The 144,179-nt window shown below is 43.8% G+C and overlaps 1 protein-coding gene across 1 annotated transcript; it reads right to left on the reverse strand.

Moving 5' to 3' along the window:
• Positions 1-15,162: 15,162 nt before the first annotated feature.
• On the reverse strand, positions 15,163-95,809 carry KCNK3 (potassium two pore domain channel subfamily K member 3). The gene is made up of 2 exons (XM_040430949.1): positions 95,457-95,809; positions 15,163-16,305 (listed from the first exon to the last, which is right to left on the reverse strand). The coding sequence occupies exons 1-2, from the start codon at positions 95,737-95,739 to the stop codon at positions 15,452-15,454; spliced, it is 1,137 nt and encodes a 378-aa protein (XP_040286883.1). The 5' UTR covers positions 95,740-95,809; the 3' UTR covers positions 15,163-15,451.
• Between the last annotated feature and the right edge of the window lie 48,370 nt (positions 95,810-144,179).

The following is a 144,179-nucleotide window of genomic DNA, read 5'->3' on the forward strand; positions in this document are numbered from 1 at the left end:
TCGTGTCCAAGTTCAATATCTGAGGCGGCCGGCGGTGGATCTACATGGAGCGCACGAGAACACTTCTGCCCTCCAGCGCTTTTATATTGTTTCATGAGCTGAGAATTCTTCACGAGTCAGATCTTCCAAAATCACAATCCAGAGGAATAAACGCTGAAGATCCACCATAAGATCCGCGGTGGACAGGAGCTCCATCTGTCTAAGAACAATCCTGTAGACTGCAATGGGTTAATCATAGGGCGTAAGTAAAGAGGGTGCAGAGATAGTTGTTGAACCCTACCTCTGGGGCTCATCAATTCTCTGAACATTGGATTCTTATGGCGAATTGATTCACAAATTTCCAAAACAAGAATTGGGCAAAGAAACTCTCCAGTGGTGTCTAGACCGTTTGTTTAGGCTCTGGGTACTAGGGGAAAGCTCCTTAGGATGCCTGGAGCAAGTTGGCATTGGCTGCCATCAGAGGCATTTGGCATGCACTGGCCCTTTAAGGGAAGCACTTGCAGGAGAAGAATGACGAGCTCCTAGAGAGGTGAGGTGTGAGTTGTTGTAGAGTATAGCTAAATCTAAGTTCTGAAGGTCCTTCCCCAACTGACCCCTTTTTATCTGGAAAATTTGGACTTCAGAAGAATCGTACCACTTTTTCTGGATCAACACAGCAGAATGATAATTGATTGGACTTGCAACTTTGTCATTTTCAGTAAATTCAGATGTATCAGTTTCTATGTGGACACTGCCTCTAGCCTGTGATATTCCTATAATCACTGCCTTTTTTGTCCCCTAGTTTTGACTCCTGGCCACTGACTCTACTTGTTGAACCCATTCGACCCACTGGTTTTAACCAATGCTTCCATCACTGCTCCGACATCCCACTTGCAGGTGGTGACTACTCTGAGGACCATGAGCTGGGGATCTAACTGGTTAAAGAGGTTTCACCCAAGTATCTTGACCACTGGCAACCCGACCCATTCATGAGAATGGGGGTCCTATGCCCATGTATGAAAGCATCGTCAGGTCGCACATGGGTACGGCCACTCTTCATTCTCTATGGGACTGCTGGAAATAGCCAAGCTCTGTTGACAATTACCAGATCTCTGGCAGCCGCTCATTCATTCTGGGCATAGGACCCTCTTTCTTGTGATCCCAGGGGTTGGACACCCCTCATGGATCAGATACCTAGCCGATATCCTGGAGCTTTAGAACTTGCCACAATCCTTTTAAGCCTAAACTTCCTTGTGGAGGTCCCTGGTGAAAAACTGAATCCTAACTGTAAGACTTTATCCCTCATTTTCCTTCGTGCCAGACCACTGTCGATGGAAGGTTCTACTGCCAACAATTCTGATTATTATCATGTTTATGGCACAGACATCAACACGTCGGCAATGACTATATCTATAAATTACTGAACCCTCATGCGATCTTTACATAGACCACATGTTCCTTTTCCTTTGATCTATTATATAATTACGTGTTTTATTACCTTTTAAACTTAACATAATAGATCCTGAGCTTCTTCCAGGGAATGACAGCATGTCTGAGACTGAGAATGCAAGGTGTTGTATTATAGGCTGCAATTCTCCTTCTTTGGCTGCATGGAGGTAACATTTCCAACACTAATCAGATTTTTAGGCGAAGTCGTTAGAGGGTTCTTCTCTTTAGAACAGACACTTTTACATTCAATTACATAAGTTTTAAATCAATCAGTATTAAAGGGCCTACACATCATTAGGATAGGTTAGATCGGTGAGGGTCTGACACCTGGCACCCTTGCCGATCCTCTGAAGGATAGGTCACCAATATCTGTAGTCTACTCTAGAAAACCCCTTTAAAGAGCAGATTCTCCGAACTGATCCTCAACCAGCGGCCCATTGGGCAAATCCACTTGCCTGCTGTTTTTGATGATTTATAGAGTATGCACATGTATCTATCAACATAAATATAGTTTGTATTATACATTGTATTATACTCCAGAGCTACAATCACAGTTCAGCAAGCTTCGGAGCTGAAATCTCCCAAAACTTTCTTCTTGATAAGTAGAGATGGCCTTGAGGTTCGGCCAGCGGTCGTTTTGCAGCGAACTTTGATTGTTTGCAATACGCCGAACATGCAAACATATGGTGATGTTCGCATGCGCCATATACTTTTGCAATGCGCCGAACTTTGACCCATGACACATCCATCAGGTGGGACAGGACAGCCAATTGAGATGTTTCAGAACATGGACACACCCCCACCCTATCATAGAACCCGATCTGGCAGCCAATTTACATTCTGTGTTTTGCCAGTGTAGAGACAGGTTGCTGTGTGGAGCAGGGACAGGCTGTTAGGGACACCAAACACTAGCTAATAGGGTCATAAAAGTCCTTTTAAGGACTGGTATAGGTGTGCTATCGATAGGTGTGATATACTGAGGGGTGTGATATACTTATAATATAATTTCTAACATAGAAAGTATATTATAGTGCATTTGTATTGTGCAGCAGTTGTGTGCGGTTCTGCTGCGATACCGCAGGTATATAGAGGGACAAGCGTTATTGGAACAAGTATTTGCAATAGGTGTGATATACCTGTTGCCCCCCCAAAAAAATGATTGAGGCGTGTGATATACCTTCTTCCACAAAATACTGATTAAGTGGTTTGATATACCCGCTTCCACAAAATACTGATTAAGGGGTTCCATATACCTGCTTCCACAAAATACTGATTGATGGGTGTAATATACCTGCTTCCACCAAATAATGATTAAGGCCTGCAATACACCGGCTTCCACAAAATACTGATTGAGGCCTGCGATATACCTTATTCTACAAAATACTGATTAAGAGGTTCTATATACCTGCTTCCACAAAATACTGATTAAGGGGTTTGATATATCTGCTTCCACAAAATACAGATTAAGGGGTGTGATATACCTGCTTCTACAAAATACTGATTGAGGGGTGTGATATACCTGCTTCCACAAAATACTGATTGAGAGGTGTGATATACCTGCTTCCACAAAATACTGATTGAGAGGTGCGATATACCTGCTTCCACCAAATATTGATTGAGGTCTGCGATACACCCGCTTCCACAAAATACTTATTGACCGGTTTGATATGCCTGCTTCCACCAAATATTGATTCAGGTGTTCTATATACCTGTTTCCACAAAATACTGATTAAGGCCTGCGATATACCTGCTTGCACAAATACTGCTCGTCTCTAGTGATTTTGGCACAGGATCATTTAGAAAATGACAGGCAGAGGAAGAGGCAGGCCGTTCCATAGGAGTGGTATGGGTCGGGCAGGTGCACCAGGCCGGAGCCTAAGTGGGAAGTTGTAGAATGTGCGTGTGATTACGTCAAAGGATGCACCAGAGTTGGTTGAGTGGCTCACTCAGCCTTCCGCTTCTGCACCCTCCTCATCCTCTGTATCTGCACCCTCCTCACTCTCTGCTGTGTTCACCCCCAAAGACACCACTACCACCATAGCCCCTCGAGTCAGGGGAATTATATTTCCATCCATTCCCAGTACTTACCAATGCGCATTCTTGGCATCAGATAAGGAAGTGGAGGTAACAATGGCCGCCTCCCAGCAGTCTGACGACAGTACCCAGATCAGCCCAAGGAGGGTGGTCCCCGCTGTTGTTGCTTACTTCGTGATCTCTAATGTCAGTGGTGGTGAAAGTGACGATGGTGACGTGTCAATGGACGTCACGTGGGTGCCCACAAGAAAGGAAGAGGAGGGGAGTTCAGAGGGAAAGACGGAGCAGCAGATAGGGAGGAGAAGCAGGCAGAACTCGCAGTGCACAGGAGGCAATAAGCAGACTGCAAATGTATCTGGAGCGAGCCATCCACAAAGCCACACTCCCGGTGTATCGCGTCCTTCCTCTTCTCCTCTCTCCTTCCATTTGTCCTCCACTCCACCTTCCACCGTGCCGTCGTCGCGTTCATCTGGCAGAAGGCAGGCTTCCGTGGCCCAAATGTTCGACCGTAAAAAGTTAATGACGCAGGATAACCCTCTTGCCCAACGGCTGACTGCTGGCTTGTCAGAACTGCTAGCCCGCCAACTACTGCCATATAAACTGGTGGACTCGGAGGCCTTTAGAAAATTTGTGGCCCTTGGCACACTGCAACTGAAGGTCCCTGGAAGGAAATATTTCTCCCAGAAGGGCATCCCAGAGCTATATGGCCATGTTCAGCGGCAATTGAATATATCTCTGGCACACAGTGTCGGTGCCAAGATACATCTGACTACAGACACGTGGTTTAGCAAACATGGGCAGGGAAGGTACATAACTTTTACTGCCCACTGGGTGAACCTTCTGACGGCCGTCAAGCTTGTAACCCATGGCACCCATGTGGATTTGGTGTTACCGCCACGGATTGCATGCAGGCCTGCCTCTTCTTCTCCTCCTCCTCCTCCATTCTCCGTCTCCTCCTCGGTTGACTCCTCCTTTTCTACTGCTACCGCCTCTTCCGTTGAACCCCCCCAGCTCCCAAAAACCCATTTGACGTGCCAGGTGAGATGTTGACATGCTGTGCTGCAGATGTTGTGCCTGGAAGCCAAGACCCACACCGGTCCTGCACTGCTTTCAGCTCTGCAGTCACAGGCCGATCAGAGGCTAACCCCACTCAATTTGACAGTTGGTAAAGTGGTGTGCGACAATGTTGCCAATCTGCTGAGTGCGCTGAAACAGGGAAAAATTACACACGTGCCGTGCATGGCACACGTCCTGAACTTAGTCATGCAGCGATTCGTTGCCAAATACCCCGGGGTCCAGGTCGTCTTGCGGCAGGCCAGGAAAATCTCTACCCATTTAAGAAGATCTTACACGGCCATGGCTCGCCTTGCTGACATTCAGCGGCGGCACAACCTGCCCGTCAGACGTCTGATTTGTGACTGCCCGACGCGCTGGAACTCCACCTTGTATATGCTTGATAGGCTGCTCCAGCAGAAACGTACCATTAACGACTACCTGTATGAACTCTGCAGCAGGACAGGTTCTGGGGAGCTTGGTTTTTTTTCACCACGCCAGTGGCTGCTCAAGCGCGACGCATGCAGACTTCTGCGGCCATTTGATGAGATCAAACTGGTCAGTCGCAGCCAGGGCACCTACAGTGACATCATACCGTACGCCTTCTTTCTGGAGCGTGCATTGTGTCGTGTCATTGATCAAGCCGTCAAGGAGCAGGAGCTGGAAGATGAGGAAGTCGCAATGCTGAATGAATTCCTAGGGGGGGCTACTCCATCTGAGACAAGTCAACAGGAGTCTGAAGAGGAGTCAGAGGAGGATGGTGGCTGTGGGGAGGAGGAGGTGGAGCAAGAAGAGCAGGCTTTGAGGGGGACTTTAAACTTGTCGGGGATCCCTGGTGTTGTCCGTGGCTGGGGGGATGAGACTGAGGACAACATTCTCATGGGCGTTGAGCAGGAGCCAGGGTGCTCCAACGCTTCCAATTTTGTGCAAATGGGGGCCTTCATGCTCCAGTGTTTGAAAAGGGACCCCCGTATAAAAAGCATAAAGAGCAAGGACCAAAGTACTTAGACCCCCGGGACAAACACAAAGTGGCAGACATGTTACCAGCATCACAGAGGGCTGGCAAAATGCAGAATTTCCAGGCCTTGCTGCAAGAGATACTGCATTCTGCTGTTGCCGGCACTGGCAGAGGAATTTCCACCCACAGCAAAACAGGTGTGGGTACCAATCCTACCGTGCCTGCAAAAAGAGGGCGGTTTGAAGATGTGTTGGTCACTTCGGATATGAGTTCATTCTTGCAGCTAACCCATCTAGAGTCACCCACCGGATCCAGCCTCATGGAACGCCTAGACCGACAGGTGTCCGACTACATCGGGTTAACGGCCAATGTGGATACTCTGAGAAGCGATGAACTACTGGGTGTGCAGGCTTGACCTGTGGCCAGAGCTGGCACAATTTGCCATGGAACTCTTGGCTTGCCCCTTGTCGAGTGTCCTGTCCGAAAGGACGTTCAGCGCAGCAGGGGGGATCGTGACCGATAAGCACACTCGCCTAGTGTGGACTACCTCACATTTCTAAAAATGAATGATGGATCTCAGATCTGTGACGACCACGTGTAATTGAATTTCCTCATGCCAGCCCACACATATCCGCCACCACCCAGAACAAAGAATGGTCCTTGTCTTATGTATATACAGTGACATAAAAGGCCTTTTCTTTCAGGTAAATGCCTAATTTTTGGGGCCTCTGCTCCAGTGGCCTACAGTAAATTTGTTATCAAGTGACCGTCTAATATACCTCCAGCCTCATAATCACTCGTTCTTTTCTGTCCGGTGAATGCCTTATTTTTGGGGCCTGTACTCCTCTGGCCTACAGTAAAATTGTTATCCACTGACCGTCTAATATACCTCTAGCCACATAATCACTTGTTCTTTTCTGTCAGGTGAATGCCTAATTTTTGGGGCCTGTAGTCCCGTGACCTAAAATAAAATGTTTCTAGTCTCCAGAAGGGCACATTTTTGAGAGTTTCCCTTTAAGACGCATAAAAATGGCTCCTGATTAAAATACATATTTTTTGTGGAACTTTTTGCCATTAATCCCCCTCTGGTATGTCACTGTCCATGCTGTGGGACTATTTGTGCACTTCTAGTAAGTATTTGGTGGCTGCAAATATGACCTGAAGGTTTTTTAGGTTCGCCTGCCATTAAAGGGAATGGGGCCCGTCACAAACACGCGGTTTGCAAACATTTGATCGCGCGTTTGCAAAACGTCCCGGCTGATGTTCGTCCATCACTATTGATAAGTTCTATACCAATATCTTAAAGATGGAACCCACTTATTCCTCACCCCAATAACAGACCACTCGTGATACAAGTTTTAAAACAGTCTTTATTTCCTTCTCTATTGAAAATCATCGGTAGTATAAATATACTTTGGCATTTGGGAACCTTCACGGCTCCGTCTTAGATAATTATTTATTACAACCCCTTGAGTTAAGGAACAAGCTCAGCGTTAACAAATCTTACATATATTTCACAGGATCCTGCAGTTAATCTTTAGAGGCAATATTTAACAAATTCAGATATTTATAGATATGTATAGAGGTCCTCCTATGTACACGAACAGTGAGAGCTATATATATTTATAGGTTATATCTACCGTCTATGTACAGTACATTGAGTCAAGTATTGGAAAAAGTCCTTCAGCCGGTGGATGACGTCTCTGACAATGACTAACACCTTTGACACTCTGGTCACAGATAACCTGATATCCCTTATCGATGATATTTTAGATGGGCTGATGAGACAACACCTGACTTTGTGAACTTGAAGACATCTATATTCTATACCATGGAGGCCAATGTAGCACATTTTAAGGTGCTTAGATGTGGACCTTGACTCCAGTCAGAGTTTTCCTCTTCAAACATTCCCAATGGCACCTCATGGGTGGCACTTTGCTCTATAGTCCATGGAAGATGCAATAAACCCAAATGGTTTGGTATCTTTTGTTTAATGTGGAGAGGGACTGTGCATGTATGACCAACGTAATGCTATAAATGGGGGGCACGGAACATAGCAGAAGAAACTAGTTCACCTCTTCAGTCATCCCTGACCGTTGGAACCTCATGGGTGAGCACTCTGCTCTATAGTCCATGGAAGATGCAATGTACCTAACTGGTTTGGTATCTTCTGTTTACTGTAGTGAGTGACTGTGCATTTATGACCAGCTCAATGCCGTAAAGGGGGGGGGGGGGGCGCATGGAGCTTATAGCCGAAGATAGAATTGCGGAACCAGGGCCCACAAGATAAGACCACCAGTTACCCACAAGTGCCCTTCTATACTTAGTGTAACAAACTTTAATGAGCTCAGATGTGGACCTTGACTCCAAACAAGGTTTACCTCTTCAATCATCCAAGATCAGTGGCAACTCTTGGGTGGGTAATCTGCTCTATCATATGCATGTAAGATGCAATGAGCGGATCTGGTTTGGTATCTTCTGTTAAGTGTTTAGAGTGACTGTGCATATAAGACCATCTCAATACTATAAATGGGGGGCACAGAACATATAGCGGAAGATGTAAGATAAAAGAGGAACTGTGACCACAACTTAAGATCCCAGCTGCCCACCACTGCCCTTCTATAGAGCTGAGTGGAATTAGCATATTTCACAGTCCTGGACTATGTTCAGATTTCTGTATGAGCGAGACGAGATGCAGATATTTACCAGACATTGAGATATATGGGACTGTTTTACATCATGTAGGCTGTTAAAAGGAAAGTTCATTATTGTATAGGTATCAGTCAGCCTTGGATAATGCCTTGGATTATGTCGACCAAGAAATAAAGAGAACTTTTTTTTAACCAACACAATGGATGGAGCCAACGTGGCTCCCCAGCATATCCAAATTAACAGTGGTTACCATGGTGTTTAGACTCTAACTCAACATTAAGATTTCTGTAGACTGCCGTTGATATCAATGGAGATAAAACTGATCCATCAACCTAGTTGATGGTGGCCTCCAACCAGGCATATCTTTGCATATTAGGCGGAATTCCATTAAAAACAATATATCTTTTTTTACAACTTTTGATACAAAAACAATTATTTGATTTTGGGAGGTGTGCTAGTTGAACTCCTTCATGTAAGTCTAAAGCACTTATATCCCTCATATCAGACTTAGCTCTGATGTTTGGACATCTTAGCACCAAGTATTGAAAGGGAAACGCCACCCAAAGTATAATTCTTCCACAGGAACTACTCAATAACTATATGTTAAAATAACTTAAGGATTCATATTCATGAATCTCTAATCTCCTCTACTCTCCCAGCATTTGCATAGCAATATCTTATACCATATGTGCACCATAGACCATGTACAGCAGATCTGGCCATGGCAGTCATCTAGCCCCAGCTGCCCTGCTGAGAATTCAATGATAACATGGTCATTAGCACTTCCAGGAAAGCAGCAGAGGTTACAAAATGGCACTGGATAGATGAGGGCTTTTGGGATAAAACTGGTGCTCATGGCGGAGGATATGGCTTGACAGATGTAGACCATGGTTACCCAGATCACCATGGGTCCTGTAGGTCCAATGGACCTTGCTATCTTCCAATGTCTGAACATGGGCATGATATCACCTTGCATTATTTAATTTAATGAATTTCTTTTATCAGTGTCATTTACCATGGTCAAGGGACCATGCGACAGATCCATGGTAGACCATAAGTAGTCATACATATTGTGCCATGCTATAAAAACTGTATATTTCATAGTCACATTGCCATTCTGACACTTCATCAGCATGCCTCGCAATTACTGGGTGCTGTTCCTATGCCTGCACTCTCTATAGCTACACCAGTGGATGCAGGTCATTTCACAAACATCAAATTTTACCCATAGGTGATACAAAATTCATCCATAAAAAGGCAACCGTGGAGTACACATGTCCATGATAGTTATACTCCAATTAGGATGGAGACCATATTTCAATACCTTTTTGACTTCAATTGGAGTGCTTTTCAAGGTAGGGGGAGTCATGTGAATTATGATTTGGGAAAAGGTGCATTATGTGATTGGGGTCATGTGACCTGACTGTAGAACCCTACTGTCACTGACTTTCCCGCGACAGGTGGCAGGAGATCGGTGAGACTGGCAACACATGGTTTGATCTGACAGGTTTTCCTCGTGGATCAATAGGCGTCTGTGTTGTTTCTGGTAATGGCCACACCCCTTGCCTCAGTTGTTGCTTATGTGATCATTTAACCTTTCTTATTTATTGTTGCTTCTCCCACAATGCTGTGAGGTTTATAGCTTCAGTTTCAGTTGTGGATAGCTAAATCTTGGCGGAGTTCCTGGTGTTCCATTGCTCCTTTGAAGTTAAGTCTTTCCTTTCCCTTTTTGTATTTTGTTTGGGTTTTGTGTGTTGCATATCCCTATTTTTTGTATTAGGCCTGAAGGAGACTCCTGTTCACCCTTCCTTTTCGAGTAACAGGTAGTCTCATCCATGCCATTAGTGCCAGGGTCCTATACGGCTAGATAGGACTCTAGGTATTCCTGTGTATGAACACACCTACCTCTGGGGTCTGTTCATACTGGTAGTCAGTAGGATTTTGGTTAGGGTTTTACTAGGAGGTGTCCATCTTCATTCCCTAGTTCTCAGGTGTGATTCCCTGTTCCCTCCTTCCCTCTTATGCTCGTTGTAGTGTTTCCCTCCCACACCAAAGCGTGACATCTACATTCCGACTCATCCTATAACAAGGGACTAGCCAATTCCAAACATAAAAATACCTAAGCAAATGTATATGAGAACTACTCATCCCAACAAAAACATCCTACTTTACTACTACTTCAGAGTATTCACTTATATATAGCGCTCAGAGCCCAGATTGTGAATGAAGCAACTTCCTCTCTCTCACAGCAGGAAATCCCTGCACCAGTTGACAAACAAATTATGCCAAAGTGTATAATTGTGATTCTAGGTCTGCAAATTGTAAGTAGATTTAGGTTGTGACATAGCTATTGCTCAAAAGTTAAGTTTTCCCTTAAAATGTAAAGCATTATGGGTCTGTAGGAAACATATCAGTCATTTCTTATTTAATTGACAAATTATATCCAAGCATACACCATACAGCATGTCCTTAAGGTTACAACTCTACATGGAAGGGTGCAGTTTAGTTCTGGCTTGTGTCGTCCTCCTTATTTATGGGTGGTAAGAACCTTTTTAAGCTCACCTTGTCCGCAGGCCCTCACTAGAGAGTCATGCCATCCTTATTTCTGATGCCAGATGAAGGTTGTTGGTATACAATTTAGAAGGAGGACAATTATCTCTCTAGTTCCACCTATAGGTAACTGTCCCCACTGTAGAGCCTTGACTATGGATATTACCAGAGACACCCATCTTTATTCTCATGGATGCCTCTGACTTATAACTCTAGTCATGTTTTCAGGCTCTTTAGTTGACTTATAGGGTAGCCAAATGTAGATGGATCTAGAGGGAGATTTTCTGAAGGAACTAACTTGCATACATTTGCCCAAGGAGCATTGCCTGTAAGTCTCCTTACACCAGCTGGATCTCTAAAAGGAGAACCAGTATTTTCCCATAGAATGGGCAGGAACTGGCACCATGAACTAGCTCATTTTCTATGTACTTGCTTTTTACTTAGATGGGGCATCAATTAAAAGATTTAGGATGAATATAAGATACTTTTCTTCTATTTGGAGATTGTGTTGGTATTGTATTGGTTTTTATTGGGGGTCGGAGGAAAAGATACAAACGTGGAATCCATGAAATTTCATCAAATAATTTTAGAAAATAAATTGTTGCTTAGCAACATTTCACAAGAACATGAGATGATAGTCAAAGACAGTTTGGGGGCAACATCTTCACCCAAGTAGATCCCAATGAAGTCAACTCTCTCGGCCTCAACGTGCCTGGCTCTGAATATTGTTCAGTGCTGAAGGTCTGTGAATTGCAGATCATACTACCGTGCTGATCACATTAGGCAGACTGCACTTGACTTGTCCTCATGGTTACGGGTCTCTGGCTGTTCAAATAATTATTTAATTTAATTGTTCGAAGAAACAATGGAAGGGCGGCAGGATGCATGACTTGGAGCCCGAGATGCTTAATGAATTCATGGAGGAAAGACATTTGCTAATACACTTCCTACTCTGTATTATAAATTGATAAATGGAGACTTTCGAGCATTTAGAAGGACAGCCACAGAAGTACAGAAGTCCTATTATTCTATATGGAATCAACTGGGTCAAACTGTGAGGTTAAGTATGGCTTCAAACTGTTTCAACCATTTAAGATTGTATATGGGGGTGCAGATCTAGGAGAGGAGCCACCCTGGTGCTGGCCATGGTGACTAAATGACTTATCCTGGACAGGGGCAGATAAGATTAATGGAGAACTTGGGCAAAATTATTTGGTTGGGGGTTGACAAACCTTATCCTTTGTAGAAGACATGAGTGGGCATGCCCATGGCCCTCTCCATGGGAACTTACAGAGACAATCAAGCTTATGTAGACTTCAAAAGAAATGTACATCCACCTATATACTTCTTGGCTTCATAGAATCATGAAATAGTTATCAGAGGATGCCCATTTTCCCGAGTGGTGGGGTCCCAGACTGCTCATAAAAACTGGTCTAGGAAGAGGTGTTGTGGTAGAAGTCCCTTAGATCCTTAGGTAGTGGAGGCACATTCCCCATATTCGCTCTCTAATCTAGCCCTGCTTATTGGGAAAGGTAGAATTCTTCTTTACCATCCCTACCAGTATGACCTTCTCAATTTGTAAAGAGATTGGAGCGAGCTGGCCTATAATGAAGGGGATGGTGTCCAACTAGGCAGGATCATTCAAAGTAGTTAGAGAACTGAGAAGAAAGGGATAAGAAGACTCAGAGGGCACTGGAAACCTTAATAATCAGCACTTTTCTATTCCTTGAACTACTGATAGTGCTCTTGGCAAAATTGAACTCCATTCCAAGTTGGGCTGTGGAGCCCAATGCCAACTTCTTAAACCTGTGTAGCTGGCTGATACATCTCAGAATTGATGACTGTACAGAATATGGCCACTAGTATAAGGAGACAAGAGTGTAAAGTCCCCTCTACAGGAAACAAAGAATGGCAGTCAGTCTCAAAAACAAGATATATGGATTTTTGAAAATAAGACTGACACTACCAAAATGTTAAGACCTCCGTTTTGTTAAACAACAGTCAACTTAGTGATGTCACTAGAGGTCGCGGGATCTGATGAAATCATTGGAGCAAAAATAAGTCCAAAATACTACATTTGTTAGACCTAATCTATCAACAGATACAATTCTGAGATGTTAGGGTTGTGGTGTAGGCCTAGGATGAGGTGTAAGGCTATAGTTACAGTATAGGGTTAGGATAAAATACAAGGTTAAGGTTATTGTACGGGGGTTAGGATAATGTAAAGGGTTAAAATCTACAAAGAGTTAAGCATATATGTAATTAGGACTATGTATAGGGTTAGAGTTAAGATACAGTATGTTATTTGGGTTAGGCATATGAGAAAGGTATGGATTAAGGTATATGGCTAAAGTTAGATAGGTAGATAGTCAGGGTTAAGGTATATATTTAGGGTAAGGTTAGGGTTGAGGGTTAGAGTTAGGCTTGAGATGGGGTTTAGGTATACTGCTTATAATTAAGATAAGGTTTATGGTTAGGGTTGTGTGTAGGGTTAGTAATACTCTTCAGGTAAAAGTCTAAAATTTGGTTACAGTTAGGTTAGGATTACATATAGAATTTTAAAGCTAAACGTTTTGAAAGACAGGTAAATGTTATAAATTCAGACCGAACATCCAAATTATTCAGCTACGTAGTTGAGGTAATTTCTACATGGAAAACTTGAGGGTCACAGTATGTTTATGAAATGAGAAGAATACTTCTGGAGCAATTTATCATCATAGAAATGGATTTCCATGGAGATCATCACAGCATCCAAGGGTTAAAAACCTCATATAATTTATCTGAGCAGCCTTAAAAATTTGGAATGCTCATCCAAGATGGAAGCTATGGACTGTGTTTGCAGTCGAAAAACCAAAGCAGAGTCCTGTCATCTTGTTCAAAATCAGATTGATGATGTTTTCAATTCTGGATGCTGGAGATCTTTCTACTTCATTCCCTGAATTTCATATTTTCCTGGGAGCCAACTCGGCATCTCCTGGAAATGGTTACTCAATGCTTAATATAGTATTAATACAGTATTTCCACCCAACAAGTCAAAGACCAATCATGAGGGAAATATAAGGCTCCAATGAAAACAAAAAAAAGATTCTTATTAGACCTACTGAAGCAAGAAAGCATCTTTTTATGGAGAAGGGAAAAACGTGACCCCCCCAATGATGAAGCCAAAGAATTTCAAAGAACATAGAGAAGACAAACCTTCCATAGTTGATGGTAATGCTTATCAGTATGGCCAACACCTTGACGTTATTACCTCCAAAATTTTGATTTGTTTCATTAGAGTTAAGCTCTCCCATTGAGTTTTACAGAATATAACTATCAACTAGGTTACACTATTGGACAGATGTTGAAAATGAATATTTCTGGAGTTTTTCCATGTTTTTCTAGAATTGCACACAATTCTGTTTCTCCCTGAGCATCTCTTCCTATTCCTTTAGATTACAGGAATCTATCTTTGGGTTAGACTAGTTGTGCGTACAGCCCCACTTAACCTTCATGCTAATGTCTATTATATAAATTCAAAAATTTCCAAAAATTTTATGTGAGCTTTTGAGTACAAATATATGGCATTCGGTATGAATACAGAAGAGCTGTAATACTTATATTATGAGTGAAAATTAATTAGCCCTGGGATTCTTCATCTTGACTAGGGGCCAGAATATTAATTCATTTTGACATAAATCCTGAAGTTGAGTCAAGATGGCTGAACGTTAGAGCTATGGGCAGTAAAAATGTGAATTTCATACCACATAGACTTGACCCAAAATGGCCACCTTGGTTTCATTTGTGGTTGACACTGATCTTTTGAAATGGTGGGAACTATGTATGACAGATGCTACAACTGGTCTATTCAACATATTCTAAACAAATGGGCAATGTCGGCCACGTGAGCAGATCCCTCAACAATACTCAACATAGACATCATAACCACTTAGCAACTAAGCTTGTTCCCACCTGTTGGCATCAACCTGTCATGAAGAACAATGGAAAGCTCATGCATCAACAGTGTCTTTTGGATATTTTATGGCCATATCTGCATTATGACCATGTTTGAAGATGTTCTGCTACAACTTGGACAAATGTAAATAGTTGGAAATTGCATGTTTGGTGCCATTTAAAAAAAAATTGACACAGAATTGGCGGACTGAGCTGTAGAAATATTAGGACTCACATGGAACAATAGGAAATATGTTATGATTTTTATCTCTTTATTGAACCATCCAGTGCATAAACGAAGCTCGTCCAACATTTTAATCCCATCCCAGGACCTTGTTCTCGGCCAAGAGGAGAGAAAATATATTTGTGTTATAGCATCCTACTCCTGGATGTAGCTGAGTGATGCCACCTGAGGTTTGCCAAATCACACAAATGTATCTTCTCTCCTCTTGGTCGTGAATAAGGCCCTGGGATGGGATTGAAACGTTGGCCAAGCTTTATGTGCTGGATGATTCAATCATGAGATAAAAATCATAACATATTTCTGAGTGCTGTGGTGTCTAATGCTATCTACTAGAGGAATTTCTCTACCATCAGAGCATCAGTCAACCCCTTGGTAGAATGCCGACGAGATACCTCTACACCTGGAACCATAACCTGGATTCTTCTTGGGCTAATTTTTCTTCTCACTTTGATACATGATCCCCCAACTCACAATCACTTATAGCCAATCAACATGAGGGGTCAGATGGTATGAAAATAAAGAACACTGTACATTTGTGTGAATACTCTAATTTCAGTAGGCAATTTGTAATAAAAGTCTATATTGTGGATGGATGGGGACTACACAGAACTTCGCCGCTTCATGAGTCCTCGAAACGTAGAGAGACTGTGCAGTCCTGTGGATACAGAGCTGATGGCTGAATGTTGGTTGTTACAGATACATCCATTGGATGGTGTACCCATGCATCGACCAGGGGAGTGGTGGTTCTGTTCTACACAAGTGTCCGAAGTGGACAGGTCTCGGGGGATGATCATAGGAATGGAATATTGTAGTTTTTCCCTACTTTTGTACCATAAACAAGAACACATGGACTGGAAGTGAAGAACTTCAGCATACACATTCCGAAAGCCACCTGTTGAAGAACTTGTGTCGGTGGTATGTAGGCTGGAGGGGCAATTTCTGTTCAGTAATGCCCGATGTTCAGCATCCCGTTTTTCGTCCTCGGCATTCATGGTCATGAATCGAAGAACTACCAAGTTAAGGAAAGCTCCTATGACGGTCAGTCCCATTAAAATGTACACAAAGCTGAAGGCAACATACTGGGGCTTGTTTTGGAGAGCAGCGTCTTTCTGGAGGGCAACATAGTCTCCAAATCCAATGGTGGTAAGGGTTATAAAGCAGTAATAGTAGGCATGGAAAAAGCTCCACTGCTCGTAGTAAGAGAAAGCTGCAGCTCCGATGCACAGGGTGCTAATGCAGGAGAAGAAGCCGATGATGACCATGTTGGCCATAGATACGTCAGGCCGTCTCAATCCAAGGCACTTCTTAATACGGTAGAGTAGATACCTGACTAAGGTGTTAATCCTCTCACCCAGGCTCTGGAACATGACCAAAGTGAGGGGGATTCCCAGGAGGGCGTAGAACATGCAGAAGACTTTACCTCCATCTGTGCTGGGAGCAGCATGTCCATAACCTACAGAACACAAAAACATCACATTAGAGATCGGAGCAATCAAAACTATAATGTCTGCAAATACTCAGTGATGGCCCCTTTATGACTGGAGGCTGAGCAACTGGTCTGCTCTGTATCTGGACTGGATAATTGCAACTGTCTATCTATCTATCTTAAGTAAAAGAAGGCAGCGCTCCAACAGTTCAGTGAAAAAAAGTGGATGGTTTATTAACCCATCTAGCAGCAACGTTTCAGCTCTACTCAATGGAGCCTTTGTCAAGCTGTAGTGACATGTGCAAAGTGTAATACACAGTGGCGGATTATAATAGGGTCGTTCGGGTCGGTAGCCCCGGGCCCGGCATCCCTGGGGGGTGCAACGCAGACCTGAACGCCCACATACTGCGGCGGGGCATGGGAGTGAATAGTTCCCTGCCCCGCCGCCGATCACCGACATGGGCTTCAGGCCTAGTAGGCCTGAGCCCTATGCGGTAGTGAAATCCCGGCGCAGGCGTGCGTGATGACGTCATGGCGCGCCTGTGCCGGGAGGGACGCAGGACAATGAAGAATGCCTCACCATGCCGGACACAGGTAAGTATTAGCTTTAAATTTTTAGTTTTGTTTCTGTGTGTGCCAACTTTGGGGGGCAGGGGGGGGGGGGAAAGAGGAGGACATGGGGCAGTGTGGTAGCAAATCAGTTCAGGGGGGAGGGGCAGATTGTTAAATGGGGGCAAATCACTTCATGTGGGGCAGATAGTTACTTGGAGGCAAATTACATCATGGGGTGCAGTGTGGGGGCAAATTACTTCATGGGGCAGTATGGGGGAAATTACTATATGGGGCAGTATGGGGGGAAATTACTATATGGGGCAGTGTGGGGGCAAATTACTATATGGGGCAGTGTGGGGGAAATTACTATATGGGGCAGTGTGGGGGCAAATTACTATATGGGGCAGTGTGGGGGAAATTACTATATGGGGCAGTGTGGGGGACATTACTATATGGGGCAGTGTGGGGGCGTATCTATTAGGGGACATTATTTTTGGGGACACTATACAGGCATTATTACCTGGAGCACAATATAGGGTGTTATTATTACTGGGGGCACTCTAGAGGACATCATAACTGCTGTAGACAGGGACCTTTGGGATAATTTATCAAACTGGTGTAAAGTAGAACTGGTTAAGTAGCCCATAGCAACCAATCAGATTCCACCTTCCATTTTTGACAGCTTCTTTGGAAAATGTAAGGTGGAATCTGATTGGTTGCTTTGGGCAACTAAACCAGTTGTACTTTACACCAGTTTGATAAATGACCCCAATTATGAGAAATCTAACGTGTCTGTGTAACAAACTCTGAAGAGACGAGATGCGGCTGAAAGAATTTGTCATGGCGGTTTGGGTCAAACGGAGGAGAAGAGGAAAGAGAAGATCTACATGACAGGAGATGTCACTGGAAGTAAGAGGTATGTGGTGCTGTATTCTCCTATATGTAGAGTGGGCTAAGATTTAAAATTGTAGATGTCATCTACAGTCCTGTGTAACAGCCCAGATAACAGTGATAACTTTCTGTGTGCAGATAATGAAGTAGATGTTCCCTGCAGTTCTATGTAACACCCCATATAACACAATAGTTCACTGTGTTATGTGGGGTGTTACATAGGACTGCAGGTAAGATCTATGACATCTGTTAGGAGATGGTGGGGGTCAGACTCCTGGCACCCCCGACAATCAGCTGTTTGAGGAGACCGCGATGTTCCAGTGAGCGCTGCAGCCTCTTTACGCCTTACCATGCACAGCGCCGTCCATGTGTTAGTGGCTGTGCTTGGTATTACAGCTCAGACCCAATCACTCAGATGGGATTGAGCTGCACCTAGGCCATGTGACCGATGAATGTGATGTCATATGGCCTAGGAAGAGACTGTGACCCTCATGAAGAACCGCAGCCTCTTCATACAGGGAGGGCCCGTGTGGGGTAGACAGCCCTGGGCCTATCATGCACTTAATCCGCCCCTGGTAATACACATATAGTAAACCCAATAAAAAAATGTGATTACATGATTGATCCAAAATTCTGGATTATACAAAAAATCTTCCAATATAAAAGTGCACAATCTCATCTTATCCATGACATAATTCATCATCTTCATTCCATGATTTGTAAAAGTGTCTATAATGAAGATATCCACATAAAATCCATATTGTGTCCGCGATTATGATACAAAAAGAAAATCAGGTGTACATGATGTGTTCAACAAAAACTAATAGAAAACCGTTGAGCAGTCTCACATGGTGCCGGTGATACGCAGGAAATGCGGTCTGCACAAGCGTCGCAAGTCCGTCCTCTCGCGAGAGACGGGATTAGCATTATAGGCATAGGAGACCCCAACGAAGATGGCCACGGATTTAGAGAAGCCCAGAGCGCATGCACCTGCCCAAAACGTTCAGGTACGCCCCCTGGGAGAACCTATAGCCGTGAATACATTATATATAAACCAAGCGCCTGTATACAGTACAGACCAAAAGTTTGGACACACCTTCTCATTCAAAGAGTTTTCTTTATTTTCATGACTATGAAGGAATCAAAACTATGAATTAACACATGTGGAATTATATACATAACAAACAAGTGTGAAACAACTGAAAATATGTAATATTCTAGGTTCTTCAAAGTAGCCACCTTTTGCTTTGATTACTGCTTTGCACACTCTTGGCATTCTCTTGATGAGCTTCAAGAGGTAGTCCCCTGAAATGGTCTTCCAACAGTCTTGAAGGAGTTCCCAGAGATGCTTAGCACTTGTTGGCCCTTTTGCCTTCACTCTGAGGTCCAGCTCACCCCAAACCATCTCGATTGGGTTCAGGTCCAGTGACTGTGGAGGCCAGGTCATCTGGCGCAGCACCCCATCACTCTCCTTCATGGTTAAATAGCCCTTACTTCCAAAGTTTTCCCAATTTTTCGGCTGACTGACTGACCTTCATTTCTTAAAGTAATGATGGCCACTCATTTTTCTTTACTTAGCTGCTTTTTTCTTGCCATAATACAAATTCTATCAGTGTATTCAATAGGACTATCAGCTGTGTATCCACCTGACTTCTCCTCAACGCAACTGATGCTCCCAACACCATTTATAAGGCAAGAAATCCCACTTATTAAACCTGACAGGGCACACCTGTGAAGTGAAAACCATTTCAGGGGACTACCTCTTGAAGCTCATCAAGAGAATGCCAAGAGTGTGCAAAGCAGTAATCAAAGCAAAAGGTGGCTACTTTGAGGAACCTAAAATATGACATATTTTCTGTTGTTTCACACTTGTTTGTTATGTATATAATTCCACATGTGTTAATTCATAGTTTTGATGCCTTCAGTGTGAATCTACAATTTTCATAGTCATGAAAATAAAGAAAACTCTTTGAATGAGAAGGTGTGTCCAAACTTTTGGTCTGTACTGTATGTACCGCGCAGAGGCCCAGTAGGAGGAAATAAGGTCTACTTATGGGCCGCCATGGTATCCCAGGTTCAGGAAGGAATCGCCGTCCACATAGATATGCCAGCGGCTACGCCAACATGACAACCATAGGCGGCCTCAAGGGAAACGGTCTATATTAACACCAGGGGGTAGAGTGTCCTCTCCAGGGGCGGGCTGGGCCGGGGGGCAGGGAGGCAATTGCCCCCCAGGCCGCCCTAAATAAACGGCCGCTGGGCCGCCCGTCTTAAAAAAAAATAAAAATTTTTTTATTCTTCAGGGCCGCACCGCCGATCACCACAGGCGGCGCGGCCCTGGATGTCATTGCGGCCGTGCTGTGTGCTGTGGGGCAGGGGAGGGAGAGGCGTGTCCCTCCCCTGTTCTTCTGATAGGCCGCAGGCACTAATGCCTGCAGCCTATCAGAGGCCGGCTCAGGCAGCGCGATGACGTCATTATCATCGCGACGCCTGAGCCCGGCAGCACACAGCAGGGACACAGGCCAGAAGAGGCTTGCATCGCTGCTGATGGAGGTAAGTATTAGTGTTTTTTTTTTACTTCTTTGCGGGGGGCTGGCACTATGGGGGGGGGGGGGGTGGATCTGGCACTATGGGGGGGGGGATCTGGCACTATGGGGGGGCTTGCACTATAGGGGGAGCTGGCACTGTAGGGGGGGCTGGCGCTATGGGGGGGGGGGGATCTGGCACTATGTGGGGCTTGCACTATAGGGGGAGCTGGCACTATGGGGGGGCTGGCACTATAGGGGGAGCTGGCACTATGGAGGGGCTGGCACTAAAAGGGGGCTGGCACTATGGGGGAGGAGCTGGCACTATGGAGGGGCTTGCACTTTAGGGGGAGCTGGCACTATAGGGGGGCTGGCACTATGGGGGAGCTAGCACTATGGGGGGGCTGGCACTATGGGGGGAGCTAGCACTATGGGGGGACTGGCACTATGGGGGGGCTGGCACTATGGGGGAGCTGGCACTATAAGGGGGCTGGCACTATGGGGGAACTGGCACTATAAGGGGGATGGCACTATAAGGGGGCTGGCACTATAGGGGGGGCTGGCACTATGGGGGGGGGAGCTGGCACTATGAGGGGAGCTGGCACTATGGGGGCATTTCTTGCTGGCACATTATGGGGGGGGGCACCATGGGGGAGAGGAGCACTATGGGGGTATCTGGGGGCTCTAAAGGGGCTTTTTTTTAATTATTGGCACATTCTGGGGGGCACTATAGGGGAGAGCAGCACTATGGGGCATCTGGTGTTACTATAGGGGCATTATTTGGGGGCACTATGGGGAAGTGGGGGCTCTAAAGGGGCCTTTTGTATTGGAACATTATGGGGGGGCACTATGGCATTTGGTAGCACTAAGGGGGCATTTTTTACTGGCACATTATGGCAGGCACTATAGGGGAGAGCGGCACTATGGGGCATTATTTGGGGGCACTATGGGGGAGTGGAGCAATATTGGGGCATATGGTGGCACTAAGGGGGGGAATTTCTTTTACTGGCACATTGTGGGGGAGAGGAGCACTATAGAGGCATCTGCTGGGGGTACTAAGGGGCATTTTTTTACTGGCATATTATGGGGGACACTATGGGGAAGGGGGAGAGGAGCAGTATGAGTGCATTTACTGGGGCACTATATAGGGGTATTTTATACTGGCATACATTATGGGGACATTAGCTCAACTGCGGGCACTAAGCGGGGGTATTTCATGTACTGTCATATTATAGGGAAAATTAGTACTACTAGGGGGTATTATGGGGAGCTTTACTACTACTGGGGGCTATGAGGAACATGATTACTAGGGCACTATAGGGGCATTATTACTACTAAGTGTGCTCTGGCAGAGAATTATTTCTATTGGTGGGATTTTGGGGGGCACTGTTACTTTGGGGGCACCCTGGCATAGTATCAGCTTAGCACAATAATTTTTGGGGGACATTATCTTTATACTATTAGTGTCTGAGCGCAGTTATTTTTTAGAGCACTGTGTGCCAATAATTGTTTAAGGGGGCACTATCTGTGTGGTAGTAGTATTCCCAGGGGTACTGTTTCTGCAGTATAGTATTGGGGGCATAGCGGGTACAGTATTGGGGGCACTATCTGTGTGGTAGTAGTATTTCCAGGGGGACTGTTTCTGCAGTATAGTATTGGGGGCACTATCTGTGTGGTAGTAGTATTTCCAGGGGGACTGTTTCTGCAGTATAGTATTGGGGGCATAGCGGGTACAGTATTGGGGGCACTATCTGTGTGGTAGTAGTATTTCCAGGGGGACTGTTTCTGCAGTATAGTATTGGGGGTGGCAGGAAACTAATGTCTGTTTCTCAATCTCTGCAGAGACGGGAGATAGAAGAAAAATCATCATGGCGGTCTGGTCTGAATGGAGAAGATGAGGAAAGAGAACTTCTACATCAAAGGTGACATCACTGGATGTAAGAGGTATGTGGCGCTATGAAGGAGAGGAGATGCTCCGGCTCCTCCTCCTGCCATTTGCAGAAGGAGGATTCAGAGCTGGGTGAGGACGACGAAAGGGGGCAGCAGGCCACGGGCGGGTGGCAGATGGTGGGGGATAACCACAAGCTTTGAGCAGGATCTGGGGAGGGAGGAGAGCAGAGGAGCTTCCTGGCTGTAGCTTGTTATATAAGCAGGCAGTGCAGCCAGGACAGGCCCCCCCTCTCCGTATGATGTGTAGACAGGCCTCAATTATAGAATGTCAGCTGTACAGTGTGTGTTGGGAGTGGCCTATTAAATGTAGGAGGGGCTTTTAATAGTGGGCGGGGCTAAAAATGGGCCACTTGACTGGATTTGCCCCCCAGGACTAAGGCTGCCAGCCCTCCCCTGGTCCTCTCAGGGATCTCCCCAACGGGAGGGAACAACACCCAATTAGGAGACGGAATCTGGTGTCACATTTGTGGGATCCAGAGTCCCAGATCCAAGTCCTGGAAAAAAAACACATGCATATAATAAAGTATGGCAAATATTGGGCATGGTATAAATAAAATAAAATAAAAAAATATATATTTGCCATACGTTATTATATGCATGTGGTTTTTCCAGGACTTGGATCTGGGACCAGATTCCGTCTCCTAATTGGGTGTTGTGCCCTCCCGTTGCGGAGATCCCTGAGAGGACACTCTACCCCCTGGTGTTAATATAGACCGTTTCCCTTGAGGCCATATTCGAATTCACGATATTTTGCGAATGTTTGGGTGAATATTCATCATAAATTTGCGAATTCGAGAATTCGCCATTATTTTCTTGATTGCGAAAATTGGCAATGTAATGCGCACGCGCAATACAGGCGTGGGTCACTTTTGCTACATTTTTCAAGCTGCCAGAAGTTTCCTGAGACTGGAGAAAATGGTTGGCACGGCAGAACATTACAATAGCTTTATGTGCAGATAGAGTCAAGTGTTCCAATGTATTCGTGATTGCGCTAATCGCAAATTAATGATGCGCATATTTTTGCGCAATACGTGAAACTTCACATTGAAGTGGCGATATTCGCGAATAAAATTCGCAATTGGAATATTCGCGCCCAACACTACACTACACAATGCTCAAATAATACAGTGATCAAAATGTATAGTAATACAGTGCTGAAATAATACTGCCATACAGTGATTAAATAATACCGTAATAGAGTCCTTAAAACATACAAGCATACAGTGCTCAGATACTGTCATACAGTCCTCAAATCATAGAATCATACAGCGCTCAAATAATACTGTCATACAGTAATCAAATAATATCCTAATAATCACACAAATAACGGAATCTGACAGTTCTAAAATATTACTGTCATATAGTGATTGAATAATACTGTCACACTGCTCTCAAATTATACCATCATACAGTGCTCAAATAATACCATTTACCATTATATAGTGCTGAAATAATGATATCCTACAGTAAGCAAATAGTGCTGCCATAAAATCATCACATAATATTGTTGTAGTTTCATCATTACCGCTCAATAAAGCCATTATAGAGTGATCAAATAATACTGTCATCCAGTGATCAAATAGTAAAGTCACAAATTGAATAATGCCCTGTGACACGGGGATATTTTCCTCCCAGCATGTGCGGCCGGGCTGGTTTACAGCCAGATGAGGTCAAATACCGGACCAGAGTTTAAAGAGGACCTTTCACCGATTCTTACCCTATGAACTAACTATACAGACATGTAGAGCGGTGCCCGGGAATCTCACTGCACTTACTATTATCCCCGGGCGCCGCTCCGTTCTCCTGCTATGCCCTCCGGTATCTCCATTCCCTAAGTTATGGTAGGCGGAGTCTGCCCTAGCGCTGGCCAATCGCATTGCAGAGCTCACAGCCTGGGAGAAAATAACCTCCCAGGCTGTGAGCTCTGCGCTGCGATTGGCCAGCGCTAGGGCAGACTCCGCCTACCATAACTTAGGGACTGGTATCTCCGCCTATTATAACTTAGTGAGCGGAGATACCGGAGGGCATAGCGGGAGAACGGAGCGGCGCCCAGGGATAATAGTAAGTGCAGTGAGAGCCCCGGGCGCCGCTCTACATATCTGTATAGTTAGTTCATAGGGTAAGAATCGGTGAAAGGTCCTCTTTAAGTGCCGGCCCGGGTTTTGGCAGCACCTGGCTGTCCTTAAATAGGCAGCTGGGCTCAGTAGAGATGCAAGTAATACCACCATCCAGTAATCTGATACTCATGAGCCTCCGGTTCCAGGCTGTTTGTGACGGCCCTTTAGCTGGTGTGGCTAATGTGCCACGTGAGGCCACGGCGTTTGCAGACCCCATAATGTTTGACCGACAGCTGAAAACAAAATCCCCCCCCTCCTTATAAGAGGCACCGCCCCCCATCCACCCAACACTGCAGCATTACCTACAACTCCAGTCAGTATAAATAGTGCTGAATAAGCCTTAGAAAGTCCTGAGACAGAATTCTGGCCCTTAAAGGGGAACTCTCACCTCTCCTGACATCTCTGTTTTACTGATTAGCTGCATTCCACATTTTCATTTGAATCTATATTGTTTCATTCCTCTATTATTCCTACTAATAGGTTCTGAGTAAAGGTCCATGTGGGCGTTACCAGTTGGAAGTGTGTCTCTGCACAGTCTAATTACGGCACCACTGATTGGATAGTGTCAGACTGTACAAGGACACACCCCCTACTGGTAACTCCCAGGTGACATCTGCAGGTGACATCTACTACATTATCTGTAGTCAGAGAGTTATTACTGTGTTATCTGTGGTGTTACATAGGACTGCAGGTGACATCTACTACATTATCTGTACTGAGAGAGTTATCACCGTGTTATCTGTGATGTTACATAGGACTGCAGGAGACATCTACTACATTATCTGTACTCAGAGAGTTATCACTGTGTTATCTGTGGTGCTACATAGGACTGCAGGTGACATCCACTACACGATCTGTACTCAGAGAGTTATCACTGTGTTATCTGTGTTGTTACATAGGACTGCAGGTGACATCTACTACATGATCTGTACTCAGAGAGTTATCACTGTGTTATCTGTGGTGTTACATAGGACTGCAGGTGACATCCACTACATGATCTGTACTCAGAGAGTTATCACTTTGTTATCTGTGATGTTACATAGGACTGCAGGTGACATCTACTACATGATCTGTACTCAGAGAGTTATCAATGTGTTATCTGTGTTGTTACATAGGACTGCAGATGACATCTACTACATGATCTGTACTCAGAGAGTTATCACTGTGTCATCTGTGGTGTTACATAGGACTGCAGGTGACATCTACTACATTATCTGTACTCAGAGAGTCATCACTGTGTTATCTGTGGTGTTACATAGGACTGCAGGAGACATCTACTACATTATCTGTACTCAGAGAGTTATCAATGTGTTATCTGTGTTGTTACATAGGACTGCAGATGACATCTACTACATGATCTGTACTCAGAGAGTTATCACTGTGTCATCTGTGGTGTTACATAGGACTGCAGGTGACATCTACTACATTATCTGTACTCAGAGAGATATCCCTGTGTTATCTGTGGTGTTACATAGGACTGCAGGTGACATCTACTACATTATCTGTACTCAGAGAGTTATCACTGTGCTATCTGTGGTGTTACATAGGACTGCTGGTAATATCTACTCCATTATCTGTACTCAGAGAGTTATCACTGTGTTATCTGTGATGTTACATGGGACTGCTGGTAATATCTACTCCATTATCTGTACTCAGAGAGTTATCACTGTGTTATCTGTGGTGTTACATAGGACTGCAGGTAACATCTACTACATTTTCTGTACTCAGAGAACTATTACTGTGTTATCTGTGGTGTTACATAGGACTGCAGGTGACATCTACTACATTATCTGTACTCAGAGAGTTATCACTGTGTTATCTGTGGTGTTACATAGGACTGCAGGTGACATCTACTACATTATCTGTACTCAGAGAGTTATCACTGTGTTATCTGTGGTGTTACATAGGACTGCAGGTGACATCTACTACATTATCTGTACTCAGAGAGTTATCAGTGTTATCTATGATGTTACATAGGACTGCAGGCCCCCGTCTTTTATTATTAGTAGAGATGAGCGAATTTCATATTTTGAAATTCGTTCACGCTTCGTTTGGTGGTAAAAGGTGAATTGCGTTATGGATTCCATTATCACGGACCATAACGCAATTCTATGATGGAATGCATAACGCAATGCCTTTAGAGGCATTCCGTTATTCATTCCGTCATAATAGAAGTCTATGGACTGCAAAACGGATCCGTCATAGAACTGCGTTATGGTCCGTGGTAACGGAATCGATAACGCAATTCTGCTTTTACCACCAAACGAAGCGTGAACGAATTTAAAAATATTTAATTCGCTCCTCTCTCATTATTAGTAATTAAAACCGAAGCATAGAGTTAGTTGACAATTCCGGCTCTGCTACATCTGTTTTCCCAGATGTCCTGCTCTGGAGGACTCGCACCTCCGCTCTGCTCCGCAGTCTTAATAGTTTGGATTGTGTCATGGAAAATTGCAGAAGCCGGAGCACAAAGTTCAGAAGAGCTGGCGCTGTGCTCGCCGCTGGCCGCCCTCCAATCCCTCCTCGTCCTTCTTGCTCGCACTGAATCCTCGCGTCTTCTCCTCCTTGTTTTCTTCTCATTGTCCTGGCTCTATCTACAGAAAGCTTTCAGTAAGAAGTGATAGTGCTGGGATTTTGCGCGCCGTCTGCCTGTCTGCGCGCTGCGAGGTGGTCTGTGCACTGACATTTCCCAAAAGATGATACTTTAGCAGTCCGCACAGCGTGCAGCAGACAACGCGTTTGTCACTGAACACAATTTATGAAGTTTTATCTTTTTGGTAGTTTTACATAGGACTGCATGCAAACTGACTGAGTAATGCAGGTCCTCGCTGAAGTATAACTTAGATCCCCAGGGGCCCAATGCAGAATCTGTACCAGGGCCCCCACCTTCCATCTGCTATACCCATGGGTCCAACAAATGACAAACTCAGCTCTGCTACGTTTTCCTGGATTTCAATGAAAAGTGCGAAGAACAGCGCGGGGAGTCTGCGCCCAGTAGATCACGTCCCTGGTCGGGGTGGATGATGGGGGAAGGATGGAACGTTCACACTATTTTGTAATAGACTTTTTGTGTTTCAGTTCTCTGCCATGTTTAAGACCTCTTCTTGCAATCATTGAATGGAAACCTCAGAAGACTATTTTACTGGCAGCAGCAGTAAACGCTTACAGATGTAGCAGAGTCATAATGCATTAACCGGATGGGATAACTCAGCAAGTGTGTGTGCTAACCCACATGCTGGGGGTTGTAGTCCCAGCTGTAGTAGTCTGCCCAATCATCTTATAATAGACGGGGAGCTGTAATAGATCTCCGCATCTGCACTGGATATTATATTACTAAATGAGAACACGATTATCCCCATCCGTAATGTCCCTCGGTGTCATCGTCCCCTGTGGCCGCTATTTACAGCCCGGTATGTGCGCAGACACTACATCTCCGGGACGTATTCATAGCTCTGCTATATTTCAGGACATCAGTAATAAAGTAAGGCAGAGGCCTCCGGTATTCGGCAGAACTCCGCAGCCTTCATAAATCCTCCCCGGTGAGGGCTTCTTCTCCAGACGTGATCCAAACTTCTCTTCTGCTCTGTCGCTGGGGCAGATATAGACTTTCATTATAGATTCTGACCTTTATAACACTGCCATGTCGTGCCGAATGTACTCACTGCAAACCCATAGTCAAAATTCTGACAGATAAAGAAGTCATTGTGTTAAATAAATACATAGCAGTGCCACACAGTGCTGACATAATACAGCCATATAGTGCTCACATAGTGCAACCATATAGTACTGACATAATACAACCATATAGTGCTCACATTGTACAAGTACAACCATATAGTGCTCACATAGTACAACCATATAGTACTGACATAATACAACCATATAGTGCTCACATAGTACAACCATATAGTGCTCACATAGTACAACCATATAGTGCTCACATAATACAACCATGTAGTGCTAACATAATACAGCCATATAGTACTGACATAATACAACCATATAGTGCTCACATAGTACAACCATATAGTGCTGACATAATACAGCCACACAGTGCTCACATAATACAACCATATAGTGCTGACATAATACAACCATATAGTGCTGACATAATACAATCACATAGTGCTCACATGGTGAAACCATATACTGCTGACATAATACAACCATATAGTGCTGACATAATACAACCATATAGTGCTGACATAATACAACCATATAGTGCTCACATAATACAACCATATACTGCTGACATAATACAACCATATAGTGCTGACATAATACAACCATATAGTGCTCACATAATGCAGCCATATAGTGCTTACATAAAGCAACCATATAGTGCTCACATAATACAACCATATAGTGCTTACATAAAGCAACCATATAGTGCTCACACAATACAATATAGTGCTGACATAATTCAACCATATAGTGCTGACATAATACAACCATATAGTGCTGACATAATACAACCATATAGTGCTCACATAATACAACCATATACTGCTGACATAATACAACCATATACTGCTCACATACTACAACTATATAGTGCTTACATAATACAACCATATAGTTCTGACATAATACAACCATATAGTGCTCACATAATACAACCATATAGTGCTGACATAATACAACCATATAGTGCTGACATAATACAACCATATAGTGCTCACATAATACAACCATATAGTGCTCACATAATACAACCATATAGTGCTGACATAATACAACCATATAGTGCTGACATAATACAACAATATAGTGCTGACATAATACAACCATATAGTGCTGACATAATACAGCCATATAGTGCTGACATAATACAACCATATAGTGCTGACATAATACAACCATATAGTGCTGACATAATACAACCATATACTGCTGACATAATACAACCATATAGTGCTCACATAATACAACCACATAGTGCTGACATAATACAACCATATAGTGCTGACATAATACAACCATATACTGCTGACATAATACAACCATATAGTGCTCACATAATACAACCATAAAGTGCTGACATAATACAACCATATATTGCTCACATAATACAACCATATAGTGCTCACATAATACAACCATATAGTGCTGACATAATACAACCATATAGTGCTCACATAATACAACCATATAGTGCTTACATAAAGCAACCATATAGTGCTCACATAATACAACCATATAGTGCTTACATAAAGCAACCATATAGTGCTCACACAATACAATATAGTGCTGACATAATTCAACCATATAGTGCTGACATAATACAACCATATAGTGCTGACATAATACAACCATATAGTGCTCACATAATACAACCATATACTGCTGACATAATACAACCATATACTGCTCACATACTACAACTATATAGTGCTTACATAATACAACCATATAGTTCTGACATAATACAACCATATAGTGCTCACATAATACAACCATATAGTGCTGACATAATACAACCATATAGTGCTGACATAATACAACCATATAGTGCTCACATAATACAACCATATAGTGCTGACATAATACAACCATATAGTGCTGACATAATACAACCATATAGTGCTGACATAATACAACAATATAGTGCTGACATAATACAACCATATAGTGCTGACATAATACAGCCATATAGTGCTGACATAATACAACCATATAGTGCTGACATAATACAACCATATAGTGCTGACATAATACAACCATATACTGCTGACATAATACAACCATATAGTGCTCACATAATACAACCACATAGTGCTGACATAATACAACCATATAGTGCTGACATAATACAACCATATACTGCTGACATAATACAACCATATAGTGCTCACATAATACAACCATAAAGTGCTGACATAATACAACCATATATTGCTCACATAATACAACCATATAGTGCTCACATAATACAACCATATAGTGCTGACATAATACAACCATATAGTGCTCACATAATACAACCATATAGTGCTGACATAATACATTCATATAGTGCTGACATAATACAACCATATAGTGCTGACATAATACAACCATATACTGCTGACATAATACAACCATATAATGCTCACATAATACAGCCATATAGTGCTGACATAATACAACCATATAGTGCTGACATAATACAACCATATAGTGCTGACAAAATACAACCATATAGTGCTCACATAATACAACCATATAGTGCTGACATAATACAACCATATAGTGCTGACATAATACAACCATCTACTGCTGACATAATACAACCATATACTGCTGACATAATACAACCATATAGTGCTGACATAATACAACCATATAGTTCTGACATAATGCAACCATATAGTGCTCACATAATACAACCATATAGGGCTGACATTGACATAATACAACCATATAGGGCTGACATTGACATAATACAACCATATAGTTCTGACATAATGCAACCATATAGTGCTCACATAATACAACCATATATTGCTCACATAATACAACCATATAGTGCTCACATAATACAACCATATAGTGCTCACATAATACAACCACATAGTGCTGACATAATACATGCAAATAGTGCTCACATAATACAACAATATAGTGCTGACATAATACAACCATATAGTGCTGACATAATACAGCCACATAGTGCTGACATAATACAACCACATAGTGCTGACATAATACATGCAAATAGTGCTCACATAATACAACAATATAGTGCTGACATAATACAACCATATACTGCTGACATAATACAGCCATATAGTGCTGACATAATACAACCATATACTGCTGACATAATACAACCACATAGTGCTGACATAATACAACCATATAGTGCTCACATATTACAACAATATAGTGGCCATATAATACAACCAGATAATTACCAGATAATCTAATTCTATAATGAACTTCCCTGGTTCAATACAGAATCCTAATAACAGTAAAACCTTGGCGATATTCCTGGTGCTGCCCCTGGTCCCAATGCCAAAACATGTGCCCTCCCTTCTGGGCATGCAAACAGTGTGACCGCAGAGGACGCAGCGGCCGTCCTGGCGTCTGAATCTACCTATCAGTTGTATTATTTACACATTGTATGGCGGTGTGCCTTCATGGATATCTGGTCACTGTATTTTCCGAGCGGCGGTATTTTTACTGTGTGGCACTACGCGGTATACTATTGGGCACAGTCTATATCACAGGTTTTTACGCTGCACTTTTATGCGGTCACCATCCTGTAGGCTCACAATGGAGATGAGCTCCTTTGCTTCCTGAGCGTCAGTGCTGCCATGGGTGCGATTGATGGCTTTAACCCTTCAATATCTGTCATGGGTTCTGCCACCATGCCGAAAAGATCAGCGGCAGGAGGTCGTCAGATATCCACAACGGCGGGCACCTGCTGCAGCTTCCAGGATCCCAGCAGTTTAACCATTTAGATACCGCAGCCAATAGTGACTGCGGCATCTAGACCAAAGTAGGGTTTCCCTCTGCCAGCCCATCACGTTAACCCCTGGAAGGCGGTGCAGAGCACTGATGGGTCGTCAGAGCAAAACCGAAACCCACCGCTCATAAAAACATCCATCCAAAAGAACAAGCTCTCTCACGGAAAAGTTCTGGCTCTCGAAACCAACGGATGGGGGGGGCGAAATCACCATGTCCTATAGGCCCGGAAAGGGTTAATGCTGATAAGTGCTCAAAATTAAAGCCGCCACGTAGGGCAGTGAAAGTCCCACCAGACTCATTAATGAAGTCTTTTATTATGACTGCTACCTGACAAATAGAAGATGACGGAGCGGCCGGGGCCCGGGGCGCGCTGAGAGCGGTGAGCGTTCTGTAAATGTTTGCTTTGCCCGGCTTTTAAAGAGCGCGAGAAGCCCATTAATGCCGTCCTAAGTGATAACGTGACAATGGCGGCTGATAAATCGCTGGATCCCGGCAGACAGAAGGAGATTTTGTTTGCTTTAATGACGCTCATACCCCCGTCTAACGCTGATTCATTGGGCTGATAATAACTCAGTGTCACGCAGGGTAACGCGCCGCAACATCATTCCGCCAGATCCCGTTACGTCAAAGGGTTTGGACAATTATTTTTTTTTTTTTTCATTTACATTTCTTTTTGATCTTTTACATTTGATCATTTTTGTGAATTGTGAAATTTTCTCTTTTTCCTTGAATTTTTTTGTTACATTTTATCTTTTTCCCTTGATTATTTATTTATTGTTTGAATTGTAAAATTTTTCCTTGTTTTTTTTTTTTTTTCATTTACATTTTTTTATCCTTAGATTTTTTTTTTCATTTTTACATTTTCTTTTTTTCCTTGATTTTTTTTAATTGTTACATATGATCTTTTTTTACTTAAAATGTTTGAATTGTTACATTTAATCTTTTTTCTCCCTTGAATAACTTTTTGAATTGTTACATTTGATCTTTTTTTACTTAAAATTTTTAGAATTGTACATTTTATCTTTTTTCTCCCTTGAATGACTTTTTTGAATTGTTACATTTTTCTTTTTTTCCTTGATTTTTACATTTTTCTTTTTTTTTTCAGAACTATTTTTTCCTTGAATTTTTTTAAATTTGCATTATATCTTTTTTCCTTACATTTTTTCATTTGTTACAATTTATCTTTTTCTTCTTGAAATTTTTGAATTGATATTAATTTTTTTTCCTTGACTTTTCTGGATTGTCACATTTTTCTATTTTTTGCCTTGAATTTTTTTATTTATTAAATTTTCCCTTTTTTCCCTTAATTTTTGAATTGTTGCATTTTACCTTTTTTTTTACTTTTTTTTCTCAACATTTTTCTTTTGCATTATTATTATTTTTTTGGACATTTTGTACAGTGATTGAAGTTATGCAAATACTGTAGGTGAACCTGCTGACCTAGTAATGCTCACACAGCTGATGGGATTGTTACAGTGTATCAGTGCAGAGTAGAACCCCGGGGCAGAGATGCTTAGTGGGCACTGCCACAACTGCAGCGGGAGTATAGGCTGTCATCTGCTGTAGGGAGTGTAGCATGGCATTGTTAAGCGCGGGCTCAGTAATTAGGAAGCGTGGCCTTTTATGTCAATGTGTGAGGCTTGGTGCCAGAAGGGAATGCTGTCAGCTCTTGGCAAGAGCCTGGTAAATGTAACAGCATGTGAATGGCCCTGGTGTGGCATGGGTGCAGCGTATGAGTCCTGTGTGCGGGTGCGGTACAACCAGCACATGGTTGGCCCAGGTACGTAGCATGAATCCTATGTGTGAATGGGTATATGTCCAGTATGTGACTGGTACACGTGTGAAGAGCTGTCTGTACGTGACTGGTCACTTGTGTTCCTTTTGTAGACCGTGGCAATGGCGTGCATGCAAAGAAATTTAAATAAATAGCTTTCATATACCCTATTTGAGAATTTTTAGGGGGCTCCTACTTTTATGACCCTCACTAGGAGGGTTTCTTTCTTTGGAGGACCCGGGACTTCTGTACATGACATGGATTTCAATGAGTGCCATGTAATACTTCATTTCTCCTGTGGGGGTGCTGCAGGCATACTGAACACACAGCTATCTCAGCAGTCTGCCCCTCTGTGGTCGAGGTCAGGTCCTGGATAGCCCCTCATCTGCTTGTGCTTTATGTAAGCAGATTGCTTGCACCGGCCCGGCTCATCCAGGTTGTTCATTTTGATTAAATTCCAGATTAAGGTCACGCATCCTGTTACATCTGGGTGACGCTGAGACGCGAGAAGCCGATTTTAAGGAAATTAATTAAAATGTGAGTAAACTAACCGACGGTCCGGAATTTAGATGAACGAGTCAAAGTCAAGTAAAAAGGGAAGGAAACTGCAAACCGTTTGCTGTTACAGTACGGTCTCTACAGGGTAACAAGTCACGGCTGCCGTTTTTCCCACCGTAAGAGACGTCTCTACTGTGTCGTAAAAGGGCCGGGCCATGAAAACATCTATCACTTATCCACTGCAGAGACCTATCTTAGGGGGGTTACTGGGGAACATGTACCCTGGGATTTGAGTGCCAAGAAGGTGCCGACAAGCCACTTTGCCTTGGCCAGGGTATTTCAATATGGGGTTAGGGCAGAAACTTGAACCTCTGCCATGAATGAACGAAAACCCAGCTACAGCATTGCCCCTTTAGGAGGTCACATGGTTGGCCGGTTGTAGTCAATGGCCGACCACAGAGAAATGATTTTCACACATCCTATTAGGGTATTTTAGGTTTAAAGAAAAGGGGGGGGGGGGGGGGGTCCTCAGTTCCACTCTGGATCTTTTGGCCAGAGTGGAGACTATGGACAAAGAGTGTCTCTCGCTCTGGAGGACCTGTCCTGTCCTGCATTACATGGACAACCCACTTACTTGAATGGACATTGTGCAATACTTAATTTCTCCTGTGGTGGCGCTGCAGGAAAACTGAACACTTACTGCCAGGTTTCCTTACAGATCATAACTGATTGCTGAAGTAGGAGGACACTTTGTGATCATCTTATTGCCAAGGGGTCCTTCTCACAAGTAGGGGTTGTCCAAAGTGGAGAGACCTTACAATTGAGGGATGTTTCGGCACCAACAGTACTAGCATTTTTATCTTTGTTACTGGTCATTGGCAGGAAGGGACATCGAACACGGCTTGGCCCCTGAGTCATCTCGCTCTGGAGGACCTGTCCTGTCTTGCATTACATGGACAACTCAAGTAATTGAATGGACATCATGCAATACTTAATAGGGGTTGTCCAAAGTGGAGAGCCCCTACAATTGAGGGCTACTGCCGAGAGAAAACATCCAACATGGCCTGGCCCCTGAGTGTAGGATATGAATGAGGGATGAAAACAGACCAAATTTCTGTATCTCGGAGCCCTTCTCACGGGGTCTGAGTTCATCATCTGTTCAATACATGTGTTTGACTTCAGACTTGAGGCGAGGCTGTGAGTTCCCATACACAGTAGACAGAAGAGCTCAAATAACACAGTGACCCCTGGCACTCACTGGCGACGGGCCAAAATTCTGCCCACGAAAGTCAATTTACAGAAGTGAATCAGACATATTTGCTTCATGTAGTTTTACGTCGTAAGATTGCAGCTTAACACATAGTAAAATTTACAAGTCTAACAAACAACATTCTTGAGGGGCTAGCCTGCCAAAAAAAAAAGAGGCCGCAGAGAGAGAAAGCTGGGTAATGGGACTTAAAGAGCGGGGGCCTCACTGCTGTCCATTATATGGTAGCCAGGAGAAGAGAGCGGGAAGATGAAATGAGTGGACATTACGTTAAAGGGGTATTCCAGTTTTTCAATTTTTTATTTATTTGCTTATATAATAGGAAGTCATACAATTTTCTAATATACATGTATTCCAAATTCAGCTTAGATACCTTTCTTATATCAGGAGGCCGACTCCTATATGCACAGCCCATGTATCAGTCCTGTATAATGCATCATCCATGGCCTAACTGCGATATGGCAACAGTCATGTGACACTTTTCTCATCATATGACCCTTGACATTTCAGTAAGCAGTGTTACATGACATGACATGTCAGCACACAGGACACGTTCATGTGATAAGGCAATAGGACTAGTGTTGGAATCCTATTTTTTATAGTGGTTTTTACAATTACTACTACTTATATGAATGCCTGTCTCTAGCTGATTTGTTAAATGGCTGCCTGTCTCTAGGTGACATTGTAAAAACGGCTGCCTGTCTCTAGGTGATGTTGTAAAACGGCTGCCTGTCTCTAGGTGATGTTGTAAAACGGCTGCCTGTCTCTAGGTGATGTTGTAAAACGGCTGCCTATCTCTAGTTGATGTTAATAAAGTTGTATAAGGGCTCTTTCACACCTGCGTTCTTGTCTTCCGGCATAGAGTTCCGTCGTCGGGGCTCTATGCCGGAAGAATCCTGATCAGGATTATCCTAATGCATTCTGAATGGAGAGAAATCCGTTCAGGATGCATCAGGATGTCTTCAGTTCCGGAACTGAAAGTTTTTTGGCCGGAGAAAATACCGCAGCATGCTGCGCTTTTTGCTCCGGCCAAAAATCCGGAACACTTGCCGCAAGGCCGGATCCGGAATTAATGCCCATTGAAAGGCATTGATTCGGATCCGGCCGTAAGCTAAACGTCGTTTCGGCGCATTGCCGGAGCCGACATTTAGCTTTTTCTGAATGGTTACCATGGCTGCCGGGACGCTAAAGTCCTGGCAGCCATGGTAAAGTGTAGTGGGGAGCGGGGGAGCAGCATACTTACCGTCCGTGCGGCTCCCGGGGCGCTCCAGAGTGATGTCAGGGCGCCCCAAAGCGCAAGGATCACGTGATCGCATGGCACGTCATCCATGCACATGGGGCGCTCTGACGTCTTTCTGGAGCACCCCGGGAGCCGCACGGACTGTAAGTATACCGCTCCCCCGCTCCCCGCTCCTACTATGGCAACCAGGACTTTAATAGCGTCCTGGGTGCCATAGTAACACTGAACGCATTTTGAAGACGGTTCCGTCTTCAAATGCTTTCAGTACACTTGCGTTTTTCCGGATCCGGAGTGTAATTCCGGCAAGTGGAGTACACGCCGGATCCGGACAACGCAAGTGTGAAAGAGCCCTAAAATAAAAACACACAACAGATCCTGACAGATATGATGAGATGCTTCTGCAAGTATTAATACTGTAAATACTGTACATGGTCTCACCTGGTAGATACCTTGGCAGTTAATAGAAAGCCAGGTCACATGATACTTTTCAGGGTCATATGCTGGCTCACATTACTGATGCCATGTTTAGTCCTACCCAGCTCTCCTATGTATGCATTTTACTGGACCAAAATGGGCCATACCATTTTTTTCGGGGGAAGATGCTGCTGTATGGATATAAGAAAGGTCTGCAAGCAAAATTTTAAATAGATGTATATTAGAAAACTGTTCAACATCCTATTCTCTAAATAAAGACATGTATGCATTAAAACCTGAATACCCCTTTAATTCTTGACATCTGATGTACAAGGAAATGCAGTGATGGCAGAGAGGAGATATGGTCGGGATCGGAGATAACTCTGATCTTGGCTATTTAGCCCCATAAAATAATAGATGGGAGTTCCATGCTCAAGTCACCTAGTGGGGAATAAAAATAAATAAATAAAAGAATAGGAGAAAAAAAAATAAAAAAAAAATCCAAAATTGCTTTCCCCTCTGAAGACTGTCAGTCTAATTAGTATTGTCACGTCAGAACGGAGTTGATCTAATTGATCGCACTATTCATCCCTATGTTAAACACCATAAAAAAAATTCCACCAATGAAAATATCTTATTATCCGCAAAAAGACAAACGATTTCTATAAAATACGACACGTACAAGCCCTCATGTGGCTGCCATGTCAGAGGAACAATAAAAATCTTACGGGGTTTCAAGAATTGCTGTGCCATGAAAACCAAAACTGGCAAGAACAGTAAAGGGATAAATAAGGAACCTCGAGGGTAAGAGATGGCTTAGAAGATGCAATCACAGGTCACCTACCCATCACCTGGCCGCTAATAATTCTGGCCTTACGGAATAGCTGAGCCCGGTGCAGCATCATACTTCCGATAGGAAGTGGAGTGGCCCAGCAGCAGTGAGGACAGCAGTGATGTATAGCTCCAAACCAGGTGGGTAGATGGGATCCTGGTGCAAATCCTCAGGGGCAAAGCCAAACACCTCCTGATCTTAGCTAATATTCTGTCCATGCTCAGAGATATCTACGCGGGGGATTAGGACAACAGTGGAAAGGGAAAGAAGGGAGGAAGATATGAGATAGATAGATATGAGATAGATATATATATATATGAGATAAATAGATAGATATCTCAATGGCCGCACCAAGGGAGACTCTCTTGGTAGATATACCCTAAACTCTCATGTAGGCAACAGTGTGGTAGACTATGCCATCACAGATATGGACCCCAAAAATGTTGGGGGCTTCATGGTCACCCCACAGACACACCTGTCAGCCCATGACCAACTGCTCCTATACATTAAATCCACAAGTAAACCACCGGCACAAACATCTCAGCAGACCGGCCTCTTTAGCCTACCTCCATCTTTTAAATGGTCCAAGATGTCAGCCCAAAAGTATATGGAGACCCTAAACAGCGCAGAGATCCAGGAGATGCTCCATAACTTCCATAGGAAAGTGTATGAGCGGAACCCAGAAGGAGTAAATCTCGCGGTAAGGGACTTTAATAATATACTTTACACCATGGCAGAAATGTCTGACCTCAAAAGATGCAACAAAAGGCCAAAAAAGCAACAACCCAAAAATTGGTTCGACCGGGAGTGTAAAGATCTAAGGAAGGCGCTAAGAATGGCCTCAAATAGGAAACACCAAGATCCGAACAACCCCAGTCTGAGGTAGGCCTACAACAACATACAAAGGGAATACAAAAATATCCTCATAAAGAAAAAGCAAGGCAACATCTCAACCAAGCTCCTCCAACTCCAAGACGCTCTCCAGGACAACTCCTGGGAACTATGGAAGCACATGGAAAAAAAACTGCAAGAACACTAACCTTCACATCCTAAATGGCAACATCTGGCTCCAGTACTTCAAGGATCTTTACAAAGCCATCTCGAGGGAGGACTAAAGCCCAGAACAAAAAGAAATCACGCAAAAGCTGAAGGATATGGAGGAAAAAATCTAAGATTTCCAAAACCCTCTAGACACACCGATCACACTGCAAGAGATAACAGAGAGGATCTCAGTGATAAAGAGTAAAAAAGCCAGTGGCCCAGATGGGATCCTTCCAGAAATGATCAAATACAGCCCGCCAGGTATCCAGGTCGCATTAGTAAAACTCTACAATGTTGTGCTGAGTGCCGGCTACTTCCCCCAGAGCTGGAACCAGGGCACCATCAACCCCATACACAGGAGCGGAGACAGGTACGACCCAGCCAACTATCGAGGGATATGTGTCAGCAGCAACCTGGGGAAACTCCTCAGCAGTATCCTGAATAGGAGGATCCTCAGCTTCCTCACCCAGCACAACGTCCTTAGCAGAAGCCAAGCAGGCTTCATGCCAAACCACCGCACCACAGACCACATCTACACCCTGCAGAGCCTCATCAAGAGCCATGTCCACAATACAAGGCATGGAAAGATATATGCCTGCTTTGTGGACTTTAAGAAGGCCTTTGACTCAGTGTGGCACCTAGGCCTATTCCTGAAACTTCTTGAAAGCGAAATAGGATGAAAAACATGATGTCATCAGAAGTTCCTACATCGAGAACAGATGCAGCATGAAGGGAAATGGGAGGAGATCGGCTTATTTCCGGCAGAGCCGAGGAGTCAGACAGGGCTGCAGCCTCAGTCCAACCCTCTAACATCTACATCAATGAGCTGGCAGCGGCTCTGGAGTCCTCCACAGCACCTGGTCTCACGCTTCATGACACCAAGGTGAAATTTCTCCTTTATGCAGATGATCTTCTGCTACTATCGCCAACTGAGAAAGGTCTCCAAGATAACCTGAAAATCCTGGAGAAGTTCAGTAACACATGGGCATTGCCCATCAATCCAAAGAAAACCAACATCATGGTATTCCAGAAAAGGAACCGGAAAGCAGCCGGGCGTCCTCCCTTCAGGCTAAACAACTGTCCAATTTCAGAAACCGACAGCTACACCAAGCTGGGCCTAGAAATCAGCCAATCAGGGAGTTTTAAGAAAGCCATGAAAACACTGAAAAACAAGGCGAGCAAAACCTTCTATGCCATCAGAAGGCGTCTGTATCATCTTAAGGCATCAGTGACCGTCTGGCTTAAAATCCTTGACACCATCATCCCCCCAATCCTCCTGTATGGCAGTGAAGTCTGGGGCCCAGACATATACCCAGACTGGGCAAAGTGGGACTATGGCCAACAGAAATTTTCCACCTAGAATTCTGCAAAGACCTTCTCTAGGTCCACAGGAGCACATCAAACAGCGCCTGTCGAGAAGATCTGGGCAGATTCCCACTCTACTTTGCTGTCCAGAAGAGGGCGCTATCATTCACAGCCCATCTGCATAGCAGCAGTCCCAGCTACTACCATCACAAAGCCTTGCTACATAAGAAGCCCCAGAAAAACAAAGCACCCTGCAACAAGTCACCCAAACCCAGCCTGCCCAAGCCACCAAACAATACAGCCTGGCAAAAGGGGAAATCCAGAGGACGATACACAAGGGCATAGAGGAGTATATCAGCGTCTGGAGGAACGACATACGGACATCACAGAAGCTGGCAGTATACCAGAGCCTGCAGAGGGAGTACAAACTGGCCCCATATCTGGAGAAACTCCCCAATCCCAGAGACTGACAGATCCTGAGCCGGTACAGACTGACCGCCCACAGCCTTCTCATCAAATCCAGGTGTCACCGACAGAGGTACATGCCCAGGGAGAGAAGACTGTGCCAGCAGTGCGACCAGGAGGCCGTGGAGGATGAGGCTCATTTCCTGCTGCGGTGCCCCAAATACTCAGCAGTGAGGGAGACTCACTTCAGGAGACTGTCTGATCTCCGCCCAGACTTCACCTCCATGGAGGAGGAAGAGAGACTCTCCATACTGCTGGGGGAAGAGGAGAACACAGCGGCCACAGCAGCACAATATATTACTGCCTGCCATAGACTGAGAGGAACCCGATATACCATGGACACCCCACCCTGGATGTGTCCCCATTCCCCAACCCTACCCAATTATTTCCCACTTGCTTTGGCAATGCTATATTGTATTTAGTCCTGCCAATAAAGCTTATTTGATTTGATTTGATATGATATGATATGAGATAGATAGATAGATATTTGATAGATATGAAGTGCATGTTTGGGGATTAGGTTGGGTGGTCCTGTCCTTGAAGGAATGTTGCGGAGCACAAGGGGAGGGCGGTCAGTGAATTTGGGGCAGTTTTTGGTCGCCTGTAGGGCTGATCTCCTCATTTCCCTGAGATGGTTAATAGTCCACGTGACATCTCCATTGATGGATTCGCCCTCGCTCTGTAGTAGATGAAGTATCTCTGAAGGATGAGGACGCTGTATTATTGACACGTGGCCTCCTCTGCTGTATTCCCTGCATGCTCTCTACAGGCACTAAAAGCCATGTACAAAACAGAACCTCAGCCGAGTGGAAGTAACATCCCCACCTACTAAATAATAGAGGGTAACGGCCGGGGCATACCGGAATGTTCTCGGGGGTATGCTGTATGCATTGCATCCTTTCCCCCCTAACAGCTGGCCGAGCTGGGGATGCACCTGTCCAGGGAGAGAGGTAGCTGCATCCTCTGCTGTACTCTACACGGCCTCTATAATGCAGCCATATACGTACCTGGTAAAACCACTGTAAGAGGGCTAAATAATACTTCACACCATATTACTTCTGGACAAATAATGAATAATACCTTCCAATCCATAGCCACACAATACCGCCTAATAATGACTGCTTAATACCACCATAATGTTACCAAGTAATACCGCTACACCATAACCACATATCACCACCACATATTATTACCATACTGTGCCCATATAATTCTGCCACACCAGGACTTCCATTACCAACACATATTCACTTGAATAATACCACCAGTGTTACTCAATAATACCTGTGCATCCTAACCATATATTACTACCACATAGTGACTGAATAATATCACAACAATGTTACCAAATGAAACCTACACCTCATGACCAGATATTACCACCACATAGTGACTAAATAATACCACCACACACTTCCTGAGGAAAATCAACTATACAAAAACAATATTACCACCATACAGTGACCACATAGGAGTATATAGTACCAGATCTACAAAGACCATGCTGCAGACTATATAAGTGAATAGGTAATAGTGTATCTTTATAGCTTCAACACAGCAGCAGTGCCCCATTTGTTTCCACACAGTAATACTGCCCCTACTACTGTAATACTGTCCTCACACAGTAACTGTAACTTTAGTGCCATCCTCACAGTAACAGTATCCACTTAATGCACCTACACAGTAATAGTGTCTCCTTTACTGCACCTACACAGTAATAGTGCCTCCTTTACTGCACCTACACAGTAATAGTCCCCTTTACTGCACCTCCACATTAATAATGCCCCCTTTACTTCAACTACACAATAATAGTACCCCCTTACTGCACCTACACAGTAATAATGCCCCCTTACTGCACTTACACAGTAATAGTGCCTCATTACTGCACCTACACAGTAATAGTACCCCCTTATTGCACCTACACAGTATTAATGCCCCCTTATTGCACTTACACAGTAATAGTGCCTCATTACTGCACCTACACAGTAATAATGCCCCCTTACTGTACCTACACAGTAATAATGCCCCCTTATTGCACCTACACAGTAATAATGCCCCCTTATTGCACCTACACAGTAATAATGCCCCCTTATTGCACCTACACAGTAATAGTGCCTCATTACTGCACCCCCACAGTAATAGTGCCCCCTTACTGCACCTACACAGTAATAATGCCCCCTTACTGCACTTACACAGTAATAGTGCCTCATTACTGCACCTACACAGTAATAGTACCCCCTTATTGCACCTACACAGTATTAATGCCCCCTTATTGCACTTACACAGTAATAGTGCCTCATTACTGCACCTACACAGTAATAATGCCCCCTTACTGTACCTACACAGTAATAATGCCCCCTTATTGCACCTACACAGTAATAATGCCCCCTTATTGCACCTACACAGTAATAATGCCCCCTTATTGCACCTACACAGTAATAGTGCCTCATTACTGCACCTACACAGTAATACCACCCCCTTTACTGCATCTACACAGTAATAATGCCCCCTTACTGCACCTACACAGTAATAATGCCCCCTTACTGCACTTACACAGTAATAGTGCCTCATTACTGCACCTACACAGTAATAGTACCCCCTTATTGCACCTACACAGTAATAGTACCCCCTTATTGCACCTACACAGTATTAATGCCCCCTTATTGCACTTACACAGTAATAGTGCCTCATTACTGCACCTACACAGTAATAATGCCCCCTTACTGTACCTACACAGTAATAATGCCCCCTTATTGCACCTACACAGTAATAATGCCCCCTTATTGCACCTACACAGTAATAATGCCCCCTTATTGCACCTACACAGTAATAGTGCCTCATTACTGCACCTACACAGTAATACCACCCCCTTTACTGCACCTACACAGTAATAGTGCCCCTTTACTGCACCTACACAATAATAGTGCCCACTTATTGCACCTACACAGTAATAGTACCCTTTTACTGCACCCCCACAGTAATAGTGCCCGCTTACTGCACATCAACAGTAATAGTGTCTCCTTACTGCACCTACATAGTAATAGTGCCCGCTTAATGCACCTTCACAGTAATGGTGAATCCTTACTGCACCTACATAGTAATACCACCCCCTTTACTGCACATCCACAGTAATAGTGCCTCATTACTGCACCTACACAGTAATGGTGAATCCTTACTGCACCTACATAGTAATGGTGCATCCTTACTACACCTCCACAGTAATAGTGCCCGCTTACTGCACCTACACAGTAATGGTGAATCCTTACTGCACCTACATAGTAATACCACCCCCTTTACTGCACATCCACAGTAATAGTGCCTCCTTACTGCACCTACACAGTAATACCATCCCTTCTCACAGTACTAGTGGACCCTGCAGCCTATGGCGGTGTCTGGCACAGTGGTGGGGGTCAATACCTTTCTCTGCTCCACCATAGTATTCAAGTGTATCTGCATCCTAAAGGACACAGTTAAATGGAGAGCAAGGGGAGGTTTAACAGGGTAACTGCCCATTGACATTAATATGGGACTACTCGAAGCTGGGTGTAAGTACAGGGCCCCCACTGCCTTAGGACCCCAAAATAACTTCCACTAAGGTCATTATTAATACATTATAAATATATGCTTAAGGAAAGCACCATAACTGCTACTGCTGGGACCACAAATGTTCAGCTCTAAGAAGTGGAGGAACCTGGAGACAAGTGAACGATTCCCCTGCAGCGCCCCCACAGGGAAGATGAAGTATTACAATGTTGTCATTTACACCAATGAAATATCTGTGTAATGCCTCTATATATTCTATATGGAGAAACCAGATGAGGGTCCCCAGCATGAGACCCCCTATCTGGAAACTCAGAATCCTATCATATGGCTTTGAACCAACCATCTGATATGTATGGGGGGGGAGGTGTCCCAACGCTCCCCCAATGGCAAGTGTCAAAGGAAAGAAGGACCAGGCTTTCATCATGCCCAATCCTCTGTTCCCACAGGAGATAAGCTGCTACTAAAGAGTTCTGGCTTATTGCCCTTAACTCACTGATATAAACATGCATGCTCGGCAGAGTAGACACACTGAGAGGAAAGAGCATATGACCTTCAGCTATCAACCTCTATGGGGTGACAGGCGAGGCGTAAGGAGGAAAGTAGAAGGTCTTAACATATCCCAAGATGAATGACACAAGATCACCAGCTTCGAAAAAACATAAAACCATGACTTTGTGATACTCTGCTGGGAGTTGTTTATGCTGTATGTGGCCACCCAGTGGCTGTGATGTGAGTTGCAGCCTGTTGACATTTTTTCTAATAACATATTGAGTTTTAAGCCTGAGAAATTGGAGACCTTGATGGAAAGGTAAGGGTGGACCCATCTGTATGGCTGAATTTCTCCCCATCCTGTGGTGGGCCCTGTAACGGGTAATCCATGAAGTGTTATCGTCTGGTATTTGCATTGTTCTCATGATAAAGCCTTTTTTTTAAAATAAAAAGCAAACAGCATTATTTTCATTATCAGCTTTTTTCATATCATTGAGCAGGTTACATCACTTATCGCTCCAGGTCTCCTAGCAATGCTTTCCAAGGAAGGCAGGAAAGGATGACATCACAGAGTGATCCGAGGAGCAGCTGGAAGCTTAAAGGGGTTATCCAATTTCAAGAAAACCCCACATGTGCCTGCCACCTCACCGGTAATATACTTACCCCGCTCCTCGTCCGCGCACCGCCACTGCTGCTTGTCCCTGCACACGGATGAAAACATGCGGTGTCGGGGGAGCAGAGCAGCCAATGGCAGGCGGGGACGGCGATGCGGGGACCAGGAGCAGCGCGGGGAGCGGCATGTGAGGGGCCCGACACGTGTGGGGGGGGGGGTTCTTGAAATTGAATAACCCCTTTAATCGCTGAGACCATTCATCTTTTTTTTTTTCTGGGATTTTCATATTGATGGCTTATCCTCAGTCTTGTTCTTAGGCCAGTGATCTCATATTAATCGGTCACGTGGACTAGGTGCAGCTCAGTCCCATTCAAGTGGATCAGGCTTAGCGCAATACCAAGCACGGCCACTATACAATGTACGGCATTGCGCTTGGTAAGCTGCAAGAAGGCTGTGGCGCTCACCGGGGCGAGCTTGTATTATTGACCTATCCTAAGGACATTGTGGGGATTCGTTCTGGTAGTTAGGATTAGCGGATGCAGCACAGACGCAAAGTACAAGTTCTTGGTTCAAAACATCTGTGTTTATTCGTAAAAAAGCAAAACAAAAATGCAAGTTGCTTGGTGATCGTTCACACACATGAAAAGTTCATATATAAAACAGTCACCTTTTCTCCTGGGTGTTACTTCACACCCTGTTGGAAGTTCTGCCTTATCAAGTCCACAGGCAGGAGTTAGGCGGCCTGTTCGCCCTCACAGGGGTCTGAGCCCTCCAGCCCAGCTCAAGCCGCGGATCCCAACACAGCCCTCAGATCACAGCACACAGACCTCCTGAACTCCACTGTCAGACGGAGGTAATCCTCCCCACCTGGCAGTGCTGGCTGGTTTTTATGCCTGGCAAAACCGGTCTGGAACATGGGGAGTAGTCACCCACCCAGCACTTTGACTACTCCCAGTAAGAGCGGTTCTGGATCAGCTATTACAGCCATACTAAGTATTAAGGTGTCAAACAGCAACTGTAGCTGACACATAAAAACAGCTCTTACTCCACCGAGGCCAGGAACCTCGGGGACATGTACCTACCGTATCATCCACGATGATTCCTTGTACCTTCTTACAACATAAAGATAGTAATTGAATATTGTAAAGGGGTTTCAATATAGATTTTTTTGCATATCTCCAATAATATGAGCCTCCATATGAGTTGAGGGCTCCAGACATTTACTAGAATTGGGGCACATACAGAACTGTCCACCTTTATCTTTCGCAAATTTTGCTACAATTCACGGCAATATGAATTCAATACAATATCATAAAATGCTAGCAAACCTCTCAACGGGCTGCAGGCCACATCATAACCACTGGGTGGCCACACAGAGACACAAATAGCATAAACAACTCCCGACAAAGTATCACAAAATCATGTTTTTTTTCAAGGTTTGACATCTTTAGATATTGTATGTGAAGCCTAGAGGACAGTTAAGAAGAGGTCCCATTTATCTCTATTGGTGGCCAACATTAGCTTTAAGGGGTTGACCGATCTCACACATTGGTCACATATCGCTAGGATATGCCACCAATGTCTGATAGGTGCGGATTCCTCCTCTGTCACCAGCACTTATCTCTAGAATGGGGCCCCCAAAGCTCAGGCGCTGCATACTCTCCATTCACTTCTATGGGAGTCCCAAAAAGAGCAGAGAGACCCAGCTCGGATATATTTGCAACTCCCATAGAAGTGAATAGAGAGTGCACTGTGCAATCAGCGCCACCTCTCCATGCACCTCTATGGGAGTTACGGAAATAGCTGGGCCAGCACTCGGCTATTTTCAGACTCTTTTTTGGAACTCCTATATAAGTGAATGGAGAGCATGCAGCGCATGAGCGGTGCGCTTTCTTTCACTTTGGGGGCTAGCTGTGGTTCCCACCTCTGGGACCTGCACCTATCTAACATTGGAGGCATATCCTAGCGATATGCCACCAATGTGTGAGATGGGATGCCCCCTTTAATCACCTGGAGAGCTGAATGGCCACATTGCCTTAAAGACACCCAGGGGCTCCTTGGTTGCAGAGATCATTGGGGTACCAGGATGAAAGTCCCCTTTGATGCAAATTCAAACATATCTTCCGACCATCATGGAAATATATATAGGTGTGCGGAAATTGGCTGAATCATGTAGAAGTCACAAAGGATGGTCACCAAAAGTATGGAAAAGCTTGGTGACCATCCCACTGGGGACTTTAGTAGCAGCAAAGGGAGAATTGGGCCCAGTTAGTGCTACTCACTTTTTTGCTACTAGGTGGTTAGAACCAGTGCATGACTTCCCTGTCCAGAGGACCTGTATGTAAATGTTGAGTACATGGTCCAAGGGTCATCGAAAAGGAATGGAGAGGCCCCACTGATGTTTGCGATAAGGCCCCCCTCTCTTCTACTTACTAAACCAGAAGCAATATCATTAAGAAAAGCCTGACTAGACCTTTTAGACCTTGCCAGATGAGGATGAAACAAGGCTCTGAAGGATGCAGGAGGCCTTAGGTCATATGCAAACGAGCCACGGGGAGAGCACTAAAGACATGAAGTGTTAAATCCCTTACATTTTCTCCAAGCAATGACGTAAGAGCCAGAGAGATTGCTGCTATCCACAGGATGGACAAGGCTGCCTAACATGGAGATACCATGTGGAATACCAATAAGCCCGGAGAGGAGACGTGAGAGTCATAAGTACAGGTCAGTGGGGCTGAGTCTAATATTTCATCTCCATGTAAAGAGGTTTTCCTGAGGAGAGGTCATCAATACAAAAACTTAAATAATATATCGGTGGGGCACTACTACCAGCCGGCAAGCCTATTAGATGTTAAAATGGGGCCTAGGCACTTGGGGGAGCTGAGCTCTGCAACCTCATCCTTGGCCTGGGACATGACGTCCATTGGTCCTTTCAGTGACTCAGTCCCATTCAAGTCATTGGGATTGAGTTGCAAAACCAAGGATGGCCCCTATGCAATAAATGGAGCTGTGCTTGGTACAGAATGAAGAGTCTGCAACCTCATCAAAGAGCTGATCAACAGGGGTGTCGGGGGTCTAACACCCACCAGTCAGATATAGATGATCTGTTCTTTCCTAGATCTCATCCTTGTGAAATGATAGTGGGAGGAGACATCTGCTCTATACTCAAGGGTTTGGTTTCATACTGAGGTCAAGAAATGGAGCGGCTTGACAAATAATCAGCTACTTAGGTACCTTCTCTTGACACCCCCCTATACAGTACCAAATTATAAGTGTGGTGCCCAAATAACACTGCCATGGCCCAGTAACACTTACATATAGTTTCCTTAAATAACAATGCTGCCATGTCACAGCAAGAATAATATTGTAGTACAGTACCCTAAGTAGCATAAGCACAAAATGCCCCCATAATGCGACATACCGTATGGTGCCCAAATAACAGTGCCGTACATGGCTAAATAAGACTTCCATATAGTTGCCTTAAATAATAATGCCACCACCACCATATACTGCAAAACTTATATTCTGTCTTCAAAATGTGCATCTCCAGTTCAGGGAACAGTACAACTCTCAGCATGACTTGAGAGTCTGAAGCTGTTAGACACATTGGGAATTGTAGAGCCACAGGGTGATGAACACTGTTGTATACCTACTGTATGTATAATATGGTAGCCAGTAGGCACATTTGGGGTCAGCTGCCCTTTGGCCAAATCTCAATTAGAACCTCCAGCCAAAAGAAAGTTTCCCAAATATAATGTGATGGATATGATGACTATGGTGGTTAGTAAGAGGCCCACAATCTTTGTCCATGTTCTGTGGTCACCTTCACTCTTTACTGTCATACATCTGCCTACATTAGGTCCTTCTTTAGGTTGACTCCCATCTCCCTCTTCTTCCTCCTCCCAGGCTCCGGTATAACACATCTATTCTCCATAGCATTGCTTGTTTATTTTAATTCCATCTAAATTTAGACTGGCACCAAAGGAGACCTTTCCGATACAGTTCATGGGAGTGTGGCCTTCAGGGGTCAGACAAGGCAAAGAAAGTGGAGTTGGCAACTTCTGTGATATAGTCCCAACTCTTATTTGTATCAATGCCTTCGGGAAGGACCGGGATATAGAAACCCAACAGTCTTTTGTGTTATAATAACATGATGGTCCCTAAGGAAGAAGGTTTCATCAAGATAGGACATGTCATCTAACAACTTCTGTAATCTGTTGCCTTGTATACGAAGAACTCAAGGAAGACGTGGTGGACCCTGTCGTGGTCCCATCTTTAACCCCATGGAGGGATATCCTCAAACTATATACTGTAGGGTCATCTAGGTTCACATTACCAAATAAGGGAAGGCAGGAAGTAGCTGAGGGTCTGGCGGGAGGATGTGGAGGTCCTAGTTAGAGATGGCCCGAACTATCCGACGGCGAACAGTTCCCGGCGAACATAGCTTGTTCGCGTTCGCCTCTGCCGGGCGAACACATGCGATGTTCGGTCCGCCCCCTATACATCATCATTGAGCAAACTTTGACCCTGTACCTCACAGTCAGCAGACACATTCCAGCCAATCAGCAGCATACCCTCCCTCCCAGACCCTCCCACCTCCTGCACAGCATCCATTTTAGATTCATTCTGAAGCTGCAGTCTTAGTGAGAGGAGGGAGACTGTAACTGCTGCTGATTTAATTGGGAAATCGATAGCTAGGCTAGTGAATTCAGTGTCCACTCCAGTCCTGAAAGACTCATCTGATCTCTGCTGTAAGGACAGCGTCCTGACAGCACCCCAAAAAGCCCTTTTTAGGGCTGCAACATTAGTCTGCTTTTTTTTTTTCCTTTATATACATATTGCAGTTGCCTGGCCTGCCTGTGTGTGAGGAGCTGCAGGCCCACAGACTGTAGTGTGCCCACTGCCAGTGCTCACCCCTGTCATTCCGTGTGGCACAGGACTTTGCTTAAAAAAAGGCACTTAATTTTTACACTTTAATCTAAGGTTAGTTGCCTGCCAGTGTGTGTCAGGCTGACTTCCACTGACTGTAGTGTGCCCACTGCCAGTGCCCACCACTCATACCGGCTGGCACAGGACTTTGCATAAAAAAGGCATTTAATTTTTACACTTTAGTGTAATTTCAGCTGCTTGCCTGCTGCTAGTGTGTGTCAGGCCGACTTCAACTGACTGTAGTGTGCCCACTGCCAGTGCCCACCCCTGTCATCCCGTGTGGCACAGGACTTTGCTTAAAAAAAAGGCACTTCATTTTTACACTTTAATCTAAGGTTAGTTGCCTGCCAGTGTGTGTCAGGCCGACTTCAACTGACTGTAGTGTGCCCACTGCCAGTGCCCACCCCTGTCATCCCGAGTGGCACAGGACTTTGCTTAAAAAATAGGCACTTAATTTTTACACTTTAATCTAAGGTTAGTTGCCTGCCAGTGTGTGTCAGGCTGACTTCCACTGACTGTAGTGTGCCCACTGCCAGTGCCCACCACTCATACCGGCTGGCACAGGACTTTGCATAAAAAAGGCATTTAATTTTTACACTTTAGTGTAATTTCAGCTGCTTGCCTGCTGCTAGTGTGTGTCAGGCCGACTTCAACTGACTGTAGTGTGCCCACTGCCAGTGCCCACCCCTGTCATCCCGTGTGGCACAGGACTTTGCTTAAAAAAAAGGCACTTCATTTTTACACTTTAATCTAAGGTTAGTTGCCTGCCAGTGTGTGTCAGGCCGACTTCAACTGGACTGTAGTGTGCCCACTGCCAGTGCCCACCCCTGTCATCCCGAGTGGCACAGGACTTTGCTTAAAAAATAGGCACTTAATTTTTACACTTTAATCTAAGGTTAGTTGCCTGCCAGTGTGTGTCAGGCTGACTTCCACTGACTGTAGTGTGCCCACTGCCAGTGCCCACCACTCATACCGGCTGGCACAGGACTTTGCTTAAAAAAGGCATTTAATTTTTACACTTTAATGTAATTTCAGCTGCTTGCCTGCTGCTAGTGTGTGTCAGGCCGACTTCAACTGACTGTAGTGTGCCCACTGCCAGTGCCCACCCCTGTCATACCGAGTGGCACAGGACTTTGCTTAAAAAATAGGCACTTAATTTTTACACTTTAATCTAAGGTTAGTTGCCTGCCAGTGTGTGTCAGGCTGACTTCCACTGACTGTAGTGTGCCCACTGCCAGTGCCCACCACTCATACCGGCTGGCACAGACTTTGCATAAAAAAAGGCATTTAATTTTTACACTTAGTGTAATTCAGCTGCTTGCCTGCTGCTAGTGGTGTGTCAGGCCGACTTCAACTGACTGTAGTGTGCCCACTGCCAGTGCCCACCACTCATACCGGCTGGCACAGGACTTTGCTTAAAAAAGGCATTTAATTTTTACACTTTAATGTAATTTCAGCTGCTTGCCTGCTGCTAGTGTGTGTCAGGCCGACTTCAACTGACTGTAGTGTGCCCACTGCCAGTGCCCACCCCTGTCATACCGAGTGGCACAGGACTTTGCTTAAAAAATAGGCACTTAATTTTTACACTTTAATCTAAGGTTAGTTGCCTGCCAGTGTGTGTCAGGCTGACTTCCACTGACTGTAGTGTGCCCACTGCCAGTGCCCACCCCTGTCATACCGAGTGGCACAGGACTTTGCTTAAAAAATAGGCACTTAATTTTTACACTTTAATCTAAGGTTAGTTGCCTGCCAGTGTGTGTCAGGCTGACTTCCACTGACTGTAGTGTGCCCACTGCCAGTGCCCACCACTCATACCGGCTGGCACAGGACTTTGCTTAAAAAAGGCATTTAATTTTTACACTTTAATGTAATTTCAGCTGCTTGCCTGCTGCTAGTGTGTGTCAGGGCCGACTTCAACTGACTGTAGTGTGCCCACTGCCAGTGCCCACCCCTGTCATACCGAGTGGCACAGGACTTTGCTTAAAAAATAGGCACTTAATTTTTACACTTTAATCTAAGGTTAGTTGCCTGCCAGTGTGTGTCAGGCTGACTTCCACTGACTGTAGTGTGCCCACTGCCAGTGCCCACCACTCATACCGGCTGGCACAGGACTTTGCATAAAAAAGGCATTTAATTTTTACACTTTAGTGTAATTTCAGCTGCTTGCCTGCTGCTAGTGTGTGTCAGGCCGACTTCAACTGACTGTAGTGTGCCCACTGCCAGTGCCAACCACTGATACCGGGTGGCACAGTAGCTTGCCGATAAATAAGGCATTTAATTTTTAGACAGTAGTCTAAATTCAGTTGCTTGCCTGCTGCCAGTGTGTGTCAGGCTCGCTTCCACTGACTGTAGTGTGCCCACTGCCAGTGCCAACCACTGATACCGGCTGGCACAGGACTTTGCTTAAAAAAGGCATTTAATTTTTACACTTTAATGTAATTTCAGCTGCTTGCCTGCTGCTAGTGTGTGTCAGGCCGACTTCAACTGACTGTAGTGTGCCCACTGCCAGTGCCAACCACTCATACCGGGTGGCACAGTAGCTTGCCGATAAATAAGGCATTTAATTTTTACACTTTAGTGTAATTTCAGTTGCTTGCCTGCTGCCAGTGTGTGTCAGGCCCGCTTCTACTGACTGTAGTGTGCCCACTGCCAGTGCCAACCACTGATACCATCTCCCCGTTCGAAAAATCTATTCAATAAATGGCACCCAGATTGGGGACGTTAGAGGGATTAAACTGATGAGAATAGTACTACAGAAAATACCACTCATATCGGGTGTGACAGTAAATTGCACGGCGCAGACGCAGTCACCGTGGATAAAAACAAAGGGGAGGGAGCCAGCGTTTTTTTTAACCATCTCCCCGTTCGAAAAATCAATTCAATTGACCTTTCGGGGACCCTTGGTGTTGTACGTGGCTGGGTGGAGGAAGAAACCTTCAATGACATCACCGGGACGTGGCTAGCTTGGTATCCAACCTTGTGCAAATGGGGAGTTTGCGGTTGTGCAAATGAACTGTTTGCGGTGCATTAAAAGGGGAGTTTGGTCTGTCAATGTCTGTGATGCGGGCGTAACCCTTACACTACCTGATCGATACAACATCATACCTGATCGTATACACACACTGGATGTTTTAAAGCACGTTATTCCAAACAATTTAGGAATGTTAGTTGATTTATGCCCTTTATGGATTAAAACCCGACTCTGCGTCCACTACGTAATTTTCCATGGGAGTTTTGCCATAGATCCCCCTCCGGCATGCCACAGTCCAGGTGTTAGACCCCTTGAAACAACTTTCTCATCACTATTGTGGCCAGAAAGAGTCCCTGTGGGTTTTAAAATTCGCCTGTCTATTGAAGTCTATGGCGGTTCGCCCGGTTCGCCAGTTCGCGAACATTTGCGGAAGTTCTCGTTCGCTGTTCGCGAACTGAAAATTTTATGTTCGCGACATCACTAGTCCTAGTGTTACCTGGTCCCATAAAAACATCACCAAGTGGTGGTACCATTTTGTTATGTGGCTTTTGAATGACTAAAGGCTATGTACTGAATTACAAATTACAAGACCCATAAAATGTTCCTTTACTGAAGTGGGACCTCTAGGATCTGAGCCCAAAGTGAATCTCCAGTCATTTAAATTTCACATTAGTTTTATAGATTTGGTGGCGAAAAATGTTACTAAACTCATGGCATAAGTTAGTCTAGTCAACTCTATTGTGGGAAGTTGTTTCTAGGAGACCCGGGGGGGAGTATACTAGGACTATTGAGAGAGGAGTTTTTTAGGATTCTAATGGGGGATGGGTATTCTAAGACTCTACGGGTGAAGTTTTTTTTTAGGACTGTTTTGGAGAGGGGTTCTGTACTACTATTGGGGGAGGGGGTTTCTAGGGCTATTAGAGAAAATATATATTTTTGGGGAATCTATTGGAAAAGGGCTTTTCTAGGACTCTACTAGGGAAGGGGTTTTCCAGGACTCTATTAGAGGAGGGTTTTTTGGGATTGTATTGGGGGAGAGGTTTTCTAGGCTTTTGTTTGTGGAGGGGTTTTCTAGGACTCTATTGGAGAAGAGGTTTTCTAGGATTCTATTGGGGAAAGGGGTTTTCGAGGACTACTGTGGAGATGTTTTCTAGGACTCTATTGGAGGTGGGTATTTTAGGATTGTATTGGGGGAGATATTTTCTAGGCTTTTCTTTGTGGAGGGGTTTTCTAGGACTGTATTGGAGGAGAAGTTTTCTAGGACTCTATTGGGGAAGGGGTTTTGTACGACTATTAGGCAAGGATTTTCTTGGATTCTATTGGAGAAGTGCTTTTGTAAGACTCTACTGGGGGAGGGGTTTTCTAGGCTTTTCTTTATGGAGGGGTTTTCTAGGACTATGAAGGGGAGGTTTTCTAGTACTCTTCTAGGACTCTAGGTTATAAGACGTTCAATAATTTTCTACTAAGCCTCCTCTGTTCTCAGTCACAGTGCTATAACATCATGATTACAGGGCAGTAGGGCACAGTTCACGTGTTCACCTTTTTCAGGTAGCTTCCACAACACTGTGCTCAGAAGTATTCCACTGTATATACTGTAGCTATGCTCATCCTGAGCTTACTGATGCATAAATAAAATACCAGCACTGCAGTAAAAAATGACACCTGGGTGAGAGCAGTGAAGAATGTAGCCTAGCAGTGCAGATGTATATTCCATTCAGGGTGTATAGAAAGCTGGGTGTGTAATATAATAAAAGACTTGACACTAGAGAACAGCACATGTCGGAAATGATTCCTGTACCTAAAATAGTTCCCTAAATGTTTAATAAAGCTCTTCTTTCCAGTAACAATTAGCTGCAACACATACAATGCACACATTTAATCTGAGCAACGTATCAGTCAACAGACTGATAACACAGAGCCAGCTGCTGGCACCGCGTCCCGGGCAGGTAATTACATCCAATAATTATAGGGTGCCTGGGGCGGTGAGCACTGCATGCATTAGGAATGATGAAGCTGAGGGACGAGGAGAAGGTGGAGCGTACGAAGGTGGAAGATGACAAATGTCCATGCATGGCCAGCCTTAGGGGTGTGCACCCTCTTCACACCTGGATAGGACGCAGTTTGCACTCTTGACCCAATGCTTGGTTCCCAAACCATTGACATACAGCGGCACAGGAAGAACTGGGAAACAGTGAAATAGTGTTATTTGGGCACTGATTGATGGTGTTATTTGAGTACAGATAACGTATTAGATGTTATCTGCAGTCCTATGTAACACCACAGATAACATAGTATACAAATAATGTAGTAGATGTCACCTGCAGTCCTATGTATCACCACAGATAACACAGGGATAACTCTCTGAGTACAGATAATGTAGTAGATGTCACCTGCAGTCCTATGTATCACCACAGATAACACAGGGATAACTCTCTGAGTACAGATAATGTAGTAGATGTCACCTGCAGTCCTATGTAACACCACAGATAACACAGTGATAACTCTCTGAGTACAGATAATGTAGTAGATGTCACCTGCAGTCCTATGTAACACCACAGATAACACAGGGATAACTCTCTGAGTACAGATAATGTAGTAGATATCACCTGCAGTCCTATGTAACACCACAGATAACACAGTGATAGTTCTGAGTACAGATAATGTAGTAGATGTCACCTGCAGTCCTATGTAACACCACAGATAACAGTGATAACTCTCTGCATACAGATAATGTAGTAGATGTCTCCTGCAGTCCTATGTAACACCACAGATAACACAGGATTATTAATATCACATAGTTATATTTGGGGAATTACTGTAGATATAATTTCTTTACTTCTGCCCCCCCCCACACACACATACACGCATACATATATACACGCATACATACTGTGGGGATTCGCTCTGGTAGGCAGGTTAGCGGACGCAGTACAGAGGCAAAAACAAATTCTTTGAATTAACCACTTAAGGACCACAGGTTTATACCCCCCTAAAGACCAGGCCCTTTTTTACAAATCGGCACTCCACAACTTTAGCGGTTTATTGCTCGGTCATGCAACTTACCACCCAAATGAATTTTACCTCCTTTTCTTCTCACTATAGAGCTTTCATTTGGTGGTATTTCATTGCTGCTGACATTTTTACTTTTTTTGTTATTAATCGAAATTTAACGATTTTTTTGCAAAAAATGAAATTTTTCACTTTCAGTTGTAAAATTTTGCAAAAAAAAACGACATCCATATATAAATTTTGCTCCAAATTTATTGTTCTACATGTCTTTGATAAAAATAAAATGTTTGGGTAAAAAAAAAAAAATGGTTTGGGTAAAAGTTATAGCGTTTACAAACTATGGTACAAAAATGTGAATTTCCGCTTTTTGAAGCAGCTCTGACTTTCTGAGCACCTGTCATGTTTCCTGAGGTTCTACAATGGCCAGACAGTACAAACACCCCACAAATGACCCCATTTCTGAAAGTACACACCCTAAGGTATTCGCTGATGGGCATAGTGAGTTCATAGAACTTTTTATTTTTTGTCACAAGTTAGCGGAAAATGATGATTTTTTTTTTTTTTTCTTACAAAGTCTCATATTCCACTAACTTGTGACAAAAAATAAAAACTTCCATGAACTCACTATGCCCATCAGCGAATACCTTGGGGTGTCTTCTTTCCAATATGGGGTCACTTGTGGGGTAGCTATACTGCCCTGGCATTCTAGGGGCCCTAATGTGTGGTAAGGAGTTTGAAATCAAATTCTGTAATAAATGGCCGGTGAAATCCGAAAGGTGCTCTTTGGAATTTGGGCCCCTTTGCCCACCTAGGCTGCAAAAAAGTGTTACACATGTGGTATCTCCATACTCAGGAGAAGTTGGGCAATGTGTTTTGGGGTGTCATTTTACATATACCCATGCTGGGTGAGATAAATATCTTGGTCAAATGCCAACTTTGTATAAAAAAATGGGAAAAGTTGTCTTTTGCCAAGATATTTCTCTCACCCAGCATGGGTATATGTAAAATGACACCCCAAAACACATTCCCCAACTTCTCCTGAATACGGAGATACCACATGTGTGACACTTTTTTGCAGCCTAGGTGGGCAAAGGGGCCCATATTCCAAAGAGCACCTTTCGGATTTCACTGGTCATTTTTTACAGAATTTGATTTCAAACTCCTTACCACACATTTGGGCCCCTAGAATGCCAGGGCAGTATAACTACCCCACAAGTGACCCCCTTTTGGAAAGAAGACACCCCAAGGTATTCGCTAATGGGCATAGTGAGTTCATGGAAGTTTTTATTTTTTGTCACAAGTTAGTGGAATATGAGACTTTGTAAGAAAGAAAAAAAAAAAAAAAAACATTTTCCACTAACTTGTGACAAAAAATAAAAAATTCTAGGAACTCGCCATGCCCCTCACGGAATACCTTGGGGTGTCTTCTTTCCAAAATGGGGTCACTTGTGGGGTAGTTATACTGCCCTGGCATTTTCCAGGGGCCCTAATGTGTGGTAAGTAGGTAAATGACCTGTGAAATCCTAAAGGTGCTCTTTGGAATGTGGGCCCCTTTGCCTACCTAGGCTGCAAAAAAGTGTCACACATGTGGTATCGCCGTATTCAGGAGAAGTTGGGCAATGTTTTTTGGGGTGTCTTTTTACATATACTCATGCTGGGTGAGAGAAATATCTCGGCAAAAGACAACTTTTCCCATTTTTTTATACAAAGTTGGCATTTGACCAAGATATTTATCTCACCCAGCATGGGTATATGTAAAATGACACCCCAAAACACATTTCCCAACTTCTCCTGAGTACAGCGATACCACATGTGTGACACTTTTTTGCAGCCTAGATGCGCAAAGGTGCCCAAATTCCTTTTATGAGGGCATTTTTAGATATTTGGATCCCAGACTTCTTCTCACGCTTTAGGACCCCTAGAATGCCAGGGCAGTATAAATACCCCACATGTGACCCCATTTTGGAAAGAAGACACCCCAAGGTATTCAATGAGGGGCATGGCGAGTTCATAGAAATTTTTTTTTTTAGGGCACAAGTTAGCAGAAATTGATATTTTTTTTTTTTCTCACAAAGTCTCCCTTTCCGCTAACTTGGGACAGAAATTTCAATCTTTCATGGACTCAATATGCCCCTCACGGAATACCTTGGGGTGTCTTCTTTCCGAAATGGGGTCACATGTGGGGTATTTATACTGCCCTGGCATTCTAGGGGCCCTAAAGCGTGAGAAGAAGTCTGGAATATAAATGTCTAAAAAACTTTACGCATTTGGATTCCGTGAGGGGTATGGTGAGTTCATGTGAGATTTTATTTTTTGACACAAGTTAGTGGAATATGAGACTTTGTAAGAAAAAAAAATAAAAATTCCGCTAACTTGGGCCAAAAAAATGTCTGAATGGAGCCTTACAGAGGGGTGATCAATGACAGGGGGGGTGATCAATGACAGGGGGGTGATCAATGACAGGGGGGTGATCAGGGAGTCTATATGGGGTGATCACCACAGTCATTGATCACCCCCCTGTAAGGCTCCATTCAGTTGTCCGTATGCGTTTTGCGGATCCGATCCATCTATCAGTGGATCCGTAAAAATCATGCGGACGTCTGAATGGAGCTTTACATGGGGGTGATCAATGACAGGGGGGAGATCAGGGAGTCTATATGGGGTGATCACCACAGTCATTGATCACGCCCCTGTAAGGCTCCATTCAGACGTCCGTATGCGTTTTGCGGATCCGATCCATCTATCAGTGGATCCGTAAAAATCATGCGGACAACTGAATGGAGCTTTACAGGGGGGTGATCAATGACAGGGGGGTAATCAATGACAGGGGGGTGATCAGGGAGTCTATATGGGGTGATCACCACAGTCATTGATTACCCCCCCTGTAAGGCTCCATTCAGACGTCCGTATGCGTTTTGCGGATCCGATCCATCTATCAGTGGATCTGTAAAAATCATGCGGACATCTAATTGGAGCTTTACAGGGGGGTGATCAATGACAGGGGGGTAATCAATGACAGGGGGGTGATCAGGGAGTCTATATGGGGTGATCACCACAGTCATTGATCACGCCCCTGTAAGGCTCCATTCAGACGTCCGTATGCGTTTTGCGGATCCGATCCATCTATCAGTGGATCCGTAAAAATCATGCGGACATCTGAATGGAGCTTTACAGGGGGGTAATCAATGACAGGGGGGTGATCAGGGAGTCTATATGGGGTGATCACTACAGTCATTGATCACCCCCCCTGTAAGGCTCCATTCAGACGTCCGTATGCGTTTTGCGGATCCGATCCATCTATCAGTGGATCCGTAAAAATCATGCGGACATCTAAATGGAGCTTTACAGGGGGGTAATCAATGACAGGGGGGTAATCAATGACAGGGGGGTGATCAGGGAGTCTATATGGGGTGATCAGGGGTGATCAAGGGTGAATAAGGGGTTAATAAGTGACAGGGGGGGGTGTAGTGTAGTGTAGTGGTGCTTGGTGCAACATATTACTGAGCTACCTGTGTCCTCTGGTGGTCGATCCAAACAAAGGGGACCACCAGAGGACCAGGTAGCAGGTATATTAGACGCTGTTATCAAAACAGCGTCTAATATACCTGTTAGGGGTTAAAAAAATCACATCTCCAGCCAGCCAGCGAACGATCGCCGCTGGCAGGCTGGAGATCCACTCTCTTACCTTCCGTTCCTGTGAGCGCGCGCGCCTGTGTGCGCGCGTTCACAGGAAATCTCGGCTCACGCGAGATGACGCCAATCGGCGTTAGCGTAGCCAGGGGGAGCCGCAGAGATGACGCCTTTCGGCGTTAGCTTAGCGGCAAGTGGTTAAACAGTTCAGTGTTTATTTACACATTAAGTAAATGACAAAACAAAAAGTCTGCTTCAAGGAAAACAGTCACCTTGTGATTCTGGTGTTCATTCACACCATGCGGCAAAGAAGAAGTCCTTGGACAAAGCCGAATCCACCTGCTTTCACACCAACCATGTAGCAGGCCTTAATCCAGGCCCAAACTCCCAGGTGACAGGTCCCAACACAGAGACTGACAGAGCTCCACTGTCAGAGAGGAGTAATCCACTCACAGTTGACACTGCTGGCTGGGTTTTTTATAGGCCAGTCAAGACCCGGCCTGGAACGTGGGGAGAAGCCACCCACCCAGCACTTTGGCTGCTCCCAGTAAGAGCTGGCCCGGATCAGCTTACAGCCATGCTAAAATAGCAACGTGTCAACCAGCACTAGCTGCCGCTGCCACCTGAAAATACTGGCTCTTACTTCACCGAGGCCAGTAACCTCGGTGACACATACCTTCCGTCAACGACGGACCCTTGTGCCTACCTACAATACATACACACACACATACACACACACATACATACACACACACACACACATACACACACACATACATACTCAAACATACATACATACACAAACATACACATACATACACATGTACACACACATGCACACACACGTACACACACATGCACACACATATACACACATACACACACACACACACATATACACACGTACACACATACACATGCCCACACATATACACACATACACACACATATACACACGTACACACATACACATACACACACACACATGCACACACATATACACACATACACACACATACACACGCACATACACATACACACACACATACACACGTACACACACACATATACACACGTACACACATACACATACACACACATATACACACATACACACACATATACACACGTACACACACATACTCACACACACATACACACACATATACACACGTACACACACATACACACACACATAAACACACTTGCTTTACAAACACTCAGTATAATGATGAAGGTTTCTTTTCCTCTCATTAAAAATGGAGTCTACAAACAGAAAGCTAATTCATAAAACATTAACATCTGGGAGACTGTGAGTAATTCTCTCCTTGCCAAATGAGTCACCAGTGATAGGCACCTATCTGGAGGACTCTGCAATACAAGGCATACACAACCCCATCCCACCACAGTATCACCTCCAACCCAATCATCTATTTCCACCATAACCTTCTATCAACTATCTCTACCCTAGCCTTCTACCATCTATGTCCATCTTAACCTCCCACTGTATTATTTATATCCATCCCAACCTTTTATAGTCTATTTCCACCCCAACTTTCTAATATCTATCCCCATCCAAATTTTCTATCATTTATCTCCACCCCAGTCTTCTATCATCTACAGCTTGTCTCCACCATAACCTACTATCATCTGTCTCCATCATAACCTCCTATTATTTACCTCCCCAAACATTCTAATATCCATGTCTTCTCCAACCTACTATCATCTATTTCCACCCCAACCTTCTGATATCTATCCCTACTCCAACTTCCTGGCATCTATCTCCACCCCAACTTTCTATCATCTACAGCAGGGGTGCATAACGTTTTCTGGTTGGGGCCACATTGTCAGACTGAACCAATGACGAGGGCCAAAAATAAAATTTTAAGGGGTATTAACAACAGAAATACTATATTTATGACATATTATACGTACAGTATATACCAATACTGTCTATTTACAGTTTCAGAACTCCCATCTAATGGGAGAAATACATGAAAAATACATGTGAGCAACCACAAGACATAGGCATACATGTCTATTACCAGATGGTTGGGAGCCGCATATAATGGCATCAAGGGCCGCATGTGGCCCCTGGGCCGCAGGTTGTGCACCCCTGATCTACAGTGTATCTCAACCATTACCTCCTGTCATCTATCTCATCCTAACCTTCTAATATCTATCTCTACTCCAACCTTCTATCATCTATCCCCAACTTTCTGTCATCTATCTCCACCCTAACCGTCTTTTATCTATCTCCACCCCAACCTTCTATTATCTATCCCCCCCTAGCATTCTAATATCTATCTGTACCACAACTTTTTATCATCCATCTCCTCCCTAGCCTTCTAATATCTGTCTTTACCCCAGACTTCTATCATCTGTCTCCCCCCCTAACTTTCTATTATTGATCTCAACCCAACTTCTTATCATGTATCTCCCTTTTAGCCTTCTAATATCAATTTCTACCTCAACTTCCTATCATTTATCTCCATCCCAGCTTCCTATCATCCATCTCCACCCCAAACTAGCTTCATCTCAACCTTCTATCACCCACAGTGTACTTCCACCATAACCTCCTATCTTCTTTCTCCCCCTTAACTTTCTAATATCTATCTCTACTCTATCGTTCTATCATCTATATCTACCTCAACCTTCTATCATCTGTCTCCCCCTAACCTTCTATTAACAATTTCTACCCCAATTATCTATCATGTCTCCATCCCAACCTACTATTATTGATCTCCATCCCTACCTCCTGTCACCTAATCTTTATTTCCTTTCCACCCAAATTAAGATACTATAATGTAAATATTACTTTTACACCCCAAAATTGTTTTTGTGTTCAAACTACAGTTCATACCACAACATAAAAACAAGACCCTTATTTAGCAGTATCAAAAATTTTGTGTGATCCTAAAGGCCCATATAACTTATTGTTCCCTATGGGGTTAATAACATAGAGGCCTTGCTGTCACTTTGGATAAAATACAATAGACACGTGGAGGGGGTGAATACTTTTTATATGACACTCTTTAAGTCTGGTCGTCATTGGTCTCCTCATTGGTATAGTGGTGTGCAAGTGAATGAGACCAATTAAGCTAATTCTAGCCTCATCCAGGTTATGTTTGTCCACCAGTAAGCTTGGTATCTCCACACCGGTGTCTCTGGTTCCAGTAATGAACATTTTGTCTATATTTCTCTGACATTTCGCAGAACCTTCCACTGATTTATCCTCTCCCTGCAATTATCCATTTGACTTCTGCAGTAATCTCTCTGACTTCTGCAGTAATCAGCTTACTTCTACAGATTTTCAGTTGAAGGACCCGTTACATAATCTACTGTATTCTCAGGTTATGTCACATTCAGCAGCTTATCATTTCTAGGGTAGATGACAGAAACCTCCCAAAAGTACTGGAAATCACTCTGTATTCGCTAACATTCTAGGTTATTGAATTAACAAGTTGATAGACCTGGAACGAGGACATCATACCCTACTTTCATGAACTTCAACCATTACAATGGGACATCTAAAATATTGATTCCTGAAGGTCTCTGATTAGAGATGGTTCATGAATTGCAATATCCTATTAGGTTTATGGATGATATGCGCTATGTGTTGCTACAGTGTTTCAGTGATGAAATTATCCATACTGCGTCTCCTCCAGGTTGGCGCCATCCTGGAGGAGACGCAGTATGCATAATTGTCCGATGTCCTTTTGATTACAGATGATTTGTTTGCATTTGCACTTTATCTTCCTATGTATTGCATTGATGGACATATGTATGGACATGTATCCGCTGTATGTTTCCTCCAGTGATGTCGTCTCTCTTTTTTATCTCCTGCACCATACTTTCTTTTAATCATGTTTGTAAATTTATGTGATTTTGTAATAAAGTATTAATTCATTATAAGCGGCCTGGCATTTTTTGTAGGTTCAGATTCTAACAAATCGGTTAAAAAATCTTGTCCAGTTGTAGTTGGCTGGAAGACAACCAGCAGGAAATTTGCTGCTTGATGCAGATTGGCAACTGATCTGCTGTGTGGCTTCTCTCGCCTAGGCTCATCAGTTCTGAGACAGCATGGCAACGCTTCAGTTTATACATATGATAGGAGGGAGAGGAAGGGGAGAGTAATGCTCTGCCCTGATGCTTGATGCTGTTGTGGATGGGGGGATTTCATAGAATAGGACTTGGAGGAGGCAGACAAATGACTGGTGTGGAAACCAGTTTGACACAAATGTGGAGGTGACAATGGGGCTTGGTCTCGTTGCTGTGGAGCTATGCCGCTGCTGCTGCACAAAGCATTGACCCAGGGGGCTGTGAAAGACATGTACTGTTGCTGCCTGCAACAGCTACTACAGGTGTCTACTGTGGTGTGTACCTTGCTGCACAGCAACAAGTCCAAGTAGTGGCCCACATTCTCCGCCATGTCACAGTACAAGGCAGAGATTTTTTTTTTTAAATAATTGCTGATAGGTAACTTCCAGGATGAGTGTATGTCATCAGTTACATAAAGTCAGCAAAATTCACTAAGTGGTATGGCAGCGACTTCACCGCCAGCTACTTGATCAGTTGGAATTGAGCTTGCACTTAAGCAGATTTCTATGCACGTATGGTTGTTTTCACACATTGCCTTATCTTTGGCTGATGACTGAGGAGGAGGACTAGTAGTCTGTGTGGGAGAAGCAGAACGTAATGATGATAATGAAAAGGAAACTGTACTACTTGTACTGCCTGGCTGCTAAAAAGAAGACTGGGAGAAGGAGGACATCTTATTCTAACTCCTGAGGAGTTCAGTTTTCTCACTGAATCCGGTGATGCCGCCTCATGTGCTGCAATAGAACCGTGCTGCCTACATTTCTGTTTGAATGGCCGCAGCTTATTGTCATCCTGCAGATCTTGCACACTGCAGTGGTTTTGTGTGCCAGCATGGTGGAGAAAAGCTGCCAGCAGCCGAGCTTGGCTTAGGTCTGGCACATTGTGAGCCTGCATCCATAGTATCAGTGGTAGCAGTGGCATCACCAGTTCCTCTGCTGACCATGATAGGAATGTACATTGCTTCTGCTCCTTATTGCCACCACAGCCACTACCCCCCTCCTCTGACATCACCTTCTCCTCATCACCTTAATCTGGTTCCCAGATCCTGTCCAACACACAATCATTATAGTCCTCAACCTCTCTGTCACTTTTATTAGACTGTGGTATGTCATCATGGGCTCCTTGCACCCCTTCCAAATTTCATCCTCTGTATTTGTCCCCACCCCTACCCTCATGGCTACAAGTGCTAATACTACTACCTACACCAACACAGTTATGCATTTGAGTCATTAGGACTAACTGTTGTCACACAACTCAACCATAGGGAGACTATCTTGGATATCTTCCATAGCATATGGGGTGTTGTTGACTCTTCTTAGGAAAAAAGAAGGTGCCCAACTAGGAGGCGTCATTGAAGACAGAGATGATGCAACTGAAAGGCTTCTATGGGGCTGCAAGGAGGAGCAGGAAAAATGCTGTGACCCCTGGCTCCAAGGTATGGTGTCAGAATCGGAGGTGACCTCCACATCCCACTGTGACTGAGAGAAAGAGTAAGCCATCCAATCCACAGTCTCATCCTCTTTCTCCTCAATAATAATCTTTTGCATAGTGAGGGAGAACCTACGGCCTATTGCTGCTACTGTACTACTACTAGCCAGATGGATTGTGCCTACTGTGCTGCTACTGCCATTTGCACTATTACAGCCATCCACATTCTCACTTGTGGATGATGTGACCCAGGTCTTTTGTTTTCCCCTCTTTGTTACACTTGTTATTAAATGAGGAAACTTTGCAACAGGTTTTTGGGGGAAAAAATGGTACAGATGGATGTCCCCCGGCTGCAACTAAACTATAAACTGCTATTGACACACAGAAATAAGATTATTTAAACACTTATTAATGGTAAAAAATTTGCAACAGGTTTTTGGGAAACAGTAAAAGGCCTAATTGGACATGTGGGACAAAAATATACGCTATTATGCGGCTGTTGATGCATTAGATATGCTTACTGCACACATATAAACAGTAGAAGCTTTGCAACAGGTTTCTGGAAAGAAAAAAGTGCAACGGTGGAGCTCAGGTGGTGAGATATATGCTGCTAGTGATTCTGTCCCAGATTCTGTTCCACAATTATGATCTATAGGAGCTTTAAAACAGGTTTTTGAACAAAAAAGGCTGGTTCATGCACAGAAAAAATTCTGCCTCTTTAAAAGCTCATGTGACTTGTCCCGTGCATTGTTCAAGAAGTTATGATCAGCTCCAGCCATGATTGTAAGAAACACAGTACACTAACTGCTCCTATCCTGTCCCTAGTAATCTACAGTACCTAACCACACTCACCAAGAAGGACAAGCTGTAAGGTTATGCAAATCAAAGAAGTAGCAGGTGTTGGTAAGATCTGCAAAAGCTGAAATTTTTAAGCACCTAGCTCCAATTTGTGGCGTGTGGGACGGGCAAATAAAGCCAGATTAAAACAAATTGTTTTAGCCACATGAAATCTCAAAAATTGGATTGTCATGTGTTATGTCTCCTGTTGGTCAATATGGCAGTTATCGGCACTTGTCACAAACTGAGAAGGACAGAATCACTGAACTGGTTTATCACTTGGCAGATCACTACACTCCTAGGCCGAGATGTCAGCACTGTTCAATGTTGCATGTCCTGGTGGTTAGCAGAACGACGACGACCTGGAATGACAGTGAGAGGTGCAGAGAGGAGAACCTTTGCACGGACAGATCACGTGATTAGAAGAATGGCGTGTGGTGATCTATTCTGTACTGCAAGTGAAAGTGGATATCCCAAGCCTAGGGTGACAAACAGTGTCTACACAAATCATCAGAAGGCATCTGAATGACATTGGGCTATGAGCCAGGTGTCCAGAAACAAGTGTTCCATTGACCTCACGCCACCACTGTCAAAGGCTATCATGGTGCACAGCAATGGAGGCTGGAATAGAGGTCTATCCTCTTGAGTGATGTCCTGCTTTTTTTCTTCGATGCAATGATAGCTGGAGATTGGTCTAGAGACCACATGGACAACATCATGCAAACGTATTCACAAGGGAACATCACACACTGGTCCTACTCCCTGGATTATGGTGGGGGTGGCATAACATATGGTAGCCTGACCCCTCTAGTCTTCATTTCAGGTACACCAACAGCTCTGTGTTGAATTTATTTGGTCGTGGAACCAGTGGTATGGCAGACTATTTCCATCTGTGCCTTACACTTGGAGTTGATTGGTGGTCTAGATTAGCACTTGGCTGATTCCATCTGTCCATAGACTTGAAATTAAGTGGTAGTGTAGCACAGCACTCTGCTGTTTCTATCTCTTCTATAGACTTGGAATTGAGTGGCGGTCTAGTTTAGAGCTCGGCTGTCTCTGTCTCTGCCATAGACTAGAATGGAGCAGCAGTATGAATACTTGACCACTACTCCATTCATACACCTCCTAGAGTCTTGTAGCCGTGACAGGACTGGAGTCACCTTTACCAGTGACCTCATTTACATCCCACTGGTTGGATCACCATTGCCCCAATCCTTATAGGTGGTAAATGTTTTTGGCTAGAATATCCCTTTAATGGAGGATACAGCTGTTTTATGGTCCTTCTTTATGTATCTCCAGGACTTATGTATCTCCAGGACTCCACGAAAGCCGATATCTGCAGAAATGAACTTTGCATCTTCTTGTTTTGGACAGCAGATGACATTTTCCTTTATAAAACTTTATTAGTGTGCATGTGATACTGGCAGGCTGGCCTCTCGCCCGGCCTTTCAAGCAGCATCTCTACAGAGACCTGCTCCTGTACTGTAAATGTGATGGATGACCCCCAGTTACATTCCATACACTAACAGATGGCGAGGACCAACGTGTAAACATTTATTATGGTTTAACTGACACGTAAAACCTCGGTGCAATAAATATTGAGCAGAACCTGCCAGTCTCAGTTACTTCATTACAGAGGAGACTTCTGGAGGTGAAGCAATATGTTAACTGTGGGAAAGCTTAGAGGAAGACTGACGGGCAGCAGACTATGGTGCAGCTGGCTCATTCATAAAGATGCCACCCCCCCTCAAGAGCCTACAGGTACCACATCACTTACTGACTATGGACTGCTCATCCTGAGTTTTCAGATACATGAATACAATGCAAGAACAATGAAAAAGATAAAACGTTACAAAGGTGGTGTGGCAAAAAGAGGAAGTGGGAACATAATTCCGCATAGCAATGGACTTTAATTTGGGGTCAATGGAAAGATGGGTGACAACCTTTGGGCACTAGAATGGTGACAACTCAGCATCCTGGCCCCTTTGTAGCTGTTACAGCTGTGGTTATGACCATGTTTGAGGGGAATTTCCAGTGTTCTCCGTTTTGTCAGCCGCAAGGGATAAGACATTAGGGGGATGGACCTCCTCTGGATGTTTCTTCCTGTAAGTGGGAGTCAATACTACTAAAACGTTATACATCACTATCTGGTCATGATCTTCTGATTGAAGACAATTTCAGTATAAAAGCACCTCTCCAAAAGACCAAGACCATGTCTGTGAGAAGACCGCTCTACATCTAAATCAGTTTTTTCTTTAAATCTAGCCTTAACTTTGAGAAGACCACCCTATGTCTAAATCAAATTTTTCCTTTAAAACAAGCCTCTACTTTGAGAAGACCACTCCTCCAGAAGGCCAGTTTTCCGTGAGCTTTTGGGTGGTCATTGAGATAGAGCAGATTTTTCACTGATATGAGTCTCGTCTTTGAGAGCTATCTGTCTAGAAATCCAGTTTTCCCTGATATTTTGGTTGGTCATTGAGCTAGAACACATTTGTTATTTATATTAGCCTCCTCTTTGAGAAGACTGCCCATTTAGAAGACCACTTTTCCCTGTAACTGAGAAGACTAATGTTTCCTGAGATTTATTGTATTCATCTCACTAATGTTTCAAGTTATCATGGTGACAGATACAGTACTCTGTAGCACTACTATTCATTGTCCTCCGTCAAAAAATTGAGCAAATACTGTAAACGTGGACTAAATACAAAAACGCCATCTGTCCCTTCATTACAACTTCCAATAAACCCAGGACGGACCCTTCTTAGTGGTTATATAAGAGCCATTAGGAAGCGTGGCCTGCTCTGTGTCTCACTGTCACACTGGCTTATCTTCATTATCACACCAGTCATCAAACCCAAAAAGCAATTACATGATTGCAGTTCACTTCTCCTAACCACATTACGAAGATAAAATGTGATAAAAAGGGAACAGTCAGAATATATTTCCATGCAATGAACTGTGATTCACCCCTAGTTTGCTGGTTCAGGACCTTATCAAGACTTTGATATCAAACAATGAGAACTTGCAGGATTTGCCGACTGGTTCTTCATGTCAGGCTTAGGATCCTCTCCAAGATGCACAATTAAATGGGAACTTCTTCCAGTTGTGAGCTGTTGTGAAGCCTAGGGAGAAGAAGGGCCCAAGTTCAGATGGGCTCAAACCACCTTCCGTGTTACCAGACACGGCTCCCCAAGTTCTTCACTAGGATGAGTATTATGATGGTGAAGTGACCTCAATCAATCATGAAACTTCCTCTTTCCCTTTTAAAAAGGTTCTGCAGTAGCTGTGGTATCATTACTGTTTTTCTTACTTTCTTAATGATTGCTGTCACTCTTGTGGGGTACTCCGGCTGGCTATATGTTTTATGTCTGACACTATTGCTGGCATTGTTATGAGGACACTGAGACTGGCTGGGACTGCCATCAGGGCACTCTGCCTTCTTTTTTAATGAGGTGACTGCAACTAGGTCTGTTATAGGAGCAGTCTGGCTGGATTCATTATGAGGGCATTGTAGCTGGTTCTGTTATGGGTCAGTTTTTGCTAGTTTCATTATGAGGGACTGTATTTAGCTCTGTTATGGGGCAGTCTGCTGTATTAATTATAAGGGCACTGGGGCTGGCACTGTTATGGGGGACAGTCTGGCTGAATTTATTACGAGGGCACTGTGGCTGGCACTGTTATGGGGGGCAGTCTGGTTGGCTTAATTATGAGGGCACTGTATCTGGCTCTGTTATGGGGGTCAGTCTGGCTGGCTTCATTATGAGGGCACTGTATCTGGCTCTGTTATGGGGGAAGTCTGGCTGGCTTCATTATGAGGGCACTGCATCTTGCTCTGTTATGGGGGAAGTCTGGCTGGCTTCATTATGAGGGCACTGTATCTGGCTCTGTTATGGGGGGCAGTCTGTCTAGCTTCATTATGAGAGCACTATATTTAGCTCTGTTATTGCGCAGTCATGCTGGCTTTGTTAAGAGGGCACTATACCTGGCTCTGTAATGTGGGAGGTCTGGCTGGCTTCATTATGAGGGCACTGTATTTAGCTCTGTTATGGGGGCAGTCTGGATGGATTCATTCATTATGAGGGCACTGTAGCTGGCTGTACTATGAGGGCACTGTAGCTGGCTGTACTATGAGGGCACTGTAGCTGGCTCTACTATGAGGGCACTGTAGCTGGCTCTACTATGAGGGCACTGTAGCTAGCTGTACTATGAGGGCACTGTAGCTAGCTGTACTATGAGGGCACTGTAGCTGGCTGTACTATGAGGCCACTATAGCTGGCTGTACTATGAGGGCACTGTAGCTGGCTGTGTTTCAGAAGGAACTTTGGTGTATATTTTATGGTGGAATGCCTTTCATATGGTGTTACTTTCGATGTCTTCATGGGACCATTTTCTGTGATATATAACATCTCCATGCCACATGTATTGAACCCTGAAACCCTAAGAGTCGGCAACCATGCAATAAGGTAACATTAACCCTATCGGACAAATCACATTTTTCTGATTTCCTTGTTCTTGCACAAGATTATTGAATAACCAGGAAAGAAGCCAAATTCAAAAGAATATCTCACACGAAATGATGTCTCAAGCCGCATCCTTGTGCCAGACCCTTCTTCCAGTCTAGAATATTGTTTTATAACTTCCTGAGGAGTCTTCAGGGGAATAGTCAGTTCATGTGATTTACTGACATCTGCTCCCTTCTCACAATCATTCTAGTTTTATAGAGTATTGTGTGATCACTATTAGAGGCTCTGACGAGGGTCCGGGCGTTCCACCACCCTCGCCTTCTGACGTCTCTTACTAGGTGATACAATTCATCCCCATTATGTTGAATGGCCACATCTGTGTATGGATTAACTGTACCCGAGCCGGAAAATTAACTCTCACAGGAGCAAAAAAACCTGCTGATGTTTATCAAGGTTTTGTAGGACCAGGCCCTTCTATGTTGCTCCATGGAATAGTAATGAAAACCATGACAGCTTAATTAGTAAATCTAATTGTTCTTCAGGAGTTTTTTGGAAGGACACATAGCTAGTAGAATTTGTCATTTTTGTTTGTTGAATGAGATATTGAGGAATTGGGCTAGTCTTGGCTTTAAGTGGAACAAGGGGCAGAAAAACAAAAGAGATGGATATGGTTCCTCTTGGCTTGTTTGTTTTTGGAAAACATTTTGACTATACTGTGTTGAAGTGAGGTTCCACAGTCTGTATGGCACTTTATTAAAGAGAGTCAAGAGCATAGCTCTCTTCTCTAGAGGACTTCTATCCAGTGTCAGCCTGAGGTTCCTTAGGCCCACCAGAGGAAAATATTTTGGTCTCCAACACTTATATCATCAATAAAATCTAAGGGTATGGTTACACATTAATGTTTTCTGATGCAGTTTTGGAAGCCAAAATCAGAATTGAATTTTAAAAAAGAGAAGTCATATAAATCCTTTATACATTCCTTCCTTTTATGAACCACTTCTGATTTTTGCAACAAGAACCCCGACTGTGACCCTACTCTCAATGGGTGTGAGTCAAAGAAATAAACCCTAGTGGCAAGTCATTAGCTCCAATGGCAGCTTTAAATGTTTTTTTTTCTCTTGGACCTTTGATGTCCACTATGGCTTCAGAGACTGGGCACACTGGAGGATCCTCTGGTACAATGGTGGGCCAGTCCATCTGTGACTCTATCCTATCCTTGCTAACTGTTCAAGATGAACTGAGTAAAATGTATGATGACATTAATGTCAACTCTACTCTCCATTACCAAGATGAAAGAAGTTAAGCCTGTTCAACAAATATAATGGGCTTTAATTTGAAAGAACCAAATGAAATACAAAACTGGGATATGATCCCAGCTAGAAAAATCACATACTTTCATCATAAATAATGTGTTGTATGTAACATAGCTGCTCACTGCTGCTTAATATGCTGCTGGGACTTCCTACTGGGAGAGAGGGAGAGGGGTCTGCTTCATTAACACTCTGGGCACTATTGAACATCTTGCCAAATTCTGGCAAGAAGCTGGGCTAAGGGCCCAGGGCTTCACATGCATTGTTAATTGCTGCTCTTATTATCACCCATACTTCTGGTTACCTAAGAAGTATGTAGATCAAAGAAAAAAACGAATAAAGTGAGAACTAAAAGTAATCAAACCTGATGATCCCAACTCTCCCTCGACGGCAGATGTCGGAGGGGAAAAGAAGAATAGGAGATGTTGGGAGATAAGACCTTACAAGAGGAGACTGGCAATGCCTTGTTCTCCTAGGAGGATCCTCTGGCACCTTGGTGGGCCAGCCCAACTGTGACTACATCTAATTCTTGCTGACTGTTCAAGATGACCGATTGACTGAATTGAGCGAGGAAGTTGGAAGAAATGGCTGTTGGACCATATGGTCGAAGCTAACTTAAGCATATGGCCACCCTTAGTGCAGAGCCAAAGCAAGACCTTCTCTAACCCTGGGCAAAGCTTCTGTTTTCTAGCCCAGCTTAGTTTACTTGCCAAAGCAAAATAGTTTGATGGCACCTTCTTAGCAGCCAGCACTGGAGCATTTGCCCCCATAGCCACACACCCCACCAGCTATGTCCCTCTTAGTACTCTGCTCACTATTAATATCCTCTGCTGGCCCTCAGGAACCTTTTAATCACAGGACCCATTATTGTGTCAAATTAGGGCCAGTTTTGCACAGGGTTGAGAATAATCCACCCATACATGGGATGTTTTTTTCTGTGGGCAGATTTAATCCGCAGATCTCCCTTTTAATATTTTGACATAAACTTCAATAAGTAAAGCAAAAAAAAAGTTGTCAACATTGATCTAAATCAAAATTTGTAAATGTTGTCCCGAGCTCGCTGCATTCTATGACTTTTCTCAGCCTAATAAGAAGCTGCGCTGATATTTACTGAGCCGCAAAATCCTCCCCGGTAATGATTCTACTCAAGCAAAATGCCTTTGTTCTGTAGGATCGGCCTCGAGATCTGACAGATTCTTCATTATCCTGCTGTACTCAGTGCGGGGAGTCATTTCCAGCCTGAGCGCTGATCAATGAACGTGCTTGTGTAATAACCGCCATTTACTTCCAACATAGTAAAAATGGAGGAGTCATAGCCTACATTTACCAGAAGGCATAAATCAAACCCTGAAAAATAAAAACAAAAACAACAAAAAAAAATGATTCTATTCAAGTCCAATAGCACCCAACTATCTTTTCAAGTTTTGCCCAACTGGGAGCAGTCATTTCTTATTCTAGTGAGGGACTGTTTTTTGCAGGACAAGTTGTAGTTTTCATTGGCTCCAATATTAAGGTACATAAAACTTTTTCACAAAGTATTATTTACTGTGCTCTAGAAATAACATTTTCATTATATTCTATGGGTTGAAACAATTGCAAAGATACCAAATACATATTGTTTTATTCATTCTTAAAGAGCACCTATTAGTAGGCTCAACCCTATTAAACCAGATGTCCCATCTGGTAGGGCTGATCCTGCTGATTAAAACGACACCTATCTTGTGAAAATCGGTTGTGGTGTTCCAAAGAAAAAATACTTTTATTCTTTGTGCACAATGTGGGCTTCAGTTCACCAAGGGGCGGGGAGTAGCTCCTCAGTGTACCTCCGCTCTCCACTGTTGACCACACCCCTTGGTGTGCTGAAGCAATTACCTGTGTAAAGACTTAAATGTTTTTTTTCTTGGGAATGACACAACCGATTTTCACGACTCAGGTATAATTTTAATCAGCAAGATCAATCCTACCAGGAGGTATACCTGGCTTAATAGGTTTGATCCTGCTGATTGATGCCCTTTAACCACTTCACATCCGCCCATAGGATATAAACGTACTATGGGTGGATGTTTATCTCTGAATGGAAGTTCTGGAAGGTTCATTCAGAGATGGCAGCTGCACGCTAATCGTGCAGCTGCCGAGCGGGGGCCCGCTGTCAGTGACAGCAGGGCACCCCAGAGAGAAAGCAGGGACAGTTCCCAGGTGTCCGTGCCTTCTAGATCGCTGTATACACAGCGCTCAACGAGCGCTGTGTATACAGATCAGGAGCCCCTACATAAGAAAATCGCTCAAAAAAAAATAAAATAATATTGGTCTCAGAACATGGAGACATTAAAACATAATTTTTTTGTTTCAAAAATGCTATTATTGTGGTAAAGTTAAAAAAGTATACATATTAGGTTTCTCTACGTCCGTAACAACCATCTCAATAAAAATATCACATGACCTTACCTCTCAGGTGAACACTGTAAAAAAAAAATTAAAAAAAAACTGTGCCAAAAAAAGCATTAGCATGAATTTTTGAAATAATAATAAAGATTTATTTAATTTAAAAAAACAGTGCCAAAAAAAGCTTTTTTTGTCACTTTTTTTTAAATTAAATAAATCTTTATTATTATTTCAAAAATTCATTACAATCATCAACAATATTAATTATTTTTACATTATAAGACAATATAAATACAATTTATAAATTACCCACCCAATTACCCCAACGCCTGTTGCTCCACAAAAAAACGTACTCCTCCTTAACCCATCGCCTCTCCCCATGCCCCCCCAGCCAGTTCTTAATCATTTTAACCACTTCTGCCACAGTCTAACAAATCAAACATTTTTCTTTATCGATTTTTTTGTCACCTTACATCACAAAAATTGCAACACCAAGCAATCAGAAAGGCGTATGCCCCCCAAAATAGTACCAATCAAACCGTCACCTCATACCGCAAAAAATGAGATTCTACCTAAGACAATCAGTCAAAAAATAAAAAAACTATGACTCTCAGACAATGGAGACACTAAAATATGTTTTTTTTTTGCTTCAAAACTGCTATCATTGTGTTAAAGTGAAAGAAATAAAAAAAAGAATACATATTAGGTATTGCCACGTCCGTAACAACCATCTCTATAAAAATATTACATAACCTAAACCCTTCAGATGAGCACCGTAAAAAAAGAAAAAGAAAAAAACTGTGGCAAAAAAACAAAAACATTTTTTTTACCTTACATCACAAAAATTGCAACACCAGGTGATCAAAAAGGCATATGCCCCCCAAAAAAGTACCAATCAAACTAACAAAAAATAAAAAAAACTATGACTCTTAGACAATGGAGACACTAAAATATGTTTTTTTTTTGCTTCAAAACTGCTATTAGGGTGCATTCACATCACCGTTTAACTTTTCGTTCTTCTGATCCATCAGAAGAAGGGCTCGTTCAAATGAACGTGTGCTGCCCGTTGCCATATTGCGGACCGCATTTGCGGATCCACAATACACAGGCACCGTTCCATGTGCATTACGGATGCGGACTCATTCACTTCAATGGGTCCGCAAATAAGGAGATACGGAATGGTGCTGAACGGAAACACGGAATGGAAGACTACGGAAGCACTACGGAGTACTTTCTGGGGTTCCGTTCCGTGCCTCCGCACCGCAAAAAGATAGAACATGCTCTATCTTTTTGCGGAACGGAGGGATCGTGGACCCATTCAACTGAATGGGTCCACGATCCCCATGCGGCTGGGCCACGGATCCTGTTGCATCAGTTGTCATACGTTTGAACCATTTCTGTCTGAGATTTGTTTTTTACATGGGAAAAAACTGCATGCAGTACTTTTTTTTCTACTAAAAAAAACGGATCTCAGACAGAAATGGCTCAAACAGATGACAACTGATGCAACAGGATCCGTTTTTTTAAAGGATCTGTTATTTCCCCCCCCCCCTCTCTCTCTTCTTCTGACGGATCAGAAGAACGGAAAGCTAAACGGTGATATGAAAGCACCCTTATTGTCTTAAATTGAAATAAATAAATAAAAATATACATATTTGGTATCGCCGCATCCGTAAAACAACCAGCTCTATAAAACTATCACATGACATAACCCCTCAGGTGAACACCGTAAAAAAATAAAAATAAAAACAGTGCAAAAAAAGCCATTTTTTGTCACCTAACATCACATAAAGTGCAACACCAAGCGATCAAAAGGCGTATGCCCCCCAAAATAGTACCAATCAAACCGTCACATCATTTGGGAAAAAATAAGACCCTAATTAAGACAATCGGTCAAAAAAAATAATAATCTGTGGCTCTCAGACTATGGAGACACTAAAACATAATTTTTTTGGTTTCAAAAATGCTATTATTGTGTAAAACTTAAATAAAAAAGTATACATATTAGCTATTGCCACGTCCGTAACGATCTGCTCTATAAAAGTGTCACATGATCTAACCCTTTAGGTGAACGCTATAAAAGTAAATAAATAAAAACTGTGCTAAAACAACAATTTTTTTGGTCACCTTGCTGCATAAAGTGTAATAATGAATGATCAAAAAATCATATGTACCCAAAAATGGTACCAATAAAAACATCAACTCTTCCTGCAAAAAACAAGCCACTGCACAAGACGATCGGTAGAAAAAAATAATATATGGCGTTCAAAAATGCTTTATTACGTAAAACTGAAACATTTGCATTGCATCCGTAACAACCTGCTCTACAAAAATACCACATGATCTAACCTGTCAGATGAATGTTGTAAAAAATAAAAACTATGCCTGTTACCTTGCCTCACAAAAAATGTTATATAGAGCAATTAAAAATCAAATGTACCCCAAAATAGTACCCATAAAACTGGCCCCTTATCCCCTAGTTTCCAAAATGGGGTCACTTTTTGGGAGTTTCTACTGTAAGGGGCGCTTCAAATGGAACATGGCATCTAAAAACCAGTTCAGCAAAATCTGCCTTCCAAAAACCATATGGCGCTTCTTTTCTGGGTAATAAATATTGAATTTTTGTTTGGCTGTTAAGCCTCGATGTGTTAAAGAAAAAAATGGAATAAAATGTAAAATCTGCCAAAAAAGTGAAATTTAGAAATTTCATCTCCATTTTCCTTTCATTCTTGTGGAACACCTAAAGGGTTAACAAAGTTTGTAAAATCAGTTTTGAGTAACTTGAGGGGTGTATTTTCTACAATGGGGGCATTTATAAAGGGGGAGGGGTGTTTCCACTATGTAAGCCCTACAAAGTGACTTCAGACCTGAACTTGTCCTTAAAAAGTGGGTTTTGGAAATTTTCTTAAAAATTTTAAGAATTGCTAAGCCTTCTAACGTCCTAAAATTTTTTAATTACATTTACAAAATGATGCCAACATAAAGTAAAAATATGGGGAATGTTAACCACTTGCCATCTGGGCCATTTGCCCCCTTCCTGACCAGGCCAAATTTTGCAAAACTGACATATCTCACTTTATGTGGTAATAACTTTGGAACGCCTTTATTTATCCAAGTCATTCAGAGATTGTTTTCTCGTGACACATTGTACTTCATGATAATCATAAATTTGAGTCAAAATATTTCACCTTTATTTATGAAAAAATCCCAAATTTACACAAAAATTTGAAAAATTCGCAATTTTCTAAATTTCAATTTCTCTGCTTTTAAAACAGAAAGTGATACCTCATAAAATATTTATTATTTAACATTCCCCATATGTCTACTTTATGTTGGCATCATTTTGGAAATGTCATTTTATTTTTTTAGGACGTTAGAAGGCTTAGAAGTTTAGAAGCAATTCTTCAAATTTATAAGAAAATTGCCAAAACCCACTTTATAAGGACCAGTTCAGGTCTGAAGTCACTTTGTGGGGCCTACATAGTGGATACCCCCATAAATGACCCCATTGTAGAAACTACACCCCTCAAGGTATTCAAAACCGATTTTACAAACTTTGTTAACCCTTTAGGCGTTCCACAAGAATTAAAGGAAAATGGAGATCAAATTTTTAAATTTCACTTTTTTGGCAGATTTTCCATTTTAATAAAAAATGTTCTTTAACACATCGATGGTTAACAGCCAAACAAAACTCAATATTTATTACCCAGATTCTGCGGTTTACAGAAACACCCCACATGTGGTCATAAACTGCTGTATGGGCACACGGCAGGGCGCAGAAGAAAAGTAACTCCACATGGTTTTTAGATGCCATGTCCCATTTGAAGCCCCCTGATGCACCCTTACAGTAGAAACTCCCAAGAAGTGACCCCATTTTGGAAACTAGGGGATAAGGTGCCAGTTTTATTAGTACTATTTTTGGGTACATATGATTTTTTGATCATTCATTATAACACTTTATGGGGCAAGGTGACCAAAAAATTGGTTGTTTCAGCACAGTTTCTATTTATTTATTTTTACAGCGTTCACCTGAGGGGTTCGGTCAAGTGACATTTTTATAGAGCAGATCGTTACGGACGTGGCGATACCTAATATGTATACTTTTTCTCATTTATTAAAGTTTTACACAATAATAGCATTTTTGAAACAAAAAAATGATGTTTTAATGTGTCCATGTTCTGAGAGCTATAGTTTTTTTATTTTTTGAGAGATTTTCTTATGTAGGGGCTCATTTTTTGCGGGATGAGGTGACGGTTTTATTTGTACTATTTTGTGGGACATACGCGTTTTTGATCACTTGGTGTTGCACCTTTTGTGATGCAAGGTGACAAAAATTGCTTGTTTTGACACAGTTTTTTTTTTTTTTACGGTGTTCACCCGAGGGGTTAGGTCATGTGATATTTTTATAGAGCTGGGTTTTACGAACGCGGCAATACCTAATATGTATACTTTTTTTTATTTGTTTCACTTTAACACAATAATAGCATTTTTGAAACCAAAAAAATGATGTTTTAGTGTCTCCATGTTCTAAGAGCTATAGTTTTTTTTATTTTTTGAGAGATTTTCTTATGTAAGGGCTCATTTTTTGTGGGATGAGGTGACGGTTTTATTGGTACTATTTCGTGGGACATACGCATTTTTGATCACTTGGTGTTGCACCTTTTGTGATGCAAGGTGACAAAAATTGCTTGTTTTGACACAGTTTTTTTTTTTGTTTTTTTACGGTGTTCACCCGAGGGGTTAGGTCATGTGATATTTTATAGAGCTGGTTTTTACGGACGCGGCAATACCTAATATGTATACTTTTTTTTATTTGTTTCACTTTAACACAATAATAGCATTTTTGAAACCAAAAAAATGATGTTTTAGTGTCTCCATGTTCTAAGAGCTATAGTTTTTTTATTTTTTGAGAGATTTTCTTATGTAGGGGCTCATTTTTTGCGGGATGAGGTGACGGTTTTATTGCTACTATTTTGTGGGACATACGCGTTCTTGATCACTTGGTGTTGCACCTTTTTTGATGCAAGGTGACAAAAATTGCTTGTTTTGACACAGTTTTTTTTGTTTTTTTTTCCGGTGTTCACCCGAGGGGTTAGGTCATGTGATATTTTTATAGAGCTGGTTTTTACGGACGCGGCAATACCAAATATGTCTATTTTATTTTATTTTTTCTATTTTTCCTTTTTTTTTTTTTTTTTTTTTTTTACATGTGAAACTTTATTTTATTTTATTTTTTCAACCCTTTGTTTTTTTTATTTTATTTTACACTTTTCGTCCCCCATAAGGTCATACAAGACCTCTGGGGGACATTTACTTCACTTTTTTTTTTCACAGTTGATTTCTCCTGTAACTGGGGCTGACATAGTAGCCCCAGTTACAGGACAAATACACCCCTATAGAGGCTGTACAGCAGCAATCCTGCGCTGTACAGCCTCACAGCAGGGCTGATCGAGGTCTCTGAGAGACCTCACACAGCTCCTGCACACTCCGGTCACGGCGGTCACATGACCGCCGGGCCGGAACAGGAAGCGCACAGCGCTTCCTGCTCCGCAGACACAGCGCTCGGTGAGCGCTGTGTCTGCAGCGATCTAGAAGGCAGGGACACCTGGGCACTGTCCCTGCCTCCTCTCAGGGTTTCCCTGCTGTCACTGACAGCGGGCAACGCGATCAGCAGCTGCACGATTAGCGTGCAGCTGCTATTTCTGAAAGGACGTTCTAAAACGTGCTGTCAGAAATAGACGTCCACCCATAGGACGTTTATATCCTATGGGCGGACGTGAAGCGGTTAAGTAATAAATATTTTATGAGGTATCACTTTCTGTTTTAAAAGCAGAGAAATTGAAATTTTTAAAATAGCAAATTTTTCCAAATTTTTGGTAAATTTTGGATTATTACATAAATAAAGGTGAGATATATCGACACAAATTTGCCACTGTCATGAAGTACAATGTGTCACAAGAAAACAATCTCAGAATGGCTTGGATAAGTAAAAGCGTGCCAAAGTTATTACCACATAAAGTGAGACATGTCAGATTTGCAAAATTAAGCCTGGTCAGGAAGGGGGTAAATGGCCCAGATGTGAAGTGGTTAAATAATTTTACATGATACTTGTTTCATAGGTATTCACAGGTTCTCCTTTAAGTACTTTTTTTTATATAATAGAAAAGATTCAACTGGACAATCATAAAGTTGGTGGCTCACTACTGGTAAAAAAAGGTGGTCAGAATTAGAAAAACATGGCTTTTTTCCAGAAACAGTGCCACCTCTTTCCAAAGGTAGTGTCTGGTATTGCAGTTGAGCTTTTATTAAAAGCCTGAGCTGCAGTACCAGACAAAATCTGTAGACATTTGTGGTGCTGTTTCTGCAAGAAAGCAGCCATGTTTATTTGATTCTGGTGAAGTTGGGGAAGGGGGCGCTGCGAACCTTGATAACTGATTTCCAGCTTTTGCCCAAATTTTATAAACTTTCACTAACTTTCCAGGGAGTTGGACACCTATTACTGTATGAAGACCTGTGGAGGCAGTGACGTGGTACATCACCCAGATCTGATGACCGGGGCAGGCAGTGTTGTATAGGAACACTTGTTAGCGATCATCTTATATTACCTCTTCTTGTGTTAGTCCTTGAGTAGCCACACCAGCATGTCCCCTACTCATCGTGACCAAAACTCATACTACACCCCTTTTCTAGGTTATTATTTGTGTTGTGGGTTAGGAGGAGGTGACACTCTACAAATCTAGGGATTTATGTTGGAAGCCCCTATCATAAATTAGAGGCTGGAGCAAGGGAGGTTTGGAAATGTTCTCCAGACCCCACAGTAGTTTCTGAAGGAGGCAAGTGTCAGCACCAGCCTTTACGCCCATCTAATAGTGTAAGAATTGCAATTCTGCCTGTGTTCCTCTGCTTGTTGTCGGTTGCACTGGCCAGCACACAGTTGGACAAGTCCAGTTAATTTGGTATGATGAGTAGTGATGAGCGGCATAGGCAATATTCGTTTTCGCGATATTTCGCAAATTTTTCGCACAATAAATTCTCAAATTCTAGAATTCGCGATCTCCAGTCCTTATTTTTGCGATTGTGCAAATCGGGACTAATGATGCACACTTTTTTTTGCGCAATACATGCAACTTCACATTTTATCAGGTCTGAGTAGATATTACTGATTGGTGCACTAAGTACTGTTGTGACATCACAGCACTATGTCTGTAGCCTGTATGTATGGACGGCAGAGAAACAGTAATCCCTATCACACTACCTAACACCCTGCACTGGAACCTATCAGCTACATTATATCACTAACTAACCTACACTGACTATTTCCCACTAACTATCTGTATTATATACACTCACCTAAAGAATTATTAGGAACACCATACTAATACGGTGTTGGACCCCCTTTTGCCTTCAGAACTGCCTTAATTCTACGTGGCATTGATTCAACAAGGTGCTGATAGCATTCTTTAGAAATGTTGGCCCATATTGATAGGATAGCATCTTGCAGTTGATGGAGATTTGAGGGATGCACATCCAGGGCACGAAGCTCCCGTTCCACCACATCCCAAAGATGCTCTATTGGGTTGAGATCTGGTGACTGTGGGGCCATTTTAGTACAGTGAACTCATTGTCATGTTCAAGAAACCAATTTGAAATGATTCGAGCTTTGTGACATGGTGCATTATCCTGCTGGAAGTAGCCATCAGAGGATGGATACATGTTCTCATTCCGTTTACGCCAAATTCGGACTCTACCATTTGAATGTCTCAACAGAAATCGAGACTCATCAGACCAGGCAACATTTTTCCAGTCTTCAAAAGTCCAATTTTGGTGAGTTCGTGCAAATTGTAGCCTCTTTTTCCTATTTGTAGTGGAGATGAGTGGTACCCGGTGGGGTCTTCTGCTGTTGTAGCCCATCCGCCTCAAGGTTGTGCGTGTTGTGGCTTCACAAATGCTTTGCTGCATACCTCGGTTGTAACGAGTGGTTATTTCAGCCAACGTTGCTCTTCTATCAGCTTGAATCAGTCGGCCCATTCTCCTCTGACCTCCAGCATCCACAAGGCATTTTTGCCCACAGGACTGCCGCATACTGGATGTTTTTCCCTTTTCACACCATTCTTTGTAAACCCTAGAAATGGTTGTGCGTGAAAATCCCAGTAACTGAGCAGATTGTGAAATACTCAGACCGGCCCGTCTGGCACCAACCACCATGCCATGCTCAGAATTGCTTAAATCACCTTTCTTTCCCATTCTGACATTCAGTTTGGAGTTCAGGAGATTGTCTTGACCAGGAGCACCCCCCTAAATGCATTGAAGCAACTGCCATGTGATTGGTTGACTAGATAATTGCATTAATGAGAAATAGAACAGGTGTTCCTAATAATTCTTTAGGTGAGTGTATATAAGCTAACTAACTATCTAATGGAATTTGATAAGGAATAGGATCCAGATGAAAGCACAGAGCACAGCAATGACACTGCTCTCTCTCTCAGAACTGCAAAAAAACTGTAGAAAGTGGCTGCTGGGGAGGTTCTTATATAGTAAAGGGGTAGGCAACTCTCCTATTGGTTGCTAGGGATGTTGCTAAGCTCTTACAAAAATATTGCAGCCTTCTCATTGGCCCACAAGCAAGAATCAGTAGTACTGCTGAAAAATAAATCGAGAATATTAGTGATTACGAATATATAGAATATATAGCACTATGTTCTAGATTTTTGCTAATTCTCAAAGTGCCGATATTCACAATAAAAATTTGCGATTAGAATATTAGCGATCAACACTAATGATGAGTCTATGTTGGCAACAGTTTACATAATTGCTGAAGAACTATCTCTACCTTTACTACCTTAACTTTCTCTCTATTCATAGACCTGGCACTGCAGGACAATTCATACTCAATTCAATAATACTGATAAGGTGATGAGTTGGGGGTCTACCTGAACCCTTTATCTAAAATTACCCTGGCAAGACCCCTGTAAGGGGGAGCTTTTGAAGTATATAATCTGCAATGCTTCTAATAGATGTAGAATTGACACTGGTGAAGCTATTTTCCAAAGTTTGTTTAATTGGCTACACTAGAGGAACATGTGAGTGAGAGGACTATGCAACTGGGAAAACGTGGGTGTGAGAGGATTATTGGACCGGAGCAGCGTGTGAGTAGAAGAGGACTATGAGACAAGAAGAACATGTGGGTGAGAGAGGAGTATGAGGCTAGAGGAACATGTGGTTGAGAAAAGACTATGGGACTAGAGGAACATCATTGGTGGGAGAACTCTGTGACTGGAGGAACATGTTGCTGTGAGAGGACTATACGATTGAAGGAACTTGTGAGTGAGAATGGACTATGGGACTGGAGAAATGTATGAGGAAAAGAGGACTATGGGACTGGAGGAACATATGGGTGAGAAAAGAGTATGGGGCTAGAAGAACATGTTGATGAGAAAGGACTAGTAATGGTGGGATATTTGGATGAGAGAGGACTTTTTGAATTGAAGAACATGTGTAAAAAAAAAATAAGGGACTAGAAGAATTTGTATTTGAGAGAGGACTATAGAACTGGAAGAACTTGTGTGTGAGTGAGGACTTTAGATAGCAGGAACGTGTGTGTGAGAGGACTTTGGACTGGAGGAACATGTGGGAGAGACATGGCTATGGAGGAACATAAGGGTGAGAGAAGACTTTGGACTAGAAGAACATGTGGGTGAGATGAGACTATGGTGCTCGAGGAAAATGTGGGAAAGACAGGGCTATGGGAATGGAGGAATATGTGGGCGAAAGAGTACTTTGAGACTGGAGGAACATATGGGTGAAGGGGGAGTATGGAGGTTGCTGCATATTAACTATAGTATACAGTAAGGGACGAGGGTGTTGGTCAGGTGGACCTCTGCAGAATAGTCATGCTCATGAAGGCTTTTCCAGCGCACAGCAGTACAGGACATCCTTAGCAATGAAGGAATCTTAATTTTCCCTGGTCTCTCCAATTCAGCAATAGCTATTAGTGATGGATGAACTTCGGCCGGGACGTTTTGCGAACGCGCGTTCGCGATCAAATGTTCGCGAATCGCTCGTTCACGGCAGACCCCATTGACTTTAATGGCAGGCAAACCTGAAAAACATTCAGGTCATATTTACAGCCACCAAATACTTACTAGAAGTGCACAAATAGTCCCACAACAAGGACAGTGACTTACTTGACATAAGTGAGGGGGATCATTGGCAAAAATTCCCACAAAAAATATGTATTTTAATCAGTCTTAAAGGGAAACTCTCAAAAATGTGCCCTGCTGGAGCCTAGAAACATTTTATTTTAGGCCACGGGAATACAGGCCCAAAAAATTTGGCATTTACCTGACAGAAAAGAACTTGTGATGATGTAGCTGGAGGTACATTAGGTGGTCACTGGATACAAATTATTCTGTAGGCCAGTACAGGCCCCAAAAATTAGGCATTCACCTGACAGAAAAGAACTTGTGATGATATGGCTGGAGGTACATTAGGCGGTCACTGGATACAAATTTTACTGTAGGCCACGGGAGTACAGGCCCCAAAAATTAGGCATTCACCTGACAGAAAAGAACAAGTGATGATGTGGCTGGAGGTACATTAGGCAGTCACTGGATACAAATTTTACTGTAGGCCAGTACAGGCCCCAAAAATTAGGCATTCACCTGACAGAAAAGGTCTTTTATGCCGCTGTATATACATAAGACAAGGACCATTCCTTGTTCTGTGTGGTGGCGGATATTTGTGGGCTGGCATGAGGAAATTCAATTACACGTAGTCGTCACAGGTGTTGAATTCCTCGGAGATTCATGCCTCGTTCATTTTTAGAAATGTGAGGTAGTCCACACTGTTGTAAGCTAGGCGAGTGCGCTTATCGGTCACGGTAACCCCCTGCTGTGCCGAACGTCCTTTCGGACAGGACACTCGACGGGGGGCAAGCCAAGAGTTTCATGGCAATTTGTGCCAGCTCTGGCCACAGGTCAAGCCTGCACACCCAGTAGTCAAGGGGTTCCTCGCTTCTCAGAGCGTCCACATCGACTGTTAACCAGATGTAGCCGGATACCTGTTGGTCTAGGCTTCGCTGAGGCTGGATCCGGAGGGCGGCTGTCGATGGATTGGCTGCAAGAATAATCTTATATCCGAAGTGACCAACACATCTTCAAACCGCCCTATTATTACAGGCGTGGTAAGATTAGTACCCGCACCTGTTTCACTGTGGGTGGAAATTCCTTTGCCAGCGCCCGCAACAGAAGAATGCAGCAACTCTCGCAGCAAGGCCTGGAAATGCTGCATTCTGCCAGCCCTCTGTGATGCTGGTAACATGTCCGCCATTTTGTGTTTGTACCGGGGGTCTAAGTACGTTGCCACCCAGTACTGGTCCTTGCCCTTTATGCTTTTTATACTGGGGTCCCTCTTCAGACACTGGAGCATGAAGGCCGCCATTTGCACTAAATTGGAAGCGGTGGAGCGCCCTGGCTCCTGCTCATCGCCCAGGAGAATGTAGTCCTCTGTCTCCTCCCCACAGCCACGGACAACACCAGGGATCCCTGAAAAGTTTAAAGTCCCCCTCAAAGCCTGCTCTTCTTGCTCCTCCTCTTCCTGCCCCAAGCCACCATCCTCCCATGACTCCTCTTTAGACTCCTGCTGATTTGTCCGAGATGGAGTAGCCCCCCTGGGAATTCATTCAGCATTGCGACTTCCTCATCTTCCAGCTCCTGCTCCTCGACGGCTTGATCAATGACACTGATGGCGCCCTGGCTGCGACTGACCAGTTTGGTGATCTCATCAAATGGCCGCACGTCTTCAGGCGTCGGGCATGAGCAGAACTTGTCCTGCTGCAGATTTCATACAGGTAGTCGTTAACTGCACGTTGCTGCTAGAACAACCTATTAAGCATATACGAGGTGGAGTTACAGTGCATCGGGCTGTCACAAATCAGACGTCTGACGGGCAAGTGGTGTCGCCGCTGAATGTCAGCAAGGCGAACCATGGTTAGCCACTGATCGGCCTGTGACGGCAGAGCTGAAAGCAGTGCAGGACCGGTGTGGCTCTTGGCTTCCAGGCACAACAGCTGCAGCACAGCATGGCAACGTCTCACCTGGCAGGTCGAATAGGTTTTGGGGGGTGCAGCGGAAGAGGCGGTAGCGGTGGAAAAGGAGGAGTCAGCCAAGGAGGAGACGGAGGATGAAGTAGGAGGAGGAGAAGAAGAGGCAGACCTGCATGCAATCTGTGGCGGTAACACCAAATCCACACGGGAGCCGGGTTACATGCTTGACGGCCGTCAGAAGTAAAAGTTATGTACTTTCCCTGCCCTTGTTTGCTAGAACACGTGTCTGTGGTCAGATGTATCTTGGCACCTTCACTGTGTGCCAGAGATATATTTACTTGCCCCTGAACGTGGCCATATAGCTCTGGGATGCCCTTCTGGGAGAAATATTTCCTTCTGGGGACTTTCCATTGTGGTGTGCCAATGGCCACAAATTTTCTAAAGGCCTCCGAGTCAACCAGTTTATATATCAGTAGTTGGCGGGCTAGCAGTTCCGACAAGCCAGCGGTCAGCCGTTGGGCAAGAGGGTTATCCGGTGTCAACTTTTTACACTTGAACATTTGGGCCACGGAAACCTGCCTTCTGCCAGATGAACACGACGACAGCATGGTGGAAGGTGGAGTAGAGGACAAATGGGAGTAGAGAGGAGAAGGAAAAGAGGCAGGATGTGGAGCGCCGATAATGTGGCTTTGTGGGTTCTGGACGCGTTGCTCCCACTGGGCTCGGTGATGGGAGGCCAGGTGTCTTCTTAAGGTGGTCATCCCTAAGTGAGTGTTGGGCTTACTGCGACTTATGTGTTGACAGCACAGGCTGCAGATGGCAACACTATTGTCAGCAGCTGACACTTTAAAAGAAGCCCACACTGCGGAGCCATGTGCCGGCGTCCTGGGAGCGCAAGATGTGACTGTGCATGGTGGTTGGCTCGCTCCAGATACATTTGCAGTCTGCTTATTGCCTCCTGTGCCCTGCGAGCTCTTCCTGCTTCTTCTCGTTCTCCCCCCTCTCTGCTGCTCCGTCTCTCCCTCTGAACTCCCCTCCTCTTCCTCTCTTGTAAGCACCCACGTGACGTCCATCGACACGTCATAATCGTCACCTTCACCACCACTGACATTTGAGATCTTGGAGTAGGCAGCAACAGCAGGGAACCTCCCTCCTTGGGCTGATCTGGGGACTGTCGTCAGACCGCTGGGTGGCGGCCGTTGCTACCTCCTCTTCATCATCCGATGTCAAGAATGGCTGCGCATCAGTAAAGTCTGGATGGGAAAATAATTCCTCTAACTCGAGTGGAGGGGCTATGGTGGTGGCGGTGGTGTTGGTGTCTTTGGAGGTGTACACAGCAGAGAGTGAGGAGGGTGCATATACAGAGGATGAGGAGGGTGCAGAAGCGGAAGGCTGAATGAGCCACTCAACCAACTCTCGTGCATCCTTTGAAGTAATCGCACACGCTTTCTCCAACTTCCAACTTAGGCTCCGGCCTGGTGTACCTGCCTGGTGCACCTGCAGGTATATCCATCTCATTAATCAGTATTTTGTGGCATATCGCGAACCTCAATAAATATTTTGTGGAAACAGGTATATCAATCCCCTTAATCTTTATTTTGTGAAATCAGTTATCTTGCATGCCTCAATCAATATTTGGTGGAAGCAGGTATATCAATCCCCTTAATTAGTATTTTGTGGAAGCAGGTATATCGCAGGACTCAATCAATATTTGGTGGAAACAGGTATATCAAACCCCTTAATCAGTATTTTGTGGAAGCAGGTATATAACAGCCCTCAATCAGTATTTTGTGGAAGCAGGTATATCAATCCCCTTAATCAATATTTTGTGGAAACAGGTATATCGCAGGCCTCAATCAATATTTTGTGGAAGCAGGTAGTTCAAACCCCTTAATCAGTTTTTTGTGGAAGCAGTTATCTCGCAGGCTTCAATCAATAATTGGTGGAAGCAGGTATATAAATCCCCTAATCAGTATTTTGTGGAAGCATGTATATCACAGGCCTCAATCACTATTTTGTGGAAGCAGGTATATCAATACCCTTAATCAGTATTTTGTGGAAGCAGGAATATCGCAGGCCTCAATCAATACTTGGGAGAAAAAGGTATATCAAACCCCTTAATCAGTATTTTGTGGAATCAGGCATATCGCAGGCCTTAATCAGTATTTTGTGGAAGCAGGTATCTCGCAGGCCTCAATCAATATTTCGTGGAAGCAGGTATATCAATCCCCTTAATCAGTATTTTGTGAAAGCAGGTATATCACAGGCCTTAATCAATATTTGGTGGAAGCAGGTATATCAATCCCCTTAATCAGTATTTTGTGGAAGCAGGTATATCGCGGGCCTCAATCAATATTTTGTGGAAACAGGTATATCAAACCCCTTAATCAGTATTTTGTGGAAGCAGTTATGTTGCAGGCCTCAATCAATTTTTGGTGGAAGCAGGTATATGAATCCCCTTAATCAGTATTTTGTGGAAGCAGGTATATCGCTGGCCTCAATCAATATTTGGTGGAAACAGGTATATCAAACCCCTCAATCTGTATTTTGTGGAAGCAGGTATATCACTGGCCTCAATCAATATTTTGTGGAAGCAGGTATATGAAACCCCTTAATCAGTATTTTGTGGAAGCAGGTATCTCGCAGGATTTAATCAATATTTGGTGGAAGCAAGTATATCAATCCCCTTAATCAGTATTTTGTCGAAGCAGGTGTATCGCAGGCCTCAATCAATATTTGGTGGAAACAGGTATGTCAAACCCCTTAATCAGTATTTTGTGGAAGCAGGTCTATCGCAGGCCTCAATCAATATTTTGTGGAAGCAAGTATATCAAACCCCTTAATCACTATTTTGTGGGAGCAGGTATCTCGCAGGCCTCAATCAATATTTGGTGGAAGCGGGTATATCAATCCTCTTAATCAGTTTTTTTTTTGTGGAAGCAGGTATATCGCAGGCCCCAATCAATATTTTGTGGAAGCTGGTATATCAAACCCCTTAATCACTATTTTGTGGAAGCAGGTATATCGCAGGCCCCAATCAATATTTTGTGGAAGCCGGTATATCAATCCCCTTTATCACTATTTTGTGGAAGCAGGTGTATCACTCCCCTCAATTATAATTTTTTGCCACAACAGTATATCACACCACCCTGTTTATTTGGGGCAACAGGTATATTGCAGCCGTCAATCAGTATTTTGTAGAAGCGGTATATCACACCCCTCAATCAGTTTTTGTTGGGGCAACAGGTATATCACACTCGTTGCAAATAGTTGTTCCAATAGCGTTTGTCCCTCTATATAGCTGCGGTATTAAAGCAGAACCGCACACAACTGCTGCACAATACAAATGCACTATAATATACTTTCTATGTTAGAAAGTACATTATAAGTATATCACACCCCTCAGTATATCACACTTATCGATAGCACATGTATACCAGTCCTTAAAAGGATTTTTGTGGCCCTATTAGCTAGCGTTTGGTGTCCCTAACAGTCTGTCCCTGCTCCACACAGCAACCTCTCCCTACACTGGCAAAACACAGAACGTAAAATGGCTGCCAGATCGGGTTCTGTGATAGGGTGGGGGTGTGTCCATGTGCTGAAACGTCTCAATTGGCTGTCCTGTCCCACCTGATGGATGTGTCATGGGTCAAAGTTCGGCGCAATGCAAAAGAATATGGCGCCGGCGGACATCGGCATATGTTCGCATGTTCGGCGAATCTCGAACGCGCAAAGTTCGCCGCAAAACGAACGCCAGGTGAACAGCAAGGCCATCTCTAATGGCTATGGACCTTACAGTAGTCCTGAACACATTGTGTAAAAAAAGGTATAAAGTGGATGGCTTCCCAATGTCCAATTATAGACATTATCTTCAACAATGTTTAAACGCTGGTCATGAAAAATATTAATTTTTTTAAACTAGCACCTGAATCTGAAAACTTTTGGAATTGCATGTAATTAAAATGTTAGTATAGCCAGTGAGTTATTTAATAAAATGTGTCTGTATAGCGCCACCTGCTGTTAGTTCTTTTTCGTATTTCTTGTCGAACTCACTGAGGAGGTCGCACATGCTCAGTTTAAATCTTCAACTGTCATTGTCTGTTAGAAGGTGTAGCAATTACAGTGAAAGAGCTGCAGCGGACAGGACATGCCCCCCCCCCCCCCCGAGAAACGGCACACCTCCTGAACGGCCAACCTGAAATAAATCTAACAGAACAATTGGAGCAGTGAAGTTGGAGATCTCTGGATTCATGTGAGGTACAGGGCTGGTTCTAGGTTTGTTAGAAATAGACTCTCATGTTCTATATGATGTCTGATTTTAATTTTTTTGCATCAATTATGGCATGAACACTTCAAATCCATCCATCTACCCATCCATTGATTGATCTGCAATCACTTGTGTTGGACACACACACACACTGCTCCTGCTCGACCCGTGCCAATAGCACATTGCGGTAGGATGCAGATGTCAGGGATGACCTGGGGTAGTTATCCATGGAAATGAGACATGGCTGATCTGGATGCCTGACGGTGGTGTCCATCTCCCTAACACAATTGACTGTCCATAGATCCTGCTGACAACCGCAGGATCCATCAACTGGAATGTAATGTGTATTAATAAAAACAGCACCCCTATAACAGTGACATCCACAGTGCCCCATAACAGTGACATCCACAGTGCCCCGATAACAGTGACCTCCACAGCGCCCCCATAACAGTGACATCCACAGTGCCCCCATAACAGTGACATCCACAGTGCCCCCATAACAGTGACATCCACAGTGCTCCCATAACAGTGATACCCACAGTGCCCCCATAACAGTGATACCCACAGTGCCCCCATAACAGTGACCTCCACAGTGCCCCCATAACAGTGACATCCACAGTGCCCCCATAACAGTGACATCCACAGTGTCCCCATAACAGTGACATCCACAGTGCCCCCATAACAGTGACATCCACAGTGCCCCCATAACAGTGACATCCACAGCGCCCCCATAACAGTGACATCCACAGAGTCCCCATAACAGTGACATCCACAGTGCCCCCATAACAGTGACATCCACAGCGCCCCCATAACAGTGATACCCACAGTGCTCCCATAACAGTGACATCCACAGTGCCCCCATAACAGTGACATCCACAGTGCTCCTATAACAGTGACATCCACAGTGCCCCCAAAACAGTGACATCCACAGCACCCCATAAGAGTGACATCCACAGTGACACCCATAACAGTGACATCCACAGTGCCCCCATAACAGAGACATCCACAGCACCCCCATAATAGTGACATCCACAGTGCCCCCATAACAGTAACATCCACAGTGCCCTCATAACAGTGACATCCACAGTGCCCCCATAACAGTGACATCCACAGCACCCCATAAGAGTGACATCCACAGTGACACCCATAACAGTGACATCCACAGTGCCGCCATAACAGTGACATTCACAGTGCCCCCATAACAGTGACATCCACAGTGACACCCATAACAGTGACATCCACAGCGCCCCCATAACAGTGACATCCACAGCGCCCCCATAACAGTAACATCCACAGTGCCCTCATAACAGTGACATCCACAGTGCCCCCATAACAGTGACATCCACAGTGCCACCATAACAGTGACATCCACAGTGCCACCATAACAGTGACATCCACAGTGCCACCATAACAGTGACATCCACAGTGCCACCATAACAGTGACATCCACAGCACCCCCATAACAGTGACATCCACAGTGCCCTCATAACAGTGACATCCACCGCGCCCCCATAACAGTGACATCCACAGTGCCACCATAACAGTGACATCCACAATTCCCTCATAACAGTGACATCCACAGTGCCCCCATAACAGTGACATCCACAGCGCCCCCATAACAGTGACATCCACAGTGCCACCCATAACAGTGACATCCACAGTGCCCCCATAACAGTGACATCCACAGCGCCCCCATAACAGTGACATTCACAGTGCCACCCATAACAGTGACATCCACAGTGCCCCCATAACAGTGACATTCACAGTGTCCCCATAACAGTGACATCCACAGTGGCCCCATAACAGTGACATCCACAGTGCCCCCACAACAATGACATTCACAGTGCCCCCATAACAGTGACATCCACAGCGCCCCCATAACAGTGACATCCACAGTGCCCCCATAACAGTGACATCCACAGTGCCACCATAACAGTGACATCCACAGTGCCACCATAACAGTGACATCCACAGTGCCACCATAACAGTGACATCCACAGTGCCACCATAACAGTGACATCCACAGCACCCCCATAACAGTGACATCCACAGCGCCCTCATAACAGTGACATCCACCGCGCCCCCATAACAGTGACATCCACAGCGTCCCATAACAGTGACATCCACAGCGCCCCCATAACAGTGTCATCCACAGCGCCACCATAACAGTGACATCCACAGTGCCCTCATAACAGTGACATCCACAGTGCCCCCATAACAGTGACATCCACAGCGCCCCCATAACAGTGACATCCACAGTGCCACCCATAACAGTGACATCCACAGTGCCCCCATAACAGTGACATCCACAGCGGCCCCATAACAGTGACATTCACAGTGCCACCCATAACAGTGACATCCACAGTGCCCCCATAACAGTGACATTCACAGTGTCCCCATAACAGTGACATCCACAGTGGCCCCATAACAGTGACATCCACAGTGCCCCCACAACAATGACATTCACAGTGCCCCCATAACAGTGACATCCACAGCGCCCCCATAACAGTGACATCCACAGTGCCCCCATAACAGTGACATCCACAGTGCCCCCATAACAGTGACATCCACAGTGCCCCCATAACAGTGACATCCACAGCGCCCCCATAACAGTGACATTCACAGTGCCCTCATAACAGTGACATCCACAGTGCCCCCATAACAGTGACATCCACAGTGCCCCCATAACAGTGACATCCACAGTGCCCCCATAACAGTGACATTCACAGTGTCCCCATAACAGTGACATCCACAGTGGCCCCATAACAGTGACATCCACAGTGCCCCCACAACAATGACATTCACAGTGCCCCCATAACAGTGACATCCACAGCGCCCCCATAACAGTGACATCCACAGTGCCCCCATAACAGTGACCCCCCACTATGATCTGTAGATGTGTTATTCTACTTCTTGCCCTAGCGCTGTTCTCATGATAGCAATCTCTAGATATTGATGTCTCCGTCGGTTCCTGGAGACCTCATCTTCAGAGACAGTGGAGTCAGCTCTGGATGTTTGTAGTGCCTCAGCGACCAAATACGAAAAATTAGCAGACAGTCCTAGTGGGGTAAGGGTTAAATGTACTTAAAGGGCCAGTCCATGTATTCCTATCTACTCTGCATGCTCCTCACCACGACTCAGGTCCATCGTGGTCCCAGATTTTAGGAATCTGAGCAATATTATTGAGATACGTAGGTACCGTTAGGTTCAGTGACTGTTCTGGAGAACTTTGGGAGGGTGTCCACCTCAGGTCCCACTATCCCATGAACTCGGTGGTCCTGTGCTGGGCTTCTATAGGACTGTAAAGCGTAGAAGAGTAAAATGGCCTAAGAGTCAGAGTGCCCCTAGGGTGGCAGGTCTGAGGTAGGTCAGGCAATCATCCTAGGATGTTGTGATCTGGTACCTGAGGAGGTCTACAGTGGAGGGGCAAGGGAGTGAACCCTTACAGATAGTGCTACTGGGAAATTGGCTAAGGGTCTTGCATTAAGTGACATCATCAAATGTTGTGATGTTACCAGCAGGGGTCATAGCTATAGAGGGTTAAGAGGAGGCAGTTGTGGTCCCTCAGGAGGTCAAATGGCCCCTCTACCAGGTAAGAAGTCACCAGTGCTATAGATTGCACATGGTACATGGGGCCCCTGATACAGACTCAAGTTACACCTCTGGTCCTTGGGGCCCCTGGAGCAGCTATGGCACCGGTTGGAGCTGGTGTCTTCTACTTGATGTGCACATCTTGTGTCTCAGAATAGACCTCACACATGGTGTGTAGCAGTCGCCCTGGGGTGTGACAGTTGCATGTTGTCTATTTTTCGCCCTCTCATCGCACCGTCCTCTCAGCTCCTCCCCAGATCTATAAATTGTTACATAGTAGAGAAAGGCGATAGAAACGGGGGCTAAATATAGAAGTCCTAGTATCCTGCTGCACCGGCGGAGGTGTGCCCCCCCAGTATAGGACTCCTGACACCCCCAAAACTCAGGACAACCTGACCACTGGATTCCATGGAGAGGACATACTGGAGCTCAGAGACATGGAAACAATGTGTCTATGAGAAGACGGAGATATATTATTATATTATCTGTCTAAAAAAAGGAAATTCCACGGCACTTCCAAAAAAAGCGTATTTTATTACACCAGATGCGACGTTTCGGTCCTCTCAATGGAACCTTTATCTATCTATCTATTATCTATCTATCTATTATCTATCTCATATCTATTATCTATTATCTTCTATCTATCTGTTATCTATCTATCTATCTATCTATCTCATATCTATCTATCTATCTATTATCTATTATCTATCTATCTATTATCTATCTATTATCTATCTATCTATCTATCTATCTATCTATCTATCTCTCTATCTCTCTATTATCTATCTATTATCTATTATCTATCTATCTATCTATCTATCTATCTCATATCTATCTATCTATCTATTATCTATTATCTATCTATTATCTATCTATCTATCTATCTATCTATCTATCTATCTATTATCTATCTATCTATCTATCTATCTATCTATCTATCTATCTATCTATTATCTATCTATCTATCTATCTATCTCATATCTATCTATTATCTATCTATCTATCTATCTATCTATCTATCTATCTATCTATCTATCTATCTATCTATCTATCTATCTATCTATCCATCTCACACCACAGTTCTCAGGACATCCACCTGGAGAGATATCTCCAGGACTTCTATCTACACTTCGCCCTCAGAGCTGTAGTTCTCCTCAGCAATCCTTAACCCCAGCTGTGCCGGAGCCCCCTTTGGCCACCCTTTGTCTCCCAGCAGCCCCCACACAGCAGCAGAAGTTTGCTCTCCTACCTATGGTGGTGATCACAGTGATGGCGAAGTAGAAGGACCCTGCGAAGGTCCACTGCACCCCCGCCTTGTGGGGCTTGAGCTTCAGGACGACCCACTCCAGCTCGGTGTAGTTCTCCTCAGTCAGGTTGTACTTGCCCCGCAGCTCGCTCCTCTTGTCCTCCAGCTTCTTCTTCTCCGTGGTCTCCTTGTCCGACTCCAGGACATCGAAGACGGCGGCTCCCACCAGGAGATAGGTGAAGGTGCAGATGATGAGAGCCAAGGTCCGGACGTTTTGCCTCTTCATGGTGCAGCTCGGGGGGTCTCAGGGGCTTCCTGCAGGTAGGTGGCCGCGGTGCCCCAGGTCATGGCTGCAGCAGAGGTCCATGCTCTCCTGGAGAGGAGGCTGCTGCTGCTGCTGCTGCCTGTGGAGCTGTCCTTTCAGCACCACCCTCAGGAGGCTCAGCCACTGCCAGCCCCGGCCATATAAGGCTGTCTGCTCTCAAAGGGGAGGGCAGGAGGACATCTACAGGCATCCTCAGCCACAGACCCTGGAGACCTGCAGCCCAGACACCTCCAGTGAGAGCACTGCCCTGGACATGGGGCCAGCAGCTGTCTCATAGACTGCACCCAATATCCAGCCCCTGCCACCTCCAGGAGGGAGCACTGCCATGGACATGGGGGCAGCAGATGTCTCATAGACTGCCCCTATGGTCCAGCCCCTGCCACCTCCAGGAGGGAGCACTGCTCTGGACATGGGGGCCAGCAGCTGTCTCATATACTGCACTCTACACCTGCACCCATAGTGCAGCCCAGACATCTCCAGTGGGAGCACTGCTCTGGACATGGGGGCCAGCAGCTGTCTCATATACTGCACTCTACACCTGCACCCATAGTGCAGCCCAGACACCTCCAGTGAGAGCACTGCCCTGGACATGGGGCCAGCAGCTGTCTCATAGACTGCACCCAATATCCAGCCCCTGCCACCTCTAGGAGGGAGCACTGCTCTGGACATGGGGGGCAGCAGATGTTTAATAGACTGCCCCTATGGTCCAGCCCCTGCCACCTCCAGGAGGAAGCACTACCTTGGACATGGGGGCCAGCAGCTGTCTCATAGACTGCACCCAATATCCGGCCCCTGCCACCTCCAGGAGGGAGCACTGCCCTGGAATGGGGACAGCAGATGTCTCATAGACTGCCCCTATGGTCCAGCCCCTGCCACCTCCAGGAGGGAGCACTGCTCTGGACATGGGGGCAGCAGCTGTCTCATAGACTGCACCCATAGTGCAGCCACCTCCAGGAAGGAGCACTGCTCTGGACATGGGGGTGGGGGGCAGCAGCTGTCTCATAGACTGCACCTGCACCTATAGTGCAGCCCCTGCCACCTCCAGGAAGGAGCACTGCTCTGGACATGGAGGGGGGGGGGGGGGGGTGATTGTACAAATGCACATAATTTGGGAAGGGGAGGCCCCTATGACATGTCTATGGATGGGACCTTGGATAGGAAGTCCAAAGGTGGAGGTGACTGCACAAATATAATGGGGGAGGGGGGGATCAGATGCAGCTTGGATAAGGAGGCCAATGGTGGAGGTGACTGCACAAATACACTGGACTGGAGAGGTGTGTGTCTGGAGAGGGGCTCCATGTCCTGGAACAATCTGGATGGGACCTTGGATCCTGCTCCTTTAAGGGGCTTGTGTCAAAGGCTACACAAGAAAAGGTAGGAGCGGTGTGGTGGGGGTATAAGCGGAGGAGGGTGGTGATCCTGGAAATTGGAGCCTCTGCACACTGGTGGTGGTCGATCAATAGAGAGAAGATTGCACACAGCAGGAGACACCCCCTCCCCATTTGTCTCTGCACTGTGTGCTGCATTATGGAATAGCTGCTCTAAAGCCTGTGAGATGCCTCCTTGCTGTTAGTGATAATCCAGTGTAATAGAATTGGACGCTCACTACTACACACTACAAGTCCCAGCATATCTTTCCCTGGACTAGGACAGTTCTAGCTGTTCCACTGGAGAACAGGGTGATCACCATCATTGTACAGTATATAGTCCTGTAGAGAGACAAGACCTCCCTGTCTCCCCCTAGTGGTGATACTGGGTGATGACAGTCTTCTCCTCTGCTCTGCAGTGTATTTCTTCTATAGACTGGGTTTCTTGGAGGGATGCAGGATGGGTATTGGAGTAAAGCAGATGTAGGGCAGGAGATCGCCAGGATCTTCATCACCATCACATAATGCACTTCCTGGGAATTAACCCGTAGGTGCCTAAGATCAGTTGCATTAAAGGGTTACTACTCAATGAATCGAAACATTGCAATAAACATACACTAATATACTGTGTATATATATATATATATATATATATATATATATAATCAAGAAGAAATGGCGGCACTGGCTAAAGAGGAAAAGTTTGGGTGCACGTTCCAGGGGAATGGACTTCTTACCCCAATAAATGGATCCAGAAAATGAGCACCACCTGGGTGAATAAAGGTTTCACTTGCTTTTATCTACCGGAGTGCCGCTCATTTTCTGGATCTATATATATATATACAGTACAGACCAAAAGTTTGGACACACCTTCTCATTCAAAGAGTTTTCTTTATTTTCATGACTATGAAGGCATCAAAACTATGAATTAACACATGTGGAATTATATACATAACAAACAAGTGTGAAACAACTGAAAATATGTCATATTCTAGGTTCTTCAAAGTAGCCACCTTTTGCTTTGATTACTGCTTTGCACACTCTTGGCATTCTCTTGATGAGCTTCAAGAGGTAGTCCCCTGAAATGGTCTTCCAACAGTCTTGAAGGAGTTCCCAGAGATGCTTAGCACTTGTTGGCCCTTTTGCATTCACTCTGTGGTCCAGCTCACCCCAAACCATCTCGATTGGGTTCAGGTCCGGTGACTGTGGAGGCCAGGTCATCTGGCGCAGCACCCCATCACTCTCCTTCATGGTCAAATAGCCCTTACTTTCAAAGTTTTCCCAATTTTTCGGCTGACTGACTGACCTTCATTTCTTAAAGTAATGATGGCCACTCGTTTTTCTTTACTTAGCTGCTTTTTTCTTGCCATTATACAAATTCTAACAGTCTATTCAGTAGGACTATCAGCTGTGTATCCACCTGACTTCTCCTCAACGCAACTGATGGTCCCAACCCCATTTATAAGGCAAGCAATCCCACTTATTAAACCTGACAGGGCACACCTGTGAAGTGAAAAACATTTCAGGGGACTACCTCTTGAAGCTCATCAAGAGAATGCCAAGAGTGTGCAAAGCAGTAATCAAAGCAAAAGGTGGCTACTTTGAAGAACCTAGAATATGACATATTTTCAGTTGTTTCACACTTGTTTGTTATGTATATAATTCCACATGTGTTAATTCATAGTTTTGATGCCTTCAGTGTGAATCTACAATTTTCATAGTCATGAAAATAAAGAGAACTCTTTGAATGAGAAGGTGTGTCCAAACTTTTGGTCTGTACTGTATGTATATTTAATATTTAATCAACTCTTTGGTTGCGCCCCCTGGTGTTTCTCCTTCAGGTCCAGCTTCTCCTGCATTCAGCGGTGGACTAACCTGCTCAGTAGCTTCCCTGCTCTCTGGTTGGTGTCGTGATTTTACAGCGAAGAGGTCCGGAGGCCTTTCTTTCTAAGCGGGGGCACCTACCGTATGTATCTCTGGGGGAGGAAGGGTTAACCAAGAGCTAATTGCAATGCATCCAGGGAGGTGCTCACCCACGGAAAGGGAAGAAAGTTCTCCGGTGGAAAAAAAATAGTTTTATATTCGTGGAATTCATATAAATATGAATATGCCTTAAAGGGGATGTATAGTTTAATATAATTGAAATAAATTAGGAAATTTTTAATTTCTAAGGAGGATTCCTCCTTCAGGGACCCCATCTTCTATCTTGAGTGGTAAGTGACTCCAAAGAGCCTCTCTCTCTCTCTCTCTGGAGGACCCAGCAAGTCCATACATTACATGGACTGCCCATTGATTTCAGTGAAAACTGTGTAATACCTCATTTTCCATGTGGTGGCGCTGCAGGGCAATGGATGTTCTCCACTGGCTACAGAGTGTCTTTCCTCTGCTTCCTGTGGGAGGGGCTTAAAACATTCCTGTGCAGCACTGAGAGGCAGTCTACTGTACAGCTGATAGAAGACGGGGCCAGACACACTCAGGGGAGGTGGAAACTGACCTTCTGGAGGACAAGCGCAGTAGGGCAGTTGGTACTGAGTAGATAAGCCTGCATTTCATATTATGCCCCAAAATATCTCACCCCCCCCCCCCCCATATTGTTGGCTCATAGGCCTCAATCAACCTTGCTCCAACCCTATAGACAGTTACTGAGTAGCCAAACTTTTGTACTGCTCCCTCTAGTGAGGTGACCACCACATCACACCATCACGTAAGCACGGAGACGGTGGTCACCGAGTTGTCACATGGGCCGTTGCTATGCAACAGCTTCTACTTACCATAGGTAAATGTTTCTATTAAGATAACGATAATGGAGAACACAGGGTGGGGTAAAATGTGGTGGAAAAATTACTGGTTGGAGCCAGTGGCGTACATAGAGAAGTAAGGGCCCCATTGCAAGGATCAAACCAGTCCCCGCACCACAGGACAGAAGGGTTTCTGCCTTGACCCTATTCAATGACCCATGGGCCATTTTTTCCACTACTTCATTTGTTAAAAGTTATTCCTTTAGAGGGGAGAGTCCTTCTTACCTCCAGTAGAAGAGGAGATAATCCCAACTAAGACTGGGCCCCCTCTTGCCCTGGGCCCCATAGCAGTCGAATGGTCTGCCGCTATGGTAGTTACGCCCCTGGTTGGAGCTCATCTACAGGCTGAAGCCCTTGAAGGTAATTTTGCATCAGGGAAAGACAACTAAACCCTTGAGGAGCAGTTTGGAGACCAAATCTTGGTCATCGAGAGCGTAGCGCCTGTGCAGAACATATCCCTGAGACAATGGCCCACCAAAGGGAATGTAGTGTGCAGGCGCCAGAGGCCACTTGCGCAATCTTCGTAATGGAAGCACCGTGACATCAGGGGAGGAAGTATTGGAAAGGGGGGGGGGGGACATCAAGGAAAGAGGTGGGCTGGGACACATTGAGGAAAGTCCACCCAGCTGGACACTTAGGATCCAATTTGCACATCAATAAATGTTTTTCCTGGGCATTTACTACTGACATACAGGTATGATGGGAGTGGTAGTGACACGTACTGCTGGCCACTGAGGATAGTTTTACTAGTGGAAGGAGGGTAACAGCTTCCCTTTAATTGTCCAGCAATAGATAAAGATGGAGAAATGATGTAACAGGCCTCTGAAAGCCCAGCAGCAATTACATTAACCCATCCTGGAGAGCGCAGCGATTGTAGCAGATGGCTGCAGCAATTACCTGCTAATGGCAAAGTAATCAGAATGAATTAGATGAAGGGAAGTCGGCGCCCACAGGTCAGCTCCGTGCTATGGGATCTGCAGACAGCGCTCTTCATTACAGCACAAGGAAGAGACGGGAGATGAATGGACTGAAGCAAGGAGGGTGACCTCCTGCTGCTGGATGTCCATAGTTTAACACCTTAATATATTTATAGAGTGGACATAAAGTTACATGATGAAGTTCTGAATGCTGCAGCCACCACTAGAGGGAGCTCCAGAGATTACTGCCTGCTATATTAGTATACAGTTCTATGTATAAACAGTATGCTGCAAGCTCCTGAGCTCCGTCTCGTGGTGGCTGTATATATATCTGTATGCAGTAATCTTATAAGCTCCCTTTAGTGGCGACTGTACATTTCTGTATGTAGTAATCCATTGAGCTTCCTCTAGTGGTGGCTGTCTATATCTGTATGCAGTAATCTCCTGAGCTCCCTCTAGTGGTGGCTGTATATATCTGTATGTAGTAATCTCCTGAGCTCCCTCTTGTGGTGGCTGTATATATCTGTATGCTGTAATCTCCTGAGCTCCCTCTAGTGGTGACTGTATATAGCTACACACAGTAATCTCCTGAGCTCCCTCTAGTGGTGGCTGTATAAATCTCTATGCAGTAAGCTCCTGAGCTCCCTCTAGTGGTGACTGTATATAGCTACATGCAGTAATATCCTGAGCTCCCTCTAGCAGTAGGTGAATATACAGTAACTGTATACAGTAATCTCCTGAACTCCCTCTAGTGGAGGCTGTATTTATCGATATGCAGTAATATCCTGATCTCCCCTTAGTGGTGGCTGTATATATCTGTATGTAGTAATCTCCTGAGCTCCCCCTAGTGGTGGCTGTATATATCTGTATGCAGTAATCTCCTGAACTCCCTCTAGTGGTGGCTGTATATATCTGTATGCAGTAATCTCCTGAACTCCCTCTAGTGATGGCTGTATATATCTGTATGCAGTAATCTCCTGAGCTCCCTCTAGCGGTGGTTGTATATACCTGTATGCAGTAATCTCCTGAGCTCCCTCTAGTGGTGGCTGTATAAATCTGTATATAGTCATCTCCTGAGCTCCCCTTAGTGGTGGCTGTATATATTTGTATGCAGTAATCCCCTGAACTCCCTCTAGTGGTGACTGTATATATCTGTATGCAGTAATCTCCTGAGCTCCCTCTAGTGGTGGCTGTATATATTTGTATGCAGTAATCTCCTGAGCTCCCTCTAGTGGGGGCTGTATATATCTGTATCCAGTAATCTCTTGAGCTCCCTCTAGTGGTGGTTGTATATACCTGTATGCAGTAATCTCCTGAGCTCTCTCTAGTGGTGGTTGTATATTTGTACATAGTAAGCTCCCTCTAGTGGTGGCTGTATATATCTGTATGCAGTAATCTCCTGAGCTCCCTCTAGTGGTGGCTGTATATATCTGTATGCAGTAATCTCCTGAGCTTCCTCTAGTGGTGGCTATATATATCTGTATGCATTAATCTCCTGAGCTCCCTCTAGTGGTGGCTTTATATATTTATATGTAATAAAAATAGTAATAAAAATAGTATATGTAGTTATCTCCTGGGCTCGCTTTAGTAGTGGCTGTATATATCTGCATGCAGTAATTTCCTGAGCTCCCTCTAGTGGTGGTTGTATATCTGTATGTAGTAAGCTGCTAAGCTCCCTCCAGTGGTGGCTTTATATATTTATATGTAGTAAGCTCCTGAGCTCCAGTAGTGGTGGCTGTATATATCTGTATGCAGTAATCTCATGAGCTCCCTCTAGTGGTGGCTATATATATATATGTATGCAGTAATCTCCTGAGCTCCCTCTAGTGGTGGCTGTATATATCTGTATGCAGTAATCTCCTGAGCTCCCTCTACCGGTGGCTGTATATACCTGTATGCAGTAATCTCCTGAGCTCCCTCTAGTGGTGGCTGTATATATCTGTATGCAGTAATCTCCTGAGCTCCCTCTACCAGTGGCTGTATATACTTGTATGCAGTAATCTCCTGAGCTCCCTCCAGTGGTGGCTTTATATATTTATATGTAATAAGCTCCTGAGCTCCCACTAGTGGTGGGTGAATATATCTGTATGCAGTAATCTCCTGAGCTCTCTCTAGTGGTGGTTGCACTGTATATATCTGTATGCATTAATCTCCTCACCTCCCTCTAGTGGTGGCTGTATATATCTATATGCAGTAATCTCCTGAGCTCCCTCTAGTGGTGGCTGTATATATCTGTATGCAGTAATCTCCTGAGCTCCCTCTAGTGGTGACTGTATATATCTATACGTAGTAATCTCCTGAGCTCCCTCTAGTTGTGGCTGTATATATCTGTATGTAGTAATCTCCTGAACTCCCTCTAGTGGTGGCTGTATATATCTGTATGCAGTAATCTCCTGTTCTCCCTCTAGTGGTGGCTGTATATATCTGTATGTAGTAATCTCCTGAGCTCCCTCTAGTGGTGGCTGTATATATCTGTATGCAGTAATCTCCTGAGCTCCCTCTATTGTTGGCTGTATAGATCTGTATGCAGTAAACTCCTGAGCTCCAGTAGTGGTGGCTGTATATACCTGTATGTAGTAATCTCCTGAGCTCCCTCTAGTGGTGGCTGTATATATCTGTATGTAGTTAGCTCCTAAGCTCCCTCTAGTGGTGGCTGTATATATCTGTATGTAGTTAGCTCCTAAGCTCCCTCTAGTGGTGGCTGTATATATCTGTATGTAGTAAGCTCCTAATCTCCCTCTAGTGGTGGCTGTATATATCTGTATGCAGTAATCTCCTGAGCTCCCTCTAGTGGTGGCTGTATATATCTATATGCAGTAATCTCCTGAGCTCCCTCTAGTGGTGGCTGTATATATCTCTATGCAGTAATCTCCCGAGCTCCTTCTAGTGGTGGCTGTTTTATCAGAAACATGAAGGATCTGACCTCTATAAAAATGTATTAAGAAATCGTTCAGGCCATTGGACAAGGTAAGACATTGGAATGGCATGAATGGTGATTTTCTACTATATTCTGCTACAAAAGTGGACGCCTATATGTAGTATGCCCACCTAGCGGGGAGGTTTTGTTACAGTTATACCTCCCACAGTCTACTGCGCTTAAAAACCAAAAAGTATTAAAAAGGGGCAGTAGTAACTAGTAAAACTTAACTTTTAATAAATAAAGGATAAATTAAGCTAGGGAAAAGATACACGATCAGTTTTGAAAACTCCAGCCCCCACTTATCAAACCAGAGGTCCCAGTGGACCTCAAATACACCATACCAACATATAACAAATGACCGTAAGTAGGGTGTAAAGGGTGGATTGGTAAAAAGATTGATGGTTCTTACCAGTCCATAGTTTCCACAGGATGTAGACGTGGCCTTGGATCAGGGTGGATGTATAGTAGCTCTGTTCCTTTGATGCTTCAACCTTCTTGTTCATCTAGTGTTGCTTTGGTCCATTCATTTAGGAGATGTGGACTTGGCTCAGGAACAGGTTACAGATGTCGTAGCCATTTTACTGCTACTCTTGGTTTTCTGTTAACATCTGACATCACATCTGGTGAATATAGATGGAGAGACCAGATCCTATGCTGATACTGATGTGTCCTATCAAGGCTATCATTGACCCTAATTACCTCCTCCTAATACGGAATCATCACCCTGAAAAGAGCGACCCCGTCTGGAACCTTTCCCTCTCTGGAGACAACCCTACCACTATACAAAACTGTATTGTGAAAATAGTGCCAAAAAAGTGTAATAAAGCAAAAAAATGTGCCAAAAAACACACACATACACAAGAAATAAAAAAAAATATAAAAACAACTCACAAGGGAGTATATAGTGTCCCAGCGCGTTTTATCAGCTTTGGGCCCCAGAATCATCAGGGGACACGGGGCTGAGGTGTCCTACACAGCAGTGGACAGTGTACTCGACCACATGTCTGAAAATAAATGCAGGAAGTCACTGATCTCTAATAAAGATAGAAAATAGGAGTATAAGTGACCCAACACCTCAAAAACTACAGGAGGGATGTGGTCACGATCCCAGCTCTGTACTGAGGGTGGCAGCATCTAGATAGCAGCGCTAGCCTCACCCCAATGTGGGAGCACTAAATGGTTCAAGTGCCTGAGCCTGATGTACCCTATGTATGGCATACCTGTGGGCCGCATTGGTCGACAGGTTTAAATGCTCCCCAGCATTTCCGCGTTCGCCCGCCTCGCGCCGCGTTCCCATGTAGGCTCGCGCATGCGCGCCGCGGTCAGGGGAGGCCAGGAGGGGGCGTGGCCAAGAGCACCCTGGTGCACAGATGTCACAAAAGTGTACGCCCTTCCTACTTCTAGTGATCCTTATAACAGGAGTATACACTGCGTGCAGAATTATTAGGTAAATGAGTATTTTGACCACATCATCCTCTTTATGCATGTTGTCTTACACCAAGCTGTATAGGCTCGAAAGCCTACTACCAATTAAGCATATTAGGTGATGTGCATCTCTATAATGAGAAGGGGTGTGGTCTAATGACATCAACACCCTATATCAGGTGTGCATAATTATTAGGCAACTTCCTTTCCTTTGGCAAAATGGGTCAAAAGAAGGACTTGACAGGCTCAGAAAAGTCAAAAATAGTGAGATATCTTGCAGAGGGATGCAGCACTCTTAAAATTGCAAAGCTTCTGAAGCGTGATCATCGAACAATCAAGCGTTTCATTCAAAATAGTCAACAGGGTCGCAAGAAGCGTGTGGAAAAACCAAGGCGCAAAATAACTGCCCATGAACTGAGAAAAGTCAAGCGTGCAGCTGCCAAGATGCCACTTGCCACCAGTTTGGCCATATTTCAGAGCTGCAACATCACTGGAGTGCCCAAAAGCACAAGGTGTGCAATACTCAGAGACATGGCCAAGGTAAGAAAGGCTGAAAGACGACCACCACTGAACAAGACACACAAGCTGAAACGTCAAGACTGGGCCAAGAAATATCTCAAGACTGATTTTTCTAAGGTTTTATGAACTGATGAAATGAGAGTGAGTCTTGATGGGCCAGATGGATGGGCCCGTGGCTGGATTGGTAAAGGGCAGAGAGCTCCAGTCCGACTCAGACGCCAGCAAGGTGGAGGTGGAGTACTGGTTTGGGCTGGTATCATCAAAGATGAGCTTGTGGGGCCTTTTCGGGTTGAGGATGGAGTCAAGCTCAACTCCCAGTCCTACTGCCAGTTTCTGGAAGACAACTTCTTCAAGCAGTGGTACAGGAAGAAGTCTGCATCCTTCAAGAAAAACATGATTTTCATGCAGGACAATGCTCCATCACACGCGTCCAAGTACTCCACAGCGTGGCTGGCAAGAAAGGGTATAAAAGAAGAAAATCTAATGACATGGCCTCCTTGTTCACCTGATCTGAACCCCATTGAGAACCTGTGGTCCATCATCAAATGTGAGATTTACAAGGAGGGAAAACAGTACACCTCTCTGAACAGTGTCTGGGAGGCTGTGGTTGCTGCTGCACGCAATGTTGATGGTGAACAGATCAAAACACTGACAGAATCCATGGATGGCAGGCTTTTGAGTGTCCTTGCAAAGAAAGGTGGCTATATTGGTCACTGATTTGTTTTTGTTTTGTTTTTGAATGTCAGAAATGTATATTTGTGAATGTTGAGATGTTATATTGGTTTCACTGGTAAAAATAAATAATTGAAATGGGTATATATTTGTTTTTTGTTAAGTTGCCTAATAATTATGCACAGTAATAGTCACCTGCACACACAGATATCCCCCTAAAATAGCTAAAACTAAAAACAAACTAAAAACTACTTCCAAAAATATTCAGCTTTGATATTAATGAGTTTTTTGGGTTCATTGAGAACATGGTTGTTGTTCAATAATAAAATTAATCCTCAAAAATACAACTTGCCTAATAATTCTGCACTCCCTGTATTAGTGAATTGTGACCTATACAAGTGCCTTCTCTGCCCCTCCCGAGAGATCATCTCATCCAGCAGGCAATATTGCGTCATAGACCAAAACAACTATCCACATCATCCTATCAGACGGGCAGTGATTGTTATTTTCCGTGTAAGGATTAACTGCTTCTTCGGAAACGTATTAAGTTTTGTTATTCTAGCCAAGTTTATTATGATTTTAGAATCTAATTCTCTAAATTGGAAAACCTAGGAAACGGCTCGCGACGAGAGTGGCCATTAGGTGATATAGTGGAGTAATTGGTTTTCTCTCCTTATGAGAACACACTCGGAGGAGCGGCAATGATCTGTATTTAGAACGTGTGGTTCTTGTGGAATTTCTCAAAAGACGTTCGAGCAGCAAGGACGAAGAATATAAATAAAAGATGGCGTATCTCCGCTCCGGCTGCAGATTTGCATATTTCTCCTCACTACATCATTCTCTTTGGCGACTGTTTCAGCGCATTCTGTAAAGCAAATAAGACGAGAATTCAGCCCCTGAATGAAATATGTATCTAAGGACTTAGTCTTGTCCTCAAAGACACTGACGCGTTAGAAAACGCCCCCCCCCCCCCCCCCACCAGCTATCCAGTTACATAATGCAGGGATAGGGACTGGAAATGCTCAGTGCATACTGTAATAGTGATCAGCGCAGTGACATGAAAAAGTATTCACTCCCCCCCTCCAGATGTGGCCTATTATTGAATGTTCACCCATAAGACTGTGGAGAAACGTACTGTATGTGCAATGACAATTAAAAACTGGGTGTACCAGCCAGGGGTGAGCCATAACAATTCTGGGCCTGTCTAAAAGCAAAACTTTGGGGGAGCTTTCCAACTATCTGGAAGCTCTTGACTCAGAAGACCTTGTTCTAGAGCTGTAACGGAGACAGTATGCAGTTTGCAGCAGAATTTTGCTCTGCCACCTGAATACATTGGCAGCAACTTACATAAAACTTCTGTCAGACGAGAGTGGTAAAGGGGTTGATGGGAATGTCCTTAGAGGTGTCGAAAGCTCTACTTTGGGGAAGCAGTTCCAGAAACAATCTCTACAGTGCAGAAGAGGTTAAAGGTAACATCTCCGGTGGTTAAGCAGGTTGAAGGGGTTAATGGTAATATTTCTAGCAGTTTAAATAGTGAAGGGTTAAAACATTCCTGTGGATCTAGGGGGAAAAAACAGTTGATAGAAACAACATCAAAGGTCTAAGGTTCAGGAGAGGTTAATGGAAACACTCCTGGTGGTTCAGCAAGGCGAAGGGGTTAGTAGTAATATCCCTTCTCTGTGGTAGTGAAAGGGTTGATCAAAATATTGCTAATGGTCTAAGATTTTGAAGAGGTCCATTAAAATATTCTTGAGGGGGAGAGTTATATTCTGGTGGTCTAGAGTGACAAACGGGTCAATGGTATCCATCTTCTGGTGGTCTATGGTGGTGAAAGAGTAATAGGTGCATCCTTGGTAGCCCAGATTGGGAAAAGGGGAAATGGTAACATTATTTGTGGCCAAGGATGGTTAAAGTAATCATGGAAACAATTTTGGTGCTCTAGGGTGGTAAGGGGGTTAATGTTTCATATCTGAGGCTACAAGCTGGTAAAAGAGTAATAGTATTCTATACAGTATAGTGCTTAAAGGGGTTCTCCAGGAATTAAAAAAATGAAAATAGTTAAATATTATTTTATAATAAATATATTCACAAATACCTTTCATTACTTAGAATGGCTTGTTTTGTCTAGGGAGCAATCAATAGGAGAAATAAAATTGCAACCGTCCTATCAGTACACACAAAACCTGTTCTAATCACACGGCAGGACAAGTTACTTCAACACAATGAGCCATAGAGATGCCTCATCCTCCTCTCTGCCCTGCTTGTCAGGAATCATGATCTGGTAAATCTCTGTGGGAATAGAGATGAGGAGAAGACATGAGAGGAGGGTGAGGTCTGGCTAATGAGCAACAGCACTTGTTTACACTTTCCATTACCACAGCCTGTCCTGTCCGTCCTCTCTGTACTTCATGTCTCCTCATGAACTAAATTCCGAAGAGATTTAGCTAAAGTACTTATCATCTGTATTCAGGATCATAATCCCTGTCAAGTAGAAAGGAGGAGGAGGCAGCTCTTTACGTCAGTGTTGTAAAGTAACTTGTCCTCATGTGTGATCAGGACAGGTTTTGTGTGAACTAATGGGACGGCAGCCATTTTGTTTCCCCTGTTGATTGCTCCCCAGACAAAACGAGCAATTATAACTAATGAAAGGTATTTGAGAATATATTTATAATAAAGTAATATTTAAATATTTTCATTTTCTTAATTCCCAGAGAACCCCTTTAAGGGTGGTGAAGGTTGTATGCTAATATCGCTATTATTTAGGGTGTTTAAGAAGTGTGCAAAATAGTGCAAAATAGTAAAGATATCCTTGGTGGTTTACGGTGGTGTAGTGGTTCCAGGTGGTCTAGGCATCTATAAGGTTGACTGTATTAAAGGAAACTTTTATGGTGTTCTAGGGCAGTAAGGGGGTAACAGTAATATCTCTGGAGGTCTAGTATAGTAAAGTGGTAATGGTAAGGTTAAAGTGGATAAGAGGTTAAATGTGGAATCCTTGGTGGTCTAGGATGGTAAAGACTAAAGAGGTTAATTCCCTCAGGTGACAAAGAGGTAATGGTAGATTTATGATGGTAAATTAGTAGAAGTAGTTTCCTTGAAAGTAACTGTAGAGAAGGGGTTGGTTTGGCTCAGGCTGATGGCATTTAGCCAGCCTATCCTGCATTGATCATGTAGATGGCAGATATTGGTGCAGGGAAGAAGGTAGAGGGCAGTGTGACTTTGTTAAATTACTGCCACTTGGTTGTTTCAAAGATCATGGATAAGTTTTCATGAGAACTATGTCCTATCACTAGAGGTTTTCTTTAAATTACTTGTTCATTTCAGATCCTATCACAAAATGTATTTTGAGTCTAGGTTGGAACCTTCACTAGGCTGGTCAAAAACCTTGACCTGTTGGATGTAGACTTCCGTACACTGTGTTGGGTCCATTTCATACTTCATGACTAGTTTATATTTCACATTCAGTTATACAATTGGGCTGGGGATCAGGCCAGTATGAGATGAGCAAATGTTGATGTTGATCTGAGAAGGCGTTGGTCGTCTACCTGCAACTTTCCAAAAAGGGAATTTACCTTTTCTCACAGGTCATATAGGATCTTTGACGTTAGACCACACATATAAAAATACATTAAGTTCCAGTTGACATGCCTCTACCATTTGGATTAGTAAAAGTTGGTGCAAGTTTAATATGATTTATGTTGAAGGAATCAGACAATATGGTAGTGGTGCAGTAACTTTTTCCAATTCTTGACTAATGGAGGTAAATTGGGGAAGTAAAAAGTTTCCTTCTTCATGAGAGTTGAGTCTTACAACTCGACTCCAGCTCTTTGAAGTCATAGTCTACAGTAGCTGTAACCTATAGTCTTTGGGGCAAATTCATGTGAACAATGGGTTGTGTTCCTTGGGCAACCCAGAAGAAATGATTCTGAGAACCCTGCTGCTATCTATACAGAACATGTGCACCTCCACCTAGCCTACAGAGGGGTGCTCCTAAGGCTCCTCTACCATATCTAAGACACCAGTAATATAAATGATGTATGGTAGGACTCAGTTCTAGATTTTGCATTGTGACCAGGAGCTTCAGGGTACATCTCTAGTCTGATCCTATGGGATGTCCCAGGATAGACATTTTTCTTCCGGCCTCTTAAAAGACTCACTCGACAGTATTTTGTCAGCTGCTGTTCTCCATGAATCAAGCTTATCCTCGTCACGCCTCATAAATAATTTATGAGAGGTAATATTCAGGCTTAAACCAAAATGTACTTCTTAAAGTTAGGACATTTTACTCACGGATGAGCGAGCACATTTTAGAGAACGCACCCATGAAATCACATTACTTTAGAACAAGAAAATTACGATGGGTTCTTCTGATATACACTGTTCTCCACCGAGCAGTTATTTGAACACATTAACTGGCAGAACGTAAATGAATTTGAGATGTGTATTAATGATTTAGGAGGATGGAAGATGCAGGTTATAAATAATCCTGAAGACGGCTCCTGCCTTCTAAGTATAACTAGAAAAGCTACATTTTCGGGGGAAATTGTGTGAAGTGTTCTTGCCTCCACCAGTAGTCTACAACCCGAGTGGGCGGAGTAACTGGGTAGAGTGGCTTGAGTAACTGTTGTGTGGTTGGAGTGGCTGGAGTAACTGTGGAAAGGCTGGACTGGGCAGAGTAACTTTATGGAGTGGGCAGAGTAACTGTGTGGAGTGTTTGGAGTGAGTAAAGATTACACTAACCAATTGATTGATCAAATTAAAAAAGTGCACATGGCAAGCCTGATAGAGTGAGAAATGCATTTCCCCCGTGGCATACAGTAAAAAAATTTCTGAGCTCCAGCAGGGCACATTTTTGAGTGTTCCCTTTAAGACGCATAAAAATGGCCCCTGATTAAAATAAATATTTTTTGTGGGAATTTTTGCCATTGATCTGCCTCTGGTATGTCACTGTCCATGTTGTGGGACTATTTGTGCACATCTAGTAAGTATTTGGTGGCTGCAAATATGACCTGAAGGTTTTTCATGTTCGCCTTCCATTAAAGTCAATTGGACCCGCCGCGAACACGTGGTTCGCAAACATTTGATCAAACTGTTGATGTTCGTCCATCACTACTCTGGAGTATAATACAGGATGTAACTCAGGATCAGTACAAGATAAGGAATGTAATGTATGTACACAGTGACTGCACCAGCAGAATAGTGATTGCAGCTCTGGAGTATAATACAGGATGTAACTCAGGATCAGTACAGGATAAGTAATGTAATGTATGTACACAGTGACTTCCCCTGCAGAATAGTGAGTGCAGCTCTGGAGTATAATGCAGGATGTAACTCAGGATCAGTACAGGATAAGTAATGTAATGTATGTACACAGTGACTGCACCAGCAGAGTAGTGAGTGCAGCTCTGGAGTATAATACAGGATGTAATTCAGTATCAGTACTGGATAAGTAATGTAATGTATGTACACAGTGACTCCATTGCCAGAATAGGGAATGCAGCTCTGGAGCATAATACAGGATGTAACTCAGGATCAGTACAGGATAAGTAATCTAATGTATGAACACAGTGACTCCATCGCCAGAATAGGGAATGCAGCTCTGGAGCATAATACAGGATGTAACTCAGGATCAGTACAGGATAAGTAATGTAATGTATGTACACAGTGACTCCGCCAGCAGAATACTGAGTGCAGCTCTGGAGTATAATACAGGATATAACTCAGGATCAGTACAGGATAAGTAATGTAATGTAAGTACACAGTGACTCTACCAGCAGAATAGGGAGTGCAGCTCTGGAGTATAATACAGAATATAACTCGGCATCAGTACAGGATAAGCAATGTAAGGTATGTATACAGTGGCTGCAGCGGAATAGTGAGTGCAGCTCTGGAGTATAATACAGGATGTAGCTCAGGATCAGTGCAGGATAAGTAATGTATGTACACAGTGACTCCACCAGCAGAATAGTGAGTGCAGCTCTGGAGTATAATACAGGATGTAACTCTGGATCAGTACAGTATATGTAATGTAATGTATATACACAGTGACTGCACCAGCATAATAGTGAGTGCAGCTCTGGAGTATAATACAGGATGTAACTCAGGATCAGTACAGGATTAGTAATGTAATGTATGTACACAGTGACTCCACCAGCAGAATAGTGAGTGCAGCTCTGGAGTATAATAAAGGATGCAACTCAGGATCAGTACAGGATAAGTAATGTAATGTATGTACACAGTGACTGCAAAAGCAGAATAGTGAGTGCAGCTCTGGAGTATAATACAGGATGTAGCTCAGGATCAGTACAGGATAAGTAATGTAATGTATGTACACAGTGACTCCACCAGCAGAATAGAGAGTGCAGCTTTGGATTATAATACAGATCAGTACAGGACAGGGGCGTCGCTAGGGTCTCAAAATATCCGGGGCCCAAGCACCAATGCATTTTGCCCAATTCTCTAAGTTGAACAACTGCATCCCCCCCCCCCCCCCCCCGTGATAGGAAAGGAGCGCAGCAGAAGAGCCGGGGACGGGAGGAGCGCAGGCCCGCGGCTCGTCTCATTGTTATCCTGCCTGATCTGGGAGTGAGAGCAGCTCAGTCCCGGCGCGGCCGCCATGCTGTGGGGCGAGGGTTTGCTGCTCTCCTTCAGCAGCGTCTTCGTGCTCCTGCTCCTGACCACCCGCAGCCCCCAGCTCTCCGGCTTCCAATCCATCCTGACCGGCGGCCTCGTCCTCTTTAGGTTCGAGCCGGTCCCGGGGTGCCGGCCGCTCACAGCTCACCGCCGCTCACTCACCGTCAGCTGTCAGGACCGTGAGCGAGCAAGTCAGGCAGTCTGCACTGCAGTTTGAAATGAATCCTGTGTCCAGGTCTGAGAAAGGCTTGTACCCGGGCACAGGATTACAAAGCCGGACTGTCCGGGTCAATCCCGTACGGGTGGCAACCTTAGCCCAGGCCCCAAATGTTTTAACCTAACAACGCCCCTGCCTCTTACACTGAGTAATCTACCCCTTCACTTACCTCTCCTCATGTAGCAGACCTCACCACAGCTTCTTCTCAGGACTTTTCTTTACTGCCGAGCCGTCCTCTCCTGCACTGGTCACATGATGGTGACATCGTACCAGGTCCTTTTCAGCTACTGCATTTAGAACTGATCACATGACCTGTGATGTCACCACAGGTCCTTCAGCTCTTGCAGTGCATTCGATTTAATTGTATTGCTGTCCTGAGGATTGCAATACAGTTATATCTAACAGGCAGGCAGGATATTCCGGGCCTGGGACAAAACATCAGGGGCCCAGGCCTCGAATGTTTTGACCTAGCAACGCCCCTGGTACAGGTTAAGTAATGTTTGTGAGAAGATGTATTGTGCACACATACATTGAAAATCTGGGTAGATTAGTTTCAGAACTAGAGAATCAGGTAAGTGGTACACACATTGTGGCCATAGATCCCTTTTTAAATAGATTATTCCAGGAAAAGTGTTACTATACAATAAATAGGTCACTTCAAATGAAGTATTATAGCAATATTCATGTAATAACACTGTTGTTCACTTCTTGATCGTGGCATCTGTTGGCATGCATTTTTTCGCGACTGGCCGGCCGTTGCCACTTTGCTTGAAGATCTGGCGCAAACTCTCATGCAGCCCATGATGACGTCATCACACCGCCGCCCAGCGTGGTGACATCATGCATCACCACCGCGCGGGATTTCGTGCGAGTTCTTAAAGCAAGATGGAAGCCCATTGCAAGCAAATGGATGAGGTGAGTATTTTAGTGTTTTTTTCTTTTTACACCATTTCCAGGAAAATTGATTAACTACCACGAAGCACGAGGAAATTTGGATTCGCAGCAAATTGAATTTAGCCTGAAATTCGGATCGAAGTCCACTCCATGGACATCGATTCACTCAGTACTGGTTCCTACAGTTCTTCCATAGTTCTCCTGGAGAATTAGGGTATGGCCACACGGTCAGGTTTCTATCTTCTGCAGTTTTGGAAGCCCAACTCAGGAGTGGATCATGAAAGGAGAGAAAGTATGAAGGACAGATACGATATCTTCTGTTTTTTGAATTCACTCCTGGTTTTGGCTTCCAAAACTGCATTAGGAAACCTGACTGTGTGGTTGTACCCTTAGAGGATATCACTGGAGGTCACTGGTTAATAGCTTTACAGAAGCCTCAATGAGCCCCGATCCTGAGCTGCACCTGAACTCATCATGTAAAGAGGGTAACATATGAAGCCTAAATTCATCTCCATCCATTATTCATGGGGCGTCTCCCCGATGCTTTCATTCCTCCTCCAATACCCTATTGACTTATTATATCAAAAGAATAAAAAATTGTGAGATTAGAAAAAAAAAGCAGAATCAAAGGATTCTGCGTATAATTAATGGCCAAATTTTCGGAAGAGGAGAACGAGGAGTCACACATGGGAATATCAGCCTTCCGCTCATGTTTCATCATCCTGCGGAGAAGTGGAGCAGTAATCTCCGAAGGTCTGTACTAGGTAATGCTACGGCCTGGACACCGTAAGAAATCATTGCTGTGGAGAGAAATGCAAATAATAACTGTGTACAGAATGTCGGGTCAAAGCGTATTGTAGCAACAATGTAACATAGTAATAATAATAATAATGTAACATAGTAAGAATGTATAATAATAATAATTAAAAATGTAACATATTAACAACGTAAAAGTTAAAATGGAACATAGTTTATAAAGCCGAATAACAACATCCCTCCAGTTCGGCCTGTTATTCTGCAAGTCGATCCAGAGCAAGGCAAAAAAAAACTGTGAGGTAGAAGCCAAATTTCCTCACTTTAGTGGAAAAAACTCCTTCCCGACTCCAATCAGGCAATCAGAATAACTCCCTGGATCAACGACCCCTCTCTAGTAGCTATAGCCTGTAATATTATTACACTCCAGAAATACATCCAGGCCCCTCTTGAATTCCTTTATTGTACTCACCATCACCACCTCCTCAGGCACAGACTTCCATAGTCTCACTGCTCTTACCGTAAAGAATCCTCTTCTATGTTTGTGTACAAACCTTCTTTCCTCCAGACGCAGAGGATGTCCCCTCGTCACAGTCACAGTCCTGGGGATAAATAGATGATGAGGTATGTATCCACTGGACTCTGGGGTCGAGTGGAGGGTGGACCATAGGCGCAAAACGCAACCAGAGTTTGTTTCAAACCAATAGTTTTTTTCTTTTTGTTATCGTGACAACGCGTTTCGGGGTTCTGTGGACCCCTTTTTCAACTCTAAAAAACATATATACATACAATCATACAAATTAAGAACACACTGGTGGGCGTATGGTTATAAGGAAAAAAAAAATAATTATATATATCCGTATATACACTGCTCAAAAAAATAAAGGGAACACAAAAATAACACATCCTAGATCTGAATTAATTAAATATTCTTCTGAAATACTTTGTTCTTTACATAGTTGAATGTGCTGACAACAAAATCACACAAAAATTAAAAAATGGAGGTCTGGATTTGGAGTCACACTCAAAATTAAAGTGGAAAAACACACTACAGGCTGATCCAACTTTGATGTAATGTCCTTAAAACAAGTCAAAATGAGGCTCAGTAGTGTGTGTGGCCTCCACGTGCCTGTATGACCTCCCTACAACGCCTGTGCATGCTCCTGATGAGGTGGCGGACGGTCTCCTGAGGGATCTCCTCCCAGACCTGGACTAAAGCACCTGCCAACTCCTGAACAGTCTGTGGTGCAACGTGACGTTGGTGGATAGAGCGAGACATGATGTCCCAGATGTGCTCAATTGGATTCAGGTATGGGGAACGGGCGGGCCAGTCCATAGCATCAATGCCTTCGTCTTGCAGGAACTGCTGACACACTCCAGCCACATGAGGTCTAGCATTGTCTTGCATTAGGAGGAACCCAGGGCCAACCGCACCAGCATATGGTCTCACAAGGGGTCTGAGGATCTCATCTCGGTACCTAATGGCAGTCAGGATACCTCTGGCGAGCACATGGAGGGCTGTGCGGCCCTCCAAAGAAATGCCACCCCACACCATTACTGACCCAATGCCAAACCGGTCATGCTGGAGGATGCTGCAGGCAGCAGAACGTTCTCCACGGCGTCTCCAGACTCTGTCACGTCTGTCACATGTGCTCAGTGTGAACCTGCTTAAATCTGTGAAGAGTACAGGGCGCCAGTGGCGAATTTGCCAATCTTGGTGTTCTCTGGCAAATGCCAAACGTCCTGCACGATGTTGGGCTGTAAGCACAACCCCCACCTGTGGACGTCGGGCGCTCATATCACCCTCATGGAGTCTGTTTCTGACCGTTTGAGCAGACACATGCACATTTGTGGCCTGCTGGGGGTCATTTTGCAGGGCTCTGGCAGTGCTCCTCCTGTTCTTCCTTGCACAAAGGCGGAGGTAGCGGTCCTGCTGCTGGGTTGTTGCCCTCCTACGGCCTCCTCCACGTCTCCTGATGTACTGGCCTGTCTCCTGGTAGCGCCTCCATGCTCTGGACATTACGCTGACAGACACAGCAAACCTTCTTGCCACAGCTCGCATTGATGTGCCATCCTGGATAAGCTGCACTACCTGAGCCACTTGTGTGGGTTGTAGACTCCGTCTCATGCTACCACTAGAGTGAAAGCACCGCCAGCATTCAAAAGTGACCAAAACATCAGCCAGGAAGCATAGGAACTGAGAAGTGGTCTGTGGTCACCACCTGCAGAACCACTCCTTTATTGGGGGTGTCTTGCTAATTGCCTATAATTTCCACCTGTTGTCTATCCCATTTGCACAACCACATGGGAAATTGATTGTCACTCAGTGTTGCTTCCTAAGTGGACAGTTTGATTTCACAGAAGTAGGATTGACTTGGAGTTACATTGTGTTGTTTAAGTGTTCCCTTTATTTTTTTGAGCAGTGTATATAAAAAGGGATAATAGTAATAATAATAATAGTAGTAATAATAATATGACCGTCAAGCAGGGAAGGGGGATTAGTTCAAGTTTAGATTTTGATGTAGATATAAATGGATGAATGGATACATAAATACGTGAATACCATGAAGTCAATAAAAAATAATAAAAATAAAAACAAATATCAATAGTAAAATATGAAAATAAAAAATTTAAATATATAAATATATATTGGAATAGAAGTTATGAGACGCACAGGAGTGGGCGAGGCCACAGATGGAGGTGCTCACAGTAAAAAAGGATTCGCCCCTCCTTTACAAGTAAAACAATATAAAATGGTATACTGGGCACTCACACTATAGGTAGAACCACGAATAAAATCGATGCTGATTACTGCATTTAAGTTTTAATGGTATTTATTAGTATAGCTGGTAGCTCAATGAATCACTAAAATACAATAAAATACAATGTGATGGACTAGACTGTCTGGAAGTCAATAAAATAACAATAGAATATAATAATGCATTAGAAATGCCTAAAAGGAATTGGAAATAGTGATTATTAGACAATAAATATAGAATAAAATTGCGAATGGTAAAACACGGCTGGTATAAGATAATTTGTAGGACAGTCGGGTTCCTGGCCAAAGAAATGGTAATGCTGTTGGAGCAAAATATATGGATGATCCGAATTCAATAGAACAGTAAAAGAGCAATGTTAGCGTTGCAGTGGGTGTAATATGCGGCGTCCCGCTAGTACTCACTGTTCGATGATTATTAGTGTAATATACACTGCTAAAGCTCCGGTTCTCTGTGTCACCCAGTAGCTGTTCCCAGGTTGTCTTCCGCCTCCGGTTTAGTACGGCTCCGGGCACCGCTCCGTACGGTTCAAGAGCCGATGACCTTCAAGCCTGTGTGTGCCTGCTTCCACGCTAGATTAAGTTTGCAGTCGTAAAAAGGATGTGCTCGTTCTCAAGTTTTTTAAGAGGTTCAAGCTCCTGATGACTCAGCGTGCCAGGTTCTCTTTGAAGATGTTCCGGTTCTGTGGCGTCAGCCTGGATAAAATTCAACACTTGGTGTGACAAGGGTTCGATTGGAGATAAGCTGGGGGTCTTGGATCAAACGCGTTTCGGGGCTTCACATTGTATGCGCATTTTAACCACTAATTAAATATTTAACTGCATAAACTTATATTGCATATCAATATTAAGATTGATTAATTTTACACACGCCCTACAAATAGCTATTCATCACCAGCTATTTATTATCAGCCACGTAATTAACTGGCGCCTCTCTTATATATATATTTACATTTTTATTTTCATATTTTACAGATGATATTTGTTTTTATTTTTATTGACTTCATGGTATTCACGTATTTATGTATCCATTTATATCTACATCAAAATCTAAGCTTGAACTAATCACCCCCCCTCCTTGACGGTCATATTATTATTACTATTACTATTATCCCTTTTTATATATATACAGATATACAGTACAGACCAAAAGTTTGGACACACCTTCTCATTCAAAGAGTTTTCTTTATTTTCATGACTATGAAGGCATCAAAGCTATGAATTAACACATGTGGAATTACAAACCGGATTCCAAAAAAGTTGGGACACTATACAAATCGTGAATAAAAACTGAATGCAATGATGTGGAGGTGCCAACTTCTAATATTTTATTCAGAATAGAACATAAATCACGGAACAAAAGTTTAAACTGAGAAAATGTACAATTTTAAGGGAAAAATATGTTGAATCAGAATTTCATGGTGTCGACAAATCCCCAAAAAGTTGGGACAAGGCCATTTTCACCACTGTGTGGCATCTCCCCTTCTTCTTACAACACTCAACAGACGTCTGGGGACCGAGGAGACCAGTTTCTCAAGTTTAGAAATAGGAATGCTCTCCCATTCTTGTCTAATACAGGCCTCTAACTGTTCAATCGTCTTGGGGCTTCTTTGTTGCACCTTCCTCTTTATGATGCGCCAAATGTTCTCTATAGGTGAAAGATCTGGACTGCAGACTGGCCATTTCAGTACCCGGATCCTTCTCCTGCGCAGCCATGATGTTGTGATTGATGCAGAATGTGGTCTGGCATTATCTTGTTGAAAAATGCAGGGTCTTCGCTGAAAGAGATGACGTCTGGATGGGAGCATATGTTGTTCTAGAACCTGAATATATTTTTCTGCATTGATGGTGCCTTTCCAGACATGCAAGCTGCCCATGCCACACGCACTCATGCAACCCCATACCATCAGAGATGCAGGCTTCTGAACTGAGCGTTGATAGCAACTTGGGTTGTCCTTGTCCTCTTTGGTCCGGATGACATGGCGTCCCACATTTCCAAAAAGAACTTCGAATCGTGAATCGTCTGACCACAGAACAGTCTTCCATTTTGCCACACTCCATTTTAAATTATCCCTGGCCCAGTGAAAACGCCTGAGCTTGTGGATCTTGCTTAGAAATGGCTTCTTCTTTGCACTGTAGAGTTTCAGCTGGCAACGGCGGATGGCACGGTGGATTGTGTTCACTGACAATGGTTTCTGGAAGTATTCCTGAGCCCATTCTGTGATTTCCTTTACAGTAGCATTCCTGTTTGTGGTGCAGTGTCGTTTAAGGGCCCGGAGATCACGGGCATCCAGTATGGTTTTACGGCCTTGACCCTTACGCACAGAGATTGCTCCAGATTCTCAGAATCTTCGGATGATGTTATGCACAGTTGATGATGATAGATGCAAAGTCTTTGCAATTTTTCGCTGGGTAACACCTTTCTGATATTGCTCCACTATCTTTCTGCACAACATTGTGGGAATTGGTGATCCTCTACCCATCTTGGCTTCTGAGAGACACTGCCACTCTGAGAAGCTCTTTTTATACCCAATCATGTTGCCAATTGACCTAATTAGTGTTAATTGGTCTTCCAGCTCTTCGTTATGCTCAAATTTACTTTTTCCAGCCTCTTATTGCTACTTGTCCCAACTTTTTGGGGATTTGTTGACACCGTGAAAATTGGAATCAACGTATTTTTCCTTTAAAATGATACATTTACTCGGATTAAAGGTTTGATCTGTCATCTACGTTCTATTACAAATAAAATATTGACATTTGCCATCTCCACATCATTGCATTCAGTTCTTATTCACAATTTATTTAGTGTCCCAACTTTTTTGGAATCCGGTTTGTATATACATAACAAACAAGTGTGAAACAACTGAAAATATGTCATATTCTAGGTTCTTCAAAGTAGCCACCTTTTGCTTTGATTACTGCTTTGCACACTCTTGGCATTCTCTTGATGAGCTTCAAGAGGTAGTCCCCTGAAATGGTCTTCCAACAGTCTTGAAGGAGTTCCCAGAGATGCTTAGCACTTGTTGGCCCTTTTGCCTTCACTCTGCGGTCCAGCTCACCCCAAACCATCTCGATTGGGTTCAGGTCCGGTGACTGTGGAGGCCAGGTCATCTGGCGCAGCACCCCATCTCTCTCCTTCATGGTCAACTACCCCTTACTTTCAAAGTTTTCCCAATTTTTCGGCTGACTGACTGACCTTCATTTCTTAAAGTAATGATGGCCACTCGTTTTTCTTTACTTAGCTGCTTTTTTCTTGCCATAATACAAATTCTAACAGTCTATTCAGTAGGACTATCAGCTGTGTATCCACCTGACTTCTCCTCAACGCAACTGATGGTCCCAACCCCATTTATAAGGCAAGAAATCCCACTTATTAAACCTGACAGGGCACACCTGTGAAGTGAAAATCATTTCTGGGGACTACCTCTTGAAGCTCATCAAGAGAATGCCAAGAGTGTGCAAAGCAGTAATCAAAGCAAAAGGTGGCTACTTTGAAGAACCTAGAATATGACATATTTTCAGTTGTTTCACACTTGTTTGTTATGTATATAATTCCACTTGTGTTAATTCATAGTTTTGATGCCTTCATAGTCATGAAAATAAAGAAAACTCTTTGAATGAGAAGGTGTGTCCAAACTTTTGGTCTGTACTGTATATAATTATATTTTAAATTTTTTCCTTATAACCATACGCCCAACAGTGGGTTATTAATTTGTGTGATTGTATGTATATATGTTTTTTAGACTTGAAAAAGGGGTCCACAGAACCCCCGAAACGCGTTGTCACGATAACAAAAAATCAAAAATCTATTGGTTTGAAACAAACTCTGGTTGCGTTTTGCGCCTATGGTCCACCCTCCACTCGACCCCAGAGTCCAGTGGATATATACCTCATACACTGACCCAGACGGCGGCCTGGCCCCCGCCAAAGGTGAACACGGACGTAATCGGCAGCACCAACCAGCAACACTTAAACCACTCCTACTCGCCTCCAGTACAGTTGCACCGAACATTAGGTGCAACAACAACAACAGGTGAGCAGTACCACTCTTCCTGTATTTGGAGGCTTGTTCTGAACCTACTCACTCTATGAGTGCCTTTTTCCTCCTTTGGCCACTTTTTTCTATAAATAGCTGATGGGATAGATCTCTGTACTGACCCCTGATATATTTATACATAGTAATTAGATCTCCCCTCAGTCGTCTTTTTTCTAAAGTGAATAACCCTAATTTTGATAATCTTTCAGGGTACTGTAGTCCACCCATTCCAGTTATTACTTTAGTTGCCCTCTTCTGGACCCTCTCCAGCTCTGCTATGTGTGCCTTGTTCACAGGAGCCCAGAACTGTACACAGTACTCTATGTGTGGTCTGACTAATGATTTGTAAAGTGGTAGGACTATGTTCTCATCATGGGCATCTATGCCCCTTTTGATTCCCTCCATGATCCTACATCTGTAACGGTGACACCTCCAACAGTGACCTCTGTGATATGCCCTAGTAATGATGGCCCTCCACTACTTACCCCTGTGGTATACCACTGGAAATTGTGACACCTCAAATACTGACCCTTGTGGTGTCCCATCAGTAATGGTAATCCCTTCTAATACTAAACCCTGAGATACCCCACGAGTTACAGTGACCCCTCCAATACTGACCCCTGTGGTACTCCACTAGTGACGGTGACCCAATCTGAGTGTGTACCATTAAGGCCTCTTTCTCACGAACGCGTGCGCTCCGTGGCCGTATTGCAGACCGCATTTGCAGGATCCACAATACACGGGCACCGTTCCGTGTGCATTCCGCATCACGGATGCGGACCCAATAACTTCCATGTGTCCGCAAGTCCGGAGATGCGGAATGGAAGCACGGAACTACGGAGTGATTCCATGGGGTTTGGTCCCTTACTTCCCATGTCCTATTTTTTTTGCGGAATGGCCAGATAGTGGACCCATTGAAGTGAATGGGTCCGCGATCCACTGCGGCTGCATCACGGATGGTTTGTGTGCAAGTTCGGGGCGCACAAGTTCGTGTGCAAGAGGCCTAATAACGACCCTCTGTTTTCTATCACTGAGCCAGTTACTTACCCTCATGCAGACATTTTCTCCCAGTCCGAGCATTCTCATTTCATATACCAACTGGAGAATGAACTTGTCAAGATTCAGTTTGTTTTAGGTTTGCGAAATTTAAAAAAATAAAATATGGTTAAGACACAAACCGATTCTTCCCAAAGCAGAGAGAGAGGTACAGGTGGACACATCTGTATGCCGGGAGATGATGGAACGATGAAGATCTGGAATGACACTTTGAGGGTCCTTTTTCTTGGGACACTTCCCTCCACTAATCAGATTCCAAAATCTGCGAATGTTCTCATACATTCTGTGTGTCTTCCCACTGTTTTGTGGTGCTTATTTCTTTACATATGACCTTCGCTGTTAACAGTCCTCGGTCTTTGTAGAGCTTTGGAGGGTTCCGCATCTGAAGAATCTACGGCTTCTGCATGCGGCCATTGTTTCCTCACAGATCTATTATTTATCGGCCATGTAATATTTATCACGAGCCTTACAATAATTACCTTACAAGGAGGAACCCAATGAAGAAAGAAGAGGTGAAGCCTCTGGAGTTAAACATGATCTGATTGTCATGGATTGGTTATAATAACACTTAGACTACTGATCATATGAGTGCTGGACAATAGCCCCGCGGGCGGCCCGATGTGCACAGCATTATAGTAACCTATGATGCTCTGCGCTCACGTGCACACAATCAATGCCTCTCCGGGACATATGGCCCACTCACAGACCGAATGTCTCGGAGGGCATACGGTCGTGTGCAAGGGCCCTTGCAGTGGATAAATACCATTACTTTATTCATATTGAGGCATGCATTTAGTCTCTTTTGTTACATTTTTGTGAGCTTCTCCCCCCATATTTCTTCTACATTATTATTGTACTGCATGTTATTTTTAATACATTGGTATCCCTACTAATTACTGTTTTGATATTTATTTTAATCATGTTCAATAAAAGTGATGATTTTAAAGGAACATACTATTACTCATACTTTTTTGGGATAGATCATTTATTTGAGTATTTCTGGTAATTTAGAGTAAGATATTAGGTGACCTGATATAGTTTAATAGACCTCTAAAAATTTAGCACCCCTTAACGTCCACCTTTTTATGCTAATGAGTTTCAAAATATCTTTGTATAGGAGAACATAAGAAATTATAATAATATATATTCTCACTGCCTGCAGCTACCACTAGGTGGAGCTCACTGCATATGGATTAAGGGTACTTTCACACTTGCGGCAGGACGGATCCAACATTGCATGTCAGGCTTTTTAGTCCGGCGGCTTTCGCCTTGCACCGCCGTGCTGCACCGGAGCTCCGCCTCCGTCCCCATTATAGTCAATGGGGACGGAGCGGCGGTCCGGCGGCACGGCAAAATATCCGCAGGACGGATCCGACTTGGTGAACAGCCTGTCGGATCCGTCCTGCCGCAAGTGTGAAAGTACCTTTATACAGCTTGTATTGAACCCAATGGCAACTGAAGAAATCTATTTGCCTTGAGTTCTCTCTAGTGACAGCTGAAAGTAGCTCTGTGACAGCGTCATGAAAAGCAGAGGAAGCAGTTTGGTATTAGGCTAGGGGATGTATATACCTTTCTGCCCTTTCTTCCTGACACACATGTCGAATCTCAGCAAAAATAAAAATAGAATAATTCAGACCTTAGACTCCTAAATTAATTCAGACCCCAGAACAGACCTTTAAATGAATTCAAACCCCAGACCAGACCCCTAAACTAATTCAGACACCACACCCCTAAATTAATTCAGACTATGGACCCCTACATTAATTCAGACCCCAGACCAGAACCTTAAATTATTTTAGACCCAAAACCAGACCACTAAATGAATTTATACCCCCAAACTAGACCCCTAAACTAAGTCAGACCCCAGAACAGAACTTTAAATAAATTCAGACCCCAGATCATCCCATAAACTAAGTCAGACCACAGAACAGAACTTTAAATTAATTCAGACCCCAGAGCAGACCTCTAAATTAATTTAGACCCCAGACCAGAACCTTAAATTATTTCAGACCCATAACCAGACCTCTAAATGAATTTATACCCCCAAACTAGACCCCTAAACTAAGTCAGACCCCGGAACAGAACTTCAAATAAATTCAGATCCCAGCTCATCCCCTAAACTAAGTCAGACCCCAGAACAAAACTTTAAATTAATTCAGACCCCAGAGCAGACCTCTAAATTAATTCAGACCCCAGAGCAGAACCTTAAATTATTTTAGACCCAAAACCATTCCTCTAAATGAATTTATACCCCCAAACTAGACCCCTAAACTAAGTCAGACTCCAGAACAGAACTTTAAATAAATTCAGACCCCAGATCATCCCCTAAACTAAGTCAGACCACAGAACAGAACTTTAAATTAATTCAGACCCCAGAGCAGACCTCTAAATTAATTTAGACCCCAGACCAGAACCTTAAATTATTTCAGACCCAAAACCAGACCTCTAAATTAATTTATACCCCCAAACTAGACCCCTAAACTAAGTCAGACCCCAGAACAGAACTTTAAATAAATTCAGACCCCAGATCAGACCTCTAAATTAATTCAGACCCCAGACCAAACCCCAAAATGAACTGAAACCCTAAACAGGCTCATGACTTAATTCAAACCCCAAGATCTTTACATTCTCACCATTGTTATTTATAGCACCACTACTTGCAGGTTTCTTCAGTGAGTCGTTGGCAGATCTGTTCACACCAAGAGGTTATTTTTGGCTGTATTTTTATATACTGAGTCTATAATAAGAAACTATTTCTAGGAATGTCTGTGGTTTATTATTTGCAGCGCCATAGGATTATCTACATGTATATCCTGCACATTCCCCTCAGCAGTCTAATACACAACATGAAATATCAGGAATTTATAAAAGCTGTAGGTCTGTTTGTGCATGGTACGTGGATATACTCATACTGCAGCCACCTATGGAAGAGAACCTGACATTTTCAAGACTGTGTGCTAAGCCATAAGAGATAAGCATGCTCAAACATCGGGAGCCTTTGGATGCCTTTGGATGCCTAAAGAGAAAATATTAATTTAAATGAAACAATTCCATCACCACTAGGGGGAGCTCCTTGCATACTGATTATTATTGATTAACATAGGAGCTGTTTAAATCCTTATCCAGTGAGCTCCCTCTAGTGGCAGCTGCAGGCATACAGAACTCGGCGGCTGTGAGAAGGAAAGTAGAGAATGTTCTAGTAACGTGATAAAGTGAGTATAATGTGGGGTGTAGAGGGGAATTTTTCCACCTGTTGCAGAATAAGAATACTGTGCATACGAATACTCTACACAGGCCCTCAAACTTTATACTGTAGCAGTCTATATTAACTGCACAGAGACTGTGGCCCTTGATATTATATAGCAGTACAGATTGCATCCAGGTGCATACAGCTGTAGGCACCTCATCTTTCATCTTTTGGGGGACAGGGCTGCTATATTTGAGATGCTGGGGATGAAAGCAGGGCACAGGGAAGTATCTGGATACTTGTACGCAGCTTCTGGGTGACAAAATCAGGCTCTCCATAACTTTCAAAATGCCTTACAGTTTTTAGACTGAAAAGGATGAGCAGCTCTGGAGACCTTACTTCTGCCCTAACAGGTAAAATACTGTGAATACTAAGAAATCAGGAACATTCATGATACCATGCTCATTTTTGGGGGTTATGTCCACTTCAAAAGTGTTCTTCTGGACTTTAACTTTGATGAATGTTTGATCGGTGGAGTCTAACCTCCGAAACCCCTTGCAGTTAGCAAACTGGGGGCCACCAGGCTCTTGTGCAAACCATATCCCTTCCTTATTTACACCGGCTATCAAGTGAGGTCGACCCTATTCATATTACAGTCCCAGAGATCCCTTTAAGAGGTGCTAACACTACATGGTAATGTGTAGGACACACTGTAATAACTCTGCTGCACTGAACTCCGCTCATAGATTATAGGAGTTTAATAAAACATCGTTCATAAAGTCCGCAGAGCCGCCTCGCTCCCCGTTCTGTCGCGCTTATGTCGGAAGATTATTATTCACTGAATAAAATATGTTCTTTTCTTCTTTTTAATCAGCGAGTCGTCTACATTCCTCGTCCTTGAGGGGAAAGGTAAGTCGTACGTCTTCTGTTAGTTAAAGGAACACATTTCCATACATCTCCGCTATCTGAAGAGCTGAAGCTGTCAGATATTGGCTTTAGGTGGATTTCATTAGGACCAGTGTCGGGCTGGGGTTCCTTGGCCCCACCAGAGGAAATTACTCGTAGGGCCCGAACCCTATGTTATCAATAATGGCAAATAGGTTTTGAATCTGACTCAAGTAGCAACTGATTATCTCCAATGACCTCTTGGACCATTGAGGCCCACCTAGAGGATCCTCTTGAAATCTTGTGGGCCAGGCCAACCCTGCATAGGACTGGGATCAAAACTATAGCAGTATCTCTATTTAGAGTGTTATCATAGAGACCAACAGTGAGATGACAAAATCAGCTCTTCTAGATCTGTGTAACCTGGCAAGCCAGCATTCAACTCACATGTAGGATCTGTAAGGTGCATGCACACGTAGTACGGAGCTGCGCAGCCTATCTATGCTGCTGCATGCGCTTCGTTGGACTCCATATGTATAAAGATAGAATGTTTGCTTCCTTATAACCCTGTACATACAGAGTCCAATGGACAATATCAAAATAATTTGGATGCAATGGGACACAAAATAAGTTCTGTATGCCTCCATATGAAATTGGAGGAGTAGGGGGGTGCAGTACAGGCATGCATGTCTGGGTACTCCCAATTACATCTCCATACAAATATAGCCCTAATACTGCCTTGCGTATAGCAATACCCAATGAGGGTCCATGATCTAGCCTTGCTTATGATGACTTTAGCAAAAAAGGATGATAGCAAGCAGATTACAGTTAATAATAGCAAAAAATAACCATATAAAAGGAGTCTTAAAGGGGCTGACTGGATTAGAAACCACATATAATACCCTTTAAGAGAAGATCACGTTAGTAAAGGGTTGGTCTCTCATTTTGGAAAAGCAGATAGTTGTGGAGGACCTCGCATTGGAGGACCTAGCGTGTATGTGCATTACACAGACATCCCATTGACTTCAGTCAACACCATGTAATTCTTAATTTTCCCTGCGCTGTTGGGTGAAATAGACAGACAGCCATGGCCATCTCCCTGTTCGATAGGATTACCAATAGAGGACCTCGGAGGTGGAGGTCCAGAGTTCACCCAGTATATACTATGGTACTTATATAGTGACAGTTTGGAACACAATAAGAAGATAAGAAGAATCAGCGTTAATGGAGGCTTTGAAGGTCATGAAGGTGGTGTTGCCTCAGGACACATTCCATGTAGCCTATCTATAATTCAGCCTTTTTGGAAGCTTTGTAGGTCCTGATGGTGGTGATTTCTTGGGACACATGCTCTATGTAGCCTTCCTATAATGCAGTCTTGATGGAGACTTTGTAGGTACTAAGATCATGGTGCCTTGGGACATATACTCCATTTATCATTCCTATAATCTTGCCTTCATGGGGGTCGGTTTGGAGGTCCTCAAAGTGGTGGCTCTTTGGGACACATGCCCCATTTAGCCCTCCTATAAAGTCTGAGTCTGAGCTAGATCTGGAGGCCTTCTCAAAGTTCTCATATTTGTTCTCATCTACAGTACATGTTTCAGATATATATTTTTTTCTTTCATGAATCTCAGTTCCTGTTGTGTAATTACTAGAGATGAGCGAATCGATGAAGTGGAATTCTATCCGAATTTCAGGAATTATTCGATTCACACCGAATCCGAATTTCCTCACGCTTCGTGGTAATGAATCACAGTTTTCCTAAAATAGCTGCTGCACGTGTGAGGACAAGGAGCAAGGAACTCTAGGAATGAGAGATCACCCATAATGCCATGCATGCAGCCAATCAGCAGCCAGCCAGCCCTATGATGTAACAGTTCTTTAAATAGCCTCAGCCATCTTGGATTTAGCCATTTTCCAGCGTACTTAGTGCAGGGAGAGACGTGAGCAGGCGATAGGGACAGTGCTAGGAAAGACTTGAAAACTTATATTTTGCTCAATACAAGTTCAGGAAAAGAGCAATAGAAGTGTAGGGAAAGTATAGAGAGGAATATTACACAGTATGGAAGCAGACCAGGGTCCAATACGGGAGGTTACAGCCTGGGTAATAGGAACAATGCTATTACACCTTGCTGCACTGACTGGGGATCCAAATTGCCATTATACTGCTGCTCATTTCAGGTTTGCAATACCTCTGTAATTCCAGGAAACCGTTCTTGTTATTGGGGTCTTATTAGCCCTTGTGCGGTGCAGTTATATATACAGTTGCAAGAAAAAGTATGTGAACCCTTTGGAAGGATATGGATTTCTGCACAAATTGGTCATCAAATGTGATCTGATCTTCATCTAAGTCACAACAGTAGACTATCGCTGTCTGCTTAAACTAATAACACACAAAGAATTAAATGTTACCATGTTTTTATTGAACACACCATGTAAACATTCACAGTGCAGGTGTAAAAAGTATGTGAACCCCTAGACTAATGACATCTCCAAGAGCTAATTGGAGTGAGGTGTCAGCCAACTGGAGTCCAATCAATGAGATGAGATTGGAGGTGTTGGTTACAGCTGCCCTGCCCTATAAAAAACACACACCAGTTCTGGGTTTGCTTTTCACAAGAAGCATTGCCTGATGTGATTGATGCCTCGAACAAAAGAGCTCTCAGAAGACCTACAATTAAGAATTGTTGACTTGCATAAAGCTGGAAAGGGTTATAAAAGTATCTCCAAAAGCCTTGCTTTTCATCAGTCCACGGTAAGACAAATTGTCTATAAATGGAGAAAGTTCAGCACTGCTGCTACTCTCCCTAGGAGTGGCCGTCCTATAAAGATGACTGCAAGAGAACAGCGCAGACTGCTCAATGAGGTGAAGAAGAATCCTAGAGTGTCAGCTAAAGACTTACAAAAGTCCCTGGCATATGCTAACATCCCTGTTAGCGATTCTACGATATGTAAAACACTAAACAAGAATGGATTTCATGGGAGGATACCACAGAGGAAGCCACTGCTGTCCAAAAAAAACATTGCTGCACATTTACAGTTTGCACAAGAGCACCTGGATGTTCCACAGCAGTACTGGCAAAATGTTCTGTGGACAGATGAAACCAAAGTTGAGTTGTTTGGAAGAAACACACAACACTATGTGTGGAGAAAAAGAGGCACAGCACACCAACATCAAAACCTCATCTCAACTGTGAAGTATGGTGGTGGGGGCATCATGGTTTGGGGCTGCTTTGCTGCGTCAGGGCCTGCACGGATTTCTATCATCTAAGGAAAAATTAATTCCCAAGCATATCAAGACATTTTGCAGGAGAACTTAAGGCCATCTGTCCACCAGTTGAAGCTCAACAGAAGATGGGTGTTGCAACAGGACAACGACCCAAAGCAAAGAAGTAAATCAACAACAGAATGGCTTAAACAGAAGAAAATGCGCCTTCTGGAGTGGCCCAGTCAGAGTCCTGACCTCAACCCGATTGAGATTCTGTGGCATGACCTCAAGAAAGCGATTCACACCAGACATCCCAAGAATATTGCTGAACTGAAACAGTTCTGTAAAGAGGAATGGTCAAGAATTACTCCTGACCGTTGTGCACGTCTTATCTGCAACTACAGGAAACGTTTGGTTGGTTTATTAGCCGTTGTGTGGTGAAGTGGGAAAATTACAGCCCTTTTTTGCATGTATTTGTGGCAAAAATATATATTATTTACCGTTCAGTGGTGAAGTTCCATTGTACTACAGCCATTTACGGGGTGTATTAATAGGATAGATACATACGTCCTATTAGCCGTTCTGTGGTAAAATGTGATTGTTATATATTTTTTTTTGGGGTGTATTAATAGGAAAAAGAATACATCTTATTAGCCGGTCTGCAGTGAATCAACATTGTTATACAGCCATTGTTGTGGTGTATTAATGGGAAAAATAAGTACATGTTATTAGCCGTTCTGCGGTGCATTTATATTGTCATACAGACATTGTTGCGCTGTATTAATAGCAAAAATAAGTATGTGTAATTAGCTGTTCTGCGGTGAATTTACATTGTCATTCAGTGGTGAAATTTTTTGGTGATACAGCCTTTTTTGGGGAAAATTGGTCGATGAATGTAGACTTTCCTCTGTAGGGACTGAGTACTTGCGTCGATTAGCCATTCAGTGATGAAATTTGTTTGTGATACAGCCTTTTTTGGAAAAATTGGTCAGTAGCTATCATCAAGGACAATATATGTCCTTTATGGCCCACTGGGTAAATGTGGTTCCTGCCCAGCTACACCAGCAACTTGGCCAGGTGACGCCGCTTCCGCCTCCACGTTCTCACGCCATTGGTCCTCAACAATGTCTGCCTCTGCCTTCTCATCCTCCACCGTGTCCTAAGCCTCCACTGCAGGGACAATTCACAGTGCTCCTCCAGCATACCACATGTGCAGGGCACGGGAGTATCACGCGCCCATACCTCTTACATCCAGCGACGTCTCCTTCGATGTAGATGTTCTCTGTCCTCGTCTTCTCCTTTCAGACCAGACCACCATTTTTACACCGTTTTTAATCTCTGCAGTTTGACGAAAAAAAAAAAAATCTTAGTTTACTACTTTTCCATTATCCTACCATCTTCTGGACAAAGCATCCTACTACCCCAATACTGTGCCCTGTGGTCCCCAATAGTGCCCCCAATATTGTGCCAGTATCAAGTGCCAACCGCCCCGTGTGCCAGTATCAAGTGCCAACCGCCCCGTGTGCCAGTATCAAGTGCCAACTGCCCCCCCTCATTTTCCAGTATCAAGTGCCAACTCCCCCCCCTCATTTTCCAGTATCAAGTGTCAAACTTACCCCACCATTTTCCAGTATCAAGTGCCAACCTTCCCCCCCTCATTTTCCAGTATCAAGTGCCAACCTTCCCCCCCTCATTTTCCAGTATCAAGTGCTGACCCCCCCTCATTTTCCAGTATCAAGTGCCAACCTTCTCCCCCCCTCATTTTCCAGTATCAAGTGCCAACTCCCCCCCCCCTCATTTTCCAGTATCAAGTGCCAACCTTCCCCCCCTCATTTTCCAGTATCAAGTGCCAACCTTCCCCCTCCCCCCCCTCATTTTCCAGTATCAAGTGCCAACCTCCCCCCCCCCCCATTTTCCAGTATCAAGTGCCAAACGTCCCCCTCCCCCCCTCATTTTCCAGTATCAAGTGCCAACCTTCACCCCCCCATTTTCCAGTATCAAGTGCCAACCTCCCCCCCTCATTTTCCAGTATCAAGTGCCAACTCCCCTGTGGCGAAACCAACCTCGCCACTGGGTTTCGGAGGGGCCTGGCTACCAGCCTCTTGCCTCAGGATTATGGCCCATACTAACTTTAAAGGAGAAGACAGACCGGCTGCACAGCTTAAATCTGTCTTTGGAATTGTATTTTATGTTATGTGAGGGTACCCAGATAGCTAATTTTATTGTATTTGTGTAGTCTGAGTGCCATTCACGTAATAATATGCACTCAGACTTGAGCTATCTGGGGATATGTTAAATGTCTGTGTTTACTGTAAGGGTTGTGACATTGCATGTTTGAATGGTGATTTCTATCCTGTTGTCCCCACATGTGTATTGGCGATTTCCCTTTGTCTTGAGAGATAATTGAATTACTCCTCGGGTGTCTCCAGGGCAGAGAGGAGGAAACCATGATGCATATCTGTCCTGTGTCACAGTCTTCCTTCTGGTCCCCTAGGGGCGTGTCCACCAGATGGGGACCTGCATAAATACGGGCGAGTAGCCCTCAATAAAGAGTGCCTGTTTTATCCTTCATCATGTTGAGGCTGGTGTTTGGGTAACTGATCGACACTGGGGGATTGCTATACGCTGAAGATTTGCTATACTCCCCTGGCTTTACTACTAGCTCTTGTAAGAGCTGTTCCTGCTCTCTGGTTTTAGGAGAGGTTCACCCACTGGAGCCTGGAGCCTTTTCGTAGATCCAGGGTGGGTAGGAGACGGTGAGACCTCAACCAAGCTTCGGCGGTTCGAGGGGTCTGCAGTGCGTTCAGGTGTCAAGTGGAGTGCTTGGAGTCCTCGGAAAGCACTAGGAGCATCTATCAAGGGAGGTACCCGGTCGGGGTGCCAGGAGATCCGTTACATCCCCCCCTCATTTTCCAGTATCAAGTGCCAACCTTCCCCCTCCCCCCCTCATTTTCCAGTATCAAGTGACAACCTTCCCCGTCCCCCCCTCATTTTCCAGTATCAAGTGACAACCTCCCCCCCCATTTTCCAGTATCAAGTGCCAACCTTCCCCCTCCCCCTCTCATTTTCCAGTATCAACTGCCAACCTTCCCCCCCTCATTTTCCAGTATCAAGTGCCAACTCCCCCCCTCATTTTCCAGTATCAAGTGCCAACCTTCCCCCCCCCTCATTTTCCTGTATCAAGTGCCAACTCCCCCCCCCCCTCATTTTCCAGTATCAAGTGCCTCCTCATGTCCCAGTAAAGTCCAGTATTAAAAAAATAAAATAAACCCTTATACTTATCTCCTTAGCAGCGATGCAGGCCTCTTCTGGCCTGTGTCCCGCGCTGTACAGCTCAGGCGGCGCGATGACGTCATCGCGCCGCCTGCATTGCTCTGATAGGCTGCCGGCACAAGGCCCGCAGCCTATCAGAGGAACAGGGAAGGGAGGCGCCTCCCTCCCCTGCCTGGCCGCAGCACGCCACTGTGTTCAATCTGGTTGTAAAGTGGTTCCTGAAGTCTTCCACCCATCTGCAAGACATCCTAAAAATGGCCAGGAAACTTTTCATGCACTTCAGCCACTCGTACACCGCCAAGCACACCCTCCTTGAGCTGCAGCAGTAGAACGGCATCCCCCAACATAGGCTGATATGCAACGTTTCCACCAGTTGGAATTCCACCCTCCATATGTTGGACCGACTATACAAACAGAGAAAGGCCATAAACAACTTCTTTATGATCCAAGCGGACAGGAGCACTCCTCTATCTAACTTCGATGTTAGCCAGTGGCAGCTCATGCGTGACACCTGCCGTTTGCTCAGGCCCTTTGAGAAGGCCACTTTATTTGTCAGTCGCCAGGACTACGGGATGAAGAACGTCATTCCACTGATTCATATCCTGTAAAAGATTCTGGTAAATCTGTCTGGTCAGGGGACTGGAGATGTGGTGCCTTCATCTCACGGCCACATGAGCCCTGTGGGGGCTGAACTGGAAGAGGAGGGGGAGGACATTGGAGCACAAGCAATGTGTAGTGAAATGGGTGGTTTTGTACACGTGACAGGAGAGGAGGAGCAGCCGGAGGAGTGAGAGGGAGATGAGGAAGACGAGGCAGATGACCCAGGCACACCGTGGCAGTATGCAGTGGAGATGGAGGCAGGGAGTCCCTCCGAGTCACTTGCGCAAATTGTCCGATGCATGCTCTCTTGCTTGGGTAGTGACAGCCGAATTGTCACCATTCGCCAGAGTGATGACTACTGTATGGTCCCATCAGAATTGGCTTGTGATTTGGTAGCCAAAAGCAGGAGTGGGTACAAAACACAGAAGACATGCAAATATTCCATCCACGTGTTTTCTCTGTTTTGGATCCACTCCTGTTTTTTTTTGGCATTAGCAATACTGATTCATTACTGAACAAATGCTGACCGAGTAAAGGCGGATGGTCCACAGGCAGGATCTGTTTTTTGGGGGTATTGTTCTGATGGATCAGAGGAAGGGCAAAATGATCAGTGACATCAACACAAATTTACTTCTCACACCCTCTCAGCTCTGTCGGGCGGGGGAAGGGGGCTCTACATAGAACAGGTTCTGTAGACATCTATGTGGAATCAGCTGACGACGGTGTAAAAGGAGTGCGCATCTTTTTGGCGCTAACATCGACCTGTAAGGCTGAGTTCATACTTGAGTTATTTGGTCAGTTTTGGCCCCGTGACTGCCCAAATAAGTGAAGTGTGCAGTGATTCTAAGAGCGACGCCTGTCATCTGCATGTCATATGGATTTACAGTATTATTTCACTACCACAGCAGACTCCCTATGCGTGTTACTGCAAGGCACAGTGTTCTACACCACTATAAAGGCTCTCTGCAGCCAGGAAATAGCCGTTTTTTATCGCAATTCGGATCAAATCTTTTCGAAAAATTTGGTGAACCAGCCAAATCGAGTTTTTACATTTTTTTCTCATCTCTAGCAATTACTAAGCTTCAGAGAGTGGACTGAAGAACGCTGTGATTCTGCTTGCTTTCCATGGCCAGGACTGGATGCACATTGAATAATTCATACTGTACCTACATGTGAAAAAGATTTATGGCTTCAGGTGTTGACCTCTCCCACCTTCTGCTCTCCTGACACCATGCGCAGTAAATCGATCTCAAGCTAAATTACAGGGATACAGTGGTAGAGTGTGTAAGGCATTTATAAAACAATTTATATTATGGATTAACTCCCTTGAGGGCAACATTCCCTTGACCCCCATTGTCTGAAGGGTTGCTATGCTTGTGTTGGTTTCTGGATGGAAGTCTATGAGAGTTATGGAAAGTGCACAATACTGCTTTACCAAAAAGAAAGTCGTGTACTAAAGAGGACAGGTGTTTGACAGGATTCTTCTGCAGTGCTACACGGGTTTCAAGGCCTTTAAAAGGTTACGTTACACAATCTCTAGGCCGGAGAAGAGTCCACACCATACAGGTTCTTCTCAAAAAATTAGCATATTGTGATAAAGTTCATTATTTTCTGTAATGTACTGATAAACATTAGACTTTCATATATTTTAGATTCATTACACACAACTGAAGTAGTTCAAGCCTTTTCTTGTTTTAATATTGATGATTTTGGCATACAGCTCATGAAAACCCAAAATTCCTATCTCAAAAAATTAGCATATCATGAAAAGGTTCTCTAAACGAGCTATTAACCTAATCATCTGAATCAACTAATTAACTCTAAACACCTGCAAAAGATTCCTGAGGCTTTTAAAAACTCCCAGCCTGGGTCATTACTCAAAACCGCAATCATGGGTAAGACTGCCGACCTGACTGCTGTCCAGAAGGCCATCATTGACACCCTCAAGCAAGAGGGTAAGACACAGAAAGAAATTTCTGAACGAATAGGCTGTTCCCAGAGTGCTGTATCAAGGCACCTCAGTGGGCAGTCTGTGGGAAGGAAAAAGTGTGGCAGAAAACGCTGCACAACGAGAAGAGGTGACCGGACCCTGAGGAAGATTGTGGAGAAGGACCGATTCCAGACCTTGGGGGACCTGCGGAATCCACCGTGTACAGGCGTGTGCAGGAAATGGGCTACGGTGCCGCATTCCCCAGGTCAAGCCACTTTTGAACCAGAAACAGCGGCAGAAGCGCCTGACCTGGGCTACAGAGAAGCAGCACTGGACTGTTGCTCAGTGGTCCAAAGTACTTTTTTCGGATGAAAGCAAATTTTGCATGTCATTCGGAAATCAAGGTGCCAGAGTCTGGAGGAAGACTGGGGAGAGGGAAATGCCAAAATGCCTGAAGTCCAGTGTCAAGTACCCACAGACAGTGATGGTCTGGGGTGCCATGTCAGCTGCTGGTGTTGGTCCACTGTGTTTTATCAAGGGCAGGGTCAATGCAGCTAGCTATCAGGAGATTTTGGAGCACTTCATGCTTCCATCTGCTGAAAAGCTTTATGGAGATGAAGATTTCATTTTTCAGCACGACCTGGCACCTGCTCACAGTGCCAAAACCACTGGTAAATGGTTTACTGACCATGGCATTACTGTGCTCAATTGGCCTGCCAACTCTCCTGACCTGAACCCCATAGAGAATCTGTGGGATATTGGGAAGAGAAAGTTGAGAGACGCAAGACCCAACACTCTGGATGAGCTTAAGGCCGCTATCGAAGCATCCTGGGCCTCCATAACACCTCAGCAGTGCCACAGGCTGATTGCCTCCATGCCACGCCGCATTGAAGCAGTCATTTCTGCAAAAGGATTCCCGACCAAGTATTGAGTGCATAACTGAACTTACTTATTTGAAGGTTGACTTTTTTTGTATTAAAAACACTTTTCTTTTATTGGTCGGATGAAATATGCTAATTTTTTGAGATAGGAATTTTGGGTTTTCATGAGCTGTATGCCAAAATCATCAATATTAAAACAAGAAAAGGCTTGAACTACTTCAGTTGTGTGTAATGAATGTAAAATATATGAAAGTCTAATGTTTATCAGTACATTACAGAAAATAATGAACTTTATCACAATATGCAAATTCTTTTTAGAAGAACCTGTATTTAATTCATTTAATTCAATTCCATCCCTGCTTAGTTTAGCTACACCCATGATTGGTAGAGTTAAACTGGGTCAAGTTCTTCTGTTGACCAACCAAACCTGCCATGATTGTGAAGACATATACTGCAGACTCTAACACACAGTAAGAATGTTCTTCAGAAGAACATGCTTTTCTTACAGACGCTACAAACCCGAAGAGAAGAAAAATTTAATTCCTCAACATCTCCGGCTTCATTTTTATGTGCCGGTTCTATTCCCCTGGTTTTACACGCAAGGCTTCACATGAAGCTAATATGACTTATGCTATTGAGATATGTCCAGAATGAACAAACAGGAAAATTCAATTTTTGTACTCACCCCTGCCTACTTCAACATGTCCATCTCATCAGCAATATTGGTCCCCGTTTGCATGATCTATAAGGATTTGTACTGACATAAAGTATTATCTTCAGAATAATCTAACTACAGGATTTGTTTATAATGATGGGAATTGAGTGGTATTACATTAACTACATCATACTCCAGAGCTGCATTCCCTATTCTGCTAGTAAATATTTGAAACACCAAGCTTATGGACAAAGCAGAATAGTGAGTGCAGCTCTGGAGTATAATACAGGATGTAACTCAGGATCAGTACAGGATAAGTAATGTAATGTATGTACACAGTGACTGCACCAGCAGAATAGTGAGTGCAGCTCTGGAGTATAATACAGGATGTAACTCAGGATCAGTACAGGATATGTAATGTAATGTATGTACACAGTGACTGCACCAGCAGAATAGTGAGTGCAGCTCTGGAGTATAATATAGGATGTAACTCAGGATCAGTACAGGATAAGTAATGTAATGTATGTACACAGTGACTGCACCAGCAGAATAGTGAGTGCAGCTCTGGAGTATAATACAGGATGTAACTCAGGATCAGTACAGGATAAGTAATGTATATACACAGTGACTGCACCAGCAGAATAGTGAGTGCAGCTCTGCAGTATAATACAGGATGTAACTCAGGATCAGTACAGGATAAGTAATGTATGTACACAGCGACTGCACCAGCAGAATAGTGAGTGCAGCTCTGCAGTATAATACAGGATGTAACTCAGGATCAGTACAGGAAAAGTAATGTAATGTATGTACACAATGACTGCACCAGCAGAATAGTGAGTGCAGCTCTGGGGTATAATACAGGATGTAACTGAGGACTAGTACAGGATAAGTAACGTATGTACACAGTGGGCCAGATTTATCATTAGCTCAGGTCAGAATAATGGAGTGAAAAGTCCCTAAAACTGCGCACAAATTTGCAACTTTTTTCTGCTCTGCACTATGCTCGCCAGTTTTCTGAAAGTGGGCGTGTTTTCTTATGTAAATTAATCTCTATACAGATTTACTGTTGGGACTATTTAAAAAGTCGCAAAAAAGTCGCAATTTCACTCCAGTGAGGACCATGCTTATCTTATGAAACTTTTTAATAGAACATGCGACTTTTTCATAAAAACGTGCGACTTTTTCGTAAAGATGTGCGACTTTTGTAAAGCTGCTTACTGACGGATAAACTGCTACCGTCAAACCACATTTATTACAGTCTTAAAGGGCTGACTTGGCTAAAACTGGAAAAGGATTTAGGAAAACTAGAAGAATGGTCAGAACTCTGGAAACTGAAATTTAATGTGGATAAGTGCAAGATAATGCACCTGGGGCGTAAAAACCCAAGGGCAGAATATAGAATATTTGACACAGTCCTGACCTCAGTATCTGAGGAAAGGGATTTAGGAGTAATTATTTCAGAAGACTTAAAGGTGGGAAGACAATGTAATAGAGCAGCACGAAATGCCAGCAGAATGCTTGGATGTATAGGGAGAGGTATAAGCAGTAGAAAGAGTGAAGTGCTTATGCCGCTGTACAGAACACTGGTGAGACCTCACTTGGAGTATTGTGCGCAGTACTGGAGGCCATATCTCCAGAAGGATATAGATACTCTAGAGAGAGTTCAGAGAAGAGCTACTGAACTAGTACATGGATTGCAGGATAAAACTTACCAGGAAAGGTTAAAGGACCTTAATATGTATAGCTTGGAAGAAAGACGAGACAGAGGGGATATGATAGAAACTTTTAAATACATAAAGGAAATCAACTCGGTAAAGGAGGAGAGCATATTTAAAAGAAGAAAAACTACCACAAGAGGACACAGTTTTAAATTAGAGGGGCAAAGGTTTAAAAGTAATATAAGGAAGTATTACTTTACTGAGAGAGTAGTGGATGCATGGAATAGCCTTCCTGCAGAAGTGGTAGCTGCAAATACAGTGAAGGGGTTTAAGCATGCATGGGATAGGCATAAGGCCATCCTTCTTATAAGATAGGGTCGGGGGCTATAGATAGTATTCAGTATATTGGGCAGACTGGATGGGCCAAATGGTTCTTATCTGCCGACACATTCTATGTTTCTATGTTTCTATGTTTCTAAAACTGACTTTAGCCATATGTGAAAGTGGAGTGAGCTGTCAGAGTCATGATAAATCTGGCCCAGTAACTCCACCAGCAGAATAGAGAGTGCAGCTCTGGAGCATCATACATGATGTAACTCAGCATCAATAACCTCCTGCTGATTTATTCTATATGTACCATTGGCATGTAGTTAGTACTGAGATTAGTAACACTGTGGGGCACTGATAATACTGATAATAATATTGTTCTTCTTTTTTCTCTTTCTATAAATGTTGCGCCTCCGTCCCTGGATTTGCTGCAGCTCTGCTGTGACACCTGGAGCCTGGCGTGCGTCCCACGTTGTGTCCTGCTTATTTCAGCCTCTCCTCCTCGTTACATAACAGTCCCTGGCTATAAATAGCAGTCCATTCGCTGGATTCTGCTCTCTCCAGGCAAATGCGTCCCTGGCAGTCGGCAGACACAATATTCACATGAAGCTGAATGGGGGAAGATGCAGATCTAGGGGACAGCTGAATGGCAATAATAAAACCTGGAAAGTGGTGGCTTTATTGGTGTAATGACTGTGAAGTTCTGCTCTTGGGCTGAGAAAAGAAACGTAACTTATGTATTAATAGTAAATTACCAGCTAACACTGCCATGGATGGAGACTTGGGGATATCGGTGGACAGTAAACATAACTTTAGCTACCAGTGCCAGGCAGCTGCTGCCAAGGCATATAAAATAATTGGATACATCAAGAAAAGCACCTGTTGTCACAAGAATACCTTAGCCGTGCCATTATGGGCTGTTAACCCCTTCTGGACTATTGCCATACATGTACAGGGGATGCTTGTACTTTAAAGATGGATGATGCCCGCTTAGGTTTGCCACCTGACTGGTATTCCACCGGCCAGGCCAGTATTTTGCTTAGATTTCCGGTACCAGTATTTTATTTTTAGCAGCATTAATAATTTCTGGTAATTTAGTCAGACATCTTCAATGGTTCCTCAGACTCTTCTAAGCAGCTGACTGAGGAAGCGGAAGGAAAAGAGCGCAGCACAGCATAGGAGAGCCTGCTTGCCGGCATCTGCTTAGGAGTCCCAGCTCTGACACCATATATGGCTTAGGAGTCCCTGCTCTATGTTCATATATGGAGTCAGTGCTTCCGGGAGTCCCTGCTCTATGTCCATTTATGGAGTCAGTGCTTCTGGGAGTCCTTGCTCTATGTCCCTATATGGAGTCAGTGCTTGTGGGAGTCCCTGCTCTATGTCCCTATATGGAGTCAGTGCTTCTGGGAGTCCTTGCTCTATGTCCCTATATGGAGTCAGTGCTTCTGGGAGTCCATGCTCTATGTTCATATATGGAGTCAGTGCTTCTGGGAGTCCCTGCTCTATGTCCATATATGGAGTCAGTTCTTCTGGGATTCCCTGCTCTATGTCCATTTATGGAGTCAGTGCTTCTGGGAGTCCCTGCTCTATGTCCATATATGGAATCAGTGCTTCTGGGAGTTCCTGCTCCATGTCCATATATGGAGTCAGTGTTTCTGGGAGTCCCTGCTCTATGTCCCTATATGGAGTCAGTGCTTCTGGGAGTCCCTGCTCTATGTCCATATATGGGGTCAGTGCTTCTGGGAGTCCCTGCTCTATGTCCATATATGGAGTCAGTGCTTCTGGGAGTCCCTGCTCTATGTCCATATATGGAGTCAGTGTTTCTGGGAGTCCCTGCTCTATGTCCATATATGGAGTCAGTGCTTCTGGGAGTCCCTGCTCTATGTCCATATATGGAGTCAGTGCTTCTGGGAGTCCCTGCTCTATGTCCATATATGGAATCAGTGCTTCTGGGAGTTCATGCTCTATGTCCATATATGGAGTCAGTGTTTCTGGGAGTCCCTGCTCTATGTCCATATATGGAGTCAGTGCTTCTGGGAGTCCCTGCTCCATGTCCATATATGGAGTCAGTGCTTGTGGGAGTCCCTGCTCTATGTCCATATATGGAGTCAGTGCTTCTGGGAGTCCCTGCTCTATGTCCATATATGGAGTCAGTGCTTCTGGGAGTCCCTGCTCTATGTCCATATATGGGGTCAGTGCTTCTGGGAGTCCCTGCTCTATGTCCATATATGGAATCAGTGCTTCTGGGAGTTCCTGCTCCATGTCCATATATGGAGTCAGTGTTTCTGGGAGTCCCTGCTCTATGTCCCTATATGGAGTCAGTGCTTCTGGGAGTCCCTGCTCTATGTCCATATATGGGGTCAGTGCTTCTGGGAGTCCCTGCTCTATGTCCATATATGGAGTCAGTGCTTCTGGGAGTCCCTGCTCTATGTCCATATATGGAATCAGTGCTTCTGGGAGTTCATGCTCTATGTCCATATATGGAGTCAGTGTTTCTGGGAGTCCCTGCTCTATGTCCATATATGGAGTCAGTGCTTCTGGGAGTCCCTGCTCTATGTCCATATATGGAGTCAGTGCTTCTGGGAGTCCCTGCTCTATGTCCATATATGGAATCAGTGTTTCTGGGAGTTCCTGCTCTATGTCCATATATGGAGTAAGTGCTTCTGGGAGTTCCTGCTCTATGTCCATATATGGAATCAGTGTTTCTGGGAGTTCCTGCTCTATGTCCATATATGGAGTTAGTGCTTCTGGGAGTTCCTGCTCTATGTCCATATATGGAATCAGTGTTTCTGGGAGTTCCTGCTCTATGTCCATATATGGAGTAAGTGCTATGAAGATGAAGGGGGTATCCCCAAGTGCTATCAGTATGCTTGGGGACAATCTGTGTACAGTATTTACATTTTATTTAGCCTCTATTTTTGAAGTGTTTCTACTGGGTTTGAAACTCATGGTTGCTAATGCTACCTCAGGCCCTCTGGAGAATCCAAGGCCTGCCACAGTTATCTTCCTATGGAGCCCTGCCTATGGCAGATAGGAACATATGGGGTCATTTATCAAACTGGTGTAAAGTAGAACTGGTGGACACTGTAACAGAAAAAAAAATCTAAATGACCAGTTCGCTGGTTTTCATGGTTTCGCCTCCCCCAAATAAAGAAAATAAAAAGTAATCAAAAAGACATACACACTCCAAAATGTCACTTTGCAAAAAATGAGCCCTCAAACAGATTCGTAGATGTAACTATAAAGAAATTATGAGGGTCAAAGAAAAAAAATCCAAGTTTTTAGATATTTTTTACAATATTAACCCTTTCCTGATGCAGTCATTTTCCATTTTTGCGTTTTCGTTTTTCACTCCCTGCTGGAAGGCAGGGAGTTAATACTTTTTTATGATTTCGTTCACATAACTGTATTAGAGCTTGTTTTTTGTGGGACAAGTTGTACTTTCTAATGGCACCATTTAATATTGCATACAATGTAGTGGGAAGCCAAATGGGGTGGAATTTGGAAGGAAAAAAAACAAAAAAAATAACGCAATTCTGCCAAAGTTTTACAGGTTTTATTTTTACAGAGTTCACTGGGCGATAAAACTGACTTGTGCTCTTCATTCTCCAGGTTTATATGATTATGGCAATAGCACATATGTTTATTTTTTTCTTGCGTTTTAATGCTTAAAAATAAAACTTTTGAAGTTATTTTTTTTGTCATCGCTGTATTCTGACCCCCATAACTTTTTTAATTTTATGTGTACAGAGCTGTGTGAGGGCTAATTTTTTTGTGGGGCGATCTGTAGGTTTCATTGATAACATTTTGGGATGCGTATGACTTTTTGATCACTTTTTATTAAATTGTGGGAGGTGAGGTAATAAAAAAAAAATGGCGAATCAGCCATTTTGACTTTTTTTCCATTTCGTATGGTATAAATAATTTTATATTTTAATAGTACAGGCATTTTAGCATGCGGCACCACAGGCCTTGAACTGTTTAATTAGTGCTTAGGAAAGCTAATTTGCATACCTTTGGTATTCTGGGAAAGAGATTTAAATTAGCTTTTTTTCCAAAGAGAAAAGAACATTAAAGCCTATATGATGCCAGTAGGAGTAAGATATGCTAATTTTCATATATTTTTCAAGAAAAAGAGAGCAGCATTTGCGGGACTACAATACTCATGCATACTAGGTGGTCTCCCTAATGAGAAAGAGCAACCTCAAGTGCCCCTAAATAATAGCTTTTAGAGCACGCTCTTCCTGGCACTATATGGTGGAACATTCCAACTGGCACACTATGAGAAGAACAATCTTTAAATAGCAACTTAATAAGGGCACATCATAGCCAATGCTGTAGGTTAGCACACTATGATTACCATTGCAGGTTACTGTGCCTTGTTTGGCACTGTGAGTTAGTCCCCCGTGATTGGTACTGTAGGTTAGGATACCACGACTGGTATTGTAGGTTAGAACCCATGATTAACATCATGTGTAAGGCATTGTGGGGGGACACCGCCTTATGGAGATCAATCTGTATAATGGCATGCCTAGACACTATATGGATTGCACCCAATATAGGCACATCATGTCTGGAACAGTATAGGGCTGGCACACAGCTACTACCGTATATATTATCAAGAGGTAACTGTGGAGTCCCATGACCTGTATAACATGGCTTGTACTGGAGCAACCAGGACTAAGAGAGTGTGATGGCCTCATGAAGGAAACATCCATCATAAACAGTGACTACATCTGTCTATTCCTCATCCTATGTATGAAAGGACCAGAGAGCTGGAACGTAATTTATGTTTTATGTTCCAGACTACACTGACCATT

The sequence above is a fragment of the Bufo bufo genome, chromosome 4, assembly GCF_905171765.1.
Source record: "Bufo bufo chromosome 4, aBufBuf1.1, whole genome shotgun sequence".
Taxonomy (NCBI): domain Eukaryota; kingdom Metazoa; phylum Chordata; class Amphibia; order Anura; family Bufonidae; genus Bufo; species Bufo bufo.

Coding starts and splice junctions, on each gene's coding strand:
- KCNK3 (XM_040430949.1), bottom strand. CDS start 95,739: ATGAAGAGGCAAAACGTCCGGACCTTGGCTCTCATCATCTGCACCTTC. Junction 16,306..95,456: donor CACTGTGATCACCACCATAG/GTAGGAGAGCAA, acceptor TGTGTTCTGTAG/GTTATGGACATGCTGCTCCC.